This window comes from Apteryx mantelli, chromosome 1, assembly GCF_036417845.1.
Source record: "Apteryx mantelli isolate bAptMan1 chromosome 1, bAptMan1.hap1, whole genome shotgun sequence".
Classification (NCBI taxonomy): Eukaryota; Metazoa; Chordata; class Aves; order Apterygiformes; family Apterygidae; genus Apteryx; species Apteryx mantelli.
The window spans coordinates 133249757-133393295 of NC_089978.1; the positions used below are offsets into that span (position 1 = coordinate 133249757).

The following is a 143539-nucleotide window of genomic DNA, read 5'->3' on the forward strand; positions in this document are numbered from 1 at the left end:
AAGAGCTGCAGTGGTGGCTTGTTGGGAGGTGACGTGTTCCTGTGATGCTGATGTTGCATGTTGTTAAGGTGAGCCAGGGAGCAAGTTGGACAGTACTTCAGGGCCAGGATTGGAGGTGTCTCGGGAGAAGGAGCTGTTTCCCTCAGAGGGAAGAAAATTTGCTGCTAGAATCCTCACCATGGGCCTTGCACTAACAAGTGTCTCATTCTAGCAAGTGCCTGAAGAAGCTTAGGTCAAGCACCATATGGCCTTTGGGGTGGGTACAAGGTTTCATGCATGGGAGAGCTTGCAGGACTGCAGTGCCAAGGGAAGTAGGTTAAATCTTGGGCACTGGGGGCATGTAGCAGGTGAGAACATGGCCTGTCACTGCCAGCCCGTTGAGCACCAGCTCCTGCAAAGTGCCAAGCAGAGAGGAGCCCCTCCAAGGCAAGGTCTGTCCCACTGCTAACAGGACCTGGAGGGAGATGGGAGATGTGTTGCTTTTGTCTGAGCTGGGGCCTTGTTGGAGGTGAGAGACTATGCTGGAGTTAGAAAGATGCTTGAGGTGGTGCTAATGCCCTGCATTTGCCTGAGGCTCAAAGATTAGAGCATCTGCCTCATATAGAAACTTCACTAAGCTTGAGCTTTAGCTGCCCAGTTTCTCTGGTGCCCATGCAGCAATCAAATCACGTGGTTGCACTCGTGAGCCCATCAAATATTTTATGCAAAGTGGGCAAGTCTGGCCAAGAGACTCCAGTGTGGTTTCTTACAAGAATAAGCAAACGCTCCTTCTCTGAGACCCCTTGAGTCAGAGGTGGGGAGAGGAGGGACAGTAGTTAGACTTTGTCTTGCGAACATAGCAGGTTGTACAACTGGTATCTAAACAGGTATTTTGGGGGGTGTTTGGGTGCCTCTGGCTGGCAGGGTGTCCTGGCTTTGTGCTGGGGCAGCTCTGTGTTATCAGCTGTCCTGCTCTAACTTGGCTATGCAGTGCTCAGCACCCAAATGCAGCTGAAGCCTGGAGTCCTGCAGCACTTCTGCCTTCCCCCATGTGCAGTCACCTTGTGAAGTGCTCTCTGTGTAGCTGGGGGACCTGTGCTCCCTGATTTGCAGGCAGCTCCTTTGGGACTCAAGTACGGTGGTGGTTGTTGTTGTTGTTTTTCTGTTTCACTTTTCTCTGTTCACTGAAGAAAACAGATTTGACTGAGGCGTGGGGAGAAAAACAGCAGCAATTGTGAAGAGTGCATGTGTTAGAGTATGGGGCTTCCGAGGCTGCCACTCAAGGCAGGGTTCAGGCCCTTCTGCTGCCAATGGGCAGGTAGCCTGGTCCCTGCTCCCCTGCCACATGCTCATTCTTTTTCCTACAACCTACTCTAACTTGACAGGGAAGAAAATGGTTCAGTTTTCTGTTGGATTTTTCTGCCCCCTGCCACCCTGTTCAGTGAGTTTGTGTCTCATGGTGGGGGCTGAGGAGAACAACAGAAGAAAGGCCAGGGGCCCTGGCTGGAAGTGGTGGGGGCCAAACTAACATTCAATGTGTTGTGGAAACCAGATCTACACAGCAATACCAGCCCTAAGCTTTCAACAGGTGGTTGCTAAACACTCATGTTTATATGTGAAGTCATGAGACAAGTTGGCTGTTTTTGTGAGCAGAACTACTAGGGTGTGCTTTCATACAGATCTGTGGTCTGCACTTCCTGCAACACCTTCCCCAGTGCTAAACCTGCCTTGGCCTCTGAACACCTTCCTGAGTAAAAGGCAGTGCAGGGCTGTGGTCAGGCTGAAGCTGTTCTGGGTGGTGCATGGCCAGAAAGCTGGTGCTGAGCAGCTGCTGCTTTCCACCCAGCAGGAACTTGACCTTGTCACTTTGCTTTACCTTGCTCTTTTTTTCACACAGCTCCTGGGCACCTGTCTACCACAGGTCTGCTGACCACAATTCAAGAGAGTGGATGGACAGATAATAATACTCACATACTCCTTTTTCCTTAGGAGATCTAGGTAAAGTTGTTTTTCTGTCCTGAACAACTCAAAGGAGACAAAAATAGTTTTTGTTTAAATAAATAAATCCAAAAAGCTCAAAATTAGGGAAGCTATTAGACTTGGTGAGCTGACAGTGTTACAGCTACCACCAAAACCTCTGAGATGGTAGAAAAACAGCCAAGCTATGAGAAGCATGTGGCACTTCAGTGAGACGTGAAGGCATAACTTTAGCCGTTAAAAGTAGAATTTTGTGCCTATTAAAACAGTGGCACTGATACAGAGCAGAGAGGACTGTGGCAAAAATAAAAATCTTATCAATAAGAGGAGCAGGGTGATCCTGAGCCTATACAGTACATTAACAGGGTATAGTTCAGACTGAGGTAGGTTGGTCTGTCTGTCTTGGGGTGGGTGAGATCAATTTGAGCCAGTTTCACTTGTGCTTTTGTATGTGGTTGTCCTCATGTACGCATGCATGTGGCTACACCAAGCATTTGTATGAGACCAGCACTCCTGAAGACCCAAAGCAACTTTCAGATGAGGAAAGTCCAAGGATGATGAGTGGGAACTCACTGCCCTGGGGCTCAGTTGTGGACTCTCCTGAAACCCTGCCAGCAGTCTTCACCCTCCCTCAGCAGCACCTTTCCATCACCCACAGGTAAGTACTGCAGTTACATCAGGTGCCTACGCCTTATCCAGTGTTAAGGGCAACAGCCCATCCTTAAAGGCATTTAGATGCCTAATTTCCTGTCGTCATCCCTGTCCCTCCCTTTACTATGGTATGAAAGAGCAGGTCTCTACAGTTGGGGGGGGGGGAAAACCACCTCTGTGCACTCGGTCAACAAGCTGGCACTGAAGTTGGGCTGTTGGTCTTTGACAATGCTCAGCACTGTGAAAGGCAGTTGAACAGCCCTTTGCTAGGTCTCAGGCCAGAGCTGCACTCAAGGTAAGGGGCGTGTACTGAGACCAATTGGCCTGTAAGCTTGGCTTAAGGTTACCACTGCTGCTCAGAGAATGTGAAGTGCATGCCTGTAGTCATGCCCAGATCTTCTTGATGCTCTAACAAACCACAGAGATGACACAAAATAGAAGTTAGACTAACTTAATAAAATTACTTAAAAAAAAAAAAAAAAATCCTCCTTCATGAAGGCATTTCCTGTATCCACAAGGATTTTAAAGTTTATGACCGAGGCTTCCTTTAATCCTCCAAAAGGAATTGGTTTGTAGCATTTCTAACTCTCCCTCAGCTCCTCATGTATTACACAAACTCCCCAAATGTTTTTATTTAGCCCTTGCAGAGTCTCTGTTGTACCAGTTTATTTCAAATCACATCCTGTAAGTCAAAGAAATGCTGTGTGGCGTTGTGCATGTCACAGCCAACAAAACAGTGAGTGGCAGGTACTTCCAAAAGCTGTTTCTTAGCACAGTGATCACTCTTACCTGTACAGGAGCAACATATCCCATGCATGATTTAGATACTTCATTATGAGTATGTTTCTTCTGCACCATGTAGTTTTATATATCCAAATGAAGTGATACATAACTCTGGTATATACTGAGAATGTTTATCTGTGGAAAATTATAATTTTCAGTTTCCAGTCTCAAAAACAAAACTTTTTTTTTACACAGCTTGAAGAAAAATGAGTTGTGTGGCTTTCCAGAGGAAAAAGCTGTAACAAAAGAATACAGTACTCAAAGAGCATTTTTCTTTTTTTAATAAAATACTATAATGTTCATATCTATACAAATAATTATTACAACCATTAAACAAAGTGTTACATTTAACAATAGAAATCTCAGAACTCTGAACAAGATTATGGTTTGGGATATTTACACCTGAATGCAACATATTTGTAAAAAGATGCCAAAATAAACAGAACAAGATCTTATTTACAATTGGAAGATGATGTTCCTGATCATTCATTATATATTTCTACTGCAGATTTCCTTTTTTCATTACAAAATAGTATGGACTTTCCCCTGGGGCTGTATCCAAATAATTTACAGCTGTATAAAACAGGAATACAGCAGAAAATTCTAGACCAAATATAAATTTACATCATCGAGGGCAACAGCATCTTTGATTAATCTCCTGTGGCAAAATCCATATTTGCTTTCCTTCTCACAGTGAGCAGGCAGAAACATGGGTACAACACACTATCTTGGTTGTTTCACATTTGTGATTGCTGAAACAGCATAGCCAAGTCCCCTACATGTAAAAATGCCTCTGTTTAATTTTTTTTATACAAAAATTATCCACCAAAGTAAAGGCCAGCACTTTGAAACCAGAGCAAGCAATTCTTCTGTATTTACCATTTAAAAACTGGTATCAGCAAATAATAAATGGCTTTGGTGGGACAGGTGTAACTAAGCATGTACCATTAGCAGAGAGAAGATGGTTTTGTAAGGTAGTGCTCTTTCACCAGTTCATAGACTAATTTGCTCTTGATGTAACCAGTGGGAATAAGGGATTGGTGCTCTGAAGCCTCATTATTACTCTGAAGAGCACGAGACAGCTTCCATGAAGGTGGAAGTGCTGCCACTTGCCTGGCTGTGGGGCTGCACTGGCACTCCTGGCCTTGTAAGCACTAGCAGCACTGGATCAGCAGCAGCAGGTGAGGGGAGTGTTAGTAGAAAACTTAAGTTTAGGTGAAGATACAGAATGGAGCTCTGCCTATCACTGTATTAAATAAACAACATAGATTTGAACAATTTGGTATAAATAGGTTCAATTCTACTCTGTCTTTCCATGTCAAAGTGAGCTTGTTATTAAGGTGGTAAGCTTGAAAATTATTTTGGGAGTGGAAGAAGCGATCACAGCTCTTAGCACATTAGACAATGCTTAATCATCCAGAAGCAGGTTACAGGACAAGTCTGTGACAAAGTCCTATAGCCAGGACTGCACAAGTACCTCTGCATAAGATGAAAAGACAACAGGGGCTTGGAACTAATAAAATGACTCCTTGCTAGAAATGCCCTTTGCAGTTGCCCTGCCAAATGATTTGTTTTCTGCAACAGAATTACAGTCATGAATCACAGCAGCAGCTGCGCAGCTTTAAAGTGCAGTAGGGAATCTGTGCAAAATTCAGGAGGCTCTACACTAGCACAGCATATTTTTTTCAGCAATGTGCTCTTTCCCCCTGGACATCAGCCTAGGTACTGGAGCAGGGAACAGGAGCTAGAAAACACATTGCAATATAGCTCAGACACAGGCTCAAATCACTTCATTTCTAAGTTTCCATAGCTGTTATTAACTGAGCTCCTCTCTCTCTCTCTCTCCCAAAGAAAACTCACATATATGTTGATACTTTATTATTTTATTGCCTGCTTTCAGCTCTTCCATTTTTGCTCTTATTTTCCTAGGTTTCTTAAGGGATTAATCAAGGATTACACTAAAATACCTGCAATTTAGCCCTATACCCATTTGTTACTGTTTGCTGTAGTCACTTCTGACAAGCTGAAAGCCTCAGATGCACAATTCTTGTCAACTGTGGCAGTCCCACTCTGAGGTAGTTCTGAACATTTCATTTCTACTGATTTTGCCAGTAAACAGTACTGAGTATTTTTTCCTTTCCTTTCTTCAAAAACAAAACAAACCACTCAGTGTAATTAACCTTCAAAAAAGTATTATGGAGCCATGAAAGAGGAGAAAATTCCATTCCCCCAAATCTTTCCTCAAATATACCTTTAAAAACAAATGAACTTGCCAGGTAATTCTTAGGAGAAAAGGATATGCAAGTTGTTAGTGCCATAGAGGTATGATGAAGAAAATATATTTGCTTGTAGCAGTCTTATTATAACAAACTAAACAAACAGAATTATTTGATCTGCAAAACTTACAGAAACTCCTTTTTCAAAGAGTTTTTTTCTTCCCCCAAAGCATATACTGAGGTAAGGTGAGCCTTCCTTAAGGTCTTCTCATCAACCTGATACCTAAACACAACAGTTTCAATGCTAGAAAGAAAAAAAAAAAAAAGAGACATAACTGTTTCCATTCGATCCCAAAGCTGTGGCAAGCACTCCTCACACTGAGAGTTGAGTTCTCGGAAATGGCCAACAGCCAGAGCAGCTGAAACACCAACTTGCCAATGGCACAACCTCTTCTACAAAATTAATGCAAGATACTGAGTCACCCTTGTCAAGGCAGAGGTAACAAGTTTACAGTCAAAGAGAAAAACAGAACAATTTTGCCATTAAAAACTAGCAAAAAAATACTTAACATCTAGTTTCCCCTCTTTTGACATGAAAGAGCCAGGCCATAAATTGTTCCTCTTACATGTATACGAGTACAAATGTGTGAGATGATACTGAAACGTGTGACAAACAAATCACTCAAACCAGGGTCCCTGGCCAGATTCAGCATTTAAAGACCAGCTCAAACAGTCAATTTACCAAGAGAATACACACTTGAGCCAATTTTTCTTTAACTGGGCTAAACAGCAGTCCACAATGCAATGTTACTGCTATTCTAGCGTAAATAGCATTTGGACAAATGCATCTGTATGAAGCTCTCACAGATAATTTTATAAAACCAGTAACAGCACAGGACCAAGTAGACAGATTTTCAGTCTGTATTTTTGCCTTAAAGCAGATGAGGTGGGAAAACTTTAGGTATTAAAAAGCATATGTTCTGAAGTAACTTTATAAATAAGAAAAGCCTAGAGTTGTTTTCCAAAGCCAGCCTGTCAGTCCTCAAGGTAAGCAATGGCTTCCCTTTGAAAGGCAGGCTGCTTTTTCAGATCAAGTTATCACTATACCCATAAGCCAAGCTGATCAAAATAGCTGTGTACTTTTTACTCAAGAAAAGGCTGGTGTACAACAAAAGGCCACCTACCAGCTTCCTTACAGAATAAGCAGCTCCACTGTTAAGCTTTCTGAAGGTTTTAACATGTCTTCCTACTTTTCTTTTCATAGTAGTCTTCCTGATCTCACACACATGACATCAGGATGATTTAGCATCATTTACGGCATGTAATAAGACTCACACTGGTATGTGGTTGAACTTCAACAGACATTGCCATGATCAAGAGGGGGTAAAGAAATAGTATTTCTTCTTCCTGGATTTGTTAGGTTTTATAAAAAGTCTTGAGAAGGAGCATAAAGTGGAATGGTAATTACATAGGAATTACCATGCCTTGGAACAGCAATGGAAGATACAATCCTCTAGAGAAGACTACAGCTTACACGGTAATTACTTTTGAGCCATACATTCAAGAAGGTGCAGTTCCTGTAAAATTACATCATCTTTCTATCTCTAAAATGCCTGTATTGTAATTACCTGCACTACAGGTATTCTGTGAAATGAGTTACTATTTTTGATCATTTTTGTAAGCAGAAAAGGGGCACATGGAAGTTACTAACAAAGTTACTGCCTGTTACCATACATCAGTTCAGAAAATGAGGGACAACATCATAATAATAAAAAAAATCACAGCCAACGTATTCTATTGTGAATACTCAGGATCATATTTAACCTTGATTTAACACCAGTGAAATCAATATTAAAATCAATACAAAAGAATAAATATATCCATATAAGCTCACAAACTCACTCTAGTTTTCAAAGATACTGTGCAGAGTTTTCCCAGCACTGGAAACTAATGTGGTAGTATGTGAATGCCTGGAATGATGAGCAGGATTTATGTTTTTATATAATGCCTTATAAACCAGGGCTTAATTTTTCAATATTTTTTCTTGAAAGCCAAATATACTTTTCCAGAAAGAATAAGGCCATTAACAAAAAGGAAGGATGACTGTTTTGCATTCCTCTTGAGAGGTGAAGGTACTATTCATACACACGGAATAGTACAGCTGCTGATTCCCTCCTCCTGTCCTCACCATCCAGAACCAATGAAGCTATCCAATGTTATGGAAATCATTCCACCAGCTGAGGCAGCCCATTTGGGATCTACAGCATTACAGAAATCAGTTGGATCAAAGAGTCTGACTAGATGAAAATCAAACCTGCAGTTTGCTCAGAGTTGAGGACTAGCAGTCATTTCTAACCCTACTATTTTGCATAGGTCAACTGCTGCAATGTTGGCACTAAGTATACTCCGACAGCTCATTTTACAATCAAACACAGAAAAGCATGCTCGCTTTGAAGAGAAATAAATAATCCATCCATTATTTTTAATAAATATGGAAAATTGAAGCACCACTTAGATTTAGTGTCCTAAAGATACTCTCCATATGACTCAGAAAACAATTCCCACTTTGAGATAGATAGAACCATTTTACTCAGCTTTGCAGGAAAGCATCACACCCCAGGTAATATTAAGAATGGAGACATCCTCAGGATGGACTACAGTCATACCCCAGTTCTTATTTATGCTAAAGTCTCTTTACTTTGCTGGAACAGCATAACAAGACTTTTAGCAAAAAAAAAAAAAGAGACCCGGGGAGTTGAGCTATGAAAAAACTTCCAGCTACCTCTTTGTGGGTCCCACTCCTGGAAATGGAGGAATATCTTCCTTTCTGCCTTTCAAAAAAAACCCCAAAAAACCTAAAAAACAGTGAATTGCTTCATAAAGAAGGTATGATCTGCCCTCCCTGTACTGCACACCCTAGGAGAGGCACTGGGGAGGGATGCATTACAACTCCCAGAGCAGCAACAGGATGCGCTGGGGAGCAATACACCAGGCTTCCAAGTTTGCCCTGACCAGAGAAGAGGCCACAGAGCAATTCCTGCCACTTCTTCTTCTCAGCTGTATCATCAGCCGGGCAAAGGAGGACTGCATACAAGCAACCCTGAAGTTACTATGTTACTTGAAGAAGAAAATCTGGAATGGTATTTCCAACCATAAAAACAAAAGACATATTTCTGCCTTGTTTCAAGAAAAAAAATCACATTGCAGAAGCCATTAAATAAATAAAACTTACTTAGTTCTTCCCTTTCCTTTAAAAGAAAATCTGACCAAAATCTGTGAAAGTAGTGGAGACTTAAACCAGCCCGCACACATTCACTCTGTCTCTCGCACACATACAAACATGTTTCCCCTCCCTCATCATGCTCAAATCGCAATGTCTTCCTGGTATGCAAATGTTTCAGTCTGAACACATTCATGTTCCTCTTCCACCCACAATCATATGGGCTTAGATAAAAGGTGCTATTCAAGTGCAAGGTACTGATATTAAATTAGGCCCTGATGCTGTCAGCAATGTTAAGCAGCAACTGTGCCCACAAGAAACCCCATTAATTTCTGTGGGGTGCCATAAGCCTAGTACTCCTCTCCTGTGCTGTCTGCTACAACAGAGGACTTTCATTCAAAGAAACTAGAAAGTTGGTGTTTGAGCATGAGTCAAAGAAAGGGGGGGGGGGGGGAAGGACTTAAGAAGGTGCTAAACAAGGTACAAAAAATACCCTGAGGTAACTTGCAGCATATGAACAATGAAATGGCAACAAATACAACTGCTGGGTCTCTGCTGACTGCACCGGGAGTGCTAAGTTCCATGAAAATGTTGCCAAACTTTAGTTATAACTGATGCCATTGGTAAAACAGATCCAAACAAAATTCTTCTTAGAAACAGAGAGTCATGTTTAAAGGAATCTGAATTTTTCTAAAAGAGTATTTTTAATTGCTGACCATGGAAACACACAGTAATTTTTCCAGGTAAGGTCAGCCTTAAGTCAAGTGTATGTGACAAGCTTTAAACAGACAAGAAGCTGCACAACAAATGTCTTTCTTTAACACTGGATTAACATAGACTTGACTTGTGTTGAGGCTCCTGAAGATATTTTACAAAGGAAAAGATAAACCCAAGCCTCTTCAAGTTCATCTTAGCTTCAGGTAAGTTCCTTAGGATTAAAACGAAACCTTTAGCATTTGTTTCCTGTCTCCCATATGGATGCTTTCACTTCTGTCTTTATATCCATATATTACTGAGGGTGGCAATTACCCTGGAACAATCAGACATCAAACCTGAATGTTGTAAAATCAACAATCAATATTTGCACAGCTCTAAATGTTGCATTCTTACCTTTTACTAGTAAGTAAGCATTGCTATAGGCACTGGTGCTTTAAAGTTTGTAAGGTGGATGGAAATACAGTGTGTATATAAATAACAAAAGTATCCATATACATACATTTAGGCAAATAAACAGTGATGCTATGAATGGTCTCTTCAGGGATGCCAGTAAGATCCACTTTCTTTTTCTTAAATATATAAACAATTCATCAGACTAGAAGTCAGTCTATTAGTTTTCATACAGCTGAACTGCAATCATGACCTAAAATATGGCTTATATTGTGGGCAGGTCGGTTTGAGGACTGCTTGGAAGAATCGGAAGCAGATGTGTTTGCAATTGAAAGCAAAGGCGACATTGCTGAACCATCTGGAGGAAGAGCTGTGGCTATCTCTGGAAACAGAGATGTCAAGTTAAAATTGGATAGGTGTGATGTGTTGGTCATGTGCATTGGTGGCATATCTGGAAGCAAAGGAAAACTTGGCTGGGCAAAACCAACAGGCCTGGGAGGAGACAAGATGGATCCAAAGCGATTATTTAAACTTCCACTACTCGGCTTCTCCGTGCTTGGATTAGGAAACATTTGGTTGGGAAAGTAAGGGATAGAAATGTCATTGGAAAGAGTAGGATGGGCAGGGGAGTAAGGTGGATAGAAGGACGGCAGCGTATTTTGAGGATCTACTGGGATTAGAGCTGGTGTTCGAGTGGCACTAGGCTGAGTAACTGGTGGAATGAAAGATGCATTGGCATTTATCGGGGGATTCATGCCACCCTCTGGAATAAAAGGAAATCCGAAATTCTGAGAGAGAGTGTGTTGGTCAGGGGTGGCATTATCATTGGACACTTGTGGACCGTCAGACATAAAACGGACAATGCTTCCTCTTTTTTCTATCGCAGACTGTTGGCGCCCAAGTATCATACTGCCGCTGGTAGACAGGGGAAGATGGGGAAGACTAGGGTCAAAAACATTTCCATGTCTTTGATTTCCAGATCGATTCCTTTCAGGTTGACGGATTTTAGAACCTCCATTATCTTGCAGAGGATGCCTTGACCTCTGAGTAACTGAAGAATTTGGTTGACGAACAGAAGGTTGCCCTTGTTCAGCATTTCCGTGAGAAACTGCAGGGTGGGGGTGAGCTGGCCTCACCACTCCATGCATGTTGCTAGAAACAGGCGTATTCATGTGGCTCTTTGTTCCATGACTGTCCGTCATTCTCATGGGATTTGACTTCTGTAAAGAAATGTTTGGGCTTGTATTTCGACCCTGAATATCTCCTGAGGAAGAAGAACTTGAAAAAGGAATATTTAAAGAACTGTTCCTTGTGTTAATTGTACCGATAGACATGTCACAGCTTTCCCTGTTCTGACCATCACCATCTCTTCGGATGTGGACGCTTTCTCGTGCTGAGGGACAGTTATATTCAATTGTGGAGGAGGCACCACACTGAGTATTCCTTTGATGTTCTGGGATTGATCTTTGGCTTACACTAACTTGATCTCCAAGGTGAGGGGCGAGTAAACTCTGCATAAAACTTTGGTGGCATGTATTTTCATTTTCCCTTGGTGGAAGAGAATTTCCTGTTGGAATACCCTGAACTGGTGGATAGGGCAATCTCTTCTGTCTTTCTATGGGAGGCCCAGGATTTTGACTGATCCGAAACGCTTGCGATTGCATGCCCCTGAGGGATGACACAGAATTACCAATTTCACTGTTTCTTGAGGCCTGTACATCAAAATTGCCTGTTGGTTGTTGACTGGGTCCAGCTGACTTAAATGTCTGACAATCAGAGAGCCGTTGCACATCTGAGCCAACTGTATGATCGACAGATATACGGCCCTGCATGTTATGAATGACCAACCCTTTATTTCTAGAAACATCAAGGTAGCTTCTCATTTCAAGCTGGTCAGAAACTCTAGAGCCTTGGAGAGATATTCCTATTCTCTGTTCTGAGTTAGATGGTGTCTTCCCAATGAGTGCCTCAGCAGAGTAGCTAGAAACTCGATTTCTTTCCTGTCTGTGCGGGGTGCATGTCATATCTGATGGTCTGGTTACGATACTTGCCTGGGACACCATTTGTTGCTCTAAACCCCTTGAGGTCATGAGTCTCTGCATCTGATTATGCCCCGACACATGTTCAGAAGCTGAACCTTGCTGTCTGTTGCTGACATCTTGTTGCTGTTGATGCATAATATCTTGGTTTATGTGGCTCTGAGGGTGGTTATGATGGCTTCTGCTTGTTGCAGGATTTTCACAGTTCTTTTCAGGCTGGGAAGCTCCAAAGTGCTGCTGCATCTGCTGCTGCTGCATTTGCTGGTGGTGAGGATGAGGCTGGCCACTTTTTTGCCGCGTTTGATCACTTCCGTGGTGTTTTTGCTGTAGAGAAAGTTGTGTGGGTTGGTTTCCCTGGACAAGATTTCGTTTCTTTTGCATTTGCACCTCCTGCTGTATTGTTCGCTGTTGGTGTACACTGTGGGGTTGAGAGTGGACTGAGTTTTCCCCATGAGTGACATGATGCTGCAGCTGATACAAGTGGTGCCTCTCTCTTAATTGTCCAGCCTGCTGTTGCTTTAAGTATGGATGATTACCATGAAGATGAGATATGCCTTGAGCAGGAACATGTTGAATAGGCTGCAAGTGCTGCCCTGTCTGGCCTTGCTGCTCTGAAATTGAAGGTTGAGAACTGCACTGAACTTCAGTTTGTCTCAAAGCTGATGTTACAAAGTTGCTGTTTGATGGGAATAACCTATTAAGGCCATCAGCGTGCCCTTGATTGCTCACTGATGCCACTGAATTGGATGAATTAGGAGGAATCTGGCTGACTAGCATCTGTGTTTGATCAGAAATACTCTCTGGTGTTCGGTTCATCAATGCCATCCCTTCAAGCCTTATAGGTGTTGTCTGACACTGCTTTTGCCTCTTTGCTGTAGAGAGCAGAAGGTCATCTTGAACAGCTCGTTTGGCAGAGTCTTTGCGACCTTCATGATTTTGTTGCTTTAAGTGTGATTCCTGCAGCTGGGGAGTCTGCATGGTGTTTGCCCTAAGAGCATTCAGCTGTTCCTGAGCATACTCATTCATCATAGCTGGTCCCGGAGACTGATTTATGTACGAACTAGATGGAATAGAGAGACACACAGATGCAGGAACACTTGCTGGCTCTGAAGGCTGGGATAAACTTGAGCAACTCACAAGGGGATGGACAACGCGACTCTGGTGTATTAGATTATTTACACTTAAACTGGTTACGCTTGGTGACTGGGACACCGAAATCTGCAAAGAAGTGTTTGATGTTTCCAGACCTCCTACAGAACAGCTTGGTTTTTCAGCTTGCCTATCAACATTTGTTTGTACTGTATCCTGAGCGCTGAATTTGTTTGATGCTGTTTCTAGTTGTCCTGTATTGTTTTCTTTCACTGCTTGTGGCTTATAAGACTGTTGCTCTTTCTCCAAGGGTGCAATGTCAGTTGCTTTAGAGACAGCATCCCTCATGTTAACTTGTATTCCTCCTCCACCTTTCTCAAGGTTTTCCTGGTCAAAAATAGCTCTTGCTGCAAGAGCTACAATGTCAGTTTGTTCTGAAAAAGTACAGCTATTACACGTATTTGTTGATGTGCTGCTACTAACATCTTCTCTAGTGGTATCTGGCAACATAGATGCAACTGAGAACCCTCGACTGCTGCCAGAGCTAGTTGACATTGGGGAGTCTGCCTGCCTGCTAGCAATAAGAGAAGCACTACCTACCTCCTGATCAGAAATGCAGGAATGATGTTGGGAAAGAGTATCACTGTCTGTGTTCATTAACAAGAGTTCCTGCTTCTGAGGCAGATCAACATTTGAATCTGCTGATTTAGAGTTTTCTGTGGGAAAATTAGAATGTTCCTCCTGAACTGAAAAAGAAGAGTTTTTTTCCGCAGCTATTCTTTCTTTTGTGAGATCAGATAGCATTTTGGTTAGACCTTGTCCCTCTAACAAGTCTGTATCTTGCATTACAATTGAAGAATCTTGCTCAACGTTGCAGGACTCTGGAATTGTCCCTGCCTCAGAAGTGTGATCTGCTGTGCTGCTTTGTGCCGCTGATGTCCCAGCAACCTGAGAATTTGTCACATGTGCTTCAGTAAGAGAGGACGTTAAGGTGCTGGGGGTTTCACAGGGTTTGGAAGACTCTGGCAACACAGAGTCGGGTGATGGATCATTCGGAGATCTCCATGCTTGCTGGAGAGGAACAGCATCTTTGGCAGTCGGCGGGATCAGTGCTAACTGTTCTGACATCACCGACTCAAGTGGTGAAGAACTGGGTATCTCTGCTGAACTCAGCCCTGGTACAGAGCAGGATCTCACTGTCCGTTCAGGGCTCACAGTCTCTTTGGAATGATAGTCAGAAATGCTTACACCACTTGATGCTACCACACTGCTTGCCTGTGATGTAGGTGAAGTTTGGGATACTGCTGGCATGTTTTCAAGCAACCCCTCACCATTTGAATGCTTGACCACAGTTTCCACAGTAGCACAATCAACCTTTCCTGCATCTTTGCAAGGAACTACTGGACAAGACACTTTACTGCTGACTGCTAAGTGTTTTTTTGTACTTGGCTTTTTGTTTGTCCTTTTGGATTTTGCAGTAGATGGTAAACCAGCGGCAGCTTTTTGGGGGGAAGCATTTATTGGATTAGATGCAGTAGTTAATACGGAACCTTCTGAAGATACTGAAGATGCCACAGAAGTTGGTAATGACACACAGTTAACTGTGGCTATCTGGTTATTGACAGTTGTTGGATTGGTAGGGTGGCTGAGAGATAAATGTAAACAGCTTTGTCCAGCCATTTGTGATATGCTTTGATTGAGGTTAGCTAAAGCACCAAATGTATTGAGGGCAACATTGGTATTTGGATCTTCGCTGGTGGTGGGCTGAATAATTTGCATAGGGGCTTGATTTGAAGCTGCAGATGAAGACATCACAGGTTGCAATGCAAACAGCTGCCCATTTAATGAGATAGTCTGAGGATGCTGTTGATTTGACATTGTAACTGAAAACGTTTGTGTAGAGCTAGAAGATGGCAGAGATGATGGCCTTGGTAATATATGGACAAGGTGTTTCCCTCCAAAAGTCTGTGGAAGAGGGGCATTTTGTACAGAACTGCTAGAGTTTGCGATTGGAGTAGGCCCATTCATTGGAACTCTTACAGAAGCAGAAGGCTGCGCAGAGAGGAGGGGAAGAGGATTCTGATTAGCAGCTTGTATAATTACAATCTGCTGACTAACATTTTGGCTAGGAACTTCTGCTCTCACAATTGGAGGGCACGGAGTGGTGTTTGGAGGCTGGAGAATTATGACATTCTGGTTAGCTGGTGCTCCTGTTACAGCTGACCCAACAGGCTGAGCCATCTGAATCACCTGCATAGCTGAATTCAATGGAAGGATATTTCCTGCAGCCTGAGTTTTAACCTGTGGCTGACTGATTAATGGCTGCATAGGTAAGGATGGGCATGAGGGCAAGGTAACAACAATTTGTTCAGCTGCCTGCCCATCTCCAGGCAGAGAAGTACTCAAACTGATGCTTGTAGTCAAAGGCCTGCTGTGAGCAGAAGATATGGTACCAGCACCATTAACTGGCTCATTTAATAGTGCAGTCATTATACTGGATGGTGTTTGGCTTAGAGGCTGAACAGTATTTCCTGCTAGCTGCAAAGTTGTCCATGTGGTCTGGGTGTTTCCAGCTGAAGGCATCCGTGTAAGGCTACTCATGTTTTTCAAGTCTGAAGTGCCAACACCTGAAGAGCCTGAAAAAGACCAGCAGTTGTCTAGCGGACTGGGAGGCAGAGTGCTTATTGCTGTTACAGCCTTAATTCCTTCTACTGCAGAAGTCACAGCGCTGCTTATTAAGTCTGTATTTTTGAGGACATTTACAGAAGGAAAATCATCTGCTGTAGATAGTTTCACAGGTGGCATACAACCTGCGTCAGTGTTTGAAGTTACACCACTTTCTGACAATTCATTCCTAGAACTGTGTGTTTTTGAACAGGTCTCATTCACCTGTTGAACTTGAAAGGCTTCAGTGGAGGCACTGGGAGGAATGCTGATGCCCTGCCGGACCGTTTTCTTTGTTAATTTAGTGCCTTCCTGATCATTTTTACTTTTGGGGAGATTCTGATTATTCTGTGGTGTATTACTTGAAGAACACTGTAGTCCTTGTTCTGTTCCGGAGCGAGAAGCGCTCTGTGAGCTGGCAGGAGCAGCAGCAAACACTCCTCGCTCGTTCTCTGCTGTGGAAAGCTCGAGAACGTTCCCTGCTAGAACTGGCTGAGTGGATGACAGTGGAGAAACTGTAGTTTGAGACCATGGCTTGTTTTCTGCAGGGTAAATACCAGAAATTGTCACAGGAGTCACTAGGTTGCAAGTTCTCTGGACTGGAACAACATTGGCTGTTTGTTTTTGTAAATTATGACCAACGTTAAATGTTATTCCCTGGACAGATGCTCCCTGGTTATCTCCATTGGGCTGACTCCCATTTGAATAGACAATGATGTTCTTCTGAACCTGATCACTGGGAATAACAACTGAGACCTTTGCATTTTTGAGATTCCCTTTCCAGTGGATTGTAGGATCATCATACAGGCAAATATCATTTGCTTTCAGCAGTTCAATGTATCTCTCATTTTCCTTCTGGAGTTCATCCAGCTGTTTCCGTAGTTTTTTTATCTCTTCAGCTACAAAACAGTGAGAACATTCCATTACATCAACACCAGTGCAAATACTAGGTAACTTTACCATATAATTTGGAGAATAAGTTCTATGTAGTATTGAGATAAATTGTTAATAATGTATGCTCTCTTCAAATGGTTAAGGCCTAAACATAAATGAACACTCTCCTGATAAACCTCTCTACTGAGCAGGAAATTGAATGAACCTCACAGACTGCTCAGTCACCAGTAGTCAGATATATCAAGTTATTTAGATGGAAAAAAAATATATACATCAGGACTAAATCAAATGAAACTGCGAACACTGGTCAAATTTTTTAATGACCAAAGGAAAGACAAGCACATTAATTTATCTTTCTCCTTTCCTTGCCCCTTTGCAAGCACTAAAACTGTTTTTATTTAACTGGTAATCTCATGGCTTTCCAGGTGCAAAAATGATGTGCAAATTAAATAAAAAAACACTTACGTAAAGCCACAAAAGCTGGCAATGCACTTGGAGACAGCTCACCTAACAAAAAAAAATCACCTAGCTTTTTCAAAGCAAGTGCATGGATGAAATAAAAATGAACTGTTTAGAATTCCAGTCTATAGGGAGAAAGAAAAATCACAAATGACGTTATCCAAATTCATTTCTGTCATTCCTCCATCACTGCATTTTTATGCATCTGTTCAGTAAGATTTGATATGATGTATTATGTTTTTCTAAAATATGCTATTATCACTTTTTAAGTATTTGACAGGAAAAAACAGCTCCATGCATGAAAGAACCCCACATTTTCAGTGAAAAACACCTAACAAGTTTGTTAGAAATTACTCTGGTCATTACAGCTTTTGACTGCAGGTACTCAGGTAGCCAAGCAGAGTAAATCAGGGTGGAATCTACTAGATGATGTTACATTACCTGTAAGCTCTTTAATTACTGTACATCACAACATGATTGCTTCAAAATCTCATAGTTATGTGCAAGAATATGCACCTGGGCATTTTCTTTAGCTTCTTGTTTTCAGGTTACTCTAAGCAGCTATATTTTCTCTGTATGTGTATAATGTCTTGGGATTCCTCAAGTTTGTTGATGCAGAGAAAATAAGAGCCGCTGGCTTTTTTATTAGTCAATACTAACAAACACACAGTGGAAATAAATGACAGAAATTCTAGAACCTCCAATGGAAGCATTTACTTACCCTGTTCGCTGTTCCCTCCATTTAACAGAAGTTCATCGTTCTGTCTTTTCATTTCTGTTATATACTTAAAGGCCTGATCCAGGATCATATTCTTGCTCTTTAAAAGAAAATATATATAAAATTAGGAGAAAGATCTGTCACTGACAGACCCATTAATGATGACATTGCACCTGCTCCAAGCTTCATATATCAAATAGTCTTCATTTTAAAGATGTGCTAATCTGAACGATTCTACAAATGTTGCTTTTTAAATGAACCACAAATTTCATGAGTGACTCTAAATGCCATGAGTTTCTATGAAATAACATTTTCAATGAAGAAGTTACCATTTTCTGACACCAAAAGCTAGATACTAAGCCATGGAATCCAAACAGCAAGCATCATTGCCTGCTGAACAGCCTAATATTCTTGTCCACTAATAAATATATATGTCACAATAAACGTATACATCACATCCTGACTAGACATGGTACCTGGGCAACCTGCTCTAGCTGACCCTGCCTGAGGAGGGGGATTGGACCAGATGATCTCCAGAAGCCCCTTCCAACCCCAACTGTTCTGTGATTCTGTGATCACATGAAATTTCCAGGCTACTGCTTTGTAAATGTTTTATTTGGAAAGAAGACAATGTGGAAGAGTTATCCAGACAGATGTATAAATGATTTTGAAACTAATTACTGGATAATTTAAGAAGAGGAAATATTGTAATCCTCACCATATTCCCTTTATGAAGCTAAATTTGCTAAAGTTCTTGTTTCCTCATTTCTTTCTTGTTCTACTATTCTCTAGGAACTGCTAGTGACAGACCAATCTCTGCCGTAGACTATTCTGTCTTGAAAAAGACAGCTTTGAGGCATCAGCCTCAAACCACTCATCTTGTTTCATCTTTCACAAGCACACTGTCTTGCTTGTTCCTATTGCCATTATTATTGACGTGAATTGCTTTCATCCCGTTATATGAAAGATTCTACAAAAATAAGCAAGCATGCTATTCTATTTACATCTTGGGACATTAAGTGATCATCAGAAAAGGGCAGAGAAGGGTTTAGGAGAATGACCTGAAAAACGATCTTGCTTAACACGTAAGTTTCACCACTCAAGCATCATACAGACTACATTCAACAGCATCCATAGAAAACAACCTGACAAACAGGAGCTGCACAATCTAACTGGCAACACACTGGCAAGATCCAGCCTACTTCTGTCTAGCCTGCCACCCTTTCCACAGAGGAAACTGTGAACAGCTATTTGGTCAACACAACAGCATAGTCAGCAGCTGAGATAGGAGTTATAGCTTCTGTTGTTACTAACATTCAGGCACTCTTAATGCGAACTTTGGGAGGCTGTGAATCAAACGCACAGGCAGACATCAGCAAGCTGACTAGGTCATTACAGGTAAATTAGTCTATCTTACACCTGATCCACAGTACCGCACACATGAACTGAGGAGAAAGTCAGTCATATGTCCAGCTTGCACTCTTTCATTCCTTCAGCAGTGATATAGAGCACCTTCAGATAAGCAGCTCAACATTTGTGTAACTACATTCATGTGGCTCTGCACTTCCAATAAGCAATTCTACTGCAAATAATTTTTGTAATACTGGTAACAACCAAGATTTTTGAGCATATTAATTCAGACAGTTTTGCCTTCTGCATGAGACAAGTAGCAAAACAAGTAGTTACACTTCTGTGGACAAGGAGACATACAACCATTTTACAAGAAGTTTCTATGTACATCTGAATGGACACTTACCTGCTTAAGGGCTGGAGAACAGGGAATGAGTTCTCCAATTCTGTTTATTCCAGCATTTATCTTCTTCTTTCGATGTCTCTCCACTAAGCAAAAATAATATGTACTGTGTCATCTGGCTGGGCAAGTCAGCACAACAGCAGCATAACTAGTACCAATCTAAGTGCTCATAAATACACTATTTTACAAGCTATCAAAATCCTTAGCAATTTGAGGAAAAAATTTCCTCAGTTATCAAATTAATACTCAATGGAATTAACACCTGCTTAAAAAGGAAGGGTGTTCAGGACCCCTTTGTGGAAAAGGGGAGTTATTACAACTCAAAATTCAGGTTTTATAATGCTTTCCAGCTGAGGTTTATGAAACTCTTTTCAAAAGGCAAATAAAGATTATATTCATTTTACACATACAGAAAGCAAATGGACCAAGATTATGTAAAGAATGAGTTGCAGATTTGGGAATGAGGTCTGGGTCTCTTAACTACTAATGCTAAGGAGCAATAGTTAAGTTGAGCTAAGGTGCTAAGTTAGCACCAAAAGAGAAAGAGTTTAGATTCTATAAATTTTCAGTCTCTACATTTTACATTCATACTGATGCAACAGCTAATACAGAATACAGTTGAAGCTCTAGATATATGGAGCATCAGTTACCTTTTTTATGTTCAATGGCTGTAATTGTTTTGCAAGGTCTAATTATGACTGGGAGTAAAGAAAATATTTAATGAACAGTATTTCCAGTGAATTACCTCTTTTGGAGAAGGTCAGAAAGTGCTTAACGTATAGTCTTCTAGTGACATGATTAACCTTTTCACAACACCTAAACATTGGCACAGAGGTTCTACACTAAACAAGTCTGGGCAAATTTGGAAAACTTTCCAGCATTTTTTTTCAGCTAGTGTTAGTCCCTAGTTCTTCCACTACAGTCAGCTTCTTTCAAATACAGTTCTGTCTTGTGTAGCTTTTTGTTGTTGTTGTTGACTGAGGTGCTTTGGTCTTCTATGCAAAGCAAAACTGCCAGATGCCTTTTTCCCAAAGAGCCTGCATAAAGTTCTGCCATGGCTCTGTGAAGATTCAAATCAACATATCATGCATTGCTATGAATATCACCTTGTATTTCATGTAGGCAGGCCTGCTTTGGGCAAACAATGCTCTACATCTACCATGTTCCTTCATGAAGAGTGCATGGATTTAACTTAAGCAGGTTTTTTTCAGTAGTCTGTCATTTCAGGTTACATTTTTCAAATTACAAACTATTTCAAATTCAAAGTATTTTTAGAATTTCAGGATAGGCTAGAGGTGCTCAGAGAGACAGGCATAAATACACAAAACACTATTCAAACACAGCAAGAAAAAGTCTCTTTTGCAAGAAACTTAAAATATAAAACAGAAAGACAAGGCCCAGTAGATGAACACTTTGGAAAGCTATCAGCAAAAGGAAAAGAGGAACTGAAAATTAGAACAAGTTTGGCAATCTTAAAAACAGATTTGATAGGATTATTTCCTAATAATTCTTGATCCTCAAGACATTGGCCACATCCTTGGCACAGCTCTACAAACATTATATTCCACAGCCTTCATACAAAAACTTCTCAGTGTTTTTTCCAGTCATTTTGTAGCACAGTTAGCACAGTTTAATGACGGAAAAACTGGATTTAAGTTCTTGGTATAAACTAGGCCAAAACCTATCAGACTCTTTCCATGTCTATTTTTCTGCTGCTACTTATCAAATGCCATTAAAGCTGGAAATAAAAAGAAAAGGCTGCACACTGCAGGAGGGAAGCAAGTCCTAAAACGTACAGACCATATTCACACAGAATTCGCTGGAAGGCAGCATCCACGTGGATGCCTAAAGGGACAGGCCAGGAATATTTCCAACCCAGGAAAATTCTAAAGCTCTTGGGTCAGATACCCATCTCTGTTTTGCTTAAGTATTTACCCCTTTATTAAAAACAAACAAACAAAAAAAAAGTGGATATTATTTGTGTGTGAATGCTTGTGCCTTTATCTTCCTTTAGAATTGAACAGAACTGAAATTGTTCACTTCTAAGTTTACCAGTAATGATAAGACAGGAGACATGGTCACACCTTCATATTTGGACATGTTACTGTAACCTTGTACTGTGGAAAATAGCAAACTAGAGCCCAGTCAGTAAGCCTTTCCATATAGATGTTCTGTGCAAGACCATAGAAGGGTGTTGAGTAGAGTTTTTTTTTCCTTTACTGTAACAAGCTCTTATGAGGGAACCTTCTCCATGCAAAATATGTTTTTAATAGTTTAAAAAAAAAAAAAATCTATGCTCATTTCCATCCCAAACAACAAAAATAATGTTCCTACCTGCATTATGCGTCTCCCGATTTTTCTTTCTGTGAAACGTAAAAGGAAAATAGTTATGTGAAAGAGAAGGAAAAAACTGCATACAGAATTATTTTTTAAAATTTATTATTTTATTTACAATTAAAAAATTTTAATCCTCTATGTTCTTGCTCACAGAGCAGAATATAAGTAATAACTCATAAAGATTGGTATTAGACACTAGTATTAAACAGTTTCTAACAAAAATTCATTAATTTTCAGACTTAAATCAATTCCAGCATAATAATGCATAGCCTAATATTCCATTTGAGTATTGCTACATATTTATAGGGGCAGAGCTGGATTTTTCTTATGTTTTTGTTCAGCTATACATATTATAATATACAATGTTCAGTAAGGCCTTTGGTACTAACACAATACAAACAATTATAGAAAATACAAAAACCCCACCCAAACCCAACTTCTTTCTGAGCAGCAGGACAGTTAATCCTTTATTTGAAATGTTACTTTTACATTCCCTGGGTCACTGAAACAGGTGAAAAGATTACCATACAAATTGATTCTTCCAGATATGTTAACCATCAAACATCATACCTGCTGGTATCAAACATGCTTCCTTTGCTTGATAAATCAGAATTACCGTTCCTCTGCAATTCTTCTTTACTGCCTCTAAATTTGGTCTAGATATACATTGAGGGTATGGGAGTTGACTGTGTTTTCACATATTTATCTGGGATTTCTGGACCAATGGCAACCAGGTCAGAATCACTCTGTAATGCCTCAAATTGCTTTGCTGGAAGATGATAAATCCCATATGCCTACTCTACCTATACAAATCAAATGTACTGCACACATATAATAAGTCAAATACTCTTGGGAAGTGTAGTAAAGCAAAGCACATATTCTCTGGCAAAATAAATATTCCAGAAAAAAGATATTTCAAAAGATTTGTGTCTAAGAGCATCCTCTCAGTCTAGACAGCTAGAGGATGCCAAAGGTGGAGTAGCACCTTCTGCTCTCTATTTGCCTTGTTAAAGCACAAACCAGATGTAACAAGGAATCTGAAGTGAAAAAGGAATGCAAGATACATGTGGATGACTAGGGTGATTACTATGGGACATGTATCCTTTATGCTTTGAGCTGACATATATTCATTTCTGGTGACACAAAAAGAAATGTTCATCTAGAGTAACTCAGACAATGATTACAGGACAGTGCTGTTACTGCAGGTGGTCAGATCTGGAGACATTACTAAAAAATGATGCCTAAAGACAAACATCTTTAAGTCAAATAAATGTCAACTGAAGCTTGCACATTTGTTATACAAATGTTCAAAAAGCGATGAATCTTCTGTTTATTGTAAACTTGTGTCAACAGAATTAGAACACGTGTAAATAATTGTTTAAGAATGGTTCCTTACTTTACAGTAAACTGCAGTTCTCCCACTCATATTCAAGACATGTATGTATCTGTCAGTTTTAAATGATCATATATTCTACATATACAGAAGAACATAAGGGCTGAAGAGATCCTGCTGCTCTTTGACTCTGTTACCAATATAGAATCAAAAAAACTCCATTAGTGCAGAAAGAAAGAATTGCAAAATCCATGATGGCTTTGAAAACAACAATTTCTGTAGGGCAGACAAATGTTCTTGCTGCACTTTTCTTGTCATAAATCATATCCTACATGGTCAGCTAGCATCAAATGGATGTTGACATTTTTTTATTTCAGTAGAGAGTGAAGGACTGCCCTACCAAATCAGGTATTAGATCAACAGGATACTACAAAGGAAAAAAAAAAAGGGGGGGGGGTGTGCATGTGGAAGTATGTAATGAGCTCCAAGTCACTTTGTTACAAATGTTGGCTGTAGGATTGCTATTCAACCTCAAAATGTATTTTGAGTTCCAGCAGTGATTTGAGAAGTGAGATCTAAATTCCACTGTGATTTGAGAAAAAGATCTAAATTATTCCACTTAAATTAGTTTGTTTGGCTTTTCCTTTTCCCTTTTTTTTTTAAAAAACACAAAACTTGATATCTACATGGAGTTTCTTTAATAATAGAGGCTGCACTCTAACCTAGGCGGAGATACAGTCTCACAGAGATCTAAGTAGTCTGTGTAATAATCAAAGAATTGCATTTGCTATGTTGCCAAGGTAGACATGTCTTAGACTGACAAATAATTCAGCATGGAGAGGGGAAGAGAGAGAGGTAGCTTTGCAGCCACAATTCCCAAACTTTTAAATCAACCCTGGTCAGTTCTCAGAATTTCTTTTTCATAGCCCTTCTTGTCAAACATTTAACTAGAAACTTTATTAATGCAATATATCACAGGCTGCAGAGCTACAAAATAGGCTGGTCAACACATTTCAGTCCTTCTGCCGCAGAAACTCACCGGTGTTGTTTCTTAGTGGGTGTCTCATTCTCCGTCATCTCTGGCATGGTTTCAGAGAAGAGAGCCTGAAGAAAGTTGAGAAAGGAATTAACAACTTCTGCACTCTTCTCAATTTTTAGCACATGGCATTTGTTGCATTATTTGGCCTTTGACTACAAGGACAGGGCCATACTGCAATGTACCTAGAAGTCCATCACCCTGATATAGGACGACTGGTCATGTGAGCATTAAAAAATGGAAGTACATTACCTACAGGGGTGCTATATGAATCCCTGCTGTGTATGATGAACTGGTTTCCATCACCTCAGTTACCTTAAATAAAAAACAAATATAACCCCAACTACTTTAAAAAAAACAAGAAGGAAAATGAGATCATACGATTATTTTTTGAATGTGAAAAGGTACAGCTGAGCACTTTGTCCTTTTTCATCAGCACTTCCTAGCTGAATATGTATTCAGTTCCCAGTTTTAAATAAAGTGTGAATACTAAGCAGAATACAAGTTCAATGAAAGCAACTTATTAAACACAAATTTATAGCGCTATTAATGTAGCAAATTATAAGATTTGCTTGTTATTGAATTGATGTACAGCTTAAAATGGCTAAAGATGACACCCTATATTCTCAGACAGATAAAATGCAGTCAAAAACAAAGTTACAAAATAAAGTCATATGCAAGGGCCTAGTAATTTGCAACTAACTTTTCCTCAGCTTGAACACATAGGCAGTCTGTATTTAGACAAAAAGATTATGAAATAAGGAATCAGAAGATGAGATTAAGTCAACGATGGCTGAATATGCATCTACTAAAGGAATGAGTTTTACAGACCAAGTAACATGAAGTATACTGTAGGTGACAAAAGGAAAAAAAAGATCTACTTTTTGGTATGGCTGAGGTTTGCATTTAGTTTCATGCTTCTGCTCATTCTCTTACCCACCAACCTGCTATTGCAACTCTTCACATGGACCCTCAGACTTCTTGTGGCTTCATCTCTCCCTGGCTCCTCCTGGAGAGCTCATCAGCTTCTATTAGCAGCCTTCTTATCTTTAGTGGGTTTTTTTGATTGTTTTTTGTTTTACTGTAAGGAAGTGGGGGCGGATTTTAATACAACTTTCAACATCAAGCAATTCTTAATGTAAACTGAGCCTAACAGTACTGACATTGATATTAAAAATGAGAAAAAATAGTTTCCCTACAAACCAGAAAGCCAGCCATCTAAAGAGCTCCCAATGCATTGAAGCATGCACTTCACAAAGGGGTGTGTATGCGTGTGTGTGTGTGTAAAGCGACCAGAAACCTTTGTTACTGTGCCAGAACAGAACCAAGACGTTTCTCTCCAGCCTTTACAATCTAAAAGATTAATTGAATGTAGCATTCTCACTCAGTAAAGATTACCTGGAAAAAAACATTTGAGCGCTGATGCTGTTTACAGCTCTATCCCTTATTTAAGCACTGTATCTATTCCTACAGATACAGAGGCAATGCTGGCAACCTAGGAAGTAAAACAAACAGGCAATATCCTGTGAAAAGATTCAGCTTGGGGAACTCAAAGTACATGACATTTTCAGGAACATAATTCAACTACGCCATCTGACACAACAGTATTCAGGCCATCGCGAACTTGCACAGAATCATCTCCAAGCCAAGTTACTACACTACACTACTCCACTAAGCACTATATACAGCCTATCTGAAACACAACCACCAAAAATTTCCCTAGTTCAATGTGAGCACATCACTCCATAAATTATGAAAATATTGATGGGCTTAATCTCCTATTGTGGGAGAAAGTAGCAGTGCAACTTCAGCACTGTAATTCACTCTCTTATAAATTACATTGAGATATTCCATCTTAAAACCAAACCTCTCCTTTAAGTAGCATCCATTTAGCTTAGTTTACTAATAATTTTATTTTTGTTTACATGGAGTAAGACTAGTGCAGTTGGTACCTCAGGTCCTTCAAGTTACTGAAGATTCAGAACTCTGAAAGACAGAAAAGCCAGTTTCACACAAAGACATCTCTAACTTCTATCTCCTGTGCATGGATGACGATGGTCAGTAGTACTTCTTTACATAGATTCTAGCTGTTCTCATGTGAGGTGTGGCAGTACTGAATGATGAAGAGATTAGCTGGAACAGTTTAGGAAATTTGTAATTCTGATTATAAAAAACACAAGTCTGGTTAGAATAAATGGATTAGACTCCAGGCATCTTTTACAGTGCTGGCAATTGAAGAGAAGCGCACATATATCTTGAGAGACTAAGGTTCGCACGCCTTATTTCAGAGTTTATTTAGGTTGTGCCACAAGCAGCAGAGCAGAATCCATTGCTATTAAGGCTATCAGCAAAGAGGCAGGAAAGCAGAGTAGCCAACAGGTAATGCTACTCTCTTGTATATCCATCATTAAGACAGTACCTTGTCTATCAGGTAAACAAGCTATTCAAAGGTGCCATTCAAAGGGGTCATTTAATTTAGAATATACGGTACTGTTTCTATGTATTGGGGTAAGGAAATAAGCAAAAAACCCCAACCCCCTCAAACCAGACACACACGTCCTAACTCCATGTGCATCTTCCTACCCACAGCCTGGATCACATTCACATTTGTATCTTCTCTGTGCCCCAAGTCAGCATAGCCACTTCTCTCTGCACACAAGGGCTCTTCATACTCCTATATGCCAGCTCCCTCTTCTGACCAGAGCCTGGGCTCCCTCAGCTCAACTCTTATTCCCACTATCTCTACTTCCCCAAGCCAAGATCTACACATTTCTCCCATTGCCTTACTTCTTCTGGAGAAAATGCCTCAAACACTACAGCAATATAACACTGGGAAGACAGGCAGGGCCTCGGTGGGAGTTTGTGCTGAACCTTATTAACAAAACTTGTAACTGTTTCTTTGATCCTGAGAAAAATGGAAAGATCTTATAATAGGTGTCAAAGACTCATTATGTCCCCATGTCTTTTTTCCTCCTTTGCTCTTAAAAAACACTGAAGTCAGCAAGGCTCTCCCCAGGCATGCCATTCCCTGCACAAGCAAAGCCAAGCAGATGCTACCACACTGAGTCTATAATCAAGCGTAAGCAACTTTAAGTTTACACTTGCTATGCTTCAGTTCTGCTAGAGCCTACAGCCCATTTCATATCGAAAGAAACAGGGCGTAGGTACCGTGGAACGACTTTAAGTGGGAAGATTAACAAAATTCACACAATTCAACCAATGTGTCACCCAAAGTTGCAAATTATTTTTGCAGGAGGGAAGAGAAAAGCAAGGCTGTACAGATTACCTAATAAGTTTATTTCAAGGTCTGATTTTCTCCTTGAAAAGAGGAGGTTAAGTTTATTAAGTATGACACCATATACAACTCTAGAGTTTCTATTTCTAGATTGTACTCTGAGAAAGATGGTGAACGTCAGGTTTTTTCCTGTTCTTATTTGGTAAGGACAAAAAAAACCCTTTGCATTTTACTTGATAAACCTCAAAACAGTTAGAGCTGGCAACACTAGGGAGGGAGTATGTAAAAAGTTGCTGAAAATATGGGCTCTGGAAAATAAAAAAAATGCTGCCTAGGTAGAGGCTTTTGCAGGTGGATGAGTAATGTTTATGCTATCTTCATTTCTTCCTAGCAGCTGCTGCGTCACCAGAGCTTTGACGAGGGATTTTTCTCTCCTTATTCCATCTCAATTAATATTTCTTCAAGGAGAGAGTCATTTACTAATTCACTAAAGCAGAAGACATGTACTTGTTTCATAAACTCAGGCATAATACATTTTAACTTCACTCATGAAATACGGTCACTTGACTCAGCTGAATGCCTTCTGCAAAGGTAATGAAACAAATTCCAAATTCTTTAGCCATATCAAGGTGAGACAATTCAACATTTATATTTATTTAGTACCAGGCTTCACCCAAGCTTTACATTGTTTATAGCTCTTACAGTGTTAACTCAAAATACTGGTTCTTATTTAAAGGAAGTGTCTTCCACAGAAATGAAAAGCTACTTTGTCTTTCAAAGATTTAACTTTAATGTAATTTAATCTCTTCTTTAGTTCTGAAAAAATAGGGTGGAAAACTTGAAAACAAATTGTTTTGAAGTCTCTTGTCATCTACCCCCCATCTTTGCAGGTCTTACTTGGCAACTAATTTTATGAGATCTGTTCTTCAAAAGATAGGCCAGAAGATCCAGCGCTTTAGCTTTTTAAGAAGATTTTATTTTAGATTATTTTATTTGACTTTAACTTTTCACTCAGTAATATAGGAAGTAAATGGATAAGCACTTTGCAGCACATTTTTTCAGCAGCTCTCTTTAGGAAGTGTTTCCAAACTTAATATTCATTTTTAATGAAAATAATTCTTCCCATCTATTTTCTTCAACTGACTGTCTCTACAAAAAAATCTTCCTCAAATTAGAAAAACTGCTCCATTCTTCTATATGAGGTAGAAAGAATTTCTTTTTAATATGCAGCTACTCGTAGTCTGTAAGACTACCAGGGGTCCAAATCTGTCTTTTTCCTCTTAAAACACTTCAGCAAGTATAAGCTGTTATAGTTCCATTGCTGCAGTCTTACAGTTCTTACTAGCTTTATACACCTTACGTAGATAGTCACAAGTTATAGCTAAGATCAATTCCAAGGCATAAATAACTATTTAAATACTATTTTTTTCTGCAATATAATGTCCTCTTCACTCATTTGAGTGACTGTTGGAGCTCTTTCTCAATCTTCCTTGCACGTTTTAAAACAAAACTAGCTTCAACTGGGGACTTAAAGCTTTTAATCACAGGCAAGGTGCCCTTGAGATAAAAACACTATCTATTGCCTTTTCTTTATTCCCCCTAGAAACACGTCTATTCTAATTTTGTGTTCACCTAATAAAATAATCATAGGAAACTAAACTAGAAACCATTACCTCTGTGATTGTTACCTATATATACACCAACTTAATGCCTATACAAGTTACCTGTTAAGACCACTGTGTAGGAAATGCAAAGGGATTTCTTTTTCTGGTAAGAGTAGAAATATCTTTGATACCTTTTAGCCTGTTTTTTGAAGAAAACAAGATTTTCTCGTTATTGCACATTATTGCACATCATGTCTATTCACCTGCCCACCCACAATAACAACTGTGCCCACTGACCAACCTAAATCAACATCTCAAAAATATTAAGTTCCCAGAAGTTTACAAAAGATCGAGGCTAGGCAGAGAAGAAAGGGTGAGGTCAGCTCTGACCCTGAAGGCAGGCAAATGGATACCGCTTTAGGCTGTGACCCACTAACTCAGCTGCACATACGGGCTTCAGACTCATCACAACATACATCATCTTTCGCTTAAGAAATATGAGGAATTAAAGAGCAGGAGAGAGTTAGCTTAACTTTGCACAGAATGTACATTCCCAGTCCAAACCTGCTGATTGTTTCCCAGGGCAACTAAACTGTTTCTTGAGCTTCGGCAAAAGTTTAGAAAAAGCAAACCAATGCTTATAAGCTAAAGCTCATTATAAAATCCACTTAAATTTTTTCTGGTGTCTGCAAATAAAGACAGATGGAAAAAAACTTCCCTGCTTTCAGATTTTTTTCTTTACTACTTTTGTTTATGCTATCTAAACTCAAACACATTGGCATTTTTCCTCCCTGTTGATTTAAAGGAATTAAGTTTCAGTAAGTCTATTATACAACATCATGCAAGAGAACTAGAAAGGAAGTTTTCTATCCTTTTTTATAACAACATTGCAGGAAGAAACAGGTTTATCATTCAAGTGATAGTCCCTCATATCTATATAAAGTTTTGTTTTTATTTATATTTTTAGTAATATTAAAGTCATAACAGTTTTAGGAGAGAGCAGCTGTAGGCTCATTCCTCTGAAAAATCCTGACTACATCTGCTTAAGAAACTTCTGAAAAAGAAACGCCCTATTAAACTCCTAAAGATCCACTTATCATGCTTATTCTTCTTGCTCTATGATTCCTGCACCTTTAGTTTTCCTAGGTTAGTATGACCTCTTTCACTTTTAAATCTTAGGGGGGGGCAGAGAAAGAAAGAGATGTCATTTCTGTTGAATCAAGTCTCTTAGTTGATGATGATGTCCTGAAAACTATTTAAGGACAGGTATTTCTGGATATTTCACATCCAGATGTGAGCTGCTGCCACCCTCAAACATTGTGTGGATAATCTTGGTACTACAAATAGACTGAAGTGGCATACAACGTAATAAAAGGAAGAGGCCTACCTGAAACTTCAGCTATCTCCTGCGGGCTGGATGAATTGTTATATGGAAGCAGGCATTTCACAGAATCACAGAACGGTTCAGGTTGGAAGGGACCTCTGGAGATCATCTAGTCCAACCCCCCTGCCCATGCAGGGTCATCTACAGCACGTTGCCCATGCACCTGTCTAGGTGGCTTTTGAATATCTCCAAAGATGAAGACTCCACAGCCTCTCCGGGAAACCTGTTTCAGTGCTCTGTCACCCTCACAGTGAAAATCTTTCTCCTTATGTTCAGATGGACCTTCCTGCGTTTCAGTTTGTGCCCACTGTCTTGTCCTGTCGCTTGGCACCACTGAAAAGAGTCTGGCCCCATCCTCTTGACACCCTCCCTTCAGATATTATACACATTGATAAGATCCCCCCCTCAGTCTTCTTTTCTCCAGGCTGAACAGGCCCAGCTCTCTCAGCCTTTTACCATGAGACATGCTCCAGTCCTTTAATCATCTTTGTGGCCCTTCGCTGGACTCTCTCCAGTAGCTCCATGTATCTCTCGTACTAGGGAGCCCAGAACTGGACACACTATTCCAGATGTGGCCTCACCAGGGCTGAGCCTTGACCTGCTGGCAATGCTCTTCCTAATGCACCCAGGATACCATTGGCCTTCTTGGCCACAAGGGCACATTGCTGCCTCATGCTTAACTTGGTGTCCACCAGCACTCCCAGGTCCTTCTCCGCAGAGCTGCTTTCCAGCAGGTCAGCCCCCAATCTGTACTGGTGCATGGGGTTATTTCTCCCTAGGTGCAGGACCCTGCACTTGCCTCTGTTGAACTTCATGAGGTTCCTCTCCACCCACCTCTCCAGCCTGTCCAGGTCTCTCTGAATGGCAGCACAGCCTTCTGGGGTATCAGCCACTCCTCCCAGTTTTGTATCACCAGCAAAGTTGCTGAGGGTGCACTCTGTCCCTTCATCCAGGTCACTGACGAATAAGTTGAACAGTACTGGACCCAGTGTTGACTCCTGGGGTAAACCACTAGTTACTAGCCTCCAACTAGACTTTGTGCCACTGATCACAACCCTCTGAGCTCTGCTGTTCAGTCAGTTTTCAATCCACCTCCCTGTCTGCTCATCTAGCCTGTACTTCATCAGCTTGCCTATGAGGATATTACGAGATAGTGTCAAAAAGGGTTTGATTAGCTTATAAACTAGTATTTCAGTTTTAATGTATAATAGCTTCTATTCTTCATTTGAAAGTAAAGACCTGTAATTATATAATTAGTATGCAAGCTAGAATTACAAAGACCAGAGCTATCGCCCTGAGGAACATTTTCACCTATTTCAGATCAAAATAAGGCGACTGGCACTGTTTTCTTTGGGAAATCAGAAAGCAAGGACCAGGGAAATCCTCGTGATCCCAATGTTCTTTACGTACTTCATAAAGATTCAAAGTTACTACATACCAGTTTCATCAAGAAATTGGAAAAGTACAAGGAATGTCTCTAATTTGCAAAACAGTGCTTATCTCCTTGGTTTTCAAGACCCGGCGACTCATAGTACACTTCCAAATAGAAAACTATTTTCAAATTGAAGATAGATATCTAATAATGCTATTCTTGACAAAGGAAAAAAACTCTGCTTTGATGGGAAATGCTAAGTAGATACAGCAATGGAGCGCAGACAACTTCCTTGTATAACAGGTCATCATTTTCTGTGTGGGTTAGGTTATCTGTATTAGTTTATAGATTGCCTATATTGTGGTTGAGACTGAGTGCATTCCCACTTCAGTGCAATAGTATCAAATGGTGAGCCAAACCCTTCTGGCAGCATGTTGCCTAAAGAACAAAGAATTCCCTTTTGCTGAAAAAGCCATAGCATATACATCTTCATGGTCTCTGATTAAGGGAGCCAATATGATTATCTATAACAACTGAGGAAGCCTTTCATATGAAAGCTGTATTTGAAACACCCAAGACTGATTGGACGAATGTTCAAGTTACAGCTTCAGTAACAGCTAGTCTAATTCTGTTTTCTGATGTGACCTCATCTTCAAATGAAATCTCTATTTAAATATCGGTACTTTGTCACAGGGCCTGATAATCAATTGAAACTCAAAATAATATTTATATGGCCAAAATACTATTCTTTGTTCCATTTTCTTGGCTTTAATGTGAGTTCTCTTTTGCTGTACAACTACAAATGATCTTCATGTAGTCCGTGTACAAAACTGCATAAGGTCTTGAGATATTAAGTGATACTCAGATATCCATGTCTGTTGCATAACTATCTGGCAAAACAAGTTGCAGCTCTCTTGAAGACCCTAACAGGCAGTGCAAAATATCCTAGAACTGAAATGTGCAGGGCATCCAGAAAGTTCATACATTTTTTTTTTTAATTCATCTTTTCAGGGGAATGCTTCACTAAGCAAAAAGGATTACACACTAAAGTTCTTGAATATTTTACAGGCACGGGGTTTGAGAAATTTGACACAAACTAAAAACTTATAATGGTATCATGATACAGGAAGCAGTACTGTATGATCCTTCACTGTAAAGCTCCTTTATAATGTCCAGAAGAGGATCCATGCTGAGATTTGGTTGCAACCTTTGGCCTTTCAGAGTGATGAATTTCCCTATGAATCTTAATGGGGCTAAAGGCACCAATAATCACAAGGGGGAACACGGCCAAGGTAGAAGATATTATAAAACAGTATTTCAGTTTCAATGTAAAACTTACTCCCCAACTCTGCTCTTAGACACATGATTTCTAAGTACCGTGTTCTTAAAAGAATTACTTAATGGAACTTCTCTTCAGCTTTCAGAATTGACATGGTGCAATACAGCAACTGTACAAAAGTGCTTCCAAAGCACCTGTTCAGGCAGCATACTGCCACATTCTTGGAAGAAGGACAGCAGATTATTCCAGAGACAGTGCTTTCACTATTACAGCCATAATGAACTTAAAAAATAAAAATAAAAAAAATCTTTGCAATCTTTTCCTTCCAGGCAAGAAAGGATTTGAGGCTCCTAGGAAAAGGATTTTGCAAAAGGAGGAGGGCTAATTCTCTTTCACAGTCTCAATGTTTTTTCTGCCCTCTGCTCTTCAAAGTTTCTTCTAGCTAGAGCAGGTCCAGTGGGCAAGTCCTTCAGTTCCGGGAGTAAAGGACTCACCTTGTTATCTGAATGTTTGACAGATGGGTTCAAATATTATTGGCAGGGATGAAGCTGCAGACTATTTCAGTTAGATTTAACAGAGAGGTTCAAATTAAAGACATCTGAGGATAGGTGACCAGGTAAAGCAGACACTTTTTTAACCACATTTCAAGGAAGAAATGTAAAAGCAAATCAGTAGATGTTACACATCAGGAAATGGAACCACTCGATGCAGATCCATAGGAAACCTGGATTCATTAGTTCCACTGCGTTTGGAACTAGTTTTTTAGCTTGGGAGAACTGACGTACAGAAATACTTATTTACTTCTTAATAGTTCATGTACACATCAGGAAAAGAAAATAATACTGCTGCAGAAATTTAGCACTGACAAAGGGGCAGAAACCAAAAATAGATTCCCAAGTTATTGCTTCGCAGAGGTTTGAAAGGAATGGGTGAAGGGAAGGGACAGGAGCAACAGACAGATTGATACCATGACTCTTCAGGTTTTATTTCATTAGGAAAACATTCTATAAAATTAAAATGCCTTACCTCCACCTTTTTTTCTTTTTTTAAATAATTGTCAGAAGTCATCTCCCTATTGCCACATGAAACCAACTTGGCAAGACTATCTTAAAGTGAAATGAAAAGTGGGACATCTCCATTGTGTTCATCAGCAAAGGATAGCTCAAACACATTAACTTTTTCCAAGCTAAGAAACACAGGGTCTTCCCGTCTCTGCCCAAAATAAAACAAAAACAAAAAACCCAAGCCCCATAAACTAGGTGGGTAAGATGGACTATAAACCCTCTCAAGGCAATTTACAGGTGGCATTCTCTCTAACTTTGCCAACTTTCGCTTTACATAAAGGTAGTACTTAATCTGAATCATCAGATGTTGAGACTGAGCATCACTTTTGGTCACAAACTTAACATGTCCCCCACAATAAAAGCCACCACAACCCATCCCTCTGCACTTTCATTTAAATGAAGGAAAGAACTATTGAAAGCTTCCAATTCCCAACACTGACACAAGACAAATACCCTATAGCTATCTCCAACAGAAGAAATTTTGAACTTGAGCCATGGAGAACAAAATAGAGGAAAGGGTGTACATATGTTATGTGCACCATTGGTTAGAGGCTCAAAGGCAGAGCTGCAGCCTCTAACTAATATTGCTAAGCAAGAAAACTAAAACTTGAAAGTATAGAGCACATGCATGCTAACTGAATACAGGCAAATACCATACCAAATAGAAATTCACAGCATTTGTATCCAAACTTTAAAAAAATCCAACTGCTTTGATTTTAATTACAGAGAGTGACGACAGACCAATGATCATACTGGCAAGTAGTAACTACAGCTTTATAAATACTGACATTTTCAGTTTTACACACTTCTGAGAATTTCTTAGATTCGGAAGTAGGTTAAGGTATTGTGTCATGAAGCAAGCTATACAAAGTTCTTAAAGACAACCATTAGTTGAAACCTGGTGTATCAGAAAATAAACCATTTTTGCTTCTATTAATTGTTTTATCAGAATCTGGATCCTAACAGAGTCAATGAGTTACACTGCAATGTTACTAAGATAAATTAGATAGCTAGTTTAGCATAACTTCTAAAATTGGGCATGGAAAACCTGCTTTCCCTACTCCTTCCCCTTGTTGATGCTCACTGAAAGCTTACAAACAGTTTACAGAATTCACAGAAATGTAAAACTTGAAGGGAATTCAAGAGGTTATCTAGCCCATCTTCCTGTTTTGGAAACAGGCTCTATCATACCCTCATATATTCTTAGACAAAGGCATTAAGCTGTTCTTTCAAAAAGGAACAAAAAGACCAATAAAGAAGATACTACTGTCTACTTAGTAGCTTGCGTTCACATCTTTACTCTGAGAAAAATACTTCCCAGCATTTAAGTCTTTCCAAATTGTCCTTACAGCAATGACAGGAACTCTGTAAGATGGTTTCCCTTCCCAACAGTCCTACCTACTCCAAAATAATGCTGAAAGATATAGCCTTTGCCACTCACTCCCTCTCTCTACTGCCCCTGCGCTGGCACAAGCGCACATACAGGAAGCAGATGAGCATAAAACCCCAGCTTAAAATCAACTCTGCAAAAAGATCACAAAGAAAAGCAACCCTTTCCCTTCCCCTGAACAAGTACACTGAAATGCTTGTGTTGGTACAAGACTGCTAGTGCTGGCTTAGTGTTTATGAAACTACGTCCCAAGAAGATGCCAAAACTAGTTAAACTTCTCCAATTATACAGGAAGTCTCGGAATTTAAACAAGGTTTTGACATGAACGTCTAGAGCAAGACTTACCTAGAAGAATCAACTATTTAAACAGTGTCTCTGAGGTATTATGGTTCCTTCCACAGTGAAAAACTGAAATGATATTCCTTATTTGTTGCTGATTTGGAGTTGCTCAATGTTGGGCTAGAATCATTTCATTATTGTAGTAAGCATCTAAGAAGTATTGCAGTAAAATGCAATTTTACTGAGGAAAATGCAATTTCCAACCAATATAAGACTACTTATGTTCAGTTCCTAGCTAAGAACTTCACTAATGCAAAGAAGCAAACCAGGATCCAACTTCACCAAAGGTTGAAGGCTTGAATTAAGTGTCTCGTAAACCAGCCACCTATTACAGATTACAGATGCAGGCAGACACCCCACATGGCCCACATTCTTTTCACTTTATTCTTCACATATTGGAAGAAACAAAACTTACTACAGGTAAGCTTTCCTCTTCCCATAATGTCACATTGACTCTTAACATGGTGTCCCGACACCTAACGAACAGGTTTTCAATAATCTTCTCGTGCCATGGCCCACCACACCAGTGACTTCAGAAAACAAGATATAAGAAATCTGCATTTAGATCTAAAGGTTAATAGATCCACATTCTGATCATTCCTGCCTCACTAGAGGCTGGCCACAAAGAACCCAGTTTGATAGCAGAGTATCAGCATGATTGAGATGTACTTTCAGATGGAATTGATCTCATTTTATGGTCTTCATCTTGGTCAGCTAATTTGACAGAAGTTCAGGTAATTGGGTAGGGAAGGCACTTGTTTACAGGAAGCACTAAATATTTTTAACAGTCTGCTACTTTCTTCTTACATGAATCACAATGGCATGTGGCTTGGCTGCTGTAGAAGATTGCTATCATACGTCATGGTAGCAAAAGTAACTCATTCATCTTAAAAAGATTAATCCCATAGCTCTTCATACAGGAAACAAACCTGGTTAGTTTACACACAATTTGTCAGCCCTGTGCACACACCAGAATCACTTTCATGTTCACTCAGAACATGACAGCTGTGCTACACTTACAAAGTCATAACAGAGTACATTTTGTACATATGAAATGCACATATAAAAGCTGACATTTTATTTTAATCAGCAAGTTAAGGCTAGCATTATGCAAGTTTGGCACTGTGCACCATTTCTTAATTAGGGGCTTGCAGTCTTTAATTGTTTTACTGCAGTCTGAAACAAAGGAAATCATACTGCTCAATCCCTCAATCTGAAATGTTTTCACTTGACTTTCCAGAACACTCACACCCCTCACATTATGATTGATATCTTTTAGACTAGGAAAATGTGTTCCTGAGGGACTTAACTCAAATAAAGGAGCCACAAACATGACAGAGATGAAGAACACTAGCAAAGTAAGTAAGTTATAAGGTGACTGGAAATACTAAATGTGAACAGTCCTTAAAGCTGGAGACAGGTATAATGGCTGTTTGGAAGACTGAGAATTACAACTAGACCCATTATGAAATTATTAGAAACAAAAGTTGTCAGATGCTATACACACACTCTACCTATCCATCTTCATTCAAACATCTGGTTTATACATACAGCTAGGCACACACCTCCACTAGTATTTTGATATTCAGGGATAGTGATCAACATTATTTGCTGTTTAACTGAAAATTGCCTCAGCTGAAACATTTTGCTGTGGCACTTATTCACTGTCCTTGAATATGGCTTTTTTTTTTTTTTTTTTTTTTTTTTTTTACAAGTTTAATGATATTTTACAAATTTTACATGCAAACAGCCACGGTTCATTGAGAATACTTTTATATCAAATGCTTTGCTACTTAGGCCTCCGCCCAGTCATGTGTCATTTACTAAGTCATTTTTACAAGTATCTTGGATCCAAACATTTATAATAAAACTAAACAATCAAACAAATCTTGTCAAATTCAGCATGTCCTCACATTCAACCCTCATATGTGTTTATTTCTTCCTTCTACACTATATAGTATCCAAATTCAGCCCACATATTATATTAATTCACATCTAAGCCGAATATGATTGGTTACAATGTCACACACCCTAAGCCAGCCCCCTTTGCAAATTAAAAGCACACTTGAATGCAACAATATTTTGAATGATTTTGTTGCTTAATTTGTTATACTTCAATACCTGGAAGCCCGAGGTGATCTTATGATTTCAACATATTAACCCCCCCCCCCCAAAAAAAAGTAGCTCTTTAATTCCAAAAACACAAAAAAGTAGGAACTACTAGCGATATTTGCCCAACAAGAGACAAGGTCAAAACGCTGGAGTAGCTTAGCCAGTGGTGTCAGCAGAACACTTTTGTCAAATTTTCCCCTTTTTCTTGCTCATAAGCCATCTTTGAAATTTCAGACTAAGACTGAAGTGCAACTATGAATGCAGAGTACATGCTGCACGCAGCAGGTGCAAGCTGTACACTTATCACAATGACACTTACCTGACAATCATTTCGACCTGTTCCTGGTCAGCTCTTGGGAACATTAACTACTGGGAAAACCAGGAATCAAAGCAGCAAAGCCATAATCAAGTACTCACAACCTAATTCCTCCTTCACAGCTCTTCCAGCCACCACTGCCACTTTTCATCTACTTCTAATCTTCCCATGTGTCTATAACCTTACTAAGTCTCTTAAGGAATAAGTAACATCCAGCTACTCCATAGACTGTATCTATACTCATGCTGCTTAACATATCTGGTATGTTGTTTCAAATATACGCAGATTAAAATCATTGAAAATCTACATAGTCCATCAGCACTTTCTAAGTTTAGTTCCATTAAGTGATGACTATATTTCCAGTTGTCAAATGCATTTGACCCCAAAATATACCTATGGTTCATTATTAAGTCAATAACTGAAAGTTGGAAGTAAAGTTCTATTCTAAATCCTTTAAAAAAAAGTCACCATTCCCCAATATTTTCTTCCATCTTATTTGTCTGACTATCGCACATAATTCATGTGAGTGACAAACAATATCCTGCAGTTTGTTAGACCGCTATATAATCACATAACTAAAATCACTCCAATGCATATATGAAAAAGCAAAATTAAAATCATGCTTTCAACCGGGGCTCTTACACTACTTGAGTTTGTGTGCCATCACAAAGTTATCTTTGCTTAATGTTTCTAATAATCTTGTGTCTGGGTGAAATATAATAGAAAGCCAATCTATTATATGAAAAGCAAAGAAGTGTGATTTTCTACATATTTATGGCTAGTGACTTATCACTTCACTCTTCCCCTCTTTTTGAGAGGGATCCTTCCTCTTCCCTACAAACTTTCCTGGACAAACAGCACCGTGCTCTATGGCTGTATTCAAGCCATGTGTATGCTGACAGACTTAGTACACCTGTGCTGTCACAAAGACTGACCAAAGAGCTGAAGTCTACGTGTCCTGCCCTCACTATGAACAAAAATTTAGATCTTTTACATTTGCCAGGTGTTGATTTTCATGAAACAAAGACTTTCAATCTCCTTAAGATCTCCATCACTAGCAAATTTGATTAAAATTGGCCAGAGAGCTAAAATTACTGCGTGGAGAAGCAATAGACAGAGCATGTCCGTAAGCTGCCTTTCCTTCAGAAGCCAGGCTGAAAACAGACCCCACAGGAAGAGCTGGTTTCCAGGGACTGAACGTAAAATAAAAAAAAAAGGCTTTTGCACAGTAGTCTGAAGTCGAGTAATTTCCAGCTTGAGTTCTCATGCAAAGAGAGCACAAAGATGATGCACAGCACATACTCTACTCTTGACAACGCTGAAAAGACATTGCAGTTGAGAAACAGTGCCAACTTTTCACCCCGTCCATAAGTAACTCTCTAAATAGCTTTTTGTGGCTCACTGTCTCCACTCGTTTTATCCAACGATAAGAAATTCAACCCTCCAAATCTTGGGAGCCTTCATTTTTACGCTTTCCCCAGTTATATGCGCTATAGCACTCCAAGACCGTATCCATACGGCAGGGGAGGCGACATGAAGCGGACCACCGCCAAGGCAAAAGCGACAAAACTTCTCCAAAGCAACAGCCGAGCCACGAGCACACCGGCGCTTGCACAAGCACGTAAGGGGAAGCGAGCACCGGCCCTGCAGAGGGCCGCGCGGCCCCGGCGCCCCGGAAGGCGGCGGCCCCGCTCGCAGGTGCGGGCGGACAAAGGTCCCCACCGCGGCTCCGCCACCGGCGCCCCAGGCTGCGGCGGGGGCGAGCAGGGCCGCGCGAGGACGCCGGTCGCCCGGGGCCGCCCCTCCCCGTCCCGGAGCCAGTGCTAGGAGAGGAAGGGCCCGCGGCCCCGCGCGCGCGGGGTTCGGCCCGTCGCCGTGGCGACGGCGGCGCGCGCGGGGCGCGTCCGTTGGCGCCCGCCTCGCCGAGGCAACGTCCGCGCCGGGGGCCCGAGGGGAAGGGGCAGCCCCGGCACGCGCCCCCTCCGCCCCGGCCCCAGCCCCGGGCCGCTCGCAGTGCCGCCCCTCCCGCCCCGGCTCCAAGCGCGGGCAGCACGCCCACCCCCGCGCCGCCGCGGCACTCACGGCGGGGCAGGGCGGGCTCAGCAGCGGCAGCCCCACAGCAGGGACCATCCTCCGAGAGGGCACCCCGTGTCACCGCAGCGTACCCTGCTGCTCATGCACGCGGCCTGGAGCAGCCAATCCGATGGCACGGGTTGAGCCCTCTAGGCCAATCAGAAATTCTGAAGCCGGGAAGGCGGGCACACCGGGACAGGGCGGAGCGGAGCCGCGACGGGCCAATCGCCACCACAAACATTAGCAGGGGGGCCCAATCAGACGGCGGCGACGCTGAGACTGGCGTGCGCACCGTCAACAAGTTAAGGTGGCCGAAATAGGAACCGCCCGGGATCGGCATCTCGATAGGCCAATGAGAGCTAAGGGGGGTGTGGCCAAAGAGGGCGGAAATTATTAAAGGAGAAGCAGCCGCAGCTCGGCGAAGGGGCTGTAACGCGGAGGAGGGACGCCCGCGGGAGGCCCCGCCCACCCGCCCCTATTCGCCCCGCCCCCGCCGGAAGTGGCCCTGAGGCATGCCGCAGGAGCTGCGCGGCCTCGGCTCAACCCCGGCGTTGCCGCTTCTCTAATTGAGTTACCTGCCCTAATTAGCCAGCTCTTACTTTCTAGCCTCAAGAGCTTCCTTCCATTGATGTTCCGTAATAGCTTCCCCCCCCTCCCGGAATTATTCTCAAATTTATTGTACATTCTCTCTGTCCTGCTGTAGGTGGTTAATTAGAGTTGCCAGGCCTCCTTTCGCTGTTGGCACAGCCCGAAGAGGCAGAGCTGCAATGTTCAGGCTTTATGGAAAAGATAGATGCCTTCACAGAAAGTGTCTTGCATCCATCTGCTCTCTTAAAACGTGATATAATACAGTGAGTGCAGGGACATGTTTCAGGAGTCACACCCAAGAACCTTGCTGCTGCTGAGATGAGTCATGCTAAAAAAATTTTTTTTTTTTTTTTTTTTTGGAAACACCATTTCATTTTTGGATTGCTGCTGCTTATGAAATAATCATGCAGCTAACATTACTTTCTGAAGCAGAAGAGTCGTTTGCAGACTGTGAAGAAATTGAAGGTTTTAGTTGTTTTTGCAGAGAAATGCTGAAGTTACTGTGAACGGCAACTTCAGCATGCAAAGTGTAAGCATAAATGCACTTTTTTCATTTCCGTATTTATTTTTTAGTTATGACATAGCACAACCAAACTGGATGACAGCTGAAACCTGAGCTACCTGTGCCATGCCATTCATTGCAATATATATTGATATAGTGTTGTTTTTTTTTAAATAGGTTATGTCCCTACTGTCCTTTTCAAGTGAAGGTTTTCTCCAAAGAGGCACCCCCTGTCCAAATCAGGAAAAGCAAGTTCTATCTTTTGGCACCTTACTGCGCTCTGGAGCATTTGAGTTTGTAATCTGGTACTTGTAATCTGAAGATTACCAGTACAGTGTTCAATATTTGAAAGAGAGCAGCAAGAATCTAGCAGCAGGCAAAAACTCACTGGTGAAATCATATGTGAAACAGGAAATTGCTGCAGAACAGCAGGAATGAGTTTCTGGCAGGGAATATAGGCTAGCACTTATATAGTACAAGAATTAAAAAAAAACCCAAAAATACTCTTGCACATATATTCAGAAAAGCTTCACATTGAGTAGATGAGATGAAGATTTGCTGCCTGTGACAGGTAAGAGCAAGGTGTTTCTCCAGCTCTATTGTAAGTTACGTTAAGGAAGAACAACTTGAATCCATTTTTTAAGTGAAGGCATAATACTTGGCTGTATTACAGGTTTAGATTCCAAAATTTAGCAGACGGTAAGGATGAAAGTCTGTATGTTGTGGTATGGTAGCCAACAAAAAGGATATCAGAATACAGATCAGTGCCTTTCCCCCAGGTGTGGGAGTTCCTTGGACAATGGGTCATACATGTGGAAGCCAGTGAAAAAAGTCTGCTAACTTCACTTAGCTATCTAGAGGGCTTGAGATGGTGTTGCCACAAAGCCTTTAAACAAAATGTAGAAATTCAGTAGATATTTGGAGAGAAGGAGAGACAGAGAAAAAAAAGTCACCCTTTCCCTATGGTTTGATTAATGTCTCTATAGGGCTAAAGAAAAGGACAAAGGGCAACAGTGAACAACAATCATATGTCCCATACAAAGTATCTGGACTAGATGGATTGAATGTATTTGGGGAACCCCTATACAGTGAAAAGTTATATTGCAAGGAACAGTTTGCGGTGCTCAGCTGACAGCTTACCTCAAGTGAGGAAGTGCTCCAGCAAAAGCTTTCTGCATGTTACATCCATTAATATTACTTTTGCAAGGAAAAATCCTGCCTCACCAAACCACTTAATTATTTGGAAGACTTGATTAGCCCATGGACAACGGAGGGTTGTTTGGTGGATGTCCAGAAGGACTTTAAATGAACCCTAAAGTAAGATCCCTATCCAAAAAGCTCTTAAATAATCTAAGCTGCCATGGGATCAGACGGAAGATCCTTGCAGTGACAGAGAATTGATTAAGAGACAGAAATAGTAGGGTATGGAATAAACAATCAGTTTTCACACTAGGGAGAGGTCAACAGCAGAGTTCCAGAGAGCTATGCTGGGCTCCATACTGTTCAACACTATCTTAAAAAGGGAGCAGAGAGTGAGGTGAAAGTTTGCTGGGGACATGAAGTTAGTCAGGGTAATAAGACTAAGGAATGACAGGTGAACCTTCCAATATCAAGTGACTGGGCAATGTAACAGCAGATTAAATTTGGCATTGGTAAATAAAGTGATGTACACAGCAGGGAAAAATGATCAGTTTTACATGTAAAAGAATGAACTGACTTACCACTCAGTCATTAGGTCCTGGGGTTATAACAGTTCTGTAAATACATCATCTCAGTAACAAAAAAGTTGTGTTAAAATTACAAGATTACAGAACAACACAAGTTGTTACAAGGCCCCTGTAAATACCCAAGCATTGAATATGGTGAGGGGAATGGAACTGCTCATCTTGAAAAGAAACAGTAGAACCAGGAAAGCTTTGGAGAAGGAAACACAGATATCAGAGGTATTAGCTGGCTTCGCTGTAACAGAATAACTGAATAGACAAAAACTCTACAGGCTGATTAAAGAGGTGACTGGGATGAGGGTGGAGAGGGAAAGAAACAGGACACAAATCAATAAAAGCCAAGTGGTATGGAGAACAGGTGCAGTAGTTTGAAGTACAGCAAAAGTTCTCCAGCTTTGCAGCTGCTGGCAAGGCTGAAGTGATGAAGGTTGCAGTCCTGACAAAACTACTCCCTTTGTGGCTTGCAGGTCCTCCAGCAGAGGTCAGGGAAGACAGCTGGTAGCAGCAGCTCAACAACAGTGAGTCTGCAGAGTCTGAGCTTTGCTTTTGCATACTCTCCTGGTGAATGCTGTGACTCCATCTATTGACAAAGCACTTTCCAGGACAACTTAAATAAGCAGATATGCTATAGAAATTTCTTTTTTCCCCAGAAACTATATTATGGTGAAAGTTTATCACCTCATAAGTGGCACTTTACATCAAAGCAGGAAAGATGAGCAGAAAGACACTACAGACAAAGAAGGAATGGCTCTAAGAGAAGAAGGGACTGGAATAGTTAAGGTGAGAGAAGAGATGAGTTTTACTTAAGAACCTTATTGAGAAAAGTCAGTACTGAAGAATACTCACTGCATTTTAAAACCAATTACTTTTACAGGTACGGAATACAGCAGTTTTTCAAAGGCTGTTTTTATGATTGTCAATAGCTAGCAATTAATTTGAATACTTTTAAATATTTAACCTATAAAACCTAAAACACTGAGTTCTTGATGCCTGGTCTGTTTGTTTCAAGATCACTCATTATTTGATGTGAAAATACTACAGGACAGTTCCTGTTCCCCTCTCCCCCCACCCACAAAAGGCTGAGGATTTCTGAGAAAAGGCGTGCGACTTCAGAAATGCCACTTTCCTCAGTCATCAGATGCACACAGCATTCATCACACAGCTGCCCAACTCACACAGTTCACACTGGAAATTTCAGAGTTACACAGTCTGTGAAGCACCTGATGAGTATCCTACAACTGATTTCAATGTGAAACAGATGGACTGCAAAAAATGCACACAAGTCATGAATGACATAACTCAAATAGTGCACGTTTATTCTGAACGGTATTTCTAAAGAGTTTGAGAAAAACAAAAACATGCTCCTGATGTACAAGGGCAATGATATAGATTAAAAATGGACCATCTTATTGGTAAATAATTTGCTCCCCCTGCAACTGAACTTGTAACATTGAGAATGCATCTGTCAACTGCATACAGCATACCTCTGACTAAATCTTAACTTGAGAGACCGGGGGTGGTCTTAATCAATTTAATTAGGAAGCAGCTGCAGATTCAGAAGAAACATCCAAGTCAGCAAACACTTTACAAAACACAGACTTTGTGCATAGCAGCTGACCCTGGATTACAACATGGGGGAGAATATAACAATGCGTGTTTTGGGGATCCAATTTTTACTAGACATCACAGGGCACCATCAAGAATTAACAAAATATCACATAAGTTTGTTTCAATTGTAACAGTATGTCATATTTAATTGGCAGGTTTAACCATTAGCTGCATCATGTAAACTCAGCCAGTTTCTGTATACACAAAATAAATTCTCTCCCTCCCCCCTCCCAAAAAATGAGGGATCTCTCTCCTGGATGATTCTTTTTCCCCTGTACCACAGTTTCCTCTTTTAGGAGTCTTTGTAGGTAATATCTTCTTACTTCAACCGATGTATGACAAAACCAGTTGCAGAGATTCAGGAATAACTCGTATATACACAATTTACACTCTAAAGCTGTTAGTCACATACATTTTTCTTGCTAGATCTTCATCCAGAAGAGGAAGTGCTGGTTTGGGTTTTTTTTTTTTCCACTGAAATTCTCAACTTTTAAAAAATTTCATTGTTCATAAGCTGTTATTTTCAAGCTAGGAGGAGGTCCTGCTGCAGCAACATACAAAGTAACAGAAGTTCTCCGCAGTAATCTCATACTTCACACAATTTCAGTGTCTTCAGATAACAGCACTAAGATACAGTGTTCTCCTCCCACACCCAATACGGTCGATATACTAATAAAACACAACTGTTTGTCATTCAGAACTACTGACCTTCACTCTCCCTTATCCATGTACAGGGACACAGCTTTCTAAGAGATTTAGATTAAACCTTGTATTCAAGATTTAACAACCGTTTTCCAGGATTAATAGCCTGGGAAAAGGAGTCTTAGATTTGTGGTTACTCTCCTTTCCACCTCCTACAAAACTCTCTTTTAGAAGTTACAGCAAGGCAGGTTTGCTGTAGAGTAGGAGTTCTAAGAATTGTTTTCACGGATACATTCATAGAATGATGGCAGCCCAAAGCAAAAAGAGACAGAAACAAAGGTTAATCCAAGTAAATTCAGACATCAGACTCATACTTTTAAACCTGAAGGAAAACTGTCTGTGAAACACACTGATTTGTGGAAGCCTACAACAACAGCAAATCCTAAGAGTTCATATCCCCACACCCATCTACCCAACCCAAACACTTACCACTTAGTTCTAGAAGAATGAAGAGCACTTTGCTTGGCACCAGAGGCAGCTATGGTCTGAGTTACAGCTGTGCTGCACAAATATCCTCAAATACAATACTATCTCCCTCCACATATTCCTCTTGGTTCAGTCTACAGATGGCCAGGAAAACTATGTTGGCATATGACAAGCTAATTGTGCTTCAATATATCCCCTTCTAGAAATATGCCAGAACTGCCAACATAAGCAGTGCAGGCAGGTCCTAGCAGTGCTAAAATAAGTTTTTCTCAAAACTAGGTCCTCTGGCCCAGGAAACTGTTTACATCTTTCTAGCCAGAGTCTGCTACAGAGTGTTGCAAACACAGGTGCTCAGGCCATGCAGAGAGGCTTTTGTTGTTAGAGATCTGCCCATCACCAAGACTCAATTAGTGCAAACCCAGCAAATAGAGTAGCTATTTTCCAGCAGAGGTCTGTCAAGATGCACTCCAAAAAACACCACATACCTCTGGGAAAGTGGTAGTAATTCTGGAGTAGCTTGTTTAGTCACCCCTCAGGTATCAAAGGCTGCATAATATGGAACAAGGGGGACCCTCCCTTGCCTCATGCACAACTCCCATCTTGAAATCCTTGGTTCCCAAGTCGCAGCAGAATGACCGGACAGCACCTGCTAACAAGATATATGCTGCAATGTGCACTATAGGTTGGAGGCTTTCAAAGCAGATGAATTCAAGATGCAGATTTAAACTTTAAAAAACATTAACAGGAAAGGAATGCAGTTTAATATCTATTTGGGGGATGGGGCAGGTTGATGTTGTCTCAGCTCAGTGCACTTTCCCAGATGCTTGGAGAGGAGTCCAAGCTCAAGTTGGTATTTGTATTGGCATATATAAAATTGCTGGCAACAGTGCATAGAAAGGAGCACTGATATTCACACAAATAAAGCATGAAAGGATGCAAAGCAGAGCTTAGTAGAATTTACTGTAGCTTTGAGATTACAGTACTAGGAAGAAGCCAGTCAGCCAATTTTCCAGACCCATAAAACCTAGTATATGCTGCTTTCTCTGGTGCTTCATGGAACACCCTCTCAAAAGAGAACTGCATCATTACCACTTAAAGGAGGAAGGGGGGAAAAAAAAAGTCTTCAAAGAAATAAAACATGCAGTTCTTAACCACTTCCTCCCTAAGGAGCATATAAACACAGCAAGCCAAGCAGATCCCAAGAAAATCCAGAAGACCCCTGCAAAGTTAGGTGATTAGAGTCAGATTCTTGTCTGCCTTCTCAGCCTTGCTGCCTGGTTTCCTCAACCCTTGCCCCATCTTAGATTTGTCACCACAGATTTAGTAGCTGTAGCAAAATTCATCTGGAGACAGGTGCTCACTGATGTGATCAAAGCGGGTAGAACAGTCACAGTCACCATTGCTATCCCAGCAACACAGATAAAACTGACTCTTGATGAGCCCTACAGCACTTCATACATTTTTTAAATAAGGATCTTGCCTCAAGATTCATATTTTTGAGGTGACTCTTGCCAACACCAGCTTGAACTCTTACTCTGGCAGAAGTTTGCTGGGAGCTGGGTAAATGTAAATAAGGAAAACCACAAAGACCACTCTGAACCCTCTTCTCACTCAGTCAAGAAATGTAGCACCAGCTTGGGTGAGGAGTACTTAAAAAAAAGCATTCAAAAGATGAGCCCAGGCAGAGTGAAAATGTATGGCAAAGTAGCCCACCCTTCTCAGCAAAAGATGGAGGAAAAAGCCATACTCAAAAATATTGGGAAGAACTAAACATACTTTGAGATGGGGGAATTAAGAGGAAGAACAGGAATTACTGAAGTAACATTCAAAGGTGTGTGGGGGGTGCTAAAGTACCCTGTAGGTTACAAAAAGAAAAATAATAATGTAGGAGTCAAAGGACAAGATATTGCTTTTCCTTTCTTTTCTCAGATCTACATTCTCCTTACTGAAAGGGAGAATTCTCTGACAGAAACTTGCCATTAGGAAAACCTGCTCAAGCCCTCCACACCTCAAACTAAAGAGATCTGCACACCTCTCCCACCCCAACAAAAATTAGAAAGGAGAGCTAAAAAAACCCCCAAACATGATTGGACAATCCTTGGAAGAAGCATAACATTTTGTTGGAGAGAGGTCAAGGAAAGAAAAAAAAAGGATGAAGGGGGAAAAAACAAAACAAAAAAAACAATAGGCCTCTCTTTCCTTATTTGGCAACAAGCAAGTGCAAGAAAGTGTTCGTTGGGGTTTTGTTCAGTTGTCGGTCTTTTGCACATCTGCGTTCTGGCCAAGACAAGGGGCTTTGAGGTTTTTCTGCAGCACATGAGCATCTGCTGGCTCTATCCTCTTGTAGTAGTTTTTCTTCGTCTCAATGATCTCAAAGCCAAACTTTCTGTAGAAGTCAATTGCTGACTCATTGCTGATCTGGACATGCCTGGGACAAAAAGGAGGATAGAGACACAGATATCAGAACTTTCTGGGGTATAATATGCTGCTTCCACACTCAGAATTGTCAAAGGATAAAGAGTACACGCAAGATAAAGAAAAGAGCTATCTAAACAGAGACAGGAATGATGGTGTAGCTTTTACAGTTCAGGATCAGAAATTTGGGTCTTCTCAATTTAATCCTGCACTAACACACAGTTCCCAGATGGCCTTTGGCAATCATTCTGAGAAGAAATAGCAAGTATTTCTTTCAGTGAAGCTATTTTAAGGAACACACATAGCAGAGGGCCTGAAATATTACAAGCTCAGTAATTGCAACTTTTCTTAATCTGGAAATCACAGATAATTTGTGGAAATATATAACCTAGTTTCACTGTAGAGTCAATTTTTAACTTCCTGTAGTAACACTCCTCAGATGACCCAAAACAGTAGTCTGAGTGATGATCCCTACCATACGTACTGCAACGCAATACTGCTGATGGTTTTAATATGCTGTTTGATATGATTTTAACTCCGTGCTCATTGCTACTCTCCCTCCCTCCTCTCATAAAGCTATGAGGGCACAATGAAGCCCTATGGGCTTACAAAATCTTTCCCCCTTTATTCCCCAGAGTTTTACAGATCTTGCTAGCATATTCCAAGAGTTTCAAGGCCTCCAAAACAAACAGCCATGAGTTCTTCATTCTGAGTGACTAGGTAATTTATTTTCACAAGTATCAAAAAAAAGAAGTTTGGCTCAGCAACAAATGTTCATTACATGCTCCCAAAATTCAGTGGACACTGTACAAGCTTATGAATCACTTTGTCATGACAACATGCTACATAAAGTAATCAGAGAACCAAAGCAACTCTAGAAGCAACAGCAGAACAAAAAAAACAAAAAACAAAAAACAAACTCTTAGCGGTAAGCCCAATAAAGACCAAATATCTAAAAGGGAACTTCATAGTAATGACAGATTTAGCCAGTGACACCAAATTACATGCCTAAGCAGTATATTATGTTCAGTATGTAGATACACAAGCAGACATAGCAATAAAACCAACAAGTCACTAACAAATTTGGTTATTCCCAACTCTGGGAGTTACTGATTGTCATCCTAGAATCCTACTCTGCTAATGGGAAGAAAGGATTATGTAGGACCTGTTTTTTGCATTAAGAACAGCAAACAATTCTTCCACTGTGCACACAGTAGTGTGCAAAAGCCAAAAGAAAACCACGTGCCAATTAGTAAGAATCTGAGAGAGTTCATCATCACTTCCTCTGAAGGAGAAGAGCAAGCATACAATCCAAGAGCAGCTTTAATCAAACTTCTCTTTAAAATACCTGTCCCCCTCTCACAGAGGGGGCACAAAGCTATGACAGCAGAGAACGTGGAGGAATTTTCACCTCTGTCAGAGCAGGACTAAGGTTAAGGAGCAAGTCACTATCTAGTGATATCAGGGTATGAAATGCTCCTCACTAAGCATCTTATAAAGTCCAGAGTTCAGGGTGCAGTTCCATGGCAGCATAAGTTAATCCAAGCCACAGCTGCTGTGGGCCTGCCCATGCCAGTACACCCTACTTGTACTGTATAACTAGGGAGTGGGGGACAAGGAAGAAAGCTGGCTCAGAGAAGTGATCTGGCCCTAAACTGATCCAGCTCACTAGGTAATCATAGGCATCAGTGCACAGGAAGAGGTAGAAGTATGTAGCCAGCAGAGAGAAGAAGCAAAGCTGTGGCATTTCTCACTTACATCAACTTTAGCTGCTATGGATTTCAGGCTCTAGTTCATTCCATAGGGATCTATTAGGATGGTGGCACATTTTTAAGCAGCCCTGTCCTCTCCCCTAGTGCTTGTTCTCATCTCTGCATCACCCCAAGTGCTCACACAGCCATGTAGTGGATTTTAAAACAAAACAAAAAACCCAGAACCAAAAAACAAAACCCATTTCCCCAACTGGATCAGGTCACAGACCCAGTTTATTGTGTTGCTGCACAAACAGCTGACCTGGCAAAGTGCAAGAACAGGAATAAGCAGTCAGGCCTGAATGTGAACCTAGAGTGTTTGCAGACGCATCTGATCTGATGCTCTAACTCACATATTAGTGTCATAAAAGACAGACAGCAAATGCAGCAAAATTGCATAAGAGACTTGCAGCATTTTGCATTCTGAGGAGAACGCTTTTTTTTTTTTTTTTTTTAAACTTTACTACAAAGAAAAAGAAAAATCTTTAAACATATGGTGTCATCCTGCTATTGATCACTAGTTTGCAACTAAACTGCTTTCAAATTCAGCAGATTTACAAAAGCCCTTCTAAAGCAAGCAAACTCTTAGTTTTCTCAGCAACACACCACAAGCCCAGAACGCAATCTCTGGCTTCCCTATAGTACTTACAAGACAAGATGTTTTGTTTGACCCATGACCGCACTGAATTTGATGCTAAAACGCTTTTGTGTCCCCCTCCCTTTGCTCCCAAATATGCCTCTGGCATCTCTCCCAAAATGCATGAGAGCAAGTCATTTACTTACAGATAGATGTTGTCAAAAGTGCCATCTTTTTCACAGATGTTTAAGACATGATTCAACATTTTAGTTCCTGCCAAGAGGTAAAAGAGATACTTAACAATACCAGAAGTACACAATCAAGTACATATTTACTAAGTGCTTTCTTGAGCAGAGGCGGGTAACAGTAAGTAGGCTAAAATGACAGAGCATGTGCTTAGGGCATTTGTACTATGCTCTAAAATCAGAAAATAAAATTTAGTTTGAAGATGTCAGCATTGTGAGCATTAAAATTTAGCCAGCAAGTTAGAACTGCAAAAATATTAGCTGTAAGGAAGACAAAAAATCACCACTGTAAACAGGAGATACCTTTAAATTTACAGAAAAGGTACTTAGAACAGCTTTTTTGCAAGATCTCTTGAAAAGATTTAAAAATAACCCTAAATTTTAATAAACCAACTCTCTAAACAGTGTATGATTTTTCTATGCTCATGCACAAAGGAAGAAAGTTTACTGAAACAAAGGCAAATCAAATATGGTCTAGCTATACTTCCCATCTTTCTGACTGCTCACAAAACTTATCTTTTGTTTCTTGGGGGGGGGGGGGGGGGGGGGGAATACAGCCCAGAAGCATACCTTATCTAAAAACCAGCTTCAAGGTCTCAAACTCAGTTCACGATACGGTCAAAACAATATATAAATCAGTGACAACATCGTTAACTTTTTCTGATAAAAGAGCTAGTAAAAGTATTTAAAATAAAGTTAATTTTTGGTTCCAGTTTGTCCAAAGCAAATAGATTACTGTAAGGTCTTGATTATGGATTTGGCTTATGGATTTGCAACAGTGAGAAAAATGCACATCATGATATAGATAGAAAACAGGTGCCACTTGTGAGCAGCAATAATTAGTAGTAATGGAAAGCTAAAATAAATAACAATTAGAAAAAGAACATTTTTGGAAGGGTTAATAGATAACCTGATTAAGGACATCCATGTTTTTCTTCTACATGTGTTGCTCTCTGACTACATATCTCTAACAAATTATTTCATATCTCTGTGCTTTAATGTTCACATCTATAAAAGCAAAATATTTACATCACAGGCTGATAACATGATTAAAAGAATACGTGAAATCCTGAATTAGAAAGTCCTACAAAAAAGTCCACTTCTGAAGGGCAGGAAAACATGAACCTATCAACTCATTCTTTCCCCAGAGTCCTTCCCCCCCCCCCCAAAAAAAAAGGCATCAGTGTTCTGAAAGCTTTAAGACCCTCTTGCTTAAAATAGCAGAAAGCTCTGAAAGGGCATTTAGAAGGCTGCACAGCAATGAGGTTTCTTTGACAACTCAGATACAAAAGAAGCTCCTCCTTACCTATTCCTAGCCTTCGGTAGGGTGCCAGGCATCCAAGTGTCATGATGTACAGTCTCTTCTGATTCTGGGAGTGATCCACCCTACAGCACACTGCTCCCACTGCAATATCATTGAAATAAGCTGCCAGGGAGGGAAACAATAAAATGTTATTAGTCACAAGTCTCAAACTGTATGTACAACTCCTCATTTATGCCCTAGATCATCTTTCCTTCCCTGTTGCTGATTCTTCTGTACCAGATAAAATCGTAGATCGTGGCTGGCATTTTATGAGTGAAGTTTCCAATGGTGCTCTGACAGAGCAATTGGCTTATTAGAGTTCAAACCAACTAGCAATGACTTAAGGATGTAAGCTGGCAGTACACATCTTTAAGTCTCCTGTTATAATAGAAAACAGACTTATTTCCAGTAAAATGGAATGTATTTAGAATACAAACACTTCAAGCTTGGGACTGCAGCTCTTTCTGGGGTTCCCAAACAGTTACTTTTCATTATGTAAAACAACAAAATAGAAGGATCTACTACTCAAAACCATTAAGGATTGCATTGATGAGCTTTCTGCCACCACAGCCCACAGTTACTGGCAAGAACATTTGTACCTAATTTGGCTAGTTCGCCAACCTCCAGTACATCCTTGTAGAACTTGTCATTGTAGCTGACAGGAAAAATGACCTGGTTTAGCCTCTTCAGCTGCTTAATGTTGTGTGGCGTCACATCTCCCAGCTCGATCCGGCTACTGGAACAAATCAAAACATGCTTAACATCTGATACACTCAAATTTCTTAAAATATAAAAAAAATTAATGCATGTATTTTATTTATACATATACAGCTGTCCAAACTAATAATCAGTTCCACACATATGAACCATCACTGCAAAGTCCAGCACACACAGCTAACTTTTGCTGGTGATTACTTTAACTCCAAAACCCAATTTCAATCAGTACTATACAGTCAGAAGTTTCTCAGGCCACACTTAACACTGACATATAATAGTCCATGTATGGTTTTATTGGGTGGGAGACAGGAGAACATTCAGGAGAATATTTATCTCAGAAGGAGTATTGACTTTGGTTTTGTTCCCTTAATTTTCTCACAGATCACCAAGATCACAGAAAAAAAGATGGGGAAAGTCACACAGCTATAACAGAGACCAAGAAAATAAAGTCCTTAACCATGCTTCAAAGACAGCCTTATTTCTATCACCGTTTAAGATGAGGCTTATGCTTAGATGCACAGATGCTTAGGTGCAAGTCATTACTAGACACCTGCCACTAAAAAGCAACAATGTTGTGTGCAACAAAACACTCATGCTAAGCCTGCTAATATACAAGTGCGCCACTGTCAAGGTGAGACATGCATTGATTATGATTATCTCTGAAGTCATTCTTGCCGTTGACTGAGAGCAGAACCACAATCTTGAAACACCAGTACCGTGCTGAATTATACTGAGATGAAACATATCAAGCTTCTCCCTTTTAAAAAATTAACTTCCTGACCCAGAAAAAGACAAGTAAAAATGTTCATGCTATCAAGCCAATTTCTTGGCTGTAGAAAGATACCCCAGGATGGTAGATTTAGCAAAGACTGACTACAACATGAAAAATAAAGACTAAGTAGTTACTAGCTAGTCAAAACCTTTCTCCAGATGGTCATCATTGTATGAAGGCAGGTACAAACCCAGGGCATATCGAACTACAAACACACACAATTCCAGGTTTGTCTGCGGCCTTGTTTTACTGAACACATATAGGCAGCCAGATTGTTTTCTGCCCAAGGAATTGTTAAAGCTACTGTTTGCTTTTCTTTTAATCCAAATTATGTTTTCAAAAAGGCAGTTTTATAAGATACTTGTATGGCAAGGTTTGACAATACGCAGTAGCTGCTTTCCACCTGTAATGTTTTTTGTGTCTAGTCACTTGTTTTTCAAATAGGTTGATGTCTAGGAGAAAACACCACAGATTAGCTTACATGATATAGTAAAACAAAGAGGAGATAATACCCAACAATTTTCAGTCTTCAAGAACTGTACCAAATAATGCTTAGTGAGATCTGTCTTTGTTTTACTAACTGACTTCAATTACATGTCAAAAACTGAAACAATTAGCACTCTAGTTATCATATTAATTTTAGCTATCACTTATCATCAATGATGGTATAAATATACAAAGACTTTCTAGGCATTGTACTGCAGCCTACATAACTATCAGCAAAAGCTATGGGAACGGAGCCTTTAATGTTTATTTCAAGAAGCATAACTTGCCCTTGCACCTACTTTCCACTTTTCTTTTACAGAAAGGACTAGTCTTCAGCTCTGCAAAGCTATTTCAGCCTGACATATCAAAGGTCAGCAGTGCCCATTCTCCTATGTGACACAGACCACAGACTCTACCTTGAGAGTCCTGCAGAAGTCTAATAGCTTGTAGCTAGGGTCTACCTTTTACAGAACAATCTAGTCTCAACTAAAGGAGTACTGATGATCTTATACCTCTCCATCACGTTAACATATTCCAGTTAATTACTCTAACTACTTAAAATTAACGGATGGTATTGGCATACAGAACTTTTCTGACTTCATTGTCTAACTTTGTGATATATTTGCCAAATAGATTAGAAAAGCCCTTTGGTATCAGGCATCTCATGCTAGTATGGGTACTTACAGATTGTTTCAGGCAGTTCCTGATCTTTCCATACCACGCTGAACAGGTCAACCTTTCCCCTGACTGCAAGGATAATCTCTAAGCTGTCAGTCCTTCTAGTCTGCCTAGTCCTTCCAGTTGCATGGCATTCTCGAGACCTGCCATAAGAACTGGATAGTATGGTCTTCAATAGTGATCTCAAACATGACAGAAACAGCAATAGTCTCCATATTCCTACATCTCAACCATGTCAAGATATCCAGGCACACTAAAAGCAGCAGCAATGGGATATAATTCTAAAGTTTCTAGTTATAAACCAAGATACTTTGCCAAGATGGTCTGCAGTGTCTCTCCTCCATGACTCCTACTGCCACTCCTTTGCTTCACAGCCTTCTCATTCATCTTCCAAATTATTTTTGCTCCCAATATTAAGATTCCTTCCTTTACGTATCACCACCTGTGCAAGCCCCTTGGATAGTTATACTCCAGCTTAAAGTGCTGACCTAGTAATGGATGATCTCTTGATACCACAAAAGTATTGCCATCATAAACGAGCATGCTATCAAATGATAATAAAGGTTTTAGGCAGTGAAGTAATTCTAATACTTGCTTTAGGCCCAGCTTGGCACAGCTGTTCTGGCATGGCAGAGTTTCTTCTGGCATGCAGGCAGCAAGTTGTGCCCTTCTCTCATCCCAGCCAGCACCGCTGATACCTTTTCTCACAAAGGACAGGAACAAAACTGAGGCTTGTGGGTTTCCCGAGCATGTTTGTGCCTGGAAGAGAGCTGTGCTGGAGTAGAGCATCTTAACTCCACAGTAGGAGCGAAGAGAAGTGGCAGCAGCCTCTTTTGCTGCAGTCTGCATCAGAGTGGACACCCAAGGGAGCAGGACCCAGCTCCCCAATTAGATCAGATTAGCTGCAGAGCAGAAAGTCAGTAAGGGAAGAGACAACCTCACATTCACACTCAGTTCCTTAAAAGCCCACCCCTCCTGTTCAAAAGATTTAATAGCATACTAACTTTGGTGGCACTTGAGAGATCTTTTTTGTATTAGTAGATCCAAGCTTCAGTGTACCAGAAACACTGAAGCTTCACTGCTAGCTTAAACTCTTATGATGAACACATGGTAAAGTTGTTATAGAGCAAGCCCCTCTCTGCACTTCAGCAAAAATCTCTGACATAAACGATTGTCAGGTTCTGTGCACTTTCTAGTATGTACTTTAAAACTAGTTAGTCATTGATGAAGGAAGAAATCAGACATTAGGAGACAGTGGGTCAAGCATTGAAATATTTTGATGAAAGGACAACAGAACAAGGAGACATTATCAGGGGCTGCCAGGAGGAGATGGCTGAGAAAGGGACAGGGCAAGAAGATGAACCTTCACCTGGGGGGAAGGAAGCTGGGAAGGAAGCCGAAAAAGAGTCTACAGCTTCTCAGAGCTGCTGAGCCAGGACATCACCTCTCAACATGGCATCACACCAGGAAAAAAACAGGTCAACAGCACCTTTCAGCCACCCACTATCGACACTATTTCCTAGAGCCCCTGGGCTCCCTGCCTCTATCTCTTACCGTTTACCACACTCACTGCTGCTCATGCCATCTCTTTCTGCCTGTATCCTGTGCTCTTTTACTAGCTGTTTCCTCCTACCTCAAGAATTGCAGCTGGGCCAGGAATTGATCCTGGAGGATCATGTTAAAAAAGTTTGAGAACCACTACAGGAAGCATAAATCAATATGCTAAATATGCTTGTTTAAATAATATGTACTCAAACCATAAATTGTTTTAATGTACAGCTCTAGCTGATTAAATCAGCACCACATCTATTACACACAAAAAAATGTAATGAGTAAAAATGAGCACATGGAAAGGAAGACCAGCATCATGAGAATCACTTTGCCTGAAGACAGGGCAGCAAAAGTGCCACTAGGCCCTCAAGTGAAAAACAGTGGAAAGCTGGCACTGCTGCTGAAAGAAGCGGTCTTGCTGTCCTTGAGCTACTCATTTCCACTCTCTTGCTGGCACAAAGGTTTGTGCAATGACGTGGTGAACCGATCCCAATTAAAACTAACTCAGCCCCCTCCAAAAAAAGTTTAGTTTTAACCCACATCAGCCCTTTGATTGGGTTTGCCACAGTCTTCTGCCAACGTAAGGAAGAGAAAAAATTGCCAGAGGCAGGACTGCTTCTTGAGCAGAAGTGCCAGCCTACCCCAATTTAAGCTGCTTCTGGAAGTACTGTGCAAAAGGAGCAGAGGGATCAGTCAGTGTCTAGATGATTTTGTGCTCCACCTTATCATTTATGGGAAAATGTGCACAGTGAGTATTCCCTCTTTGAACCTAAGGACTGAAAGCTGTTTCAGCTTCAAAAGATCAGAGAAAAAGCATATATAACACCTATAACAATGAACACAAAATGGCCGTTCCTTTCTTTTCACTGGACTAATAGCAACAACTTTTTTTTTTTTTTTTTTAAAGACGCTAGATAAAAGTAGATGTATTTCCTCAAGTTATCTCTCAGCCAAAATAGCAACATATATTTACTGTATCAGTCAAAGTCTGATTAGGCCAGCCCTGTGTATTACAACTCAGTATAGGTTGTGCCAGAAATATCTATCCTTTACTGCTGTAAGGAGAAAACGTAAATCATGAGCTCAACTTAGCAAATGAGAGAGCATACAAAGATGTGTAAAGAGCCTGACGCACTCAGAAGGGACATGCCCCTACCTTTACAGATTTATTCTATTACTCTAATAATAGCTCTAAGAAGATATACACTTGGTACTGGCCTCTGACATCTCAAATAGCCCCCCATGAGGAAGCAACAGTCGACTGTACTCATCTTAGGTGTCAAAGCTTCTTCACCAAGTCAGCCACCCCAAGTTTCTCCCATGCAATTGCTTTTAACATGAAGGAACATGGGGCTCTTGGCTCATCATATCAGGCCTATTACTATAGTACTCTACAAATATGTATCCTTTCTAGATGGAACACTAGCTTCTTAGATTTCTTTTATTTCAAGGCTGTTCCCAAGCCATTATTTTTCCTCATAGTTAAACTTTCTTCTGATTTCCATCCTAAATATATTCAAGTTCTATCCACGTGCTCTTTGTTCATTAGCTTCAGTAGTTGGTGTGTACCAATATACCCTGTTCCCCAATCTATGTCTTTTCAGAGAGCTGCCATGCCCTCATTCACCTTTCCTTCTAACTAAGGCCAGGCTCTTAGCCTCCTTCTGTCAGATTGGCTCTTGATTTCTACTACTGTCATACAAGCTCTTCTCTGCATTTCTTCAGATTTAAGCTGAGTTTCCTTAAACATGGTTGAACAGAACTGTTCACAGAACTCCAAATACATTCTACTGCCTTGTACAGTGGCAGTAACTTTTTCCTGTCTCTACTGGAAATATCTTTCCTGACATATCCTAGGACTACGTTTGCTTTTCTCACAGCTGCAAGATGCTGATGGCTCAGTGAACCTGTTTTTGGTGCGCAAGGCAGATGTTCTTTAAAAGTGCACAGCAACACTGCCCAAATATGTAAGAGTGGAAGTGAAGAGAGATCCATGAAATCAGAAAGGAAGTGGGAATTTAGTGAGGTGACATGTAGTAGTTACTAAAACTGGATGCATGCCCAGAACACCAGCATTAATGCTCCTGCCCTTGCATGTGTTGCCCTAATATCCTTCAACTACTTGCCAAAAAACCCTGCTTTTTGTAGGACCAAATACAATCCAATCCATTCTACTGCAACTGCACTCCTCTATTTGCAGCCTACTATAGAGCTGTGATTTGAACGCACTCTATTTTTCCTACAATGGCTTAAATTTAGACTGGTGAAAGTAACACATGTTCAATGAGACATTAGCATTTGCTTACACTAAGGCTGTATTTTGCTTTTTGATGTACACTAAAGGAGAAGTAGTATATGAAACAATAGCTCAAAAAAGTCAATTTCCAGAGTTAGAGTTCAAGAGGAAAAACAAATTCAGTCATAGGGAATAGCAAGCTTTGAACACTACTTTAGAATCAACATTAAGGAGAAAAAAGGGAAATTCCAAGTTTCTTAATACTGTAAGAATCTCAGTCTCATTCAACTTTAAATAGTTCAAGTCTCTCCCTAGAGGGATGTGCCTGACTGAAACAGATCTCTGTGTAACTGATAGCTCGGCTCAGACTTATTTAAAGAATCTGGTGTTCTAAATTTAGCAGCGATGCATATGCAACTTGCAAAATTTACTTGAGGTATCATGGAACAGTCAGAAGAGGGAGCATAGGGAAGAAAAAAGCCCTAACAAATTAGAGGACTTGAGAGAAAGTTTGTCACCCATTAAGCAGCCAGCTAGCTTTATTGCTTCTATTTTGGCTTCCAAGTTAAAGCAGGAGTCTAGACAGGATAATCCACTCCCATAAAATAAAACCAAACCAGAGCTATGAAAGCTATAGAACTGAAGGGTGTGGCTTTGCTTAGATTTAACTCCAAAGCCAAAAGAGCCTCTCTCTTTTTTTTTTTTTTTTTTTTTAAACAGATGAGCTGTCTTGCTAGGTGCACAAGTTAGTCTAGTTCTTGCGGGCAGACCAGTATGTTTTCAATTACTTCGAAGATCTGTGGGCTGTAAATCTACTCTGCTTCACTTGTCAGAAAACCAGAAGGAAAAATACAAGCCTAGCATACAAAAAGTCTTACCAATTCGCTTCTGAGCCCCTGATCTTTTTTAGCCCCATTTACTACTGAAAATATTTGCATGACACCTGATATCCTGTTGGAAGTTACCCCCCAATTGTGTGCTGGATTGCAAAAGTGCAGAGTGATGTATGTAAGAGAGCTAAGTAGTTTTAGAATCTGAATTAACAGAAGATAAATGCAAGACTCTGAACTCAAGTGGGCCTCAATGTGAATGGGTTTCACTGACATATGTCGTAATCGCACAAGACACTCTTTGGACCCCTCCTTGCCTCTCTCCTGCATAAGGACAGAATAATTGGCTAGTTACAACCCAGATTTCTTCATTATATTCAGACAATTCACTTTGCTTCAACCTAGAAAGCCCAATCATTATGCAGAAGACTGGTTGGTCTTAATTTGCAAGTAGCAAAGTTGTGATAAAGTAGCTTTGTGATTTTTTCCAACTCAAACCTGTTCTTTGAGGGATTTACTGGACTGCAAATCTATACTCAACTCTGATCTCAAAAAAAACCAACCAAACAACCCAAAACAAAAAAAATCCTACAAAATCCCCCAAAACACCGAAACCAAGCTAAAGTAGCAATACAATTATGAAGAATCTCAGCTGTCTGAATATGCAAGTGCAAGAGAGAGAGTGAGGTCATTTCAACAAGCGTCAAACAAAAACAAACTTTCCCAAGAAAATAAAAAGCTATATCATTCTACAGCTGGATACAAATAACAGAACAGGAATCGACATGCACAGCCGACAGAATTTTCAAACTCAGATGTCAGAAATAATTTACAGCTGATCTAGAACAGAAAAGCAACTGTACATACATCACTTAGCGGCCCATAACACTTCATTTCTTCAAAGTGCCTTATGAGGCAAAAGCTTTGATGCGCCTGGGACAGGTGTAACACTTAAATAAGGTGAAAGAGGAAACAACTTGATTTGTGATCATATAGCAGGTAAAAAGCTGTTGGAAATCTTAACTCTCCAGCACTAGTCTAACCATTTTTCCTTGCAAGTCAGTTAAGCTCACAAGAACATTCAGATTTAGAAACGTGACTGCAGTCTAAGCAGAAATATTTCAGTTTGAAATTACTTAGCCCAAAATTAGTTTTGTGGCTCCATTACTGATACTCTGAGAGACTGCTTACAAATTACTACCCCTTTTCATACCTCAGCATGCCTGGATATGAAAATTACAGTCTTTATTTGCCTCTCAGGAGATCATGAACCTTCACTAATTAATGTTCATTAAGTACTTGATTACTTGATGATCTTCAGGTAAGAGCAGAGGTCAAATTCAAAACAGATGTGATGCTGGGTTCACAAAGTGCCTCATTTACATAAATCCATATAGCTCACCAGTCAGTCTCAAAGACATTTCTTGCACTTGTATTAGGCAACAAACTTTTCAGGATAGACTTGACATATCAGGAGAAAGGCATTTACCTGCTTCACATGAGCTATTTCTATCCATCACTGAAACACCTTTCTTCACAAGTGCTGGTGTCCATCAGGTAAGTAAAGAAAACATGGCAGGTCATTATGGGTCTCCTGCCCATACTATGAATTTCAATCCCAGAATTGTTTTTTTAGGTTTTCAAGTCATGTATTATATAAAGAATATACAGTGAAAAATTAAAAGAATGAGGTATCAGTTTTATGTGCCTACCTTCATTATGTCTAAGGCAACATCCATTGCAAGCACCTAAGATATAACGCACAAAAGATTGCTTTTCTCTATCCTTTCCCCAGTTTTCAAGAAGTATGAATTCCTCTTGAATGAAAATTTTTGTTAAAGAGCTAAAAGTATATATTATATATAATTTATATATTATATAATTTATAATTATAATTTTATATACTTATATATATAGATATCTTAAATATAAAAATATATCTTTTAATTGCAAATTTCAATCTAATATGGAATTTCTTGCCAGTAAAGTTTGCAAGTGCCATGTTGAAGAAATTGTCCCAAGCCTTAAACTGCTGCCCTGCTTCTCTCCCTATACTCTCAAGAGAACATTATACAATGGCCAAACAGTGAAAATGGAGAAGTTTTTCAGGGATCCAGATTCAAGTCTGCTAAGGGCCAAAATCAAATTGGGCCTGGGAGAGGAAGGGCAAGTGAGCTCAAGAAGCATTTTGTGCAACATGTTCTTACCATGCTGCACGACATTTTCAACCAAACCAATAAGTTACTCTGCCTCCATGAAAATTCAATCAGATATCTTAATTGTAGTCACCTAGTGCAAGTGTTGTGAAAATGTTCTTGGTTCTCTCTATTTTTTTGAGGCCTCATCTCATTTCCTTCATTTAATGAATTAATTCAACAAACTTTCTTTGATACAAATACACAGTTACCTCATTTCAATGACATGCTTCTGTATGTTTTCAGGTCAAGTCCAAGAGTCTTCAAATAACCAGCAAGTCTTCTATGCATAGACTGCTTTGTTCTTTCCTCTCCTTCCCCACCTCAGACCTCCTCCCTCCGTAAGTGTTTTGTCCTCCAAAACTGCCAGAAACAACACGGAGGTCACTTCTTCCCTTCTCATCTTTCAGTAGGGAGCAGAAAAAAGTCCTGACATTGTCTACCTTGCATACAGCAGAAGGGATACAAGGAGGCACTGCACTTCTCTCTACCAATTCCCAATCAGATATAAAAATTTGACTTCTCGCATCTTTCCCTCCTTTCCTTCTGTGTGTGTGTGTGGGGGGGGGGAGGAATCTAGTGCCTTCTCAGACTATTGGCCTGAACAATTTTAATATTTGCCAAATTGGCAGGCTTTTCAAGTTCTGAATCACTTCCACTTGGATAAACTTATTTGGCTCAACCTTCACCCGTGAAATCCCTTCTAAATTGGGGAACAATGTGGCAAAGGATGCATCATTTGTCTTGTTTTCAAGAGATGGCAGCAGAATCTGTGGCATTTGGTGACTAACTAAAGACACTACATTCCTGACAGAGGATCCAGCATGTCCCAATCTAGCAAGCCCTTGTATATGTGTAAAAAAAGGAATTAACGGTCAAACTCTATTCAATAGCAAAGATTAGGTTCCAGGATGCTTTGATAAAGTGAATAATGGTGACTGTAATCCCCACACTAGTCCTTATGGAGTGTCTAATCTGGTTTCAGAATTAAACTTCACAATAAACTACACTGAATTTTAATAATCTGATTTAAAAGAGATTAAGCCAATTGTAAGCATGCATATAGACAAAGTCTGTATTTACTACACTATCCCAGAAATTAAATGCAGAAAGTACAGCTCACCCTTTGACATTCTTTAGTTTCAGGATTTTTCTGAACCTACCACTGATTTTCAAGCTCAATTATCCTTTCCATCCTGCCACCAGGACACATGACAATTGAGCAGTTTTCTAAAAAGTTGGAACTTCCTCCCACATACATTAAGCTTCACACTGTACCTTGTGAATGGAAACAAACCAACAATTTGCACAAACTATGTAATACTGAACTCAGTGAGTACAGGGGAAAAAAAAGAATCCATGTTCTAGTAAGAAACATGAACAATTTAATCAGGACTGTGAAGGGCTTACTTCATGAATTTGGGCAAAACAACCAAAGATATAAGAGCTAAGCATAAACTATTCACTGTACTTTACACTTTTGTTACTTCTCTGTTCATGCTCAATACTCCCCAGTTGTGATGTCACTTCTCTAAAGCCAGCTAGAATAGCACTAGTTTGCAAAGCCTCTTGGTTATGAAGCTGTCTGTGGCAGTGACTAAATTGTGTAGTATCTAGCCTAAAAGGGGTCTTGGACAGTGAGTCAGGACCCCTATAAACCATACAGAATAAGTGCTGGCTGCCACATACAAAAGTTTAGAGGCAGTCTCTTAGAAATCTTTTAAAGACAAGTATTACATACTACTAAGACAGTGGTACAACATGTCACTATTTCATTCACTCTCTCATCATATGGCCAAATGTATACTGTTGCATGACAATGCTACTATAGGTGTTCCCTGTCAAAACTGGAGGGGGGGGGGCTGGTCAATATAACAGAAGAACACATGTACAGAGGATCATATACTCAGGGCCTGCTTGTATATGCACTACATACTCTATAATGTGGTCTGACTTAGCAGGTATAAGCATGTGATGAAGCATGTGTCATGCATTGCGCCCCTTGTGTAATGTGGCTTTTATATAAAAGCAACAGGAAGAGGCTGGATGACTTATTCTCACAGGCTTCATCTGAACTGAAACTGGTCAGGAAAGCACCCTTATTGTAAGGCATTAAAAGGCCACAGAAAGCAACTAGCAAATGCTCAAAAACTAATGCAAGATTTAAATTTTTCTGTTTTCTTTTCATAAAAGCAGCAGTGTTACAACTTTAATGAAAATACAAAAATCTTGAGCAAGAAGTAAATTAACACTGATAAGCCAAGAGAGAAGGGAATATTATTTACATCTGCTCTATAAAAAACAGCAGAATTACCACAGACAGTAGAAGTTGAGTCCCTCCTACTGATAATTTTTCCTCATGCAAAGAGTTTAGCTTTTTGAATTCCAGAACTAACAATAACATTTAGGAATAAAATAAATTGAAAAAGAAGAAACAGATCTCTAGTGAGCCACAAAGCTCACAGACAGAACAGTGAATTACCACAGTTTTTCAATTCACATTTACGAAAAATGGGAAAGCATAATGAGTCACTGAACTATTAAAACCATTCAGAAGATGAGGAAAGAGTGAATATAATGCCAAGCATCACAGAAGCAGAAGGAAGGTAATGGCAATTATCAGTTCAGAAGTTGATATTTAACCCATCAAATAAGGGGGGGGGGGGGAAAAAAGACTTCAAGCAGCTGAGAGAGTAAAAATCTTTGTCATCACTGAAATTAGAGGTCTCCTACAGAAGAAGTCACCTAATCTCATATCCCTCAAAAACAGACATCACAATCTTTGCTATGTGTTATTCTGAATTCAGAAAGCTAACAAAGAGGGCTGTAAGCAACACACATTGTCCACACAATCTCTTTCAGATCTGAAATTTCAAAACATCAGTGACCTTGTAGTTTCTTTTTAATTTTTTTTTCTGCTAAAGTAGACTGTTCATAATTGCAGCTGATGTTGTAGGTCTTAGGGTTCCCTAAAATTATCTCTGCACTTCTGGTGCATGTTACTATGCAAGATACACACTCCCAGAAGACATACTCGGATGGAGTCAGCTCATTCAAAAGAACCGATCCACAGTTTTGGATTAAATACTGAAGACAGATAAGATCCTTTCAGACAACACATGAGTTTATATATTTTGAAGTTGAAGCTTTAGATCTATTTTTGGCCCTATCCTCTGACAGCACATGCTTTTGGGGGATCTTTTCAGATCTTTTTAGATTGAAAAAAAGATTTGTTTTTGTTCTGGAGTACGCCTATGTAATTAAACGTATTCCTATTGAAATCTTTACCTAGTCCTTTAATTCTCTCATTGTTTTTAAATTGAGGTTTTTTTTTTGATTTGAGTTCTGTTGGCCTATTTCCCTCAATTTGAATTTTCAGAGAACACCTGGACTCAATAAGAAGATTTCATTCCACATAAAAGCTTGCTGCATGGCGTTAACAGTATTTTGACTAGAAAGGTACGTGCTACTCTCTTTAAAGAAATGAAGGAGTACCAGAAAGGCAGAAATATGCTGAACCTGAGAGAGATCTGTTCTGTTTCCCCCAAAGCTGAAACAGTGACAAAGTGCCTTTAAGTGAAAAAAGTAGTGGAAATTAAGTTCAGTACTATGGAAGAAAAAGCATAATAGCATTTTATTTTTAAAAAGCTGCAAAAAGTTAAAAACAAACAAACAAAACCCCTAAAATCAAAAGTCCTGAGAACCGCAACCAAAACAGGGAGCTCAGCGGCAGCCCCTAGCGGAGCTCAGCAGCACAGCGGACAGCTCTGGCTGGGACCTACCAGGAGACCTCAGTGGCTCCGACCTGACATGCCTGGGCAGCTTTCCATGTAACACATCCAGCCTGAATAACTCTGTCATTCAACTTGCCACTGACATACACGCATGCCAAAGCGGGGCTAAACTGTAGAAAACAGTAGAACAGTTTACAGAGGGTAAAAGGAAACAAAGTTCTGACAACAGGAGAGCTGTTAAACAATAATCATGTCAACTGCCACTTCATCTTTGCCCATCTATGCAGTTGCCCTTCTCACATACTCTGTCATTCTACTTAAAGTGACTAATAGGCAGCATGCCCCATTTCTTGTAGGGTAGCACAGATGAGTAAAGGATTGCCCAAGATCCCAAACACAGCTATCTAATGTCAGCTGAGAATTGATTCATTGCTATTTTTTATTTGTAATCATTACAGAACTCCTTTCTACAGATACTTACTGCCCTTCCTGATGTTTGAAGCTGCTTACAGGGAGTCAGAAATGGCTAAGTATCTGTTATCAAGCAGTCCTGCTGTGTGACCTCACCCCAATCGCTAATAAGCTAAACCCCTTACCATTTCTTAGTAAAAAGCTTAAGTGCTTCAGCTTCCATTCAACCTGACTTAAGTTGCCAAACTGGAATAGTAATACCCAGCACTTGCATAACCCCAGTTTCAAGCAGGGACTGGTTTAATACTCCTTTAAGAAATAGCTGTGGAAAACTGCCTTTACATGTATCAAGAAACTGAGGCAGAAAGAAGGATCACATTTTTCCAGAATACAAATGACATTGATTTCAATAAGCATTAGACAACTGAGGCTTTTCCATGTTGGTTATCTCAAAGTGACCTGTACAAGGTAATGCAGGTCATCAGACTCCAGAACAGAACTCGGACTTTAAAGGCCTCCAGTCTCATGTTCAAACACTACACTTCGCTGCCTCCACTGAGCAGGAAATGGAGTGTTTCAGTCAACCACATCTGAAATCTCTAGGTTTTCAAGAGTCACTGAGAGCAGAGGCAAGGCCCAAAGCCACGTGCTGGAGAAACCACATACAAAACACAGTTCATTTTCATCCATCCACATCGTACAGCCTCCACAGAGATACAGACTTAAAAGACTTGCACCAACAAAAGCGCTCGAGAGATGTTATGAACAATAGCACTGCAAAAAATACTTGTCTAGGTCCGGCAGCTTTTTCACACAGGCCAAATAGCAATTCTTCATTATTGCTAGACAAGTACGAAATCAGTCAGCATTCCCGGAACTGACTGATTTCTTGATTCGTTTTGCAGAGAGACTTGGTAAAAGTCCCCAAGTTGCAATCACTCAGAAGCACGAAGTGAAAGCCTGTGCTTCTCACCAGCCCAGCAGAGCAGGATCGAGTATGAAGGGTTTGCACTCTGGCAACGGAGGAAAATTTAAAGTGTGTGTGTGGGGGGGGGGAGGCAGCTTCTGTAGGAAGTTTTTTCCTCCAGTGAAACGGTACTATTAAGTAGCAAAACAATAAGTGGCATTTCATGACCGAAAAGGACTCCGTCTGAAACCAGTCCCCCAGTACAGATCACTGTCCTTCTCCCAGAGAAACAGAGCAACGCTTCACCCAACCTCGAGACAACAGCGCTTTCTGGTTCCCAGCTCAGTATAGGCAGACGACGACGGGGAAGCACCGAGGGGCCCCGCTCGGCCCCCTCCGCCCCCCCACGGCGGCGGGACGCGGTGTCCGTGCCGGTCACCCCCGGTGCGGGCGAGGCTCTGGCCGGCTGCCAGGCGCCCGCCCGTGCCCCGCGCTCAGCCCGGCCGCGCCGCCGGCACCCGCCCCGCTCCCAGAGCCGGGCTGAGGCGGCAGAAGAGGAGCGGCTGCCGCGGCCCAGGCAGGCGCCGCCGCCACCGCCGCCGCCGCCCTGTCACGGCTGGGCCGAGCCCCGGGCCGGGCCCGCACTCACCCCTTCATGGTGCGGCCGCGGCCTGGCAGACGCCCGCGTCCGCGCTCGCTGCGTGCAGGGCCCGGCGGTGCAGCTCCGGCCTCCCCCTCCTGCTCGCCCCGGGCAGCGCTGGCGGCTCAGCCTCCTGCTCCTGCTCCCGCTCCACATGGGCCGCCGCCGCCGCCGCCCTCCCGCGCCGCGCCCCGCCCCCGCCGTGACCCCTCACCTCACGCCGCGCGCGCGCTCACGCACCCACTCGCCGCCGTGACCCCTCGCCGCCCCCCCCTTCTTCTCGCCCCCACCGCCGGCCGCGCACGCGCCGAGCCCGCCCCTCGCCCTTACGCCGCGGCGGGGGGAGAGGCGCCGCGCGGCATCTCCCGCGTGACCTCGCTGGGTGCTGGGGGGGAGGAGGGGGGAGCGGCCCGAGGGAAGGAGGTGCGGCTTATCATCACGTGGCGTGGGGCGGCCAATCACGCGCGCCGGCGCTTAACGCTCTTTTTTTCCCCTCTTTCCGTGTGCAAGAGGGGCTGTTTCGTCCTCCGTTTCTTTCGGGACATAACAAAAAACAATAAATAATACTGAGTAAAAATTAGATTTTACCCGGAACTGAAAGAGCGGCCGCTGGCCCGCATCAGGTGCTTCCTGCGTGCGCGGCGGCGAAGCGCCTGAGCCGCCGCGCATGCGCGCGAGGTCTGGTATCAGCTGATCCTTTGCTGCTGCCGGACGGAGCCGGGTGTTGGGTGATCCGTCGCCGGCTGCAGGTGAGGCGTCTTCTGCCGTCGTCTCTGACCCCCGGGGCCCTGTGCTAACTCGCTAGCCCGCCTCCCTGCGCGGCGGCTGCGCGTCGGGTCGCCATTCCCCCCTCCCCCGCTGCGCCTCGCACCGCCCTGGAGGTCGCGCGGGGGGGGGGGGGAGGGCAAGGGCCCCTCCCGTGACCGTTAACGGCCTTGGTTCGGCGCGCGTCCCGCTCTGAGAGAGCTGTACGGCCGCCCCGCCTCGCCGGCCTGCCGGCGCTGGGCAGCGCGGCGGGGGGCCGTGGTGTCTCGGCTCGGCCCGGCCTGGGGGGAGTGCCGCAGGCTGCCCTTGCCCGCACCCCCATCCCCGCGGAGGAAGCGCGGTAGGAGCAGACTCTGAGTTTGTCACGTATTCAGCGCTCCCTGGGGCAAATAACGTACAGAGTTAATGTATGTTATTCCTACAGGCCTGTTTTGCAATGGGAAAGTCTTCAGGCCGAAGCAGTGCTCTTTCTGGTCTCGTTTTTTTCCCGTAAAAAGGAAAGTAGTTGACTAATAGAGGAAAGGTCTTGAAAGTAGCCCACTGAATAGGGCTTCCCTGTTAAGAAGCTTTCTGAGCTTTCGAGAAAATGCCTGATGACATCCATCCCAGTGATGCATCAGAAAACATTGCAAAGAGAAGCAGTGACAGTGGCCAGGTTCCCTGTGCTGGTTTAGCCTGTCATCTTGGATGGGTGAAACTGAATCTTGCTGTGCTTTGTTCATAGCTCTGCAGCAAATGTATACAAGCTTAGGGAACAGGAACACTGGCTGCTGGCTTCTTACCACATCCAGCGGTGGCAATTTTTCCTGAGTAAAAGGGCCTACTGGTTGTTTTGTGGCTGCAAATACTGATGAAAAATCAAATATGTTTCCTGTTCCTATAGCTAGCGATAAAATCCTAATCTAGATAACATATTCCAAACATCATATTTAAAACTCACTTAAATTTAAAAAGCATCCCCAGGGAACTGGGATCTGAATGATACCATTCCAGTCGCAAATAGCTGTGACTTCAGAGTATGTGACTATATATGTATCAAGATCTGCCCTACAGTGTTATAGTTATCTACATAGTGATTCCTTCCTCAAATTTTACTAGTTTCCATTGATTATGGACTTTGGACTCCAGCTGGAGATATTTTTTTTTTAAAAAAAAGCACTTTGGTAATGGTTTTATTCGTTGTAATGCAACACTTCAGTGAAAGTACATTGGTTATTTGATCTTTTCTGGTATTTCAAATGCTAATACTACTTGATGGAGTAGAGAGGAGATAGAAAAGGAGGAAAACCTGCTGATAACATGGTAAAGGTAGTTTACTAGCCCAGCCATTTGTGGCAGTTCACCAAAAAATGTGCTCAAGGTGGTTGTCATTGGCAAGTGTAAGTTTGAATAACTACGAGGCAGATCCTTAAAATATTGTAAATTGCTATATTTATGCTGACTTTAATCTGCTGTAGATCTGCGGCGTGCCAATGTTTTGCAGTACTTCTAAAGATGTTTTTGATGGGTATCACACTTAAATATTTCATAGTAATAATATCTACATTTTATTATTTTCCTCTTAAGAACGTGTGAAGTGAAATCACTGTCTATAGGTCTTTCAATTACCAAAAACGTTGCAGATTATTTTCTCTGTGCTTGCCACTTTATTATGTCAAATATCCTTCTTGACATCTGTTTTACTCTCTTATGGAGAAAAAAACCCCCTACTATTAATTCTATAATTAGGGGCCAAAGCATGACTGGAAAAATGATAAACAACCCTGAACATCAGTTTGTGGGACAGGGGGAAGGAGAAATGAAGACATGGCTGGAAAATGTCTGCTAACATCAGCTGACTATTCAAATGGGGGTTGAAGTCTTGTGTTGCAATAGCAACACAAGATCTCAATTTCCTGTAAATGCAGTCTTCCCATTTTCCAAATCACAAACCTTTTTCTACAGATATATTGCTACTGTTAAGGTTCACCCACGAAAGATTCATACACCTTGCTCAATTTTTACACAATTTTAGCTTAAATTTACCCTTTATTTTGATCTACATATATATTAACTCTTTTTCCCCCTCACTATCCAGATAGTCTATAGGCTTCAATCTGCTTCTGTTTCTTCATTTTTTCCCCCAGTATGACTTGATACATTTATCTTCCAGATGCACCTGGGTACTGGTATTACACGTTATCATCTGAAGTGGCAATAGACCATCATGCTCTCAGATGATTCCCCTGGAGGGTTCAGTGAGAGACACTACAATTCACCTTCTGTGTTTTGATACCATAATACTGTCTCTTTGAGTTCCTGAGCTCAAAGAATCATTTCCTACGCTTTTCCCCCCATGCTATTAAATTCTTTGTTTGTCAGTTTAAGCTGTGTTCCTAATCAGACATCTCCTGCCTTTTAAAAAAGAGTAGAAGGATTACAGGATATCCTAGTTGATATGTTTTGTTATTTTGATGTTGACCAAAAAGTGTTACATGCTGGCCGGGTAACGGTTGCTCTTTTTCTTCAATTTGCTTTACCACAGTGCCCAGTAAAGTGTTAGCAGTTATATAGCAGTTACCACAAAGTACTGAAATAGATTTTCTTTCTCTCTTACTTGTATGATAGATTACAAAGGCAAGTAGCTTTTTTTTTTTTTTTAACTTGGAAATATTGAGATATTCTTGAACAGTGATATCCACATGATTTTTTTTAGAATGGAACACTATCAAGGGAAACAGATGATGTACTCAGCTGGAATCTCATACTAGTTCACTCTTACTCACGGTCTTCAAACATGTGACTTTAGCCTTCCAGTTGGATAGACAGAAATGGAGACTACTCCAGGAGAGGAAATGGAATGAATCTAAACGTCTCAGCTTTTTCCTCCTGTTGGGAATGTTAGTTTTGCTTGGTGGACTTACAGGTGATTTGCCAAGAAGACTGGATCTTCTGGGTGTCATTCTTGTATATCTTTTTTTGCTCTGAAAAAAAAATTCTCTCTCTCTTTTTTTTTTTTTTTTTCTTTTTTCCCTTTTGAAAGTGGAAAGCAAGGCTTATGCTAAGTTCTTGGTTTTGGCAGTGTCTCATGGCAATGTGTTCTACAATCCATCTCATGTAAACCTTTTTTTTTTAAATTTATTTTGTCTATGCACTTATTTCTCCTCTTTCTGTCAAATTTTGCCAAAGTACTCCCATTTTCTTAAAAAGATTGATTATTTGTTGCTGTCTCTTTAAACTTCCATTTATTATATGGCTGCTATAACGAGATTTGCCTTATAATGTCTGGCTTTACTGAAATGATACACTTACTCTGAAAACCAATAAGATATATATGAATAAATCCTGAGAGTAGTAGTCTATCAGATTTTATTACTATCACTTAACCAAATGGGAGATGAAGATCAGTATTAGCTGCTGTATTTATTTTCTCAGGTCATCAGCTTGCTTACTTCTCTGAGCTTGTCTAACAGTAAATTTCAGGGACACTCCTCATTTTCTCTGGACATAATTTATCTGACAGTGGTCTAACACATGCATGGTGGTAGTTTGACATAGCTTTGTCACAGTTTTGTCATAGCTTACAGCATTTAGGGAGTCTGTCGTGGATATCTTAAAATGTTAAAATCAGAAGTCATCAGGGATTGCTAAATCTAATACAGGAGGCTGTCACCACGGCCACATTTTTATAACATTGGGCTTTCTGCATTAGCTATCTGGCATCTGTTTAATCCTGAGAAGAATAATCTTGAAGACCATTGCTACCTCAGTTAACAACTGAGACTTGTCCTAGTAAACAGTTAAATAAACTAAAACTCCTTCTGCCAGAAAATGACCCATTGCAGATGCAAACTCTTAGGGACAGCAAACAGTGTTCCTGGAGAGTGTCTCTGTAATATGAAAGTCATCTGTTAATCAGTTGAAGATTGCTCATATTGTAAAGATTCTCATGGCCAAGTTAAAATCTTGGTGCACTGGTGAGTTTCAGCTGACCAGCCTGTCCATCTAACTCTTTCTGCCAGGTGGCATCCCAAGAAAAATGCAGAAATCTGCCCTGTAAAGATGTAATGTTCCCCTTGCTGTGTTCCATCTTTAGGATGTTATCAACTGTGCTTGCCTGCTGTGGCGGGGTGGGAGGGTTGTTGTTTAAGACTATATAGAAGATAAGTGGACAGAATATCTATAAGGCTGGTCAGCATTTCTGTGCTCTGAACATGAGCAGTAACACTACTGTATTTGTGATGGTCAAGTGCTATAATGGACAGAAAGGTTATAGGAAAAGCCTATATATATAGCTTTATAGGCACAAAACTGTGCCTTTGTTAGAATAGCTTATACAACTGGACAAACACTTTCAAGTATGCGAGTTTCCTTTAAGGGCCTGAGGAATGGCTTGCTTGTATTCTAATATTTTTAATCTAGTGCAGGATATTACATTTTCCAAGAAGTCTGTTTCGTTAGTGGGGTAAACATTCAGCCCTTCTTGTGCTTACAGTTTTATTTCTTGCTGTTAAAGGAATATCTTAAAAAAAAAAAAAAAAGCACTTTTCAGAGAAATTAAAATATAGATTATATGCAGATAACTTTGTGAAGGACTTCTTAAAAGTAATTCTGTTGTGTGAATTTCCTCTAGATCCTTGAAATCTTGAGAGTTTCATTATCGTGAGATAAGTTCATATCACCTTGTAGGTGTTCAGACAACAGCCACAACATGTACTTTAAACAATGTTAAAATTTAATGTGGCTCTGACTGTTCTAAAGAAGCTGTAAATACTTCAGGTAATTGAACATAAAATCTCCAAATGTGGCTCAACTTGCTTTAAAACATCAAGATGAAGTTTTCTGTTACAGGAAAAGTCAACCTCAATGTAATTTCCTTTTACTGGATTCCTGTGCCCAGTATGTGTGTGTTGTGATTCCAGCCAGCTGTTTCATTATACCAAAGTGCTGTAAAAGCGTACTTCTGTCTGGTAAGGGTATTAGATCTTTCTCAAAGGCTTTCATGCCAAATTATTCATGTTTCAGCTCTTCAAACTAGCTGGTTGTCAAATACCTCACTCAAGAAACTGGAGATTCTGTAATATCTCTACTTTAAAGACTGTTACAGAAGTTAAAGTATAATGATGCAATGCCTACTGTGAACTTGTGCTCAGTATTTTAGCTATTATATTTACAGCATTTAGGGACAGTGGATTAGGTAGCAGTGAAGCTTGTTGAGAAGTTGGTATGTTATCAGTAAGCCAGATGTTTCTGCGTGTAAAACTGAGCCTGGCTATAAATCTAATAATAGTCATTTTATGAGGTTGCACACCTTTTATCCCTTAAACTCCAACTCTTTCTGACTATTCAGGAGTTACTCTACTGAACTATAGTAAAGTTTGCTGTTCTAATTACTTGGGACTTTGGGTTCACCACATTTTGATGTTGTCAGCTGAAATGCTTAAGTAGCAAGAAATATTTCAAGTAATGATGCCAAATGCGCCTAAACTGAAGTGACTATTGTATTTAATAAAAGTAAGGGTGGATTTTAGCTTTGCAGTAATGTTAGTGAGGTTAATGAAACTATTGCCCTTCTAGAGGAAATGACTGAATATTGCACTAAGCAGATGGCTGCAGAACTGCTTACCACTAACAGTCAGATGACACGATCAGGATAAGAAAAGGTCGCTGTGGGACACAGCCATGAATCTTGTTTTAGTATTCTGTACTGCAGCTTTGACCCCTGTTGCATAAGATCTTTCTTTTGGGTGAAAATCTGTCAAGGCAAAGAAAGGGCAGGATGCATAGCAGTCTGAAAGACATGTCAAATTTTTTGCAGTAGGAAATTCATGAAGCAGTGTAGTAACTAAGAAATAATGGGAGGATCATCCATTTCAACTTCTAGAGCCCTTCTGGAGAAGCCTTCTGGGCTTCTGGAGAGGAAAGAAGAATCAATGTAGAAAAACCTATTATGGAACACTCTGTAGTTTATAACCAGTCAGCTGATGAAGAGTTGTTTACATGAACACTGGCTTTTGGTATGATTAGGATATTTTAACTGATAAAACTGTGATCTTTACCAACTCTAGATATAGCATGACAACTGTATTTGAAGTCAGAAGGCTGGATATCTACTGAGCTGATCAAACCTTCAGTGGGTCGAAACAATTATGCACTGAATGACTTACCTTTCTAGCTAGATTGATCATTGCCAGCTAACGTCTCAGTCATGTTCAAACACAACAACTCTTTCTAGTCACTTCCAGGGCTAATTGAAGAAATCTCCCAAGCTTCTGACTAAAAGTTTGGATGCTTGAATAACAGTTTGTGGTGGTGGTTCTTCTTGCATGGGTAGGCCTCACAGCCCCCCTTTGCAGTAGGGTAGAGTCTCTGATGTTATATATGTATGAGATATAAATATGTATGTATTATATATATTTAGTCTGTGATGTTTGCTCAAAGTATCAGGCTTATATGTATTACCATTCCCACAGGCACGTACCCATTTATCTTGAGGAAGAGGATAGCAGGAGTAGTAGAAGCTTGGAGTGGGCTTCATGAATTCATGTTTCACAATCTCACTTTGTAGCCATTGTCTTTCCTGAAGGCATCAGACTTCAGGACAAGTGTCATATGCTGACAGTGGCTTCATAATTCTGGTTCCTGTCTTTTCTCTTGAATGCGCCTGGATTTAGCTGTGTGCTGAATAGTGATATGGGCAGCAATAGAGGAGGGGAGGAAGGGATTTATAGGTCCCAAGAACAAGTTGCAGGCAAAATGAATCGTCTTGGATGGTTGCAGATGGATCCACAGCCTATAACTGAGCATTGCATATGCAGACTCCTAACCTGTCGAGAGCAGAGGTGGCCTCAAAGTGCTTTGTGGCAAATAAAACTATACAAATATCTAAATGGAAGAATGTATTGAATGTGTTGAGTTTAAGAAACAATACTTCTAGCTCTGAGCTTATGGCAAGAATGTTGCCTGTAAGCTTCTCAGATGCCTGTAAGAGGAAAAAAATAAGGCACGTCTCTCTGAGCACAGAAAATGGATCCTGCATGATTTTCTTAAACTGCAGATAATACAAAATTGGGAGGAGTAGTTGATGCACCAGATGGTTGTGCTACCATTCAGAGGGGTGTCAACAGGCTGAAGAAATGTACCAATAGGAATCTCAAGAAATTCAACATAAGAAAATGCAAAATCTTGGGCCTGGGGAGGAATAACCCCATACATCAGGTCAGGCTGGGGACCAACTGGCTGGAGAGCAGCTTTGCAGAAAAGAACTGGGGGTCCTGGTGGCCAACAAGTTGAACATGAGCCAGCAATGTGCCCTTGCAGCAAAAAACGCCTGTAATATCCTGGGCTGCGTTAGGAAGAGCGTTGCTAGCAGGTTGAGGGAGGTGATTGTTCCCCTCTATTCAGCTCTGGTGTGGCTACATTGGGAGTACTGAGTCCAGTTCTGGGCTCGCCAGTGCAAGAAAGACACAGGCATACTGGAGTGCGTCTAGCAAAGAGCCACAAAGATGAGTAAGGGCTTGGAGCATCTTTCATACAAGGAGAGGCTGAGAGAGCTGGGACTGTTTAGCCTGGAGAAGAGAAAGCTCAGGTGGATCTTATCAGTGTGTACAGATAACTGATGGGAGGAAGTAAAGAAGATGGAGCCAGATTCTTCTCAGTGGTATCCAGTGAAAGAACAAGAGGCAATGGGCACAAACTGAAATACAGGAAATTCGATTTAAACATAAGAAAACTTTTTTCCTGGGAGGGTGGTCAAACACTAGAACAGGTTGCCCAGAGCAGTTGCGGAGTCTCCATCCTGGGAGGTGTTTAAATAAAACCCAACTGGATAAAATCCTAACTGCTCTAGCTGACCCTGCTTTGAGCAGGGGGAGTGGAACTAGACAATCTCCAGAGGTGCCTTCCAACCTCAGTGATTCTGTGATTCTGTGACTGAGAAGTCTGGAATAATTTTCCTTGTTTTATTATGTTAAAATTATAACTCTGCATAGCATTAAGGAGCAAGTTTCTGAAAATACTGTTTACCTTCCATTGCAAATGACATGTGTTCTGGGCATATTGTTCCCTATGGGGAAGAGAATATCCTGGATTCTAGATGAAGAAACATTGAATAACTTCTGCATTTGTCAGATAATTTAGGCACAGCATTTTTTTTTAATACTTCCTCTTAGAATTTTGTCTGTTGGAAGGGGAAGTATAAACTGTCCAAGTTACAGGAAATCTATGACAATTATTATCATAAATCCCACTGCCCACATATGAGGATGTGTCGCAAGGGCCTCATAAATTTTATGTACTGTACCAAAATATGTTCAGGTGAACTAAAGAAAGTGTTGGCAGGCTCAGTTCTAAAGCATGACTCAAATGCAACCCTAAGCTGTTTGGTCAGTGTGGGTTGTGCTCTGTAGTATCCTGTCCAAAGTGAGAACTTGTTCAGTCTAGGTTGTCAGTTAGAGTAGGAGGGGGAGAAATTTTCTTTGGAAAACTTTTTATTTGACTAAGTTTCACTGTGGATGCCTATTAAGCTTTTCTGGATGTTGCACTTGAGGGCTTGTATTCCGAGTCCTTTCTTCTACTCTAGAAAGTGAAAATGCATCATTCTGTTATGGGTATAGTAAGATCAGTGACTGTAGTTCAAAGTTACTCCAGCAGAATGAATCCAAGCACTGTTAACTTATTAATGTAATGTTGCTGACTCTGAATTGTTAGTCTTGTGCTATTTACTATAGTTTTGGTTGTTGTATTTAAGCTTTTGTCCCAATTTGACATGTTGCTCATCTTAGACCTTATGAAGTTAGTCTTGTGAACTTGCAGAGACTGCAGGGAACTCTTCAGATCATGCAGCTTCTGGGGAGAGAGACTGCATAGCTCTTGTGTTTTGTACAACAGGCAGAGCGTGATGTTGGTGTGCGACTACCTTTGACAACAGATTCCAGCAGCTGGCACTCAATGTGGAGCATCGGTCTGTGTAACTAAGGTCTTGGATACTATGCAATTTCATCAATGCTTCTGATAACTAGGTGAAGGGTTTTTTTAATAAAAAAATTATAGCAGCTGTGAGTCCCCATGAGATTTACTATTTTGAGAAGAATCAATACCTATTCTTAAAAACTCAGGCAATTGGTATTGCAGTGTCTTCAGCACTGCCCTGTGCAGTCTGTTAAATGGTTCTGTCAAGCTGTTGCAGGACCAAACATGCACTGACATGGATATATTACATTAGAGCTCTGATAGGTAAACTGACTCTAGCAGAAAGCGCTCTCTCTCTTTCAAGGATTTTTATAGAGGGATCTTGGAGCATTTGGGACAGTGGGATTATTGGCTTTGTAGGAAGTCCTTAAAATGAGTGATGCTGCTTTTGATTTCTTCTGCTCGCTGCTGTGCAGTTCAGGAGGGCACAGATTCAGTGGACTTGAAGGTAGCTTGCTCTGCTCTTGCGGCATTCCTCTGTGCTGCTAGGGGAGAGCCCGATGACTCATCAAGTCAGGTGGTTGTGCCTCTGCTGTGTGTCGGGAATTTCCTTCCCCTCTGCAGCAGGCTTCCTCATCCTTCTGTGTAGGGGCACTAGAAGGACACTTATTTCCTATGTGATGGTGCTTAACTGCTCAATTCTGGCTTTGCTTCATTTGGCTGCTGGATTTTTGTTCCTTCTGGTTTCTGCAAAGCGTGGTAAGAATCTTTGTTTATTAAATAGTCTTGGATTTCCTTTCTTGCAGTAAGGAGGGTCTTTCTAAAAATCACATTAGAATCCTAATTTTGAAGAGATCTTTGTAGCAAGGCAATTCATTCTGTAAATTATGGGACTGATCAACTGTTCAAAGCGAAAACAAGGCACTGTAACAGAAAACAGGTTTCTCCTGCACTGAAAACAGCATTTTGGGGGTCATTGGGTAGCCAAATTACTGTGCTGAGGAGAAATCAAGATAGAAAATTCAAGTTACTGGCCTTTCTTGTTAAATTATGGCTATAAAATGACTTTTTATGATTTAATAAATCACATTTCAATCTGAGATGGTTCTGCAGCAAGTAATATTTTGATTTCTGGCAGTATTAAGCAGAATATGAACATGTTAAAGCTTAAAAGCATGTTTAAAGTCAGTAATGCACTTGTTTATTAAGACAAAGATAATTCCCCTTATAAGTTATACGGGATACAAGCTGCATCTCTACTGATGATAGGGGAATTAAAATTAAGCTAGTACCCTTTGTAGGTGTGCTACTACACTTTGTAGGTGGGAGGCCTCTGAAAGGCTATAAGGGTTCAGTAAATTTATAAAATGGCCTGCGAGGTCAATAAATACTGTCTGCACACACATGAAGTGCTGTTTAGCAAATTCTGATGTGCTTTAGGAAGTTCCCTTTCATCTGAGGACTAGCATACTAAACATTGAAGAGTATAGGATAAAACATCTCTGCCCTCAAAGACTTTTCTGTCTAAAACAAAAATTTGTAAAGCCAATACACAAGTGCAAGAAAACTATGCAGAGACAAACAGCGGAGTGGTTTTTTTCTTAAACTGTGTTCAATGTTAAAAGATGTATAGCCTCTTAAAAAGGGGGGTCAGCCTAGCTGGGTGAGCACTGGCTTTAGACTGTGTATACTTTTGTTTGGAGCTGCATAAGACAAGTAATACATGTTTGTGTTTAAAAGCAGTCAGTACAGATGATGAAGATTAGGAATAAGATTGAATTTGTTGGTGTACTCATAGGTGATCTAATGAAGTAATGCCATTCCATGTTAGTTGGCTTGGGTGATAAGTGGGGAAGGTGACTAAGGAGAGAGGGAGGAAGCAGAGCAGCCACAAGAACAAGAGTGGCAGATGCTCAACATAAGGGTGTCTAACTGTGGAATGACTTTTTTGAAGTGGTTCTTTACCTCCCTAAAAGATAAGACGTTGCTTCAAGTGGCAGTCAGCTGACCTTCAGGTTTTGACTTGGATCAAAGAGAAGTTAGATTAAATTGAAACTGGCCAATGTTCTTCCTGCTCGTTTGCTTACCAAGGTAAATCAGTAGTGACCCTTTTTCATGCAGGACCCTGTGCTCCTCTATTTGCCAGTGTTGCTAGTTCAGTCATATGAGAATTTGTTTTAGCCCTTTATTTGTTGTACCTCTGTAGAAGGTTTTGGTAGCAGGACTCTAGAGGTTGTTGTGTATGGTATCTTGAAGTAAATGCTTTGGGTGGAATTCTAAGACCAGCTGCTTTTTTCCATATGAAGAGCAGCTGTGCTCGAGTTTTGCAATGCTCTAATGATCTGAAGCAAACAAGATGAGAGTTCTGTTAGATCAGGATTGGTTCTGATCAGCTGCTTGGGAACTGCTGACTGCTTTGCAGGGACCTCCCTCTGCAGTTTGGCAGGGGGAATTTTTGAGAAATAAGCAATAAAATTAAAACTTGCCTTCTGGTCCTAAACAACAGGCAGCTTAAAGTGTAAACAGTCATTATAGGGAGATATAACAGGTGTCTGACTAGAGATCTTTTGAGGTCTTAAGTTAGGAGCTCCAGTCCAGGCTGGTAGGGACTGAGTCATGATCAACTGTTGGGGTGGCTGTTGGGAAATGAGTCAATGGTGGCCGTCTTAAACAATCCACTCCAGCAAGCACCGGAGCCTGGAAAAAGCTAGTCGTTCAGGATGAGTAGGGGTTTTGGATCATGGGTCATCCTTTCCTTACAGAGCTGAGCCACTGATTTAAAACATTTATGCTGATGAAGAGGCTGAGGAGTGAGGATCTGTGCTATAGTATTAAAGAGCTGGAGAACAGTCCTAAGGTTTTGAGAACACCAGATGTCCACTGCCTGCTGCTGCTGAAGAACACACTGAAAAGTGTTCCTTAAAAACAAGGGGTGGCGACATAGTTGTAGTCTTCCACACTGTATAAAGGGCAGGTTTTCAAGCCTGAATATGCTTCTGTATTTGCCGCCTTGCAGAAGATGCTGGGTTGAAGTTAAGCTTCTCACGACAGCTGTGAGTCTAAATGAATGCCTCACGCAGTTCATGTCCCTGAGCCATGCTGCTTTTGCTGGGTACGCCCTGTTGATATGCAGAGGGCAGTGTGTTCTCAGACTACCATACTGCGCCTTTCCCCAGTGCTGTGTTATAAACGTATGGATAAAGTAGCAGTGAGTAGACACTGCCTTGCAGTTGTCTAACACTGGTTTGTTTCCACGGTAACACAATGCATGATGAGGGCTGACAAAGCAGAACCATGAAATACTCTTATCAGCACCAGAAGCAGATCTGCCCAACTGTCAGTTACAGGACAAACATGGATCCAGGAGGTCTGTTTCTAAACAGCTTTTCCTGTTCCAACTGTTTAGCTTCTCTAAACAGTTATTGGCAAGAGATGTCAATCCGTTGTTTAACTGTTGTGAGCTAAGGGGTTTTTGCTTGTTATTCAGCAGAATTGTTCTATAACACTCCGCAGGTTTCACTGAGATCAGAGGCTGCAGAATATCTTTTGCTAACTGGGAAGCATATAGAGCTGGCTCTCATGCTTGCATGCCAGTGCTTGCAAAGATGCATGTTTTTTACTCTGAGCACTATGTCCCAGCAGTTTGAGATAGTAAAAATAGAATTTCCACAATTAATATTTGTAGTACTGTTTTTTTAGAGACTGCTGGTGTTAAAGCAGCCCCAGAACATTCTCTTACTTACTCAGTGTGGAAGTGACTCAGAATCACACAGAACTCCATGTTATGAGGGAGGTTAGATGAAATGCAGAGGGCAGGAGAGGGTTTCTAGTGTTTAAATATCCTGTTATTGTGCTTGAAACTAGTCCAACAGTGTTATGACATCTTTGGAGTATAACCTGTCTGTTTTACTCAGCAATCTTTTGTGGAACATGTTATGGAGTGACGTTCCACCCCTGGGTTTTTGCAGTAGAGGATGTTCATTCTTGTTTGTTTAAATGAGTTACTCTTTAACTTTATATAGCTTTGCAATCAGAGCAGGTAAAGTGCTTCAGGCTACATGACTTCAAAAATTTTCAGTGTTTCTTCTAACTGGAAACAAGGAGAGAGGAGAGGGGAGGAAGAAGAGGAGTTTATTACATATGTCTTTGTTATTTGGAACTGACTTTTTTTTTCCTCCTGTGCAGTTGAACGGGCAAAATGGACTTCTCCAAGCTACCCAAAATCCGTGATGAGGACAGAGAGGCTTTTGTGGGCTATGTCCATGGAGTCTCAGGACCTGGTAGGTATTATTTGACAGAGGAAATTGTAGGTTCTGTTTCATCTGCTGTTTTATGAGATCTTCCTGTTCACTTGCAAGAAGTATAGTAAAGCTCAGGGGGTTTTGGGGTTTTTTTTTTTGCTTTTTAAGGACTACTGACTGTGTCATACTCTGATAAGAGTGAGATGTACTAACAAGGGATTACTGTTCATTAGTCTTAAAGTTGTAACAAGCAAGAAGCAGGCTGATGAATAATAATAATAATAAAAAAAATGGTAGCAAACATTCTGGATGAGATAAAGCCACTTGGTCAGAAATCTGTAGGCACAGTGCATTAAGCTTTTCTAAAAGGGTATGTGATGTGTAGTCCATTCTCACCGAAATCCAGTTCGACCCTTTGTTCTCTGGAGTACTCAGTCCTCTGTGTCAAGCTGTTGTGTGTTACTGCTCTGTGGCCTGGAGGAGCTCAGGCAACAAGCTGCAAGGACCAGGGAAAGTGGCAGTGCATGAGGGAAGTTGGAACTGGAGGAAGGAGGACCCTTCCTACACAGTTGCACCATTTCTTTTATATCAGCGTGTTACCAGCTTTTGAATACATGCAGACTCTACTGAGTCTTCTCCCTCCTGCATTCTTTTTGAGAGATGAAGGAAAGGATGGTAATGTGAGAATGGAAGAACAGCATGTATTTTTTATTAATGTCGCTTCTTTGAATGAGAAACTTCTTGGCTAATGTCTGCCTAAACAAATGCCAATTCTTTAAGTGCAGAAGTGATACTTGAATATTCAAGTGACGCAGCTTTCTTTTATTTATCTTAAGTAGAAAATATATTTGCCTGTAAGTTTGTGAACACTGTGCAAGATTGGCATTGTATAAAAGACACAACTTTTACTAAAACAGCTAGGCCTTGTTTAGAAGCCAATGTATAACCTGCTGAAATCTAACTCAAAATTATAGGAGGTTTCAGACCAAAAACCTGTTGTAAAATGGTCTTCATCTGGTGAAGATTAAGTTAGATGTCATAAAGTATTCAGCACTTTTATACAAAATGAAACATCAAAATAGTGTTTCCTTAAAGCCTTTAAAGTCATCTGTCACTCTAGATGCAATTGTATTGCCTTTATTGAGTGCCTTGAATTGATCTATACAGTTTGTTGTAATAGCATCCAAATGCTACCAAGGTAAATAAAAGTTTATGAAAAGCCTGAAAATGCCAGTCCTCAACCACAGCTTTCTATAACTCTTTTAAGATGAGCTTTTGCTCTTTTCTCATATGTTTTAATTTAGACAGATGGGAATGTGGCCTGGCTAACTTAAAGGAAGAATTGCTTATTTAACATAATGTCTGTCAAAATCCTAGGCTTATGTTGTCCAGTTCTCATTAGCTTCTGAAGAGTAAATTTGCAGAACCACAGAGAAAATATTCACCCAGGTGTCTTTCTTCTGCAGTGGTCACGGCTTGCAACATGGCAGGTGCTGCTATGTATGAACTAGTACGAGTAGGCCACAGTGAACTTGTGGGGGAAATTATCCGGCTGGAAGGTGATCTGGCAACTGTCCAGGTATATGAAGAAACATGTATCCTTTTCGCTGGTCCCTTGAGGCTTGCCAGACTGTACAGAATGATGATTATAGTAAAGAAAGTGAACAAAGCTGACTGGGACCAGAGCTCCGTATTTCCAATGCCTGCAGGCAGTAACATCTTTCTGCACGTCTTTTGTAAATTCTAGAGCTTTTGCGGTAGATCTTATTATCTTATTTCGCAGTGTGCTGAGGAGGCTTTTGGTTTTATGTGGAAATGAAGTAATGTATTTTAATACTTAAATTAAAATGAACTTAAATTCTCCTAGCTCCTTGTTTAGCATGCTGCTTGACAAATGTCAACCATAAATGACAAAACTACCAAGCAGTATTTGTTGTATGTATTTTTTCTTTACTTTGAAAACTATGCTTGGAGATATTTCAATAGGAAATGTAAAGTGGGTAGGACTCTTGGACAGACTATTCTAACAGACATAGATTACATCTGTGCTTCTGTAGTGTAGGTACAGAATCTTGGTCCAGCTAGGACACAGCTTGTGTTCTCAAATTGAGTTAACTTCTACTTGTAATAGAAAATATATTTTATGAGAGAATGTCAGAGAGGAAGTCATTAAACTCAAAGGTAGATGTTCTTTTTTTTTTCCTCTCGTAGCCTTTTAAATTTAGGAGTCATGCATAAACACTAGGAAGAAGCCCGTGTTGGCTCCCAAAGCTTTGTTTTGAGGAGTTGGATGGTAAACTGGTAACCAGCTGCTATCTATACCTAATAATTTGTCATTTTATATGGCATCATCATTGTAATATCAAGTAGCCTTCCATCAACACATTGAACAAGTCCAGTGTTTGAATATAGTTTACTGTCTTGGATTCCTGATGAGAGGATGAAGGCTTTCTAAAGTCAACTTGCATCTAATCTCTTGAGTCTTGCATATACTTTTGGGGGTTTGTCTTATATTCTAACAGGGTTTTTGCCAAATTGTGGGCCCTTTGCACAGAAGTCTGTTGTGCATCTTTTAAAGCTTAAATGGTGCATAGACTGGAGAATTTATTATCAGAGTCAAGGGAAGTAATACTAATTTAGGACAAACTCCCTTTAAAATTAAACTGCTGTCAGAAAAGCTCTGCAAGGCTCACAGTCAAAACAGTTGTGCTCTCTAACAAATTCCGAAACTAAAAATCTATACATTTCATATCACTGGCAGACTTTCTAACAATAAAAACAGTTTTCTAGGTTTAAAGGGTTAAGACAGATGCCTGATATTTTGTCATCCTGCTACATTGCCATTCGGTAAGCTTACCCATATAGTTAACTTGAACTAATGGTCATGAGGCAGAGTCTTTATCTGTGCTTTGCTTCTCTGTAGGATGGGAACTTTGTTGCCTTAGCAATTTCAACTTGAGTTTAGTGTAAAGCTTGAGTTTAGTAAAAGATGGTGTGTAATGTATTAATAAAAATACCACATTTAAGTAAAAGGCAGTTTAACAGCATGTTGTTGTGAATGTGATGCCTTCTGCCCTGCTTTTTTCCCTTTCTCTGGATGAACTTTTCCTCAGCAAACCTTTAGCTGGTGTCTCTGTAGGAGATCCTGTACTCCGTACTGGCAAACCCCTGTCAGTGGAACTAGGACCTGGCATTATGGGAGCTATTTTTGATGGTATCCAGAGGCCTCTATCGGACATCAGCACTCTGACCAAAAGTATCTATATCCCTAGAGGTGTCAATGTGTCAGCTTTGAGCCGAGATGTCAAATGGGACTTCATACCTTCCAAAAACTTACGGGTAGGTTCAGACAAGCTTATTTTTCCCTCTTGCCCCTCTCCCCTCAGAAGTCCTATTCAGTGTGCTTTAGAGTTGGAGCAGAGCACAGAGGCTGAAACTCTTGGGAACTATGGCTGCAATGCATTAAGTCTGTGAAAAGGGATACTGGCAGGTGGCAGTGGTATATGAGTGAGGATTTGAAAGAGGTCACCAAACCTTGCTCAGTGTGACTCGCTGTGTATTGTTGATGCCTATGCCTATACCTGCAAAACTTAATGTATTTCAGTACCATAAAGACCTAGTGGAATTGCACTAAGCATATCCAGGTGTTACCTGAGCAAAAAGAGTACCTGCAACACAGATATTTTGAGAATAGTGAAGATGGCCTTACAGCTGAAAAATATCATATCTTTAGCCTTTGGTATCTTCCATTTTTCAACCCTGCAGGTTAGCATGTGCTGTCCTGTCTCTACTTTAAACTGATAGGTATAGAAGAAGCGAAGAGAATTCCCTGCATCAGTCAGTAATTGCTGCTATCTGAGCCTTGAATTGCTCCTGAACACTGATAGCATTGCTAGCAGTGTGCTGTTAAGTGTAATGAGTTATGTAAATGGGCTACTGTGCTGTAACAGTGCATTTATAAAGGAAATAATCACAGTGCTAGACTTAATAGCTATTATTAGTTTATACAAATCTTTAATAAGGTTCTATTTTAAAGCTGGGGTTCTCACTTATGACTAATAGACTTATTCTGATTTTAGGTTGGCAGCCACATCACTGGTGGAGACGTTTATGGTGTGGTGAACGAAAACTCCCTTATCAAACACAAAATCATGTTGCCCCCACGGAACAGGGGTACAGTTACATACATTGCTCCACCAGGGAACTATGACACTTCAGTAAGTCTCCCAAACAGCAGTTATCAGTATATTCCATGTCCCTTTCATAAGGTGGATGTACGCTTTCTGTTCTGTATGATGCCAACTAAAAAGCATTTTATGCAACAGGGATTACATGATTATCTTGTGAAGTTGCTTTCTATGTATATGGTTCCCCAATGGCACTTCAGCATGCCGTGTTTGCTGTCTTGTGTGGGGATCTACAGTATCCCATGAATATGAATAATTCAGTTGCTCTTCAGTTGCATATTTGCAGTTAAAGCTTCATTGTGCACTCATTTTCCCTGTAGTATTGTAAATACTGGAAAGTGGCCTTCCCTCAGGTATGGACAATAGTATGTTGAAGTTCTGAAAAATCTGTGGTGGTATCAAAGACCTAGCCGTGCAGAGCTGTTGGGATGAAAACTTGCGTGCTAATCCAGCGTATAGCTGTTTGCTTATGTCTGCTGCTCCCTGCTAGGATGTTGTCTTAGAGCTGGAGTTTGAAGGTGTGAAGGAGAAGTTCACTATGGTTCAGGTCTGGCCTGTACGTCAAGTCCGTCCTGTTACTGAAAAATTACCAGCCAATCATCCTTTGTTAACTGGCCAACGGGTCCTGGATGCGCTCTTCCCGTAAGTACCACCTGAGGCTCTGAAAGCTTTTATGTTCTAGTGTATAAGAATTCTTTCTTTGGGGGGGAGGGCAAACAGACCCCAAACCTCCTCTATGTACCACAGCATAATCTTAAAAAATATTCAGTCAAAATACTTACGTTTTTATCTGACAAGAGAATCTCCAATGGAAAAAGGAAGAAAAGTGCAGCAAGATAGTTTAGTGTGTTTAATCCAGAAAAGAATTGACAAGTGCAAACTTAAAATAATGATGCAGGATCTACAGAAAGGCTAGGACTTTCAAGCATATCTACATTTGGGCACATGAGCAGGATCTCTTTCCGTGGTGTTGAGGATAGTTTCCATTGATTTTGGAGTCACCACTTATGAAAACTGGAGCACTTAACTGTATCTCAGGATACTAGTTTAAGCAGCCAACTTCTAAGGCACTGAGTTCAATTACTTTGGTCCTAAAATGTTGTGCTCCTTCTTAAAAAGCTTATTTTAGTACATTTGATGTTTTTAGTCTTTGCATTCCATCAGGGCTTCCAGCTGTGAAAACTGCTTTGTGTTTCAAGCCTGAAAGTCTAGACATTGTCCCAACATAACTCATATACTTAAAGGGCAGTAGAAGGAAAGATTAGTTTGTTCCCTGAGTCTTTGGGTTTAGTGAAATACCTCTGTGCTTCTCACTCAGAATACTGAATGTGACTCTTGTCATTCTGCTTTTATTTAGGCAGTTTTTTAGAAAACATATTCTAATAAGCATTTTTCTGTTTTGGAGCTCCTTGTAAATCAGAGTCCTTTTTCTTTACTCAGGTGTGTACAAGGGGGTACAACAGCTATTCCTGGGGCATTCGGCTGTGGGAAGACTGTGATCTCGCAGTCTCTCTCAAAATACTCCAACAGTGATGTCATCATTTATGTAGGCTGTGGAGAACGAGGAAATGAAATGTCTGAAGTACTGAGAGATTTTCCTGAGGTTAGTATGGAGAATTCCTGGAGAGTAAACCTTCTGAGAGAGACTTGCTATTGTAGTGCTATTGCATCTGGATAAATATCTTATTTTTGTAGTGACTTGAAACGATCTTCTTGGGTCCTCTGCTGTAAGCTTTGGCTGTAGTAGCAGAAATCACTTTTGGCTCATTCAAGAATGACTTCAGTGGTGCCTCAAGAAACATCTGGACTAGTGTTTGGGTGTACCTTCTTGTTTTAAAACAAAGCCAAAATGAATGCCTGTGTAATTTAGCAGGGTTATAAGGATGTTACCTTTTACTGGTAATGTCTCTTTAACTTTTTTACCTTAACCAAGTATAGCAAATGCATCATCTGTATTTATATGGTGCAGAGTAATGATACAAACCACTACAAGACATCAGCTTGATGTTTTAGGCTTTAGAATACCTTCTGAAGGAAATAGTAAGTGTCTGATTAATAATAAAAAAGACACCATAGGTTTACTAGTTTTTATCTGTAGCTAGATGTTATTGGATTAGTCTGGCAAAAATCTTCTATAAAACTAGGGAAAGTGCATAGTCTGGACTGTTAGGTTGAAATTCCACTGTTAGAAATAAGAGGTAAAAGATTTAGGTGTGTTTGACTGCAAGATAAGAATGTCAAGCTGGGGTGGCCATGAAAAATGTAAATCCAAGGATATTCTTAAATATAATTCTACACCAATATCAGTTCTATTGTTCAGGTGCTCATGAGACTTCATCTGTGTTATGTATGTCATTTCATGTCTGGTTACCAAAGATGAACTCAGATTGGTATGCGGGAGAAAAAGCTCTATGTTCCCCAATGAACTTATGAGAGGAAGCTAAGATTTTTGGCTCTTACAGCCTAGTAAATTTGTCACTACCTATTTGTCTGTGGTGAGAGGGGGGATTAATAGGGACTGACAGTTGCAGAAGATAAGATGAGGCTGAGGTATGCTGTGCACAGCTTGGGAGACAAAACAGCATAAAAGCCTGAAATCTTGAATCTAGTCACTGTTCTTGTTAGACTAGCTATGAGGAGAGTATCTTGGAATAAGGAGAGCAATATAGTAAAAAAAATTTGACACAGTTGCCTGTTTTTCTTGTATTTTAGCTAACAATGGAGGTTGATGGCAAGGTAGAAAGCATCATGAAGAGAACAGCTCTGGTAGCAAATACCTCCAACATGCCTGTGGCTGCCAGAGAGGCCTCTATCTATACTGGTAAGATTTACAGGAGGCTCATAAAGGCTGTGTGTGTAGAGCATACCAACATGCTCTAGTATTTTCAGTTCCTGAGGTAGTGGGTGTGAGGAAACCTGCTTAGTTTTGAAGAATCAGTCCTAGACTTTGCCTGCATGAAGTCCTAATGTTGTGATTGAATTTGGCTTGCTTGTATATAACCATGATTTCTAACTGTCAAGTTAATTCCTGCTTATAAGGTGAATTTATCACACCATGTCTCATGTGCTTTTGCCCTCATTAATTACGTAAACTTTTGTTCTTTATGAATAGTTTTTTGCTGACAAATACAGCCATTTAACAGACAGGAGCAATATTCCCTGAGTTGGCAGGCTAGCCTTCTTTCCTTTGCAGCCTCTTAGAGATTTTTAAATACTTTTGATAAACAGTTGTCAGATAATTTATGACTTCTCATGATTGTATTCTGGTAGTTTGAAAGGGAAGGAGACATTTTTACTATAAGCAGAGGCTCTTCTGCAATAAGTAGCATAAGTGACATTGCCCTGTCTCCTCAAAGAAATATCCAGGAATGAAAGATGAGCCAGAGTGGTTGATAAGCAGAAATGGGGGGAGAGAGAGAGTAAACCAAAACATTGTGAAAATGATCTTGTGGGCAAGACGGAATAGCTTTCAGTCTCTGCCATCAGAATGTAAACTTAATTAACTTACAGAGGCTTACTTGCCTCTGAGTGACAACATACAAGTCTGGAATTCCCGTCTGAATTGTATCCTGCAATATGCTGTTGTCTTTGTTCTAGGAATCACACTGTCTGAGTATTTCCGGGACATGGGCTACCATGTCAGTATGATGGCAGACTCTACTTCCCGATGGGCTGAGGCCCTCAGAGAAATCTCAGGGCGACTGGCTGAAATGCCAGCTGGTGAGTAGTTTTTTCTGAATCTAGTCTTGTGAATATGTCCTTTAAATTCCGAGTCTTTGACTCTGTTTCTGTGTGTTGGTGCTTGCAGACAGCGGTTATCCAGCCTACCTCGGTGCCCGTCTGGCCTCTTTCTATGAGCGAGCTGGCAGAGTGAAGTGTCTGGGAAATCCTGAAAGGGAAGGCAGTGTCAGCATTGTTGGAGCGTGAGTGTTGCATTTCTTTGCTTTGCATGGACTGCCATTCTTCCTGTCTGTTTTTGTTTTTCAAAGTACCTCTTTCTTGGATTATGAGAAGGTCTCGTTGCTCTTTGCAGCTGCAGAACTAAGAATCTGTGAATGAGCAGGTAGATGCTTAGTGTCTCTTCACCCTCAACTACAGCAAAATTGTGCATGTGGGCAGAAAGAATGAATGTGGACAGGTAGTTCTGTGAGGTGTGGAATCACAGTCGCTTGCAGCGATGGGAGCAAGTGCCTCAGGGAGAACCATCATTAGTGCTGTCACTGAAAAGTATGTCAAACCAGGCTCAGCAGGAGAGAAGAGGCAGTTAGCAGAGCAGTAGCGTGCATGTGTGTGACTGGGGGCATAATGAATTGTTTCCCTTGTTTTAATAGAGTAGAATTACAGGAACCAGCATATCTCAAGCTGTGATGGGCTGTGAAAAGCACTGTCTTCCACAGACGTATAATCTATGGTGCACTGAATTCTTAGCTAAATATAAGATGGGAACATCAAATTTGAAAAGCGTTCCTGTGTAGTGTTGACCATGGTGACAGTCCTGAACCCCTCCTCACTGATTACTAAATTATACTCAAAGAATGATCAAAATGAAGGAAAAAAAATGCAGAGGATGAAAAAATGAGACAGACGCACTTGAAACTTTGTTGGGGCAGAGGAGGGAAAATGGACCATCATCACCTTCTCTCTTTTGAGATAATGACATCATAGGTGGCTTGCAGCAGTGCAAACTGCAAACTTCCACTTTCTTCTAGGCTGTATTGATTTGTGTAACATATTGTGGGCAAAGTAGCATTTTCCCCTCTAGGTTTTTAGGAGAGTGTCTAGCATCTGCAAGAACGCCTAGAATCTATTCTGATGAATTCTGCTGTCCACCATATAAGCACACAAGTGCAGCTGCTTTTGAGGTTGAAAGATTTTTCTTTCTTTGGGCAGGCATGTATTAGGATGCCAAGTGAACTTAAAGTGGTTATTATATAGATGAATATCTGATATTTATCTGAGATAACAATTTTGAACTGGGATATTGTTCACCGTAAAATAAACATTGTGCTGTGTTTCAAGCTGTCCTATCAGCATGCTCACTGAATCTGTTCTGATTGAGGTATGGTTTGATAATCCAAGCCTGAGTTACTGCCTGGAGCTAAAGTGACTGGAATTGTATATCAGTAACTGACCGGCAGTATCAAGATAACTATTGCATGGTATGTTTGATGTACGCTTGCGTGGATAGGTATCAAACCTTCTGCAGTGGAAGGTTGTAATCTATTACTGGTTTGGAATAGCATTGGCTATTCTGGTTTCCATGGTCACTGAGCTGTGTAGTCATGTTTTGGGTGGTTCAGCTTAAATCTGAGAGCAATTCTTATGACTTTTTCTTCTCTCTTCCTGCTTAGTGTCTCTCCCCCAGGTGGTGACTTCTCTGATCCTGTCACATCTGCTACTTTGGGCATTGTTCAGGTACGTTCCATTATGTTGCAGCTGATCTGTCCACTTTGTTAGACTCAGAATGATTGTGCTCCAGTACATTAATGCCAGTGGCTGTGGTGTGAGAGCTTTGATTTGACACAGACAGTTTTGTAGGTGCTTTTTAAAATGTTTTAACAGCATAAAAGGTGACCTTGTGAGATGGTCTCTGAACTGATATGTTTGTTTCTTTTGGAAGCAGTGACAATTCCTTCCATGCTGACTGCTCAGGAATATTTGTGTGTCTCTTGATTCCTGCCCTCTTAACTGCGCTTTCAATATGGCCACTTTCAGCTAGGATAGAAAGTGAACCGCTATGAACAGGTGCATTGAAACCATGAGCAAATCCTCTGAGCAGATGACTGGGAGAAGGGAATCTTGCAACTGATTCCCTATCCCTGTTTTGGGAAAAGGGGTTCTATTTAATAGGCCCTCACTTAGATTCCGGTATTGATGTTATCTCTGGCAGTGCTGACTCCTCCATCATGAAGAGTCTCAAGTTGAATAAACCATATTCAGCTTAAAAGATGCACCATCTTTTGAGATGTATATTCGAAAGTTCCTTGTATAGTTAAGTTAGCATAAGAAGGGACACCCCCCCCCCCCCCCGGCTTTTGTCTGAAGACCTATGATAGCCTTTGCCCTGTTGTGCTTGCTCGGATGTGCCATGTTGAATTTTGTACTGTCTTCAACTGATTCTTTTGTTTTGCTTCTGAGAGGGGCACTGTTTGATCTCTCTGTTTTTTGACAGGTGTTCTGGGGCCTGGATAAGAAGCTGGCACAACGCAAGCACTTCCCCTCTGTCAACTGGCTGATCAGTTACAGCAAATACATGCGTGCCCTGGACGAGTACTATGACAAGCATTTTACAGAGTTTGTCCCTCTCAGGACAAAGGCCAAAGAGATCTTGCAGGAAGAGGAGGATCTTGCAGAGATTGTGCAGCTTGTGGGGAAGGTGAGCATCCAGCTTTGAGGAAATGCAGTGTCAGTGAGCTATCCTCCATTTCCTTACTGCTAGCAGGAGCTTTTTACCGTGTCCTAGACCAGACCTGATTGATACTGCAGTGTGGAAGGAAGGCAAATGGACCTTGGGAGATGATCAGACTCACCTGCCCGTAGCTGTGCTTTATTCAAACTTCCTTGCATGTTGTTTGACTCCCAGTGACAAATACATTTATAGGTCTGACAAACCTTGCCTTTATGCTGGTGTTCTCATGTGAACTAGATGGCAGGGCTTCTGGTGCTGGAGTTAAGAAAATTCACTCACTTCAATGTCCAAATCTTGCTGAAATGCCATTCGTTGCAACCTATAGTAGTACTCCATTGGAAGTAATCCTTGGAATAGAAATGATGCAGGCTGATCTTTATTTTTGAAGTAGTCTAAGGAATTGCAATTTATCAGAAACCATGTTACCAGCAGCAGAACAGGTATGTGTTGGCATTTACAAGCTGACTTGTAGAAACAGGAGTAATGTCTGCTTTTTCTAAAAACTTATGATTACCCAGTTTCTCTGTGGAGACCCGTGACCTGACATATGGCTCCATTTTACAGGCATTCTTTAATTTCCTTCATTCCCTTCACTGTTTTGGACAGAAAGCTAAACTTGGGCAGGAAAGTTTCCCCTGAGAGCTATCAAAAGGAACCCAGTAAAAACTGTCCTTGTTTCAGCTTAACACAGTAAATATGGTAATTGATAGGTGCCTAACACATATTTGACAGTAATTTAACCCTGTGATGTTCAGCTGAGCTATGTTGACCTTTAAGGTGGTGTTAATGTGTGGTAACATGTATTAACTACAGTGGTTTGGAGAAAGTTGGATCCTGGCATTCTTCCCATTCACTGGTGTTCTAGCCAAACCAAGATGACTTGCAGCAGATCTCGCCTAGCAGGACTCTCTTCTCTGTGTGTCTTGGAAGAAAAGGAAATGTGATCTTAGGGCCTTCTGCAGTTTCTTTACAAAAAAACATGTTCTAAAAGACTAGTCTGTAGAACAGAGTAGAATCAGTTCCTTGGTGTGGAAGTGATATTGATAGGGCAGTGCTTGTAGCTATAAGTGTTATTTCCACTGTAGAAGTACTAGAGTTGGTGATTGTGTTCTCAAAGATCTTATCTTTTAAGAGTTTCTTTCGATCTGGGGTTGGCTACTAACAACAACAAACCTTTAGAAAGGGGGAATTGTGGAAAAACAATGTTACTTTTTTTTTCTTCTTAGCTCTGAATTCTGTCATAGTCTCCTGACAAAAGATAGTCCAAAATTCCTGTCTAGTGAGCAAGCTGGGACACTTAAAAAGCAATTTGCCTCTTTTAGCAAAAGGAAAACGTAGGTAGGTAAGAGTGGCCTGTGGTGCCAATAATAGCAGTGGCAGTGTTGCGGCTGTTCTGTGCAATATAACATACTTTGTCATCAACTCCTTTACTTTTATTAAATGCCAAACAGGGAAAACTCATCGCTAACTCCAGAGGCTAGTATCAAATCCATAGTATTACTAATTAATATAAAATGCTGAAATCTAGCTTTTCTTTCATGGACATAAGGATTTGAGGAAGGGAAAAATGAATTTAATTCTGTATACAAAGAGATAATATTTTCATGTATCTCATAGCAGAGCTGTGTGCATCTTCAGTGGCTCTTTTACACCTTGAAGTAAACTTGCTTTCCTTTTTTTAACATCAGATAGACTTAAAGTAGACTTATTGACTGTTTGGCCCCTCTTAATCTTGCTGTTGTGTAAATTGGCAGCTCTATAGCAGGGAAACACCCAAAAGATGGTATTCTGCTGGAAGCCATCTTAAGAGGGCAGGGGAAGAACACAGTTACTGATAAAGGTAAAGGTTCTTGGCCAGAACACAGCGTGGCCTTGGGTACTGAAGTAACAATGTACTTTACTTTTCTAGGCTTCCTTGGCAGAAACAGATAAAATTACCCTAGAAGTTGCCAAGCTGATAAAAGATGACTTCTTGCAACAGAATGGTTATACGCCTTATGACAGGTGAGATCTGAATGGCCACTGTGCCCTCTGGTTCCTGCATATTCTGCATTTAGGCAGTTATCTTGGAAACTGGTCAGTGCAGAAATGAATTTTTCTTGCCATAAAGAAACAGAAGAACTGTGTGTAGGTAGGACATTGAACAGAGTATTCAAGCTGTCCTATCAGCAAGGCATGCTTTTTCTAATGCAGTCACTCCCTGATTTTCTCAGGTCCTCATACACTGGTATGAGTTCTGCTCAGTTGGCCAATGTTTTTGCAATAGCATGTCAAGTAATAAATGAAATCCCTTAGGAGGAGGAGAGGAGGACCACTTAGTTCCAGTTTTTTCAAACAACACCCAAGGTTGTTCCATTTATTCTAGCAATGTACGGGGGACTGCAAGAATCTGCTTTCAGTCACTGTTGCATGATTCTTGAGCAATTTTGATCAACAACTTGCTGGATTCTTTTCCATCAAGTGCCATGTTCATTATCTCTGCTTTGCTTCTTTCTATGCCATCTTTGTGTTTTAACTGCCTGCCAAGGAGCCTTTTGAGCTTCATTCTGCTCCCCAGCCCAGGCAAATCATGAGATTTTGAAGTATTTCATTTCTAATATCATAGACCTACATCGTTCTGCGATGGCGTCTGTCTTTTGACTGGGTTACTAGGGCAGTTATGCTTATATAAAACAGGGAAGCACAGACAGTAGCGTAATGTAGTGTATAAATAATAAAATAATAATGAGGTACCTTCCATGACAGTCATCTATCCATTAAGAAAGGAACTTCTTGTGTGTGGAGCCCCTGGAGTGGTCTTGTCATAGAAATGTTCCCTTTCCTGTGAGCAAGGAAACTTGCAGAGCTGTCAGGTTCTCCCAGGCTGCTTGGAGGAAGCCTATTCCCATAATGGATGAAACAGGAGGGAGGAATTCTGTTGGACACTCTGGTGTTTCCCTTTCTTGTTAGCACTGACACAGATTAAAACATGAAATTTATGCAGTGATGGTTCCCACTCTCTTTCCTGTTTTGTCCAGTGTTTGGGTGCTGTTTCAGAAACCTTACTTCAAGATGGTTATTCAGGTGCATAGTATGATGCACCTATTTAAAAATGTGGGACCTATTACATGCTGTCAAAGGAAATAGACTGCCTCGATGAAAAATGCCTGGAGTAAAGTAGGCTAGCACTTTCTTTCAGGTGAGAATCCAGAGAGAGTTGTGAAGACAGGCACAAAAGCTAGTCCTGTTAACTGTTCCAAAACACCTGACAGCGCCTGTTCTGTTCCATCAGATTCTGCCCTTTCTATAAAACAGTGGGAATGCTTTCCAATATGATTGCGTTTTACGACATGGCACGCCGTGCTGTAGAAACCACAGCCCAGAGTGACAATAAGATCACGTGGTCCATCATTCGAGAGAACATGAGTGAAATCCTCTACAGGCTCACGTCTATGAAATTCAAGGTACGTTTTTCAGGAGAGGCAGCCACTGTCTGCTTGCTGTCCACAGGTTGGCAGTACTAGAAAAAGGAGCTGGGTTGCACTGCTTTTTGGGAGCTTCCAGCTCCTCTAAAAGGCTGTTACTTGAAGGTGGTCATCAATCTCCTTAGGTAAAGGTCTGTGAGCAGAGACTTTTAGCAATAATATGAATACGTTTAAGAACTGGTTTTAGTGAGCGCAGGAATGGTTAGGACACTTGTGAGGAGGTTTCCTGAAATCTAATTATGTGATGTTGGCCGCAGAGCCGTGGCAACCCCACCTTTAGTAGTCTCTTTTATGTTACATACATTCATAGTAATAGTACAAGCTCCTTTCTTGTTTAAGTTTTGGGCTTTGTGATGTGGTGCTTGTAAAATTATAGTATGTTCTAAGGAGATTATATTAGCAGGTAAAAGCAGCTAAAATTTAAAGCCAGGAATGTGCTAAAAAGTGAATTACAGAAGTGTTAATCTAGCAATCTTAAACAGAAGTTAAGGAAAGAAATGATAGTTTCCTGCAGTAATATGTGATGTCCCCTGTGGTTGGCTTGTGACATAAGGCAGGTTAATTAGGAAGAGAGGAAGGGAGAAGTAACTTCATCACAGGCTAAAGAGTGAACAAGCTGCTTAGAGCAGCTGTGCTGGGTAGCTTCAGCAGCCATCTTTTTAGAGTGCAGTTTTCCTGCTCCTGTTCTTAAAACTTATCCAGAGCATGCCAGCCCAGCAGTTACTGGTAGGACAGTAACCTCTGATGCTCTCTTATGTTAAAGTAGCTAAAAAATGTTCTCTGTAAAGTATGAGGCTTATTTTGTTATAATTGGGCCAATATTGCAAATCTTTCAAGTACAAGTACCATGAGATAAAATTACTTTTTAAACTAACAAAGTTCTGGCATGCCAGTGTATCCCATTCCTGCAGTGTGCTGGCTTGTTTCTGCTTGTTTAGCAGATCCCTGGTATATATTCTCAAAGCATCAAGAGCATGACAAGCTATACATACACTTGGACACATGAGCTTCTTTGAGAGCTGGTTATGTAGACAGAGGTGAAGTAAAATGTTTTTAACAAACTCTGGTCACCAGAAGACATCCAGTATAGAGCAGAGTAGTGGGCAGCGTGACTGAAAACAGGATCCAGAGGATGAATACATGTTAAGTGGAGAAGCCCCCCTAGTATAGTAATAATTTTGAAAGGAAAGTTATATTTCCTGGATAATAGTCTGAAAGGCATAAGAATTTAAATGTCCTGCATCCTGTGGTGTGTATATTTTGGAGGGGCAGTGAGGAGGTAGTGCGATCCAGGCACCTAAGTCCTCTCTGTTTCCTCGTAGCTGAGAGGGGAATGGTGAAGACATTGATCAGATTTCACAGCTTGACCACCATTGCTTCTCGCAGGGAAGGTGGAGATGGTGTTTTACCTGCTTCGCAGTTAGCAGTTGTAAATCCTGAGGTCAAGAAATTACAGCACTAGCAGAGCAGGATTATCTTAAGTAACTTAGGCTTTTCAAGATTGATCTGTTCATTTGCTATGTTGTCTTTCAGGACCCTGTCAAAGATGGTGAAGCAAAAATCAAGGCGGACTATGCTCAGCTGTTTGAGGATATGCAGAATGCATTTCGCAGTCTGGAAGACTAGACTCAGCCTCTGTGACTACTCCAGTTTGTCCTCTCAATTCCTCATCTCAACTCCTCAGCTTCCCTACCTTGCAAGAATGATGCAACAGTACTTGAGTTGATAATAGTCCTATGTTTCCCTGTTCATACTCCTTGTGTCTTTACAAAACATTCCTCTTAGTTTGTGTTTGGCCTTGTTTCGTGTGTCTGAAATGGTGAGTGAAGTGTGAATGAGCCTGGCTGAGTGAGGAAATGCTGTTGTACGCTTCAAGGGTGGGAAACACTTCACCTTGCCCTCTCCCAGTTCTCTTGGTAACTGGGCTCTTACCTTGGAAAACAACCAATTGAGTTGTGCTGGTGGAGGAGGTATAGACCTTAATGCAGTCATGTGGTACATTCTGAGCTGGCAGTGGTAAGGGCATTTAGGTCTAGCACTTTGCTAAGTGTCCATCATGACTTAAAGTCCCTATTCTTAAACAGAATTTTTGACCATATTTTGATGATGTGTTGATATAAGCAAAAGTAACATCAATTCTTCACTATGCTGTCCCTTCCACAACCTTCAGCTGAGGTTGCTGGTATTGAAATGTGGTAGTTCTGGATTATCAACAAGAAGGGACTCACTAGAAGATGAGCATGTACAAGCAGCCAGTATGCTTTTGTACACTGGAGAAATAGAATTTTATTTTCCTACTTAATAGTCAGATAGGACTGTTGGACTCTGCATCAGCTAAAATGAAAGCCATAGGTGCTCAGCTTTCAGCAGAAAGATTTTTTCCTTCTTTGCCTCCAGTTAACCTTGTAAAATTTTACAACACTCAGCTGCTTTAGTATGTGAAGCTTGTTACTGCTGCTTTGTACTACAAGACATAACAAGCTGTGGTGATTCCACTTACATGGACCAGGAATACAGTCCTTCCTAAATGGTGCTCTGTATGCCAATACACTTGCCTTCCAGTGCGATGTCCAGGTCATTCTTAGAAAAAAGAAGCATGTGCTTAACCCTCCTCCTCTGCCACACTCATTTGGCTTCTCTGGCTGTGGCACAAAACTTCCTCAGTCCTCACATAAAAGGAACGTATGATGCTAAATTTCTGGGGGAGGGGAGGAGAAGGCTGAGAAGTACATAGTGTATTTACTTCTCACTTGTTGATTGTGATGCACTGTGCTCTGGAAGCACTGTCTATCAGGCAGCAGAAACTGCTGTTTGTTGGGCTTGTTTATTGGCAAAACTAGCATGAGATGAGGAGTAAGCATAGAGCAGCCTTTCTGTCAAACTTCAAGAGCCAGCGCTCATCACTGCTGCATAGTGAGAGAAATTAAAGGTGCTGGCATCCTATCCAGTCTTTGACTCTCACTTGTGTTTCAGATGGCATTTAATGTTTCTTTGTCATGCAGCACACTCTCTTCAACTTGGTTCCACCTGACATCTACTAAATTATTATGGTCATGAAACAATAACTGTTGTAGGTGATATCATTGTAGTGGCATGGTTACACAAGTGTTAATTCTGCATTGAAGTATTTCCACTGAGCTGCCAGCTTTGAACAGTAATGTTGCAACAGGCTCTCTGCTATGGACCAAATGCTACCACTTCCACTGTATCAACCTCACTGTCAGGGAGAGCCCAGCTGAAATGTACACAGGTTTAATATTTTTTGGTTCTCCCAAACGAGATGGCTACTCCAGCTAATATTCTGGTAGTGAATGGTTAAGTTTACAGTTCACCAAACTTTGTGTATGCTGCTTACTTTAACAATGATCACGTGTGAATGAGTAGTCACCACTGAAGTCCTTGCTGGATTCCTCATTGTTCATACCCTTCACCACTGCACTATGTAGCATTTCATGCTAGAAAACAGATGTTCTTATTTCTTTAAATAGAGGATGTTATAAACTTTACAACAGATGTTTAAGATAATGCAGTTCTAATATTTATTGTGCTGTACCTGGCCCTGAAGTGTGACCAGTTCCATATATATTTTTGTTTCTTTTTGTTTTGTGTCTCAGTTTTCAGTGTTGAGATTCTGATGTTCACTGTGTACTGCAAGTCTTCCCTCCACAGCTGTGGGAAGAATGAAAAGATGGGCAGAACTCAGCCGCCTACTCTACCTTGTATATTTCATAATGTATGTTGCTGGAAGTTGTGTAAAAAATTGAGTCAATGAAAATAAAAATGAATTTAAAGTAGGTCTTAGCTATCCTATTTTCCTATGTCAAACCAAAGTCTTTCCACAATGGTGTAGACAGCATATGATGAGCAAAGCTTATAACTTGCTTCAAATCTTACTTTGTAAGTTTTGGGACCTCTTTAAACTTTTAAGAAATGATATAGCAGGGACCTTTTACCTGAGTTCCCCTATTCCTGTACAGCTTGCATAATTTCCTCAGACATTAGATGAAAGAAAGAGAGTTGTATTAACATATATTATAGTAATAAATACTCTTGGGGTAGACTTTTATAACTAACTTTATTGTAATAAAAATACAACTTTTCTTTCACTTCTAGTAGCTGCCATGCATGATAATGTAACATTACAACACAATTGTAATTCTGGCACTTAACTAAGCCTTAAAGTATTTCCCCACCAAGTACATCATGCTGTAGAATATACCTCCTAAAATGTGAGTTGAATGTTTTAGACAACCTGTTTTGAATTTCCATATCAGAAGGTAAAGTAGTACTGCTGTCCACAGCCTGAAACTGACTCCAGTTAGCATCTCTTTAAAACACAGATTTGTGACTTTCTGTAAATAGCAGCATATTATCAAATTCAGGCATTTTTATATATATTTGATCACTGTATAACATCTCTTGGAAGGAAGTTCTTTGTTACTGTACATATGTAGACATGGAGTTAGAATAGAGCAGATGTTCAAGTAATTCCACTGCATTACAAAGGGGTGGAAGTCACAAATTCAGTCCTGGCAAACAGACTGCCATACACTAAGTAGGCAGCAGTGCTCTGTGGACATTAAGAAATCCATTGAGGAAGGCAGAGTTCAGGTTTTGGCAGCTTGGAAGTCACAAACCGGCAGTGTTTTCACTTCATCCACTCTACTTTTGTGAATCTGGAAGGCAGGAGTCACCCAGCAGCCACAAGAACACTGCTCACCCCGCCAGCTGAAGGAGCCCAGCTTAGATGTGCATTTGGGACACAGAAGCTGCAGGAAACACAAATGACCCATTCTAAGGCATGCTCAAATACAGTCCTACTTAAAATGTAGTCCTATAGCAACTTAACTGAGCCAGCTCCTTCCCTTTATTACTTCAAAGAAGTTAAACAGGCTGAAAACAGGTTAAAAAGCTAAAGAGGCATGGTTGCTGTCTGCCACGCTCTGGAGTGTGACAGGCAGCTGTGCTGGCAGACAGGAAAGTCTGGAAAGGCAGGTGTTCATGCTTGGTGTAATCCCAGGGCAGTTTAACCAGTCTCTTAGCCTCAGTCAGTGAGACTACAACAGGTTTTGAGAGTCTCACAAACACTTATACTACAAAAAAGCAAACAAAAGAAAACAAACCCACCCAACACCCTTGTTAGCCTTCTCTGTCCAACAAGATTACTGGCTCCTTTTGCTATAAATAGTGTTCAGCATTTGAGAATCTGCTTATAAGCTGCAACACTGATGCAGCTAAGGCTGGAAGACCTGGGGCCTTGTGTGGGGGGGCCATCATATCAAGGCACATAAACAGTTTGTTCTGCAAAAAAAATTCATCCAAAAAAATAAAGTGTTTGCTCCCCTTCACCTGTCCTTCCATGACTCCTAGCAATACTGGCTCCATCCACTGCACAGGCTCAATGAAGTAAGAGGTACATTTATCACGACCATGATCATGAAGCTGAGTAGAGTCTGTTATCCTCTTGTGAGCAAAGGCTGTTGGTCCACTTCCTTCCATGTGGGACAAAATGCTGGAACTATGGAATAGGGAGCGCCTGTCCACCAGGACAGATGGGAGAGGAAAAAAAAATATATATGTATATATATATATATATTTTTTTTTAACTGGGGAAACCTACAGACTATAATAGAGCATGGTGACATGGACCTCTTGACAATAAGTAAATAGGATTACACATCCTACATTTTTTTTTAACTTAGTCTAAAAGGTCAACAGGCACTGACCCCATTTAGGGCTGCTTCTTAACAAACAAATGCAGTCATTCACGTAGCTTTGGGCTCTGTCCCACAGCTGTATGTTGTTTCTTTTATAGATCTATTTTTAGACAAGTCCTACCCATTAAAACATGAATGCTAAGCTCATATATATGGAAAAAAAGTCTACACTTTGGGAACAGGATTTTTTGATTTCATTTTACATAATCCATGAAAGGCAGTTAAAACATAGTTAAACCGAACATCTACAACGAGTTTCTTCTTGAGAAACCTATTTTCAAAAACAAACTATAAGTTATGGTGTAAGAGCAAGCAACTTCACAGGGTCAAGCAGAATTATGCCTGATTATAGAATCTGGCAATTTAGGCTCCACAAGTACTGCACAACTTCAAGAAAGAGAAGGCTTTGTTTCATAGAATACCTTTGTTGGTCTAATTTCTGTGTCACACACTGTATAGAAACTTGCACAAGCTCTTATCCCTATCTTGAAAATAATGACATGCCCACTGATTTACATGGACTATTTTTCTCTCAAGAGTTTACTTCAAAATTACTTTAATGGGGAATATAAAAGGTTCAAATACCTGCATTTTCTGCATCTGTAGAGAACCTCCGTGTTTGGAGTTTGACATATACTGGTTGGATCAACAGCAAAGACTTCTTGGGGCAAGTCTTGAAGTTCTGCAGAGGGGACAGTATGAAGTTGTGAATCAAACCAATAAACCCATGATCCACTTCTGTGGAACAAGACAAGCACTGTGCCTTTGCCCTAGTTACAGCAGGTAAAAACTACTTTCTTTGCATTTCATTTGTTCATTTACCAATGCCATTAGGTAAATTCTAAATAAAAGTCTCATCCCACCACATCTAAGATCAGGATTCACTTAATGCAAGGAACTAGAATCGAGAATTTGGCCTTGACAATGGTAAAATAGTTTAATTTTCCTCTATGTTCTTATTTAAATGCAGAGCAAAGACATGGAAGGAGTCAGAACAGTTCTTCCAATCTTTTAGTGCATACAAGAAATAAAAGAAACTCTTATGAATGGAAACTGCTAAGGATAAGGGAGAGAGTTCTATTATACTCAGTATTTAACAGTGCAAGAGAGATATTCCACTGAGATGAATTATACGGGAAGTTTTATTATAAAACTACACATACACACACACACATATATATACATCCACTACAGTCAATCTGTTGCATATCAGACTATGAAAGTCCACTTCATACCTTGATTTCAACTTTGTGTTATTTTAGCTGTGCTTTTATCTTTTTATTTAATTTCCTTGACTTCTTTTTGGAGGACTTTCTGTTTGCCTAGCCAGGTACATAAGAAAAAAAAAAATCCAATTATATAAAGTTGACTTTCACTGTTTCAGCATTTTGATACAGATAACAGTTCATTACAGATCTTATGTCTCAGACATGACTTTTTTCCGCCCACTGATTAGCTAGGATTCTTTAGAGTCAACATGGTGTGAACATTAATCTAGCCAACTCAAGGCTCAGCTACTTTGAGAGCAGTACTCAAAGCCAACAAACCATCACTGAGCTCTCTCTGTAAAGTGGCATTCCTCTGACACGCGCTTCCGCGCTCATTTAAGGACACAGAATTTAAGGTCACAAGCTGGGAACTCCAGCTACGGGAGAATATTCACCAGTTTGCAACCTGTTCAAAAGGACAGTAAATAGGCTCAGCAATAAGTTTTTTTTTTTTTTTTTTAATCAGTGAATCATGGCCCATCATCATGATCACATGCAGCCCTCATCCAGCACACTGGACACAAGAGGTCTTCCTGAAGCACATCCAATTAAAATATCCACATTCTGCAGCAGACCAGCTTAGTGACCAAGGATAGTGGTACATGGATTAATAGCAAAAACCTCTGAACACAGCACATGGTCCCCAAGATAATTTGAATTAACTGCACATGAGGCAGATCCTGGTGGGTGCTGTCTATCAGGGCACAGAGCCATGTGACACACAGCCCATCAGACTGACCAAAGCACATCCATGCACAACCTACCTGGCACCAGCCATCCTTGGGAGGCCCCTAAAAGTTTCTAACAGATTTTAGGCATTCACCGAAGCTCTGAATTCAGTGACGAGATGCAGCTCACAGGTGGGGCGCTCCCAAAACCCAGCTCAGCTCTGCCTCGGCTGCCCCTTGAGCATGGGCAGAGGTACTCACCGGGATACCTCTGAGTGACCATCTGCAGGCGGTACCGCTTGTAAAGGGCGCTGCTCACGTCCACGGCGCAGTCCATGGCCTCGTAGAGCTTCAGCTGCCCCTCGAAGCCCGGGTTCACCCTGAGGCCAGGGGAGAGCACGGGGCAGGTGAAGGGCGGGGAAGTGGGCCGAGAGCCCGCGGCCGCTCCCCGCCCCTCGGACAGGGCCCGGGCACCCACTCGACGTCGGGCTTGGCGGCCTTGACGGCGGCGTAGGCCTCCTCCCGGCGCAGCCCCTCGCTCTTCATGAGGTAGGCGGTCACCACGGCGGCACTGCGGCTCACCCCGGCCGCGCTGCAAGGCAAAGCAGGGCCGTGGGCGGCGGCCGGGCGGCGCCGGGCCGCGCGCCCCCCACCCCCCGCCGCCGCTCACCAGCGCACGAGGGCGGCGCCGCCGGTGGCCCGCGCGGCGCCGATGAAGGCGGCGCAGTCGTCGAAGCGGCTCAGCAGGTCGGCGCCGGGCTCGTCCCGCGCCCGCACGTGCAGGGCCCGCACACCCGGCACCGCCGCCGGCAGCGGTGCCTCCTCCGCGTCCACCGTCAGCACCGCCACCACCCCTGCCGCCGCCAGCGCCTCCGGGGACGAGCACGACTCGGCGCCGCCCACGTACAGCCCCGGCAGCACCACCACCATCCCGCTGCGCTGCGCCCCCTCCGCTGCCGCCACCGCCATAATGGCGGGCCCGCTGCGACAGGGGAGGATGCCGCCTCCAATATGGCGGTCTTCCGGCGTGGCGAGCCCGATCGCCACTCCCAACATGGCGGCGCTCCGGGGCCGCGGGGCGGGCGCCGTCGGCAGGGGTCAGCCGGGAGCCGCCGCTGGGCGAGAAGCTGCGGGCGGCGCTCGGAGCCGCGGCGGGAGGCGAGGGGGCAGCGGGGGCCGCGGCGCGACGGCACCGAGCCGGGCCAGGGGTCCTTCTTCAGGAAGTTTAAAAAAAAAAAAAACCTTCTTTCTTTTTCTCTTGCCAGCGTTTTCATAATAATTTACATAATAATATTCACACATATGTAAGTACTGGAGCAGTTCCCGCTCCCCTGCTGTATTGTTTTGCCTTATCGAAAGACCTTGGCACTTCTGTTTGTTCTCTTCAGTGAAAGTTGGATGTGGAAGACGGATGTAGAGTCTCACAAAGATTCCCCCCAGATAGTATTTTACCCCTTCTGCCTAAGGAGGTTTTTGCTTGGAATGGGATTGGGAAACAGTAAACTTCTTTACGTGTGTTTAGCAAGATGAATAAAGGGGCTGGAGAGAGAGAAGCAATAAACTGGCCGTGTAGTCAAGTGCTGCTGACTTCTCAAATGGTATAATGAGACTCACAAATATTTCTAGCTCTCCTAGTTAGAAAGATCATGAACGTATGACGTGGAGATCTTACACATACTCAGCAAACACATGAAGAAATACTGTTAACACATCTTCCAATATGTTATTCTTAAAATCCTTTACTTTTAAATTAATCAGGCATTTTTGAGGTCCCAGTTTACTATGTTTTGTGTATTTTGCATTGGCAATATTCTACTTTGGAGATGAGCTACCTATAAAAGCTTGAAGCTCCTCTCAGAGAGACTAATGAGTGTTTTTCTAGTCTAGTAACTCAACTACATGAAGTCAGTGGGCTGCTCTAGTGAGAAGGAAGGCCTGGAGCCGGCTGGAGTGCGACCTCCACTGCAGATCAGAATACACAAGCGAGGCGAGTGCAGTTAGCACCAGAAAGCCCAGCATCGAAACTTTTTATTAAAATTCTGCCATCCTTACTCCTCTAAGTAGTCCTGTGCTGTAAATGAAAAGTGTGGTAACGAATGGAGGCTGAGAGGAGTTTTCATCTGGAAAGCGTTTGTGAATCACTGGCATAGAAATTAATACAGAACAGTAGGGCTTTGAGGAGCCATCATTTACTGTGTAATACCTGACTGCTTTGCAGAATAGTCACTATGAGCAGGATCTTCGTTTGAGCTAAGTTTTTCTGCAGGAAATCAACCACCCAGGAAAATCTGCTGGGAAATGAAATCAGCTTGTTTCTAAGATCCGTTACATGACCACATCCACGTAAGTGGGAGTAAACATGCAGAATAAAGCTAACAGCAGTTAGCTTTAACTCTTTCTAGATTGAGGCCTCCCATTTGGGACTTAAACTGTAAGTGCTTTTTCAATGTCATAGATTTTGCATTCCTGTGAATGTTTTTGTCATTCACATTATTGACTGGTTATGCTTCTCATTGTAATCTAAAATGGAATCCAGCCCAGATAATTAATTACTGGCCTGGTCTGCAGCATCCGGATAAGCTCTTGCCACTAAAAATCAAATGTGTGGACCAGCTTGAAAACTGTCACACTCCTCTGTTTTATACTAGCTCCCATGCATCAAGTAGATTTTGAGTTGCAAAACAGGAATTGTAACTAACTACAGATTTCTGTGCTAATCTCTTACCGTTAACTAGGCTATGATTTGTATTCGACACTGAAAGCAGATACACTATAGACAGAGGCAACATATCTTCTGGTAATCTTTGATTCCAAGGTTTGTTACACGTGACACCATTGAAGATTGTAGGGCAATGCAGAAATCCTGGTGCAGCCACTTCTACTGCCCACCATAAAGTTCAGATCTGTCCTGTGGTGAAGGAGACAGAGCATTTACTGTTTCTCCTGTAGATAAGGATACTCCCCTTTAGCTGTTAGCAGGATGTATGTGCAAAACATTACCATGCAACACATCCACTGATCACATGATCACAGGAGATGATCCACATCATCTCCTTCCTGTCTCAAAAGACCCAACACTTTACTTTCTCCTCAAGTTTTTTTTGTCCAACATGATCTCTATCGTGTTGCTGCAAGTTTTACCCAGCATAGTCACAAGGGCCCATATGCTGTCTTGCAAGTTTCTGAGCACAGGTAAAATGTAAGATTTCATTAGAAAGAGGTGTGGTAAAGCTAGCTCCCCAAGGCGGGACAACAAGCATCCTTACCCTGCCTTCTCTGCATGAGATAAGAGAGCCTGAAAGCCCTGGTTATCTGCCTCTGGGAGGATTGCTCTAGCAGAGCTCAGCATGATGCAGCTATAGGCAGAACAGTTGTAAAAACAGTCTGCAAGGGCCTTTTGGATCCTTGTAGTATGCCAGCTGGCCATGGAGAAGGTGAGACTTGCCTTTGCTGCCGACCTGATAGGGGAAGACTAAAACCTGGTGGGAAGGGGGACTTATCTCCTTCTAGCAGGAGAGGCAGATGGGGCTGGAGCACCTGGGAGCAGCCGCCACTCCAAAGAAGGGATGGGCCACAGCAGAGAGCCTGCTGTGGGTGCTGCCTATCTGCTCTTCCAGGACTCCTTTACCAGTACCAGCGAGGGCATGCATCAGTTGTCAGCCCTGTGCTGCGAGCCAGGCAGCAGTTACCCATGGAGCAGACCAGGAAGGATCTTTAGTGCAGATAGGCCCCAAGGCTTCTGAGGGTGTGAGTCCAAAACATCTGGAAATTTGCTGTCATCCTACCTCATCTCCTGTGCTTACGCTAGCGCTTGTGTGATTATACGGCAGCCCTATTAGGGAGCTGATCTAGCTGAAAGCAAATCCCTTTTTTTGGCTAGATTAGTTCTCAGCTGGATCAGCTCCCTGAACTGCCTCACTGCCTAGTCACATGAGCCTGACACAAGGAAAGGGTGTGACTATATCTAGGAACAGGGTTAGGGGAGTATCTGACAGCTTTAATTTACATTGTCTTAAGCTACATAACTGCATTGTCTGTGGAAATCTTCCTTTTCCAGTTACCATTGCTACCAGTTAGAAATAAAGGGCCTACCTAACAGGCCTTAAGGAATTCAAATCACTTAGTTTGTCAAAAAGTAGACTGAACACTGCTTTGATTACTGTATGTTAAGTATCTTCACAGAGAGAAAATATCAAGCAATAAAAGCCTCTATAATGTAGCAGGGGGAAGAAAAAGCATGCTGAAAAGAAAAATAGGTGGAAATTAAAACCAGATCAAATTGTTTATTGACCTGTAATTGTGAGAGCAATTAACAATTGCAACAACCTGTCTTGGGAAAACAATGGATTATTCGTCTCTTGAATCAAGTCTGCAGGCAAACACAAATTATTGACGGGATTATGAGTTACATGGAGAGTTTATATTATACAGGGATAATATGAGTACTAAGAGATGGTTAATCCTTCTCTGTGAGCTTTAAAATCTCTGAATTTATCAGGGGGAAAACAGCACCATGTGTAACTGAAAACAGTGACAGAGAGAAGGCACAGTCAGGGCTCAAAGATGACGAAGAGATTGCTGTCTGCTTCTTGAGGGGGTTGATACAGCTGTAGTGTGACCACTATGCTCTTCCTGTGCATCGTCTCCCAGAAATATGGATGCTGACAGAATGTGAAAAAGCTGCTATTTCAAAGTGAAAATATGCGGTGGGGGAAAGTACAAAATCCGTGGGGCAGAGCCCATGGGCAACTCCCCATATAAGTGTTTCACATGACTGAGGCTGTACTCCCTAAGCAACTTTGCTGTTTCTTTGTACTCCCCTTTACTGTGTTTGCCACCTGCAGCTTGAGCATATGGTACATATCCTGAGTTTGCTCACAACTCCCAAAATAGAGTATATGTTTTTTCAGTTTGATTTGCAAACCCTAGTTCTCCCCAACCTCCACCTTCCCCCTTCAGCCTTTGTCTTCTCCTGCATCACTGAAATTTCTAACGGTTTGTTCTCCCCTGGGTTCCAGGAAACTCTGTGACTAATTAAGTGGTTCAGGCAAGCTCAGGTGCAAGGAAAAACAAGTCAGATGACAGACCACTGCCCACTCACTCCAGTAAGTGCATTCCATCTCAGCATGCTTCACAAGGGAGGGCCAGGGCAGAAGAAATCTCTACAGCTCTAGTTTGTAACGGAAAAGAAAATGCTGGCCTTCCTTGGGTTTTCCACTCCACAACCTCACAGCACAATTGAATCGGCAAAACTTAAATCTATTGCTGCAGAAGCAGAGATGCCGTGGCCTTGAACAGAGGCATAAGTGTCTCTTTCCTGCTGGAATTATTTGGCCTGCATACATTGTCATACATTTGAGTAGTTCTGTTCATTCAGGCTTTTAAGCAGTTGCAAGTGTGTACATAAGACAGTTGATGAGAGGAAGAGTCTGTAGCCTACAGCCCAAGTTGCCATAGGCAGCACACAGCAAAACTGTGGAAGGGCTAATAGGTGGGGAGCATCTTAAAAAAGACATTTATGAGAGCCAGTGACTCCGAGTTTCTGTCTCCTCCTCAGATCTAAATGTAGCGGGAGCTTGGAGCTCCCACTTTGTACAGATCTTGCTGGTGATGAGGACTGTAGTATTTTTTTGCCTCTTGGAGAAGTAGTGTCTCTCAGCTCTTGCTGAGATCAGAACGTGATGGGAGCAAAAAAACCCTACATGGGAGCATCTCCTCCCTTGCAGCAGCAACTTCCAGCTTTTGCTGTGCTTCTAGTGGCAAATTTAACCTCTAGTTTGTGAAAGACTACTGTTCCCTGCATTAGTACACTTTGTGGGTCTATACTAGACTTTGCATTTCTATTTTTATCCATATGTGAGGGGAAGAATGTCTGCATCTCTCTACAGGAAACCTGAAAGACTTATAAAGGCAATTAGCAACAAAGAATGGAGCTCATTCTTGATACTCTGAAGGAAGATTTCACAGTAACCCCATGTGGGTGGAACTTTCCTACCTGCCTCCATACTCTCAGTATTTGCAGACATGCAATTACTCCATATGTCTAACAAAAAGAAGAGAGTTTCCCAACTACAAATTTGACGGTTCATTACAGAATGGAGCATGACAGCTGTTACTACCATGCATTAATAATTCTACTTCACTTTATGGCTTTAACAGTTGTAGTAACCTAGATTTATAATGGCACATGACGTTCAGCACCGCATCATGTAAGGCAACTAATCTGATAGTGCCAGGTCACTGAGCTGACCTACAAGTTTTTAACTCTTTTCTGCCAAATTTGCTGCCCTATTTACTGGATTAAAATGAACGAGTTGCACTGTGTTTATAAAATTCTTACTAGCCTCTATTTTGGCACTTCCCAGACTCTTTTCCCTCTAAACCTGACCGTCCTGGAATACATTTGGTGCGCCTTCCTTGCTCGTCCTTTCTCTGATACTGTTTAAAGCAGTTCCCACAAAACATATTCTGAAGAAGAATACACCACAGGATAGCTAGAGAGAGTGGAGGAGGAAATGTATCTGGGAGGAGATGGTGGAAACATAGACAGCAAGGAGGTTGTGGGAGAAGGACAAGATGGTGATACTCCAGGAGCAAAGGGAGACCATGGCTGCTGCATCTCACTGCCTCTCAGCAGGAATATGCCTATCCTGCAATCCTTCTTGAAGGAAGGATAGTTTGCAAAGATTGGGGTCATCTCCTGTAACTTCTCTGTAGGCTTGGTGTTATAGTTCACAGTGGGAAAGTTAGTCCTGAAGAAATACAAACATTAAGGCTGTAACCTGGAATTGGCTCTGGGCTCCCCTCGGAGCACTCAGCCACCACAGCCCTCATGTAATAACCCACGCTCTCTCATCTTTTGTCTTACCAGGGGGCTGTGTTTCCATGCCACCCCAGCCACACAGTGCAGTAATCTACCTTAGAGACACAGGCGCGTGAATAACAGAAGGTTAGCTCCCATCTGAGGGAAATGGACTCTATCTCCTAGGCACCCATCACTTGAAGATGCATTCCTCACTGCTCCTGCAAGCTGCACAAGAGGCTGGTCAAGCAGTTTTTAAATGGCTTTCCAAAACCCCAAATCCCACTGATTACTTCCATGGGACCAATGAAAAGTCATTAAAAAGAACAAGTGTATTGCCAGGAGGTTTAAATTCACTACAAAGAATGCTGCACTTCCACTGAAAAAATATTCAAGGTCTGCAAATCAGAGAAGGCAGAAAATATTTCATGTGTTCAATCTTTCAGACTTAGCCAAGATGCCTATTTTTATAAACATTTCTGTGAAACAAGTGCTTGTAAACAAATAGTGGAAGTAGGAACCTTTTATTAATATTTCAACATCTGTAATATCAGTATATGCTACAGTTTATCTTTGCCTTTATTATTCTCTAATGAATACTACAAACACAAAATATTTTCAACATGTACTTTAATTGCTGTTGGTCCATGAGGCAACAGAAAATATACTGTCCAAAATAATGTTTATTACCATAAGACAATAACATGAGGCAGAAATATTGCTGAAGAAATATTCTTAAAGTGGGAGACCAGTCACTATGTTAACCTCTCAAGTGGGACTTTTGTTTACTTGTAGTTATGCCTCCTTAATTTCTGTTATTATTCCTTTCTGAGTTCCCTGTTTTTCTTTCTTGTTTTAGAAACATTGGAAAAAAAGATTGAAACAGACCTTCTGGATCCTCAAGGCTAGCTCCCTAACATCACAATCATATAATATATTTTTTTATTTAGCTTCATCTTGAAACTATTTAGTTTTATTCCCTTCCTTCTCTTCCCCCACCCCTGTATCCTTTAATTTAAATAGCTCATTCTCTTTTCCTGTTATTTATCCCAACAACGTACTTACTGAAAAAAAGCCCATATCCCTGCTCAGTTTTTGTTTTGTTGGTGAAACAAGCCAGGTCTGTTTCTGTTTCCTCAGAGAAGAGGAGCTTTTCAGTTTTCTCTTACAAGGTCAATTCTTCTCCACGTGTGTTCAGGTTTGAACACATCTTTCCTGAGTGTATATGACCAAACAGTATTCCAGAGGTGTTTTTTCTAATGTTTTGTAAATACTTCTCTACCTTTATATTTCAACTGACCTGTCCTAGGATCAGTTTTGCTTTTTTCCCTCTGCTGATTCCTGACTATCCCATGAATAGCTAATATCCTAGATTCTTTTTCTCCTCTTTTTCTGAAATGATGTGGGTTTACAGCAGAAATTCTAAGTATTCCCTAAGTACATGATCTTGCACTTTGTACTATTAAATGCCATCCAATTTTATTACTCCACATTGCAAAGTTATTCCGTGTTTCCTGTGTAGTAGTTCTGTCCTCCTCCATATTTATAGTGCCTCCCATCTTCACATCAGCTGTGATTTTCATTAGCACATTGTTTCAACACTGTTATCATCTCCCTGCAAGCAAATCCTTACCAACCTTGCAATTCTTGCATTAATTTCTAGTTTAGCAACTGCTTCCTGTGTGGCACCATATCAAACTCTTTACCGAAGTCTGGAAATTTTAGGTATGTGAGCTATCAAAGAATTATATTGGTTCTGTCTGAGACAGAATATATTTGGAAAAGTCCCGTTGTATTTTAGTCTACTTTTCACTGTAGTCCACTTTCATGTCTTCAGTTATTCTGTTCTTTGAAATTTTTAGGCTATTGCCTTTTCTGCCATATGCAGACTGTCAGAAACAGTCATACATGAAAGCTCCCTCATGAATTTAGGTCTGGAAAATGAGCCTATATTATGTGTTGCAAGTGATTAAATTAGTGCTGTTTTCCCTCCCTTGCTCAGGATCTTGGTCTTTTCCCTGCCTCTGATGAATTGAGCACATACTGATGAGTGGCATTTTCCCCTAGATTTAGTGAAACTCAGTACAGACAGATGTTCTCAGAAAAGCTTCTGTTGCTCGGAAGCAGTATTTTGCCTTTGACTGCCAAATTCAGTACACCTTCACAGTCACCCACCCACCAAATACAATCTCATTCGTGCCTGGAGGTGCACTGCTGAACGCCAAGAAGCGTTATGAATCGCTGCGGGGATTTTGGGAGCCGGAGCAGGTGCACGCCGCAGGGCAGGGTGCCTCAGCACCGGGGGCACCGGGCCGTGCAGAGCACGTCCCGCTCCAGGCTCGGCTCCTCCCGCTGCCGGCTGCGGGCCCGCTACCAGCGCGGGGGGAAGGGGCGCCGGGGAGGCCCCACGCGCGCCGCGGGACCGTTACGGGCGGCAGGAGGTGGGGGTGGGGGGAGAAGGGGCGCGCGGGCGACCATTATTGCGCGCGCCCGCTGCGAACTGACTGCGCTCGCGGGGCGAGACCTCCACGGAGCCGGCGGCCCTCGAGGGTAGGGTAGCGGGCCCACGGCGCGGGCGGCCGTCCCCGTCCCGTCTCCCAGTAGTCCCCGCCAGGCTCCTCGGCCCAGCGCCCAGAACAACGGCCAAACCCGCCCCCGCTCCCGCCAGCGGGAAACCAGGCTCTGCAAGGAGGGGGGCAGGGAGGGACGGGGGCTGCCTTTACCCCCGCCGCTCTTTTGGTCACGTCCCCCCGCAGCGGCGGTTACTAGGGGGCGGCCGCCCCGCTCCGCCCCGCCCCGCCCCGCCTGTCAAGCGGCGCGCGGGCGACAGCGGTTACCTAACGGCTCAGGGTCGCCCCGGCGGGGCTCGAGAAAGCGGAGAGGGGGCGGGGCGCCGAGGAAGGGGCGGGGCTGGGGCGCGCGCGGCTATAAAAGGGCCGTTAGGGGGCGGGGATGCGTGCGCGTGAGGCTGTCGCGGTCGGTTCGGGGTGTGTGGCGCGGCTGAGCTAACCGGTGAGAGGGGCGCGCCCGGCGGGGGGGGTTACCGGCCGGGAGCCTGCGGTAGGACCTCTTAGTCTGCGCTTGGGCGGCGAGGAGTGAGGTCTTTTTTGGCAGCCCCCCTTTTCGGTGGGAAGTGGGGTGGCCCTTGCTGCGTGCCCTGTGCGGGGGGACATGGGTGAGCAGTCAGGCCGAAGCTCTTCCTGTGTGTGGCTTTTGGCTTCACGGTAGAGCTGCTTCAGAAGGCTGGCTCGGAGGTGTCAGAGCAAGTGTTAACAAAACTGGCTCACCATGCTGTGGTCAGAGTTATTAGCAAAATCTCATCTCGAGGCATGTGTCTGACAAACTTTAAAAAGAAAAATTACTTGAAAGTGAGTCTTACATGACCCACATGAGCAGATAAGTGAGGATGCTCTGTCTGGAGCTGAGCCTGTGGTATAACAGCAGTGTGTAATCTACCCTATGGCTCAGGGAACAGAGCCAGTCAAGAAGATGAAAGTTCTGTTAAATGTCCAAACTTTGTTTAGTTGATAGCAGATACAGTCAGTACTGGGGTCATGTACTTAACATCTCATTTGAAAGTCATTCTTTCATGTAGTAAAATGGCTCCACATGGTTAAGTGGAGCTGTTGCATTTAATTTGGGAATATACCTTGAGGTCTTGTATGTAATGTAAATACTTTAAACTGTAATGCTACAGTAATCACAGGTCAGTGCTCTTAACTATCTAATGTGCTGGCTGAAATTTGCCACTGATAGTACAGCAAAGCACTCTTAGCTCTCAAGAGAAAGCATCTTTTAAAGAAAACTAAATCTCCCTGCCTTTCAATACCTGTTGAGTTTAAGTCAGTACATAATACTGTAGTACCAGAGTATTGCTTGCTGCAGGTACATTCATCTAAATTTCTTAGAAATTGTGTCAAATTATATGTTGCATAGGAAAGAAAGCTCTATTGCAGAGTAATATACTTGATCATGACAAAGGTAAAGGTTGCTGAACATTGTCCTCACTCTCTGCCTGTGATCTGAGTATTTCATCTGAGCAAAGCTGCAATATTCTTGAGTTGATAGTAGAAATAGGTAGTGCTTATCTTGCCTTCAAAACTGGTTTCTTTTGAGTGGATAAACATCTTCAGGTATCAAATCTTTTTGTGATGGAAGCTATTAGAAGGCATGACATCAGAGGCATGCAAATTATTAATGCCCCAAATATACTAAACTCAAGATCTTTTTGTCATAAACTTAAACCTTGCAGAGTAGACAAAGCATTTGAGTAATCTAGGGGTGAGAGATTTCATAAGCTAACAACCTAGAACGCTGCATTAAATTGTAGAAACACAGTACCTGAAATGTCCCTCTGGAAGACACTGTTAAGGGCAGCAGTGCACGTGATTCTCTTACATGAGAATCTTGAAGATGGAAGCAGAACCAAGTGTGGGGTGGAAAGCGCTGTTGGAGAAGTTCTCTCTGGTTGCTTGGTGGACTTAGCGACTAAGATGTCTACAGATGGAAAGGAAGAGGGGGGGGAAACACTTTCAGATGGAGTAACAGAGAGCACTTGCAGCTTAAGTGAGAAGTTGTGGAAGTTGTACACATCATTCTTTAGTGATCTGCAGGCCTGAAGGATTTGATGAAAACATAGTGCTTTTTAAGATGAAAAAATATTTAAATGTGCTTGAAGTGCCTGTAGGCAATTACTGGTAGGCTTGGTGCTGTCAGGATTTTGCAGTGTTGGGAGTTGAAAGGCCTGAGTTAAAAGAATCTCTTAAATTGTCCTGGGCTAATTTATAAATCACAGATTTGCTTCATCTCCACTCATGAGAGTGGCATCAGCTTCAGTAGGAATGATAATATGATGGAGCAACCACTCTTCAAGGATAGAAATTTCTTCCTAAGGAACACTTAACCCTATTACATGTCTGATTTAGGATTTGACTAGCCTCTGCAGAAAAGCTGACAAGTCAAATGAGCTGTTTGCAGATTAAAAACTGGAAAAAGACAGGCATGAAATATGATAGTAGCTGCTCTCTATATCTTACTTAAAACATTCCTTACACTAGGCTAATGCGTAATAGGAAGCTATATGGTTGGGGTTTAAACAATTCCTGATGGCAAGAGTTAACTAACTAAAGTTTGAATAGCCTGTCCTTGGCAATGGCAAATGCAGTCCTTCCTAGTACTTGGAGCAGAAGGTGAGGCCTCTATTAGTCTGTAGCTGTCAAAAAGCACCTGGCCACAATAGAAACCTGGAATGCTTAAAAAGGAATAAGTGTATTAATACTGGTTGGAGTTACATGATTGTAGAACATATTAAGTATCTACATACTCCAAAACAAGCCATTTAAACACAAGACAGGGATCAGTTCAACTACAGCAAGACTAAGTCCAGAAGTTTAGATGAGGCTGTGACAGTCTGATCACTGAGGCTTTAAACTACTAAATGTTCAAGTGTAACACTGTCATGTGTGCCTTAATCTCATCTGAATGTATGCCAACTCTAACAAGTTTCAGTTTTCCCTCCACAAGGGAGCAAAAGGCAGTACAAATATGAATATTTTCAAAAAGGTAGCTTGATTACACTGTGTAAATCTGAAGAATAAAGAATTGCTTATAAGGACTGGAATGTGATCGTTGTAGCTGTTATCTGACTTTGTAGCTGAAATTTTGTCCAGGGTGATAAAGTGCTGTAGCTTTTTGCAGGAGCAAGGTAAATGTGGCCCTTAACCATTAAGCATTTACCACTTCTGATATTTAAAAAAAACTTGCATGAAAAGGAAGAAATGTCTATGGCATTATTAAAGTGCTTTCAGTGGACCAGATGCTTCTAAGCTCTGAAACTAACACCTGAATGTCTTCCAGTATCATGTTAGTTGAAGAGAGCAGTTTGAGATTCAAATATAATGAAATAACTTTAATTCTCAGAAGTGCTTTGCACTTGCAGTTCTCACTGGCTTCAGCTGGTATTGTGGATGCCCTTGAAACTTTGGGCAAAGCTAATGTGTCATCTTCGTTGAGACTTTCATTTTGAAACAAAAACAAAGCTATGGTGCTTAAGTCTACCTCACAGAAAGACAGATGACTAAATTTTGTGCATGCAGCACTAGATAGTATGAGCATCCTTTCAGGGGAAAGGCTTGCTGATAAGCATTGGATTGTAGAACTTTCTTTCTAGTTTTCTGTCAGTATATGTAGACAGAACAGCAGAGCATAGCACACATATCCAGGAAGTGTAAATATAAGGTTTGACTTGTTATTTTTTTCCCTTCCCTACAGTTTCCTTGGAGAAGAAAACCCTTAAAATGGCAGGCAAAGGAAGTAATACAGACTGCATGTCATGCAGTGTACTGAACTGGGAGCAGGTCAGCCGTTTGCATGAGGTTCTTACAGAGGTGGTTCCAATCCATGGACGAGGTAACTTCCCAACACTGAAGATAACTCTGAAGGACATTGTTCAGACTGTTCGGAGTAGGCTGGGTGAGGCAGGCATTGTGGTACATGATGTCCGTCTGAATGGCTCTGCAGCTGGTCATGTCCTAGTCAAGGATAATGGGCTGGGATGTAAGGACCTGGATCTCATTTTTCAAGTTTGCCTTCCAAGTGAGGCAGAGTTTCAGTTAGTTCGAGATGTGGTGTTGCGATCTCTCTTGAATTTCTTACCAGAAGGAGTAAGCAAGCTAAAAATCAGTCCAGTAACACTGAAGGAAGCCTACATCCAGAAGCTAGTGAAAGTGTGCACAGAGTCTGACCGCTGGAGCTTGATATCACTTTCCAACAAACATGGCAGAAATGTGGAGCTGAAGTTTGTAGACTGTATAAGACGGCAGTTTGAGTTCAGTGTGGACTCTTTCCAAATCATACTGGACTCCCTGCTCTTCTACTATGACTGCTCAGAAAACCCCATGTCGGAGCACTTCCATCCAACCGTGATTGGGGAGAGTATGTATGGAGACTTTGAAGCTGCTTTTGATCACCTCCAGAACAAACTGATAGCTACCAAAAATCCTGAAGAGATCCGAGGTGGTGGGCTTCTAAAGTATAGTAACCTCTTGGTACGAGACTTCAGGCCCATGGATAAAGACGAGATCAAAACATTAGAGCGCTACATGTGCTCCCGATTCTTCATAGACTTCCCAGATATCCTGGATCAGCAGCGCAAACTAGAGACCTACCTCCAGAACCACTTCTCCAAAGAAGAGAGGAGCAAATATGACTACCTCATGATTCTGCGCAGGGTGGTGAATGAGAGCACAGTGTGTCTCATGGGACATGAGCGAAGGCAGACTCTCAACTTGATTTCTCTGCTAGCACTCAAAGTACTGGCAGAACAAAACATCATCCCTAATGCCACTAATGTTACCTGTTATTACCAGCCAGCACCTTATGTTAGTGATGTAAACTTCAGCAACTACTATCTTGCAAATGCTCCTGTTCCATATAGCCAGTCCTACCCCACTTGGTTGCCTTGCAATTGAGCATTTCTCTTGAGAATTCTTGAATGGAGGCTACTGAAAGTCAAGATGCTGAGTGTACACAGACAAGTAATAGCTGTCAGTAGGGGGGTTTCTGATGGGAATATGACTTGTTTTGGACTGTATTTCCTGGTGTGTGGTAGGACTATGCAACCAGGTAACCTGTTAAGAGCCTTTCAATATGTCTCTGCAAATGCCAAGAAGCCTTATTACCTCTTCATTGGGAAGAGAGAACCAGCAGCTGAATGTTAGAGGAGCAGTTACAAAACTTGCTACTAATCCTGCAAACAGCTATTAAACATGTGATCTAGGTACAACATGAAGTAAACAGTGTTAGTTAATAGAAGATACTGTAAAATGTCTTGTGCAGAAAAGAAGACTCTTGGAATAGCAAACTCTGCTCTGTTGCCTAACCTCATTATTTTTATAATTTCTCAGTCCAAGTTCTGGCCAACTTTCTGTTGAAGAAATTGTGTAAAAGTGGGCCAACAGCTTGTCATATCTGGGCTGCTTCTACTTTCTGTCTTTATAGAACTAGTAACTGTATGGATACTGTCTGTCTTGTAGAGGGCCTCAAGGTTGTTTCCTGTCATGCATGGGGATATATGGTCCTGCCTCAAGTTCAAGATAAATTTCTTGGAAGTTGAAGATGGATTAGCAAGTTTGTCTGTAAAGCATGAGCTGACTAAAAGTAACTTTTCTTGGGTACAAAAACTTGGAAGGTAGCTTCTCAAAACATGCACCAAAACATGACCTATAAAACTCACTAATGTGCAAAGTCCTTGAAACAAGGAATTGAAGCCTTAAATAGAATTGGAAGCACTGTTTGAAAGTTAGGGTGGAAAAATACTATTTAGAATAGGCTCAAGATAAAGCCTTTGACTGCTTCTTTCAAAAACTACTGGCACAGTTGGAACATAGTTCAGCTCTTACACTGAAGCTTAACTTTCATTCTCACAGGTCCACAGCAGGCAAAAAGAAATCACTGTTAGTTGCAGGATAATGTGCACTCCTGCCACAGTATAAACTTCCAAAATTGCCTCCTAGAATGAATTTATTCTTGTACAACTTTAGGCAGGTCCTGAAGGCTTGCCTTTCTGTCACCACTTAAGGGTTCAGCTTACTGGTGTATCACTATCACTTGATTACTGTATGAGATGTTTTTCTGAGGTTAAAGTCAAATTCTTCCCCTCAGGTGGTCTTAATCCTCACCTGAAAAAGGTATATAAACCATAAGCAGGGCTCTACAGATGCTGTATGTGACCAAAGTCTACTCCCATTTTCAGAACAGCCTCTGAAAAAGTGTGTATATATATATATATACACATATTACCTTTGAAGTATAGGTGGCAGACATCAAAGGTTAGATGCTGAGCTTGCTGCTTTGAGATTTCTCTGCTTCATAAAAAAGGTTAAAAATTCCCCAGTTCTGTATATAGCAGTAGTAGAAACTGGCTGGCATGTTAACTGGAGTGCTTTCATTGAATTGCAATAGTAAAATACAAATAAGTGATTATGAGTTTTCTTTGCTTAACCAGAGGAATAGACCAGAAAGGCAGGTCTTAGAGCTACTTAATATGTACTGGTGCAATGCCTAAGAATATTTATTTGCTAACCCCTTTTTGTGACTTAACTTCTAGCTCTCGGGTAGCTTGTGAGACTGAAGTGACAGATCAAACAAGATTTAAACTTAGAAGGTAAAGCAGAAAGCAAGTGGAAACCCGATGTAGAGTTGCTGTTAGAAATGGAAAATGGTAGCGGTACAGCTCTTATCTGGCAAGGTTGAAAGACTGCCTGTTTCTGGTAGGACCAAAGACTTCTAGCTATGTTGCAAGCTCTTCCACTTTTCATAACTAATCCATAGACTGCTTCAATAGAGCAGTGAGGCTACTAGTTTGTTCAAATTTCATTTAGGCTAGGAAGGCAGGGATATGATCTAGAAAATAGAAAACTGTAGCCAAGTATGCTTTAGCTTAATTTCCTGAACAGTCTTGTAAGCTGCTTCATAGCAGATAGAAAAACTTGTCTTCTGATTTCTTTTTTATGAAAGGCTCCCTGAGTAGTCAGTGATGCCAAAAATATTTAAATTTGAAAGTAAACCAAACCTTTTCTTTTAACTCTCTTAGGCTTCCTATAGGCTATAGGCAAGGCACTTTTCACTGAGAGACTGTTTTGGAAGGCTTTTGTCAAAACTGACATGCTGCCAGTGTTGTCATAATGTGTGTCAAACTTGGTGCAGACCTACTGCCTGCCGTATAAACCTATGCATGAATAGCTGCTGCATGCAGGCAATACTTGGCCTTGTATAGAATATAAAGAAAGATGTTTTTAGCTTAAGAGTTTGTTGTAATCATAATTTCTTAAATAGCTATTTTCAAAGCTAGTCTAAACTATATGCCTTGCAGAAGTAAGCCAAAACCTAGAGGGGCATGTTTGATTTTACATATCAAGTAGCTTAGACATGCATCTGTCTTGTGGGATCTCATGGCTGATCTTTAGAAATTGGTTCTGTGTATCAGCTCATGTGGAAGAAGTGATCAGATGCTCAAGAATTCCTCATAAGCTTAAAACAAACTACCTTATGTCTTACTCATCTTTGAATGCCTTGGCTGTTGAACATCAGGCCAAATGAATCTATTGGAAAAGGAAGTGCTAGAAGAGACTCTCCGATTCCTACTGAGATAGAACTATGGAGGATTCAAGCTTTCTTCAACAAATATTTTGCTCTTGATAATGTAATTTATTGCTGAGGACTCCGTGGAAGCTTTATGTTGAATGGCTACTTTCTCTGAACAGCTGACTTTCTGGGTTTTTAACCCTGCAGGACTGCTTTGTTCCCTATCTTGCTCTTAAGTTACTCTGGTATATTAGAATTATTGATGCTTTTTAGTCTGAATGCTAAATGTTAAGGTCTTGAATAGTTAAACTTTAGCCTGAAGTTATAAATTACCTACTGCATTGACACTAGCATAGGAGGGGTTGCTGGTACAATGTTCTGTATCACTGCCTTCAGAACAATTCTGGCCTAGCAGTTTAGAGCTGAAATACTAAATAGCTTTGTGTCGCTGTGCTGCCAACAGTCTCTCCCTCTATTTCAAGTTGTCTTGGCAGTATGATGTTGCAAGTGTCAGTGGCTTATCTGATGTGTGCTAGCTGGTTTGAGTTCAGGCTTATGGTGGCCCTTTTAGCAGGGAGTGACATAAGAGTGAGCACTAGGCTAAGCTGGAGTAAAGACCCTAGCCAAAATTTAGGCTGCCTGCTTGATTCAGTCTCCCTTCAGTGCTTAATGATGTCTGTGCAAACCTGCTCTATCCTCTGTTGCCCATTTCAGTATCAAGGGGAGGGTAAAGATAGACTACTATACTTCAGACTATCCTAATACATTCTCACTGGGCAGTGGCAGTAAAATAAAGCAGCAATAGTACTAGAATGCAAATTTTGTACCAGTTTATCACTTGTGAGGACTAGGCTTCTAGTTAAGTAGACTGCATAGTTTAAAATAGCTGTTTTCTTCCTGTAGCTGGTAAGTTCTGCTGGACTAAGCCAGTGTGAGGTTAAGCATCTGTTGTCAATATTTATCCCTAAGTTCCCCTTTCAACTTGCAACTTATTGAGATTATTTCCCCACTGTAAGTGAAATAAAAATTTCTTTCCCTGACTAAGGTGCTACTAAGGAGACTAGTAGTGAACTAGGTTTTAGTTGCTTGGGTTAAAATCCCTATGCTGATCTATGGTCATCTGAAAAGTTGTATGGTAAAGCATACTTTATGCTCCCTCACTCAAGACAAGTGTTGCTGCTTATGTTCTCAACTTGTTCAGTCAATCACTAAGTTGGAGGCTGAAGACTACCACTTGCTTTTCTGAGTAATCATTTTTCAAAAGCTCAATCTTATCTGAACATGAGTATTTTGTCTACAAAGCAGAAGCTAGTATTTAAATCTAGTTCAGATACCTAAACTTTTTTTATTGAAAGTTATATACTAATATTCTTGGACTGAGTTCTGGAGCTAAGCATTTGGTATGTCTTGTGCCTAGACTTCATGGTATTCTGCTGATCATTAGAATACCTACTTATGTTGATAGTTATCTCTGTTTATCAATGGATATTATGAGTGCTTGGAAAGTCTTCTGAGAGGACTTGGACACACTGCTTCAATTAAATTGTCAGTGTATTGAGGGTACTTATTGAACATTATTCTCACTAAACAGCTCATTGGATCAGGGTGCCATAATTGTTGGGTACAGGAATAAGCAATAAGTTGGCCATCGTCACTGGCCAGTCTGATCTGGGCATCAGGAGAGCCAAATGGCTAGTAACACTTCTGCTCTTGGCATCTAAGTCTTACTCAACAATTACTGTCAACCACTTAGTGAAGTGTATTTAATGTGCTCTTTAATTCGAATGAAACAAATTAAAGGAAGGAGGCTGGGTTGTAATTGTAGAGGCTTTGGTGCTGGGGGGGGGTGATTGGAACACTTTCTCACTTGTATGGGAAGAAAAGGCCACTCACTGAAGTATCTAGTTTGGGCTTGTCTTTCTTTCTGATTAAAACTGTACTTTTTGTTGAAATTTAGAAGTAGTTTTCTATATTTATCCCTTATCTTTTTTAACAATTAAAAGTCAGCTTTTTGAAAATCTATTTCATACCTCTTCTGAAAAAATGTGTTTTTTTTTTTTAAGCTGGCAGAACAAGTTACTAGAAGTATTTGAATTTGTGGTGAGCCCAAACGTGAGATTGGTCACAGTAACTTGTCTACTACTTTGCACTGTGGTGTTCACCTGTCATTCTTGAAAATTGGGTTTTGGGCCTTAATGATTCTGAAATCCTTGTACAATAAAATTATGCTAAACACTGCTTGCCTCAGTTATTGTATCAAAATAGTGCTGACTAGGAATATTTGTGGAGTTTATTGACCAGTGTGTGTAAATACACTAGAAAAGATGAAATTGTAATACCGATGGGGTACACAGTAATGTTGGGCTGTGGATATTACACAGATTCTTTTCCTCAAAAGTACGCATCTGCTTCTTCACTGACTGAAAGTTAGTCAATTGAGGGAGACATGATCTATCTTTAACTTACATTATAGTAACAGTTTCTAGAGAAATGCTTGCCCTCTCTGACAACTAGCCTTATGCTGGTCTGAACCTGGCTTTAAAACAGATGGAGGCACATTCCTAGACCTGTTAGGTCTAAGTGTTTAGTCTGAGCTAGAGACTACCAGTAAGCTCTGTGATGGATTTCAGCTTATGCTACTCTAAGTCAGTGGCTGTAGTGGTCCCTGTATACCTCAAATCATGTACTAGGGTGGTGAGAAATGAAGTCAGGCACTGTTCTTCAAGATATTTAGAAGCTGAAAGCTTTTGTGCTGTCATTCCTTGTCATAGAAGCTGATGCTTCAAAGTAGTGAGTTGCTGAGATGTAATGGAAAGAGGGGTTGAGCAGGTAAAAGCTAAATAAAAAGTTAGGGACATGTGGCAGTCTATTTGCTGCTCTTCCTGCTCTAGAATCAAAAATAAATGAACTATAAAGTATGTATGCTTCTAATCCCTTCCAGATCTCATAGAGAAACTCTATCCTCCTGTTAAGTAATGCTAGAGGAAATTCTAGTCTTCAGGACCTTGTATCACTTGCAGTAAAAGTTTCTGCAGAGATTCACAGGGGCAGTGTGATATCATGAAGGTGGATGATGAAGCTTGTAGTCCTTCTTCATGATGTAATTGCTTCCTTCTGAGCTTAGAACTGATAATACACAGAACAAGAGTTGGCTAACAAAAACATCCTGTTCACCTGAGATTCCCTTTACCTCAACTCCTTACTTTCTTTTCCCAAAACCTTTGGAATTATTTGAGGTAACATCCTTGAATTTCTAGAATACCAGACTTTGATTTGCAGGGGAAAGATAATGAAAAAGGAAGGGGGGGGGGGGGAGGAAAAGCCATGGTTGAGCAAGTGGCAGAATGCAAGGCTTCAGTTCCATAAGGAACTTCCATAATAGAAAGAATTGCAAGACCAACTAAAGTGAAATAGTCTAGGTCTGTTGCAGCTTCGGTGAAAATCTAGTAAAGTGTTATATCCTGTTGTGTTTTTAGACTACAACCTTATCCATGCTGTATGAGACTAGTTTTGAGGGAGAGTAAGAGGCATTAGACAAATGGCACCCTAAACTGTTGTCATTGTTCTGCAAGATACAATTATTTCCTTCCCCCCTTTCCATGTTGGTGGTTCCTGTCGCTCTTAATTCTGCTTTTAAACTTGCATGAATTTTCCTATTTTGAAGTCAGTATTCAATTTGCCATTACGGAAGTGCAGTAGAACTGTATAAAAGTAAAAAAGACAGACTTTGCTTGTATGCCTACTTATTGTAAGTATTATTTGTTTGACATTTAATGCATTTAATATATTAATACACTAAATACATGTAGTAGCTATTTCTAGCAATGGAACAGGGTTTGTGTTTATCAGCAATTGACAAGGGAGGTATACCAAAGGATGTAGTATGCCTCTTGACTGTGGGTGTAGACATACCAATCATGTTTTGCTGGACTAGCAGTGCCATAATCCATTCCGTGTTGGCCCAGTGAGAGAAAAGAGCTCCATATCCTATTGCCAAGACTGCCTGTTGAAGGGAGTAGTTAACCTGCCAAGCCTCACAAATTTTCCTAGTAGGAAGAAGTTGAGTCATGATGCTGGAAAACAGTGTCTTGCCAAGAACCATGTGCAGAGCAGCTGCTAGATCCTAAACTGATATTTCATTTCTGTAAATTAAGGACAGTTATACTATCTACTGCAGTGTTATCATGTTTTCTGTCAGCTGGGTGATTTAGTCAGCAGGAGCTAGTTGCCTAGGTTGGCTGATCCAGCAAAATGCTGCACAGAGCCTACATCATTGCAGCAGGAGAGTGTCTGTGCTCCCTCACTGCTCAATGATGTGGGAAGCCTGGAGTCTTGCAGAGCTTGGGATGAGATGGGACATCAGGAAGTCTGCCAGTCTAATCTACTGTACAGCACCAACCTTTTGGTCACTGAAAAACTTTACAATGTTTCTGGATACTTCAAGAGACTCTAGACAAATGTCCAAGGCCTGAATTGTTTGGGGGGAATAATTTTTGCCTATGTATTTGCAGCAGGTGAATGACAGTTTGGTGCTGTAGGGATGGTGTCACTGTTGGAAAATACCCTTTGTGATGCTATTTGACTGACTGTAGTATATGTTTCAGCATGTGAGTGACATAACTATGCAGTTTCTGTGCTCTTATACCTCTGAAACACAGGGTACCTTTATTCTCTAATCCACCTGCTCATATAGCCAGTCTGCTTCAGAAAATAGTAAAACTTTCCCTGCCAAGAGATTATGCTGATTGTACCTTGAGCAGAGGGAAAATCGTCTCCTGCAAGAGAATGGTTGAAACGTGAGACTTCTGATTCAGGAAACTGTCAGTATTATCTCCATGCAGTAAGGAAAGCCTCCTGACCTTGCTGGGTGGGAGGCAAGCGCATTACACCATGAGTTGGTCTCTTTGATTCTAGTGCCAGAAGAATGTACACAACCCACCACTGTAATACCTCTTTTCTCTACCTGCTGTATCTCTCGTCTGATTAACTTATTCTGAAAGCTATGTCACAGTATACTTTCTGGAAAGTTGTTCAGTCTTGCCTTAAAGGTGCTCAGGAATGGCAATTCATCATGTACTTTGAGAATGTGTTCTAATATTTGGTTGTGGTCACTACTGAGAAATTCAGTTTTGTTTCCATGTTTGTTATTTAACTTCAACTTGTGGACTGCTGCATTCTTATCAGCAAGGCTGAAAAGTCCCAAACTGTCTCATGTTACCCACTAAGCCATTAAACTCTTGGATGAGCTGAGGAAAATGAGCTTGTGAAGCCTTATATTGTATGTGTTTGGATTCAGAAGCTGGGATTTTTTTTCCTTTGGAACTTTGTTGTTTCTGCACATCTAATGAACCAGCTCCAATTGCTAGCCTAGTGTTCTACATACCATTGATTAAAAAAAAAAAAAATAGTGCTATGATCACTTCTCAACTTCTTGGTATTCATATCCACAAACTGCACCAGCCCTTTTTGCCATAGCATTGTGGAATGCTGAGTGCTCGTGCTGAGGCTGTTATTTTCAGTGATTTCAAAGTCCATCTGCAGCTTTTCAAGGCAGTGTCTCCCATCTGGTATTGACGACATCTGTGTTCCTGGTTCCCAGATGTAGTATTTTGCATTTGGTGGTATTAAAAAAACACTTTGTCTGAATCCTATGGTTAAATAGTCACAATGTAGGTGGACAGAGTAAGCACAACTTTTCTTCATTGTTTACTACCTCACCAACTTTTGTGTTGCACAGTGCCTGCAAATGACCGAAGCACTTGTCAGTACTGAGAGTTGCTGTTGTGTACTGAAGAGTACATAAGATTGTAGGCAGCTTGAGACCTGCAGCTGGTTTAAAATCAGCATCAGCACAAAGTCCACAAATGTACTGGCTGCAGGTTATTTGGGGAGCAGTGCTTTGGTTTTGTTTTTTTGTTTTTTGTACCCCCCCCCCCCCGCAAATACAGAGTACAGGCAGTAGAAAAAGCTTATATTTGTCACTGTGCTTAACAGCAGTTCCTCAGTCCTTTCCTCTGCACCCCTGGTCTAAAACACTGCGGTGACAAATATCCCTGTGGCATGAGTTAACAATATGACTGAACTGAAGAGCTCCATGTTTCTGCTCTTGCCATCACATCTGTTAGCCATCATCAGCCTGTCTGTTTTACTGTTCATATGGGGCTCCCCAAATGTTGTGTAGTACTGAGTAACTGCCAGGTCTGATGCAGCTTTACAGACCTCATGAGCTCCCTTCTACTTTCTCTTCCCAGGCAGCTTTTTAAGACAAGGAGGAAGTAAGCTGGTTTTGTGAAGTGAGCCTGCCATCACTCCCGCTGTTCAAATTCCCTGGGACACCAGAGGAAGTTCATCAAATAGTATGACAGATTTCTTAACAGCCTGGCAGATCTGTGCAACTACAGCTCCTGTGTTACTGTCTGTCTTGCTCTCAAGCTGCACTAGAATATATTTCTGCAGCTCTCCATTAAATCAGTAGAAGTAATGCACAAAGATGGGGCTTGGCCTTTGGGATCAAATTTATGGAATTACTCCACAGAAACATTTGTCTACCTGTAAAAAATGGTGTCTGTTTTGGCCTAGAGGAAGCTTTGAACATGGAGTAACTTTCCAGCTGGGTATGTACACACTTCAAATTGGTAGTTAGCCTCCTTCCTTACAGCACTTCTGGGATACAAGGGTTCCTGTTCGCCACCAATTCCCTGACAAAAGTTGAGCCCTGAAGAGGGGAAGCCATATGGTCAAGTAACACATGGACTTACTAACAGGGCTAGGAGTAGTGAGTTTAGAAGCCCTGCATATTGGTGAGGCAGGAGGGAAGAGTGGGAGTACTGGAACATTTAGAAATAGAAGAGGAGGATATAGGTATTAAAAGAAAAAAAATCCAGATGAACTTGGGAACTTTGGTTCTGAAGTAGAGGTGTATGATCTTCTCAAAGGCATATCCTACTTTTAAATTTCAAGCATCAGTGCAAGCCATACCAACAGAACTTGCAGGGGAGCTGTACTATGCCCATAGTCAAGAGAGTCAGTACATTTGTGATTTGTAACTTCTTGCAATACTATATTACAGCATAAAATCTTAGTGATAAACATACTGTTCTGTTACTGTGCTTTGTAAATGTGGCTCTCCTCAGCAGTTATGGTGTGAACTCTGGCCTTTGGTATTCATAGTCAGTTTTTTGATGTCTGGTTAGAAATAAAAATTGCTGTATGGATATAGCTGCTCCTATGGTCAGCACTTCCAGCTGACCAGAACTTGAATTTTTGTTTTAATTGCTGAAATTCCAGCTTTACTGAAATATCAGTTGAAAACATGGATTTAGTTAAAAAGAGAAGCTTCTTTCATAAATAAGAATCAGAAGCCATCAACTAACAATGAGATATTTGACAGAAGTGATCTTGCCTTTAACTGTATATTTGCTTGTGAAGATATGCCTTTTAATTCCAGAGCAGCTGCTTTTACTTTGATACTGTCTGATTAGTGATTTTTCTTATTACTAACAAAGAAGAGAATAATAGTGAAAGGGGCTACAGTTTATCTCGGGGATTCTTTGACAGACTTACAGTATAACATTCTCTCTTAATGAGCTGGTGATGTATGTCTATTGCTGACAAAACCTCCAGATCCCAGACTTAATAAAAACAAATAGTACTTCTATAATTAATCACTGGAGTTTATACCAGTCCTTACTTGAACAGACTGGTATAAATTTAAACCAGAAAACTATTTAAATGTAGTTTCTTCATGGTGATTGTTCCTGAGGATGTTTCAGGCATGCTTGATAAATTACAACTGTTTCATCTGTGAAAGGGACCATCTCAAATGAGGCCTTTCAAGGCTACAATTTTAATATTTGAAAAATAGGCTGCAATTTAATAGTAATGGCTCACTTTAAAACAGCCTGAATTAAGTGACTAAATTTTCTAGCCGTACTTTTAAAAATAACAGAAGAGGACTGAGAAGCCTACAAAAAGAAATTTAAAGTTCAGATGTCTAGAACTGTCTAGATGCTAATAGCAGGTATTGCCAGAGTTCTTGAGAGCAATTCTGTACACTGATGATTTCAGAGGACTCTGATGCTCAGCTGAGTGCAGAGTAGTACTGGGCCTTGAGTCTCCTGCCATGTTTAGTGCTTAATGATGTGAACTAAGCATAAAGTTAAATCTTGCCTCCAAATTTCCTTGCTTTTGTTAATCAGACTCCATAGTAGCATAGCATACTTTTTTTTCCCCCCAGCAGTTTAATTTCCTCTTTATTTCCATAGTGATGGATTCTTGGGAATCCAGACATGCCAGAGCACTGGCAAATTACCCATATTTTAACCAAATCTTCATTTTTACAGTATAAGATAGCAATTAGAGAACTGAAGCACTTAGAAAATAAGGTGTAAACATTGAATAAATGAAATATTTAAAACTAACTTTTAAAAAACTTTTATTACAGCTCAGAGAACTCTATTCCTGAAAATATTTGTAAAGAACTAAAATATTACTTTTATTACATAGTAGCCATTTTAGTTTTGCTTCAGATAGGTACCAGTTGTAGCCTGGCTCCCAGATATCACCTGGAGTTTCCTGTAGTACAGTACTTGATAAGGACAGCAAAATGTAGGTATGACTGTTTTTCAGGCTAATGTTTTACTAATTCTCAAGAGTGAAGATCACTTTTGCTTTATAAAATGGTGAGGAAATATTGCACAGGCTCACAACAGTATTTTTCTTTCATGAAAGAGCATTTATATAAATTATTTTCTAAAAAAAGATACATTGGAACAAGCCAAGGGGTTTATTTTGGCTAAGGGTTCCTGATGTGCAGCCACCTAAAATAAGTTGCTTATAACACTTCACGCAGCAGGTCTCCTGCGCCCGCGTGGTGGCTGTGAGAACAGACTGCCTGTGGTGCTGTTGCCTGGCAGCAGGACCTGTCTTGTAGTGCATTTTGTTCTTTGACACTTTGGCTGGAGGTTAGCTGGGGTCCCAAACTTAGCCTCCAGTAATGTTTACAACATTGCTTCTGCAAGGGAATACAGAGGCACTCATTGACTGAAGTCAGTGCTGAGGGGGGATATAAAGTTTGGGGAAGAGAAGAGCTGTTGTTTGTAGTGTCAGAGATACCAGAAAAAGGGAGCATGTGATGTTTCTTGTGCACACACTATTTTTTGGTAATATATTTGGGAAGCCTTTGTTCAGAAGAGTCAATGTTTAGATAATAACCCTGTCCTCTGTTCTGACAAGCTGTGCTGTAGTGTGAGGTCATTCTACTCAAATGTCATTTCTCTCCAGTGACTATAAAGAAATCCCGGAGTGGCAGGCTTAGATATCTGCACTACAGGCAACTAAAAACAGGCAGGAAGAATTTCATCCCAAATGGCCAGAAATCAGATAAAAATACCAGAAGTTTTCTCAGTATTTCTTGTGATTCTGTGTTTCTGTGATGATAATGTGTGTCTGTTCTTGCAGGTTTCTCAAGTCTAATGCTCCACCCCTTGTCAAGTTAGGTGTTAGGAACCCTTTCAGCCAAAGGGTGGCTTCCCTACAGGGAGGAAATGTCTTTGTACTATCTGCATTACTTCTGCCCTTCCCTAATGTTCAGTGACCTACTTGTCTCTGCTCTTGTTTTTTCCCCTTCTATGCCTGTTCCTAGAAGCCCTGCTGTGATGACAGGGCAAAGTCTGACTCAAAGACCAGAGCTTTGTCAGAGGAGAAAGATTCATATCTTTCAAGTATATTTAACCTGTTCTCATAACCATTTTCTCCAATTATCTTTGTTCCACACTTGGGTGATGTCATTGTCAGCCCCTTGGACTTCAAGGACTCCCACGTTTCTACGTTAGACAAAATGACTGCACAACATTTAAAAGTCATCAGGAGAAAACCAGTCAGGCTGGAGAAGTGACTGCTGACCATACAAATGAGACCAGTTCAGCTGGTAGGAGTTCAGAGGTCTGGAAGCAGGACTGGAAAGTGATTTGCAAGTGGTAGCATTTGGTATGTGAAATGGGATGCTCCTGCTAGAGATCTGATATGTTGTATGATTATAAAAGCCTAATATCCCAGCAGGAGGAAATTCTGAGTAAAACTGATAGGAAGAAAACTTTGTGGAGAAAAATATGTATTCAAATGGGGAAAATTCTTTAAAAACTATGTATTAGATAGCTTAAGAGGTATTTCCACATTTGAGAGAGAGGATTCCTTTAGCTAAAAGCCTGCATAGTTCAGGGGTGAAGGCAGCAGTTAGAAGCAGAAATGCAGGATATTAAATATGGGGGAAAGGGTAATAATAGGTGGCATTTGATGTAATTTAGATTTTTAAAATACAGAAAACTGTAGAGGGGGGAAGCTGAAAACATTAAACCAAGTAGATATGTTTTCCTTAGAGTTAATAGGAAGGTGTTTGTTTTTGGAGCAAAACTAATTGTGCTGACGGCATATGCCCTTTCATTGTTTGGAGGTGAACCATTTATTAAACACTTCCATCTTTTTGAATCTTTATTAATTTTTCTGATGAATGTTGGAAAGGAGGATGTTCTGCTTCGATGACAAACAACTTTTGAGCTCATTAGCAATAGGGGAAAATTATTAGAAAACAGAAACTTGGGATAGGAGTTGTCTGAGGAGTATTCTGGTCTGCCGATGTTAATATTAAATCTTGGACTACTGGGTAAATTCCAGAAGAATGAGAGCATGGGGCTTCTGTTCCAGTATTGTAACAGGGGCTGTAGGAAGTACCACATAAATCCTCATTTCTGACTCAGGTTTTACAGATTAGAGCAAGGGATGCCCTGCCCATGTAAAGGAGTGGTTCTGGCATGTGAGATGAGTATGGGACTCTTTCCCATAAGCTTTTGGAGAGAATACAAAGTAAGGTCCAGTGGGAAGCAGCAAGCTGACCTTAAAAGATTAAAAGAGCTGAAAAGATTTTCCTTCTTTTTCTGCCAGGGGCTTCTGGAGGGTATCGTGCCTGCAGGCAGGGACAATGAGTTTCCGGTGCCACTGCAGAACAGGGAGTCATATAGACTCAGACCAGCAGCTGCAGGTTACGAGTTCATTTGTTGCAGACTGTTTCTGTGACTACAGTGCAACAGAGCACTCCCCACTTGCTACAGCCACATGTGAGAGGATCTGGAGTTAGGAGAGTTAGGAGAGATGATACAAGATATGCCACTTCATCTTGTGGCACCAGTGGTCCAATTGCAAGTGTTCAATCTCTAGTCCTAGCCAACAGATGCAAAGACCCCCATCCAACTCCATTTAGCACTCATGAACAATCCAGTTAGTCCACCCAGAAGCTGGGATCATGCACTTCATAGACCTGACATCAGTGGGAACCCTGATGTCCAGTTATGAGCACCCTTCCATAGTCTTGCTTGACCATAGGGGTCCACCCACAGTAGCCTACTCCATCCCACTTAGTAGCAGCAATTAGGATGCATGCACCCAATAGCAGGCCAGCCTCACCAGGCCTAGTAACTGCTACAATGGTGCCTCTGCTGTGTGTAAGGCAACTTTTTCCTTCCTTAAAACTATTGTAAGGGCAACGGACCTTCATGGAGTCAAAAAATCATTTTACTCAGAGTCCTTTAGTGGGGCAATAGGAGTCCTGCCCACCAAAAGCCATCCTGATGGACACTGCTGAATGAAAGTCTTTCAGATGGACTCTCCTGAATGAAAAGAGGGCGTATGAGGACCCTCACAAGTGTCTTGCTGGAGGCCAGATTTTCACATGCAAGTGGTGGTGATGCAATATTTGTCGCCAATTCCAGTTTCGAATGTGACCAGTGTAATCTGTATAACTTGACTGAGTCAGTCGCATGGCTAAAGCAGGAAGTCTTCCTTTATGACAGCAGAACACTGCCAAGTTGATTGTGTGTGCTTTCTGCTTCTTACATGACATTAAAAAAAACATAAGAAACTGTTCTTTAAAACAATTTTATGTGGACAGCTTTAAATAATTACAGTGATGTGTAAGAGCTTTCTAGAATCATCTTTAAATCTGAGAGATGCTTCTTTCCCTCCTCCTCCCTCCTCTCTATAGTAGAGTTCCTGTGCTGAGAAAGGGGAAAGGAGAAGCGTGGTGTGGGTGGGTGAGCATTACTGTAGTTCTTTGGATTTCAGCTACCTGGCCTCAAAGTTTAAAACTGTAGTGGACTCTTAAGCCCTAAAGGCCTGCCTAAGAAATAAAACAGATTTGGAGCACAGAAAATCTTGTTCTAAGTATTTTTTAAGGCGAGAGTCTGAAAAGTGCTTCAAGCACATACTTCCTGTATTTTAGACCTGCTGCACAGTTCTTGGGAGGATGTAACTCAAAGCTGTAAGGGCTGTGTTCATGTTAGGAAATATGCATGACATATTCCATTTGTTCTTGAACTTTTGTCTTCAAAGAGTATTGAAAAAATTGCTTCCTGACTATATGTTTAGTGCTGTGGTCACTAAAAGTAACTGATGATGCTGGCTTTTTGAAAGAGGAAACAAAAAGCAAAGTTACTGATGTTCAATAGACCCCCCCCGATCCTGTCTACAGAGGTAGAAATATATCTCCCGTGAACTCCCACCCAGCTTAGCTAATGGCATTTTACTGACTTTGCTAACTTTTTGAACAGTTTCTGCCATCTCCAAACCCAGTTCAGCTCACCCTAAATAAATGTTGCTAATATAGAAAGCTTTTGTGTTTTATTTTTCAGACAAACATGAGCTCTAGAAGTAAGGGAGAGAAAAGAAGCAGGTATTTAAATGCCCATTTTTAGACTAATAGAAGTTGTTCCCCTCTGTTCTGTCTCTGATTAACTGTCTCAATGTGAGAGCAGTAACTCATTCCACTTGCGCATGCCCACTGTATTCCTTGGGATGAATCCCTCAGTCGTTTTCTGTTACTGTTTGCCACCATCTGTGCATCACACGCAAAACCTGTTCAGCAGTTGGATGTGCCTGCTTGAGCCAGTGATAAATGGACTGCCCCTGCCATGAGTCTTGTTTTATGATTTGTATTAATGCCAGATCAGAGAGAGGCCTGGAGGACTTCTATGGTAGATATCTATAGAGAAGCAGGCTTGTTGAAAGCTATAAGAACAACCAACATTGTGTCCTCTCAAAAGCGATTTTCTGAAACTGGTCAACCTCTGCACTTTTCCCCTGCCTTTCAGGCTGCTGTCGAGTTCAACAGTGGGCCTTCTACTTAAATGTTTGGTTTGGAATATGAATTGAGTATGTTGTGAAGTACGCAGAGGACTGGGTCATAATAATTTTGTAGATACAGGATTGGAAGACGATGATACTCCAGAGCTGACAAGGGCTGGAGAAAGTGGTGACTTAAACTCATTTCCGATTGCACTCAGACATTTGTGCGATTTTTTTCTGACTCTCAGCTTAACTCTAGGAGCAGAAACTTCCCTTTTGGCTCCAGGCTGCTCGTCTGAGGAGGTCTTGGTCTCTCTCTGTCCCTCTGTCTCTCTCGGCGTCCCCACAATACCCGGGTGCGCGGCGGCTGCTCGCCTCGGCCGGGGGCGGTGGCGCGCTCAGCACCGCGGACAGCGGCGGCGGCGCCCGGCGCGCGGCTGCTGCCCGGCGCGGCCCCCCGGGAGCAGCTCGGCTTCGCGGGGGGGGGCTCCCCGCCTGGCGGGAGCCGGCAAGAGCCCTGCGAAAGCGAGTTCCGTGAGAAAGGGGAGGTTTCGCTGTTTGAAAGACGGAGGTGAGCGGGTAAGGATGCTGTGCACGTCTTAAAAATGAAATGGGCTCGCATAAGAGCTTCCTCTCCTGATGGAGTGATCTAAAAACGAGCAGAGACGCTGCAGGAATTGCTAGCTGGGGAGCAAGAAAAGTAAGAAAGAGTTCAGGAAGTTGAGCTACCATGTTCTTTGTGATTCTGTCTGAATGGAAGTCTCTAGAGGGAGCACTTATTCACCCAGACCTCCTCCTATCAGTGTTTCTCAACACAGTCTGGTTCTTGAGCTGAGGGAGAGCATTGAGCAGGCAGCAAGTGACTGAACCTGGTTCTTTGCTTGGTGAGCAGTCTCAGCCTACTACAGCTAATGGAAGGAGTGATATTGGAGACTTCCCCTTCAAAACGTGTCTCTAAAAAAACTTTGCTGGAGCTTGCAGGTCACTCCACACGTTCTCTTGTGCTTAGAAGTATGAAGGGAAGATGAGAGCTTATTTCCAGCCTTCTCAGAGCTTGTCTTATACCTGACACCTAGACACATACTATGCATCCACCTACTCCTAGCTATGGCACAGGTCTACCAGTTCCTCAGACACACAGTTTATACAATTTCATGTGGATCCTTTCACTGTGAGAGTCTCAAAAGGATCAATTAGTCTGCCTTTCAATAGCCCTATGAAAGAAGAAAATATTTTAATCTTAGTTTTATTACTGCAGACCTGAAAAGAGAAGGAAATTAAAACAGTCACACAATAAAGTCCCCCTCTTCAGGACCTTACCATCTTGTGTCCCTGCAGGCTCACCTCTGCGCTTACTATGAAACACTCTTCCCTGCGCTGTGGGTTTGCAAGGATTCCTCCACTTCTTTCTCAAGAGGGCAGACAAAGTCTCAAGGCAAATCCTGCTTAACACAGCTGCACGGAAAGGGTAACTTAGGACATGCTACTAAGAATATGACAGAACAGATATGAGAAGAACAGCTTTCCCACCTCAGCTCACACCTAATGCTCAGTGTATGCTAATCAAAAACCACTACGGAGTTGTTTCCAGCCAGGTGAGAACACTTAAAAAGCAATGCTTACATGGAAGTTTGTTTTGAATAGTAGATTCTCTTTCCTCTTCTGGTGTTACAGTGTGAGCTCCCTGCCTTATTTCAGTTTGCTTGCTCTTTGGGGCCAGAGACCATGAGTTAGGAGCAGTGTTTGGGCAGTTCTTTAATGTGTAACTTCTAATCACGCTGATATGTGGTAAAAAAAAATAAATGGATAGGCCATGCAGTATAGGTTTTTATATAGGCCTTTGTATGAAAAGACATGATACCAGTGTGTAAAAGACAGAAAATCACAGAAGGGAAAATAAGTAACTAAGTAAGAGATCAGGACTAGAATTAGCCTGGTCACAGAAATGTCAATGGGTGGAAAGAGCTGGATCCACAGATGACCTTTGTTCTGCTGCTCTTAAAAGCTCTGTCTGTGTGTACATGGCATGTGGTATGTGCCTTACTGTACCTGTGCACTTAGTCAAAGAGGACTCAGTTGCCCACCTCCAGTTTGCCCTCCTGTGCCTGGGAAGAAAAAGGGTTTTGGGATGTGAGGGTTGGCTTGAAAGTCTAAGTGGATCTGAGTGACCTTCGACTCCTAGGAGAATTTAAGGTCCCTTCAATGGTTAAAAAAAAAAAAAATAGTGAGCAAAAACTTCCAGTGGGGTGGGATTGAAGAGAAGAGGGGGAAGAGTTACACGATGGGAAAGGCATCCCAAGGCTGGCAAGTCTTAGAGTGGAAGAATTGTCATTACCGTTCTCAGGAACAAGAAGATGCTGCTGATGGAGGAGAAGAGGGGATTTAGGAGCCCGGTCATCCAGGCTGGTCTAGGGCCTTGTGGCCTTCCTTTCTCCTTGCACCTTTTTCACAGATCACAACCCTTATGACCTCTACTTGCTACCATAAACCCTCTCTCAGTAGCCTCCCCCCATTCCCATTTGTAGGGACTGCTCTGCAGCCGGGCTGACTTTAGCCCTCTCCTCTCTGTGTTTAGCTGCAAATCCCTCCCTGCAGATTTCCTGCCTTTTCTAGATGAGTGCTCTGCTCTCCAGGACGAGTGCCAAAATCCTGCATCTCTGGGCATCTCTGTCCTTGCTCTCCTCTGGCACCCGTCCCATCTCCTAAATTCCCTCATGCCCTTTGTAATCTGCCAGGGAGTGCATGTATGTTTATAGGCACTGTCTCGTATGGAAGCTTTGTGATAGGAGTGTATTCGCCTGTAAACAAGGAGGCCTGCTTGCAGCATGGGCATCTGGCAAAGCAGCTGGGGAGCACAGGACAGACATATGGCAGAGGGTGAGACACGATGTGCAAGGGCAGAGCTCTGGCTGGTGCCAGGTGCTGGGGTGAGCTCAGTACTGGGTATCTGGGCGCATTGTGCAGCGGCTGCCAGGGACCCAGCAGTGCAGGGGCAGAGCAGCACGGGCAGAGTTTGCATAGTACGGTGGTCCCAACCTGTGCTCTCGGCAGCTCCTTTCCAGGTTCATTTGTGTGTTAGTATTTGAGTGTTACACGATGTCCAGGCACAGTCTGTTGCATCTGCCTTGCACACCTCCTCCCCAAGAGTTCGTGTCCCTGTGGTGTGGGGGGGACCCTGGCCAGGTGTGAGAACTCCCTGGCAGCCTTAGGGTAGCATGTATGTAAACAAGAGTGTGTGAATTCAGTCAAACTTCACAAACAAGGATAAGAACAAACCCAGGACATAATCAGTGCTCAAATATAGAAACTCAAGGTTTCCTGAGAGAGGCACAAGAGAAACAGAGAGAGCAGAACAGGTGTCATGGTCCCTGTGGCTTTCATTTCCCCTTACCTTGGCTTCTCAGTAATGAATGTGGTGCTGGCCACTGGCCCCAATTTAGACTAAGTAAAACAAACCAGCACGTTACAGACAATCTTGTTGCTATGCGGGACAAAAGTCTGATACTGCTGCCTACTCGGTCTGCAGGGTGACATATCCACTTCTCATGCAAGTCCCTCACCTGTGGCAGAGTCACTGCTCCCCTCCTCCCCATTGCTATTGCTGTAGAAAAGGACACAGCTGAAGTGCCACTGCCATAACAGCAGACTGAGATTTCCTGTGTCCTTATCAGCCTGCTGTTCGGAGCAGCCTTGAGGCTGGCACTTGGACTAACAGTTAAGAAACTGTATCCCTCTCCTTCACAACCCTTCCTTTTGACCTGGGGAAAGACTCAGCAGAGATGGAGCTCAAGCAGGGCAGATGGTTCTCCATATGACAGAAGACTGCGGTGCCTGAGAAAGGTGTCGTGAATTTAAATAAAAGTCTGGATCCTGGAGGTTCCCTTTTACCTCCAGAGGAAGAAGCTAGGCAGCTGGAGGTCACATAAACACCCCATGTAAACACTGACAAGCTCCTCTGTGTGAAGAGGAATGTCTGTGTTTCAGCCAGTCCTTTGCTTCTTCAGCAAGGGGGTGATTAATGTTGCTTGTGATATGGCTATGGATTCAACCCAGCTTGGCCTTTGACAGATTGGCCAGAGCTTTCAGACAGTGGAAAGATTGGCTTGGTCAAGCATGTCATGGTCCAAGATGGCTCTGGTCTCCCTGTCAGTCCCTGCAAGATCTTATGGTGGGAGTCACGGCTGCCCCGTAGCCTGTTTCCTGAGCCCTGTGTGCCTCCTTTGCTGCCCCTGGGGAGAAGGCCCTTGCTATGTAAGTGCAAAGGGGAGAAATGTATCCCCTCCCTGGCCCAGCTTGCCTTGCTGAATGGACACCAGCGTTCATGTGGGGTTATGTCTGTGGTTACAACCAATAACTTGCTGCCTCTCCAAGCCCACAGAGAGCTTCTGTAAGAAATGATAAGATGCTTCCCAGCTGCCTCAGCCAGGCTGCATGAGGAGAAACTCCTGCACAGCACGAGCTCTCTGCGGGCTTGGAAAAGGCTTGGGATGAGGTAACTGCATCAGCTGAGGCCTGAGGAAATGAAAAGGGGAACCTCTGAGCCTAGGACTAGGCTTGGGGATATCCTAGGGCTGGATCTAGGCACAAGCAGGCTCGCACTGGAGTAGGGGCCTCTGTAACACTCAGCATCCGCAGGAGATGCCCTTTGGAATCACAACATGCTACTCCAGTTTGGGGTTTTTCCCCTTTACTCTGTGGGGCACAATGCTGCATGGGATGAACTGAGCTGCAGGTCCTTTCTGTTTGAGGGATCATGTCTACTTGGCTTTCACATCATAGGCAAAATAGCAAATCCCCAATGGGTGTCCTGGAGCCTGTGGTTCTCTCCTTGTCAGTTCAACAGTTCTGCTGAGCTGCTCTGGGTGGTTCTATCCCAGGTGAGCCCCTGTCTGGAAGAGTCACAGAGTGACACTCAGCCTGTGACACAGCTGAGGCTGGTCCCCATACTTGCTTTGAGAAGCGAGGCAAGACTCTAAACTCAGTAAAGAAAGGAATGGTGCAAAGTCCTGCTGTGATCTTGGGGGCATGAAGCATGGTGAAGTCTAGCTCCTACTGTACGCAGTTGTTGGGCATTGCCCCCTTGCTTTTACTGTGAGGTACAACGAGTTACAGTAGCACACTGGCAGGTACCAGAGCCGGTGTGGCCATATCATTGCCTGGGAAGACAGGCCAAGTTTCCTAGGAAGCTGGAGGTGAAAGACTGAATATTTATAAACAGGAGCTTCCTTCCCTGAAGCCAGGACCTTGGGGCTTTGCCCCACTTTGTGGCATGAGACTGCTGCTGTTGATGGAAGGTGGAGACAGTGTTGCGAAGCACTTGCCCTTTCTGGCCAGCATCATCTGGGTTTCGCTTGGGCTTGGTAGGAGCTGGTTGCTTTTGACCCAGGACTGTTTAGTAAGGCTTGTAACTTGAAATAGCCTCTCTCTAGGTGCTTTTTCTGATTGAGAACAGCAACTCTGAAAAAGCACAGAAGAGCTAAATAGGAACAGAGTGCCAGGTGCAGAGTATGCAAAAGCTTTATTAGTATCCCAGGTGCCAATGACCTGCTGGATAGGGAAGACAGAGAAGCAGAGGGAAACCAGAAGAAAAGAGCCACATCCTACTGTAGACGCACAAGGACTCAAACTCTCAAACAGAGTCAGAACCAGGTGTTTCCTGGGGTCCACAAGCTGAGCACGTTATCGCAGCTGGCAGGACAGGGACCTGGCTGGCCAGGGCCCGTCCCACAGTACCTGAGTGAGGAAGCAGGACAGGCGCAGACTTGGCAGCTGGGGTCAGCCTAGAGTCCAGATCAGTGGATGAATTTGTGGTGACAAAGCAGGTCCAAGGTCAAACTGGGAAGTCAGTCCGTGGATTAGGGTCCAGATCAACAGGGCTCATGGCCAGGCACAGGAATTTGTCCCACGGTTTTCCTGTTCTCCTCCACCTGTGCTCTCCCTCTGTGAGCTGCTGAGACCTGTTTCATAAAACTGAATACTTTCTGCAGTCTACATGGACCCAGTGCCAGCCACACCATACGCCGGTGGTGCTCATCATCTTTCCATGCTGGGCAGGTTGTGGCTGGTGGATGGCAAGGTCGGGCTGTTTCTGATTGTGGTGGAGGAGCAATCTACAGATGTGAGTGGACCTGGTGTACCTGCTGTGGGCTGTGGGCAGTCTGAGTCAGCTCGGCTTTTGAGCATGAAGCACAGATGTTGTGATGGGTCCTAATTACCAACTTGAAAGTTTCTGAGCTATTCATAGTCCATCCCATAACTGCACTGAAAATCAGTGTGTGTGGTGCCCTGACGCATTTGCTTCTTTGGGAATGTAGACCAATCCTACTAGTTGTCCAACCAAAAGCTTTCTTTGATGACAGGAGGCTTTGTGCCATCGTATCTGCGCAGTGCTCTGGAGTGATGACATGCAGTGGAAGAAGCAAGTGACATAGCTGTCAGTTGACTCATTGGTCTGTTTGGCAATAGGAAGGGACCCTTGTGAAGAACAGGCAGATTTTTTAAAAGGATTTGAATAAAGTGCTCGGCTCTTTCTGAATCTCTTGGCCACTCTGTACGTAAGCTGGTGCCAGTCGTGCAGTGTTCGCAGCAGCCCTGGCACACAGCCCCACAGGTGCTGCCCCTCGATGGCAATGCTGCCGGCTTTGCTGGGAAGCTGGAGCAAGTGCTAGTGGTGTGCTGCAAGCCTTCAGCTGAGTCACTAAGAGCTTCATTGTATGAAATGCCTGAGATTCAGTGACTCAGGCAACGCAGCCGCATGCTGGAGCCACAGCGGAGAGCTCAGACTAAACATCAGCTGCATGCAAGATTGTTGATATTTGTCCTAGAGGAAAAGATCCTCAAGAGACCTTGAGGAGTCAGTCAGGGGAGGCTCCATGCCAGGACGGGACCCTTTGCTCAGCGACAGCCCCTTTTGGAGAGACCCTTAGCACACACATCTGCTCGCTGGCAATGGGCATGGCAAGGAGGTACCCCCCACACTTGTGCTGTGGTTTGCACAGCTTCAGCAGACTCCACAACACTGTGGTTCTTTGCACATTCAAGACCGCTCATTACCAGGCTAAGGGAAAATCAACCCAGTCTTTAGGCTGAGTGATCTTAATCACTGCCTGGAAAAACTGACCCACTGTTCCTTGCCTGGTTTTTACCTCTTCCCCTGGTTTTGATCCATGGCAGTGTCCCTCCCCTCAAACCACACAAGGCAGGAAGCACAGCCTTTCCTTGTGGTTCAGGAACCAACACAAGTGAAGTTTATACAGTCTTGTGCTAGTTAGGAGGGTTGGTTAGTTTAAATGTTAGATATTAAATGTTAAACACACCTGGGTAGAACAACTAGAAAGAATCCCCCTCCCCCCAGCTCTCTATCCATATGCTTTTTCTTCATATTATTTTATAAAAGGCTATATTGAAAACCTTTGAAAGTCCAAAGAAATGTTGGTTCATTCTCTTTTAGTCACTTTTTGGCTGACGCAGCTGAACAGCCTACTAGGTCGGTGAGGTAGTATTTCTTTGCAGAAGGCATCCCCTGCCCAGAAATGATGATTTCATGGCCTGTCTCTTTGCCTCTTTTTTATATATTGCCTGCAGTGATTTGCCAGGTACAGGTATAAGCCTTATGGGCCTGCATTTCTCTAAAATATTGGGATAAAGCTTTTTAAAAATATCAGCACAAATTCTTGGGATAAGTTAGCTCATTTCTTTCTACCTACAAATTAAAGACTTTTTCTTTTTCTCTTAAAAGCAGCATTAAAAGAGAAAGAACAGTTTTCTTTCTATCCTTCCTTGATGCAGGGAGAGGTGAGGGAAGGCAATTGTTTTGTTCTTTTTTTTTCCTGTTTCTTCATAAGCAGATACAGAGATCTGCAACACTGACAGATTTTTTTTCCTTTTCTTTTTTTTTTCCTTGCCTTAGGAAAACAGGTCTTGATAGCTCTCTTTTTTGAGCAAGCCTTTGACTGGAGAACTACATGGATTTGAGATAACCTAAACAAGAGGGAAAAACAAACAACCAAGAGGCAAAAATATTTTAATCAATCAATATATTCAAAACACACATGTTTTATGCTGGTTCCTTTTAACAACTGTTTGACTCCAGAAGTGTGGCAAGTAGCTGGAAGAAGCAATTTATGGGAAAATTTCAAGGCCATTAGTTGCTTCTGTTAGAAATGGAGAAAGCTCCCATCTCTAATTATCTATAGCTTCCAGCAGAAAACAGAATTGAGAATCGAACTGTTAGGGATAACAGGTTGTCCAAAAAAACCCAATCCAGGATTAAAAATCAAATCCATGAGAAAAACTGAAAAAAACTCCCAACCCTTCTTGGCTACCTTTGTTTTTTTATAGAACAGCAAGCAAAAGCCCTACAACAAATAAAACTAGCACAAAGCCTTCCTCTTCACAAATGTGTCCTTTTGCAGCCCGTGACTGTCATCACCATTTCTTTGCCCTTGGAAATGATATTTCAAAGGGCTGAATCACTCCGCAGTACAGGGCCCTTTTCTACCCACAGAGGACACTTAGGCTTAACTGATATGCTTTATATCTCGGGAAAGATTGAATATCTCACTTAAAAAAAACCCTTCTGCCTCTTTGACCACTGGCTTTGCCAGGCCGAGGGACTTCTGCGAAATGCTCACAGCTTTCATTGCTAAAGCAATCATCTTGGGAAAAAAATAAATAAAAGTGTGAATGGCAATTGCATGGCTCGCAGCTTGCACAGAAGTCTGCAAAAAGCCCGGCTGCGACTGAGCGAGCGTGTCCGGTTCCACCAGCCCTGGCAGCTTGATGCCTCACTGGAGCACGACCGTTAACATCCCGGGTGCATGCCCAGCGCCTGGGCATGGCTGAGGCCTTGGGAGCCTGTCACAGTTGCCCATATCAGTGCTGGCATGGCGGCAGCAGCTGCTTGCCTTCCCTGTGGTCCCGGAGGCCTCCATGGAGTGGTTGTGTGCTTGGAGATACTTCACCATCCACTGTGGACTCACGTGGTGTAATCTGTGTCCTTGCAGAGCTGCGGGTAAACAAATGATTTTTGTGACAGTTTTTTTTTCTTTTTTTTTAGAATTAAAAGCCAAAGCTGCCTTATTTAGCTTTGAAAGAGGTAAGAATAGTCACCAGTTAGGAAGGGAGGGCATTAACCAGGTGTGACCTTTGAAAAAGGTGTCTGCCAGCACCAAAGCAAAGGTTAAAGGGGAAAAAAAGGTTTTAAAAATGGAAATATTTAGACTTAAAGAAAAAAAAATCCCATCAGCATCACAGTTTGGGCCATAAAATAAAACTCATAACATTTGTTCTTTTGTTGAGGAAACAAAGCGGTAGAATCTGTATTTTCTGGCTTGTTTTCTGTCTCCTCCTGAAGACTTGCAATTGAGGAACAGGTTTAGAGCCCTTCAGGCTGAGGGGGAGCTGGGCATGGCTTCAAGGGAAGCAACTGGGCTGACAGACCCTGTGCCTTGTGGGAACACCCAGAAGAAGTGGTGAGTGATTGTCGTGGGTGACTCCCTGGTGCAGGGAACAGAGGCACCTATCTGCTGACCTGACCTCTTGTATAGAGAGGTTTGTGGCCTGCCAGGGCTCGAATACGAGATGTCATGGAAAGACTGCCAAGGCTGGTCCACGCATCAGACTATTAGCCTCTGCTGCTCTTCCATGTGGGCACTAATATCACCAAGGGCAAACCAGAAACCATCAAACAGGATTTCAGAGCTCTGGGGATGGTGGTCAAGGGTCTGGGAGCCCAGGTCATCTCCTCCTCAATCCCGCCAGTGAGGGGGATGGAGGAGACGGACTTTCCAAGTCAACAACTGGCTGCGCCGCTGGTGTTGGCAACAGGGCTTTGGTTTCTACGACCATGGGACCCTGTTTGAAGATCAACAACTGATGGCGAGAGATGGGATCCACCTCATGAGGCGGGGCACGCGGGTCTTTGCCAACAGGTTGGCCAACCTGATAAGGAGGGCTTTAAACTAGGAAGGATGGGGGAAGGGGAAAGTTATAGTGCCAGGGTAGCTGGCAAAAGACTGCTCAAGTCGGGATGCCTCCAGCAGGTGAATGCAGCCAGGGAAGTGCGCATGGGATGTGGCTATGGAGGATCGTCTTTTACCCCTCCTGGGAAACCTGCATGCTCGATCACCTCTCTGAAATGCCTGTATACCAATGCACGCAGCATGGGGAACAAACAGGAAGAACTAGAGATGTGTGTGCGGTCACAGGGCCATGATCTCATTGCCATTACAGAGACATGGTGGGATAGCTCGCATGACTGGAGTGCTGTCATGGATGGCTACGTGCTTTTTAGGAAAGACAGGCCAGGAAAGCGAGGTGGTGGAGTTGCTCTTTATGTGAGAGAGCAACTGGAATGTATCGAGCTGTGCCTAGGGGTGGATGAAGAGCGAGTCGAGAGCTTATGGGTAAGGATTAAAGGGCAGGCTAGCATGGGGGACACTGTTGTGGGTGTTTACTGCAGGCCACCTGATCAGGAAGAGGAAGTCGATGAGGCCTTCTACAGACAGCCGG

The 143539-nt window shown here is 41.8% G+C and overlaps 5 protein-coding genes across 8 annotated transcripts; 2 read left to right on the top strand and 3 right to left on the bottom strand.

The window, feature by feature from the left end:
* Window positions 1-9337: 9337 nt before the first annotated feature.
* On the bottom strand, window positions 9338-40480 carry USF3 (upstream transcription factor family member 3). The gene is made up of 7 exons (XM_067302385.1): window positions 40433-40480; window positions 25200-25336; window positions 24259-24323; window positions 21884-21912; window positions 19553-19635; window positions 17800-17896; window positions 9338-16624 (listed from the first exon to the last, which is right to left on the bottom strand). Exons 3-7 carry the CDS (start codon window positions 24303-24305, stop codon window positions 10161-10163), a joined length of 6720 nt encoding a protein of 2239 aa, XP_067158486.1. The 5' UTR covers window positions 24306-24323; window positions 25200-25336; window positions 40433-40480; the 3' UTR covers window positions 9338-10160.
* Window positions 40481-44527: 4047 nt separating this feature from the next.
* Window positions 44528-67587, bottom strand: NAA50 (N-alpha-acetyltransferase 50, NatE catalytic subunit). 2 transcript variants are annotated; one of them, XM_067302399.1, is made up of 5 exons: window positions 67431-67587; window positions 52864-52997; window positions 52268-52387; window positions 50923-50989; window positions 44528-48401 (listed from the first exon to the last, which is right to left on the bottom strand). In XM_067302399.1, exons 1-5 carry the CDS (start codon window positions 67436-67438, stop codon window positions 48221-48223), a joined length of 510 nt encoding a protein of 169 aa, XP_067158500.1. In that variant the 5' UTR covers window positions 67439-67587; the 3' UTR covers window positions 44528-48220. The 2 variants fall into 2 exon arrangements, with proteins under 2 accessions (XP_067158500.1, XP_067158494.1); XM_067302393.1 differs by having other exon boundaries at window positions 52864-53000.
* A 360-nt stretch (window positions 67588-67947) lies between these two features.
* On the top strand, window positions 67948-99170 carry ATP6V1A (ATPase H+ transporting V1 subunit A). Of its 3 annotated transcripts, XM_067302419.1 has the most exons (16): window positions 67948-68170; window positions 70882-71091; window positions 81261-81355; window positions 82783-82911; window positions 84441-84655; window positions 85396-85533; window positions 85994-86145; window positions 86944-87106; window positions 88216-88324; window positions 89101-89223; window positions 89312-89426; window positions 90855-90918; window positions 91676-91879; window positions 93822-93916; window positions 95184-95355; window positions 96910-99170. In XM_067302419.1, exons 3-16 carry the CDS (start codon window positions 81274-81276, stop codon window positions 97000-97002), a joined length of 1854 nt encoding a protein of 617 aa, XP_067158520.1. In that variant the 5' UTR covers window positions 67948-68170; window positions 70882-71091; window positions 81261-81273; the 3' UTR covers window positions 97003-99170. The 3 variants fall into 3 exon arrangements, with proteins under 3 accessions (XP_067158520.1, XP_013813589.1, XP_067158527.1); XM_013958135.2 differs by lacking the exon at window positions 70882-71091; XM_067302426.1 differs by lacking the exons at window positions 67948-68170; window positions 70882-71091; window positions 81261-81355 and having other exon boundaries at window positions 82878-82895; window positions 84456-84655.
* A 262-nt stretch (window positions 99171-99432) lies between these two features.
* On the bottom strand, window positions 99433-104028 carry DUSP12 (dual specificity phosphatase 12). Its single transcript, XM_067302435.1, has 6 exons — window positions 103700-104028; window positions 103508-103621; window positions 103291-103409; window positions 101679-101775; window positions 100726-100912; window positions 99433-100145 (listed from the first exon to the last, which is right to left on the bottom strand). The coding sequence occupies exons 1-6, from the start codon at window positions 103996-103998 to the stop codon at window positions 99984-99986; spliced, it is 978 nt and encodes a 325-aa protein (XP_067158536.1). The 5' UTR covers window positions 103999-104028; the 3' UTR covers window positions 99433-99983.
* Window positions 104029-116127: 12099 nt separating this feature from the next.
* On the top strand, window positions 116128-117796 carry TENT5C (terminal nucleotidyltransferase 5C). Its single transcript, XM_013958068.2, has one exon. It carries the CDS (start codon window positions 116128-116130, stop codon window positions 117298-117300), a length of 1173 nt encoding a protein of 390 aa, XP_013813522.1. The 3' UTR covers window positions 117301-117796.
* Window positions 117797-143539: the final 25743 nt, after the last annotated feature.

Coding starts and splice junctions, on each gene's coding strand:
- USF3 (XM_067302385.1), bottom strand. CDS start 24,305: ATGCCAGAGATGACGGAGAATGAGACACCCACTAAGAAACAACACCG. Junction 21,913..24,258: donor CCCACTAAGAAACAACACCG/GTGAGTTTCTGC, acceptor TACGTTTCACAG/AAAGAAAAATCGGGAGACGC. Junction 19,636..21,883: donor TCGGGAGACGCATAATGCAG/GTAGGAACATTA, acceptor ATTTTTGCTTAG/TGGAGAGACATCGAAAGAAG.
- NAA50 (XM_067302393.1), bottom strand. Junction 50,990..52,267: donor CTACCGAAGGCTAGGAATAG/GTAAGGAGGAGC, acceptor ACCTCTTGGCAG/GAACTAAAATGTTGAATCAT. Junction 48,402..50,922: donor ACTTTTGACAACATCTATCT/GTAAGTAAATGA, acceptor TTTTTGTCCCAG/GCATGTCCAGATCAGCAATG.
- ATP6V1A (XM_067302419.1), top strand. CDS start 81,274: ATGGACTTCTCCAAGCTACCCAAAATCCGTGATGAGGACAGAGAGGCT. Junction 81,356..82,782: donor CCATGGAGTCTCAGGACCTG/GTAGGTATTATT, acceptor TTTCTTCTGCAG/TGGTCACGGCTTGCAACATG. Junction 89,427..90,854: donor AGTGTCAGCATTGTTGGAGC/GTGAGTGTTGCA, acceptor CTTCCTGCTTAG/TGTCTCTCCCCCAGGTGGTG.
- DUSP12 (XM_067302435.1), bottom strand. CDS start 103,998: ATGGCGGTGGCGGCAGCGGAGGGGGCGCAGCGCAGCGGGATGGTGGTG. Junction 103,410..103,507: donor GCCGCCAAGCCCGACGTCGA/GTGGGTGCCCGG, acceptor CCCTGGCCTCAG/GGTGAACCCGGGCTTCGAGG. Junction 100,146..100,725: donor TAGGAGTCATGGAAGGACAG/GTGAAGGGGAGC, acceptor TGTTTCCTGCAG/CTTCTGTGTCCCAAATGCAC.
- TENT5C (XM_013958068.2), top strand. CDS start 116,128: ATGGCAGGCAAAGGAAGTAATACAGACTGCATGTCATGCAGTGTACTG.